General features: G+C 32.5%; 3 protein-coding genes across 3 annotated transcripts; 2 read left to right on the top strand and 1 right to left on the bottom strand.

Annotated features, from left to right (window-relative positions):
- Positions 1-4,357: 4,357 nt before the first annotated feature.
- Positions 4,358-77,120, top strand: LOC145269316 (uncharacterized). The gene is made up of 2 exons (XM_080125013.1): positions 4,358-4,893; positions 73,026-77,120. Exon 2 carries the CDS (start codon positions 73,550-73,552, stop codon positions 75,218-75,220), a length of 1,671 nt encoding a protein of 556 aa, XP_079981139.1. The 5' UTR covers positions 4,358-4,893; positions 73,026-73,549; the 3' UTR covers positions 75,221-77,120.
- A 17,926-nt stretch (positions 77,121-95,046) lies between these two features.
- On the bottom strand, positions 95,047-110,063 carry LOC145269321 (uncharacterized). The gene is made up of 2 exons (XM_080125020.1): positions 109,910-110,063; positions 95,047-101,981 (listed from the first exon to the last, which is right to left on the bottom strand). Exon 2 carries the CDS (start codon positions 101,606-101,608, stop codon positions 100,628-100,630), a length of 981 nt encoding a protein of 326 aa, XP_079981146.1. The 5' UTR covers positions 101,609-101,981; positions 109,910-110,063; the 3' UTR covers positions 95,047-100,627.
- Positions 110,064-139,900: 29,837 nt separating this feature from the next.
- LOC145269322 (uncharacterized) lies at positions 139,901-141,649 on the top strand. Its single transcript, XM_080125021.1, has one exon. It carries the CDS (start codon positions 140,075-140,077, stop codon positions 141,050-141,052), a length of 978 nt encoding a protein of 325 aa, XP_079981147.1. The 5' UTR covers positions 139,901-140,074; the 3' UTR covers positions 141,053-141,649.
- The last annotated feature ends 2,530 nt before the right edge of the window (positions 141,650-144,179 follow it).

Raw genomic sequence — 144,179 nt, forward strand, 5'->3', positions numbered from 1 at the left:
CTGCGTTTATAAAGACCAACGTTATACCAAATGTGGCCTAGTGGGACACCGGGCATCCCACTGCCGAACTATGCAAGACAAAAGACGGAAATGGAAGCCAAAAGTAAATGTGGTCTTGTCCAAAGAAGAAATAAAACAAGGAGGGAAACGAAAATTCGTTCACACACAAATAAATGGTCACTCAGTGAAGCTACTTTTAGACACAGGTAGCGACATATCAATTATGGACGAAGTGACCTGGAAGAGAATTGGTGGTCCAAAACTGAGAAAAACACAAAAAATTGCAAAAGGTGTTTCCGGAGAGCGATTCAAATTCATGGGAGAATTTAATTGCAGCGTTTCTCTTGGATCGAAAACTTTTTCCTCAAACCTTTCAGTTGTTCCAGGAATAAATTCTTGCCTTTTTGGAATTGATTGGATTGTTTTGTTTGATTTATGGGAGCTACCCATGAATTCATTTTGCAATAATGTAAGAGCGTTGGAAAAGAAAAATTCCAAACAAAATGACCATTTTTTGGCAGTGTTAAAAAGTGAATTCCCCAAAGTTTTTTATGAGGGATTAGGAGTGTGCACCAAAACTGAAGTAAATTTTGAATTAAAACAGAATGTGAAACCTGTTTTTAGACCAAACAGAAATGTGCCTTTTTCTTCAAAAGAAGATATTGAAATTGAACTAAAAGACTACAAAAGAATGGTGTAGTCGAAAAAGTTGACTATTCTGAGTGGGCGAGCCCCACTGTGTATGTTAAAAAGAAAAATAAGAAGATTCGGGTATGTGTCGATTTTTCTACAGGCCTTAATGACTGTCTGATGGATCATAGTTATCCACTTCCATCTCCTGAAGACAAAGCTGAATGGAGGTAGAATTTTCTCCAAAATCGACTTATCGGAAGCTTACCTTCAGGTAAAAGTCAGTGAAGAATGTTCTAAGTATTTGTGTATCAATACCCATCTAGGACTTTTCCGACTCAAAAGACTTCCTTTTGGATTAAAAGTGGCCCCAGCACTATTTCAGTAAATAATGGATACGATGCTTGCTGATTTAGATGTTGCAATCGCATATTTGGATGACATCCTTGTCAAAAGTAAAAATGTACAGGAACATAAGGAACACATCAGAGCAGTTTTCCAAAGAATTGAGGAATTTTGTTTCAAGTTAAGTGCCGAAAAATGTGAATTCTTTTTAAAACAGATAAAATATCTTGGTCAAATTATCGACAGCCAAGGCAGAAGACCGGATCCTCAGAGAACAGAAGCAATCGAGAGGATGCCAGCACCCAATAATGTTGCCCAGTTACAATCTTTTTGGGGTTTGGCTCAATATTATGCTATTTATATTCCAAACATGCATAAGTTGAGAGCACCATTGAATGATTTGTTAAAAAAAGGACAAAAGTGGATTTGGTCAAAAGAATGCCAAAATCCGTTTGAAGATATTAAGAAATGCCTGCTATCAGATTTAGCTCTAGCACATTTTGATCCACAGAAAGAATTGATTGTTGCATCAGATGCAAGTGACTACGGAGTAGGAGCAGTTCTTCTCCATAAACTTGAAGATAGATCAAAAAAGCCAATAGCCCATGCATCCAGATCACTTTTGCCTGCTGAAAGAAACTATTTCCAAATTGAAAAAGAAAGCTTGGCGATTATTTATGCCATTAAAAAATTCCATAGATTTATTCATGGAAGGATGTTTACTTTGCAAACCGACCACAAACCCTTATTGACTATTTTTGGCTTTAAAAAAGGCATACCTACGCACACTGCAAACAGACTCTAACGATGGAGAATAATTCTACTAAATTATAACTTTAAAATGGAGTACATTTCATCGAAAAATATCGGACATGCAAATGGACTGTCCAGGCTCATCCAAAAGTGTGCTGAACCTTTGGAAGACACAGTAATAGCTGTATTGACAGAGGAAAAAGAACTCTCCGGATTACTGTGCAACACAATCAGAGAGTTACCAGTGACTCTAGACGAAATAAATAAGGCAGCAGAAAAGGATGATTATATTGTGAAAATGAAAAAGTTGGTGCAACTAAATGGAAAATCAAAGAAAGACCCTAAAATTTTACCATTTTCCATTTGTGCTCAAACCTTGATGTACGCAGACAGAGTCGTCATACCGACTACACTTCAGAGAAGAATTTTAAAAGAATTTCATAGTGGTCATCCAGGCATGTCGAGAATAAAAGCTTTAATGCGTGGATATACGTATTGGCCTAGGATGGACCAGGACATTGAAAAACTCGTAAGAGAGTGTCAAGGGTGTCAGCTAGCAGCAAAGGCACCACCTGTGCAGATACAACCGTGGCCAAAGACTGATACACCGTGGACTCGGTTACATATCGATTATGCAGGTCCTTTAAATGGACATTATTTCTTAGTGGTCATCGACAGTTTCACAAAATGGCCAGAAGTGTTTAAATACAAACACCCTACTTCGACTGAAGAGAACTCTTAGTGCATCTATTGTAATAGATGCACTAAGAGTTCTCTTCAGTCGTTTTGAAGTGCCTAAAACTATTGTCAGCGACAACGGCACCCAATTTACCAGCAAAGAATTTGAAGAATTCTGCAAGGCTCTAGCCATTGAACATTTAACAACGGCAATCTTCCACCCAAGGTCAAATTGCTTAGCAGAGAGGTTCGTCGATACATTCAAAAGAGCCGTGAAAAAGAAAAACCCAAGGCATGGACACTGATAAGAAGAGTCCTGAACAATTTTTATCGGTGTCCAGGATAACTCCGAACCCAAACACTGATACCGGTTCGTCACCAGCCGAACTGATGTTTGCATGGAAAATCAGATCTGTATTTGACAGAATTTTACCAAGTGCAACCAGAGTAACAACAACAAAAGAAAATTTTCCAACAAGGTTTTACAAACCTGGTGACAGAATATTCTTCCTGAATTACAGGAGTGGAAAAAATTTTTGGGAGGAGAGGATTATCATGAAAAGAATCGGACACATGCTATATTCTGTAAGAAGTAATAAATTCGACTGTCGCAGGCATATAAATCAGCTAAGACCTCGACACACTGATGACTACAAACAGGCAGAAGAAAATGACCTGCCCCTAGAGGTTTTGTATGATTCTTTTAATATTCCCCAACCCTTAACAGAACTTACTCCAGATTTGAGAGTTCCAGCTTCTCCACCAACTGCACCCACTCAAACGATATTGAGGAGAAAAAGTACAAGGGTAAAAAGAAAAGTTAACCGGCTGAGCCCCAAGCCAAAAAGCAAACAATATTAAGCCAAATTCTCTTGGGAGAAATTGTCTTGGGGTAGGTGTTATGGCGAGATGAGCAATTCACCGCCGGAACTTTTTATCGAAAGAACGTTATCACCGGTCACCGGTTGTGAGAGCCTTCCCTGGGCGGGAACACTTAAAAAACGTAACATGCTGTCTCTGTAAATATTCTCAATAAACTTCTCTATTTCTTTATTACTTCAGAACCTCTTTATTCATTTATTTTCCTTGTGGAATACCTTTCTTGAATATCCTTTTATTACGGCCACCCACCGCAGGATATATCACTTTTGAATTCAGCAGCATAATGGCGAGAATAAATTCAGTCTTTATATGTTTGATGCGTGTTCCGCCGAATTCTGACGAGGAGCCACCATTTTGTAGGGGACACGAATAGGAATGTTTTTTTCTGTTTCTCGTTTTTGAGTAATCCGTCCGGGTTCTGTTAAGAAGAATTGTCAATTTGAGGAAGAAAAGCTTAGAAAGTTTGTGAAAAATATTGAATAATTCGACCCCCTGTCTTTCCACGCGTATAACTACTCGAAAAATATAATTCAACCCCTATTTTTTTTCCATTAAAGGAGCAACGACCAAGTTTTCATTAAAAAAAAACAAAAAACAAAAAAAAACAACGTGATTTAAAAAAAAAAAAGGTTTCAAACTTCGGACTTTACAGGTAAATTTCTAAAAAAAACTCTACTTTTTTTGTTTTAAATTTGAATATATTATTTCTTGATCTGTTATCTTCAATTTGTGATATATAAAACTTTGGTGAGGTAATTAATTATTTACTTTTTAATAGACATTTCAAAATGGATATTGTTACCATTAGGTACGTGCAAAATGAATAGTCGATGCTCAAAATGTATAAACATTTTGACCCCTCCCTTTACTTAAAAATTCACCAAAAAAAAAAAAAAAAATTAACCAGTTTTAATGAAATTTTCAGTATTTTTCAAATAATGATCGTGGAATATAATGAACCCATTGTTTTTATTGGAATCTTAGTGGAAATGTATTATTTTGTTTAAACAAAAAAATACCTTTTCTAAAATTACCGTTCTCAGTAAAAAAAAAAAGAAAATGGATTAATTTATTTTTGCCTTTTTTATGAAAAAAAATAAAATTGTAAGAATTAAAAAAAGAAAAAAATAATTTTTAGGAACATTACGAAAAAGCCCCAAAAGACCGTATAACGAATTCGATATAACTCGAAGAAAAATGAATTTCTCGAACTACAGATGTTATCATTGAATTTATTTACTCAAATTTACTTAAATCAATATCTCTTGATATTTTAACGTAGGAACTTTTTAATCAGGATACGAGGAATTGGTTCTCACCGGCAACTCGTAACTTCCTGCATTACAATCTTACCTACTTACTACTACTACTACTACTACTACTACTCAACGCCAACATCATCACCATCATCATCATCTGAGCGAGAAAGACAGAGAGAAAGATGAAGACGGAGGAGAAAGTAATGCATTAGAAAGCCTTTGGTTGATGACGCATGCGCCGTCGACTAGAATATGATGTTGATATCAGTTTCATTCTATCACACAAAATACACGAGCAATTCTTAAACGGTCAAAGTAAACTCCAAACGAAAGAAGATCGACAAAGGTAAGTTACTTGAATTAGGTTACATTTTTGTAAATATGTTTTTATTAACTTTGCAACCAACTTTGTACGCATTTTTTTTTTCCAGGGAAAATGTCGATAATAGCGCTTAAGGTGTATCAGAATTTTGGGGGATTTTTGACACCCTAACACAAAACTGAATAAAATATAAAAAAAACTCGTAATTTCTCTTTTTAAAGTGGGTTGTTTATTTTCTTTATCGAATATACTTCCAAAATAAACTAATAAAGTTGTTTAAAAAATAATAGAAAAATTATTTTTTATTTAAAAAAAAACAAAACAAAAAAAAAACCGGTGTTTATAAAGTGCCGGTGCGCGTTCAACCAGCGATTTTTTTTTTTTTTTTTTTTTTTTTTTTTGCGTAATGAAATCAATTGAATTTTATGAGTGAAATATTTTTCAATTTTTTCACTTTAAAAATCTATCAAAATTTTCTATTCGTTCAATTTTTACGATATTTTCAGGGTCAATGTGAAATTTTATATTCTTGCCAGTAAACAAAATATAATATTTTAGACACACTTTTTTTTAACCCCTCCCCCATTTTGAAATGTTTATTAAAATTTTAATAATTAATTTACTCACCAAAGTTTTATATATCACAAATTGAAGATAAAAGATCAATAAATAATATATTCTAATTTAAAACAAAAGAAGTGCTTTTTGGAAATGTATCTGTAAAGTCTAAAGTGTAATACCTCCTTTTTTTTTTTAAACCACATTTTTTTTTTAAGTGGAAACTTATGTTACGCTTAGAATGTCAAGTGAATATCGGACGCTTACAACAATTTTTTCTATTTCAGTCAATGTTTTCTTTTTTTAGATACTAAAAAAATATTCACTCGATAAAGAAGTATTAAAATATGCCAATCAAAGATTCATGTATTTCATTAAGAGAATAAAAAAAATAAAAAATCGGTCGGCTGTTTTATTTGTTTAATGGCAAAAACTTATAAGTGAATGTGTTCAGTTTTTACCTATGGAGGCACCAAAATACTAATTTTGGTTAACAGCACACAATAAAAAGAGATATTAATTATGGCGTTTATAAGTCACCGTAAGACAATCGCGAAAAAAAAAAATCAGAGATTTGCCTCCCTTTATTTGAATAGTTCAAAAAAAAAAATCTGAGTTCGTGATTTTTTTAATCCTTGTTTAAAAAAGTATTTTATTTAAAAAGGACATGGAATATAGGTATAAATATGGATAAATTCTTAACAATGAACAATTGAAGTACTCATTGAATAGTTTTTATTGGTAAGTGACTTTTTGGAATTTATATATATTGTTTATAATCAAAGTAAGTAAAATTTCATTGATTTTCTTTAAATCTTTTTTAAAGAAAACCGATTTAAAAAAAACAAATATTGCATAATTTGCTATTAAACTTGTTATTTATTTTTAATTTGGTTTTGCTCCTTTGATTAAAAAAAATTAGGGGTTGAATTACATTTTTCAAGAAGTTATAAGCTTCAAAAGACAGTGTTTACCACAAATTTTTACGGACGATTTCTGACACTGCTAGCGCTGAGATAAATAATTCTTTCAAAACTAATTAAAAATGAATATAATTTATTCGATAGGTACCTCCAAAACAATGTGAAAAAAAGAAAGCCTGATTCCATGACGTCAGAATTGTGTTAGCTATACGAACTATGGAAAAGCAGAAGCGACTTAATGATTTTTAAAATCCTTTGTTTATCTTCTTAAAACTGAAATTAATAATTAATATTTATTATAATTTTATTAGGTTTTAAGATTTACACAGTTTAATTATCAATAATATTATAAACATTTGTATATTAAATATGAAATACAGCTTTACTGAATGTTAATTTGATTAACTGGGGCTTCCATATTTTGTTCGGTAAAAAGAGACAAACAAAATATGAGGAGAGCCTACAAAATGCTTAATATTTGTGCAATAATATTTTAAAATTGGTTTTAATCTGGAGATACAATAGCTGACAAGAGCCATGTTTATATTAAAACTTAATATTTAAAAATAAAATTTAAACACAATTAACTAAAAATCTATGTTGTAACGGAATATTTTGAAATAATGGAATTTTAATAGTTTTAATCGTTTAAAAATTAATTAATGTTTACGAAGTTTCTTTTTCTTGGCAATTCAACTGATTATAGTATATATTAATTCGAAAAAATATAATATTAAATTTATATCATTTTTTAATTGCAACTTCAAGGTAAATGTTTGTTCAATACATATTTAAATTAAAAAAATATATGTTTTACTTATTAGAACTCTTATGTCTCATATTAAATAGAAATTTAGATAGATTTAAATATATTTTGTTCAAATTTCGAAAAAATAAATGGGGAGGGGGCACGTACTAAAAAAATATTTCCGCTCGTATATTTTACGAAAACTGCATTTTATATGTAATTGCATTCTAAAATGGATAAGTATCGAAAATTTCACCATTAGTTGATTTTTGCTAGATTTATTAAACATGGGTATGTTTTCACGTTCGAAATGCTTATTCCATGGGAACGTTATTTTAAAGTGCCAATTATGTAAACACGATTTTCGTCTTGCAATTTAATTATTTTCGTATGATGAAAAAGTTTTTTTTAAATCATTACTCGTTTATTTTGCCCTTCTTTTAAATGATACAAAAGTTATATTGATAATAGTTATAATAATAGATAGTTATGATAATAGATAAAAGTTATATTATAATAAAGTTACATCGTTTTACATATGGGGGGGGGTAATTCTGTGGTGACTTTTGGAAGTGCCTATTATTCGACGATTGAATTCTGTAGTTAATAGCATGACTTTATTTTTCTATTTGCGACTTCATTTTACATGATTACGAGAAAAGCAAATGGCGTCACGCAAGCAAAAGAAAAGGATGTTTTTTTAGTTTTCAATCAATTTCTATAAACACATGATATTTAGATTGATAGCTTTGGACTCTATTTCTATAAACACATGATATTTAGATTGATAGCTTTGGACTCTATTTCTATAAACACATGATATTTAGATTAATAGCTTTGGACTCTATTTCTATAAACACATGATATTTAGATTGATAGCTTTGGACTCTATTTCTATAAACACATGATATTTAGATTAATAGCTTTGGACTCTATTTCTATAAACACATGATATTTAGATTGATAGCTTTGGACTCTATTTCTATAAACACATGATATTTAGATTAGTAGCTTTGGACTCTATTTCTATAAACACATGATATTTAGATTGATAGCTTTGGACTCTATTTCTATAAACACATGATATTTAGATTGATAGCTTTGGACTCTATTTCTATAAACACATGATATTTAGATTAATAGCTTTGGACTCTATTTCTATAGACACATGATATTTAGATTGATAGCTTTGGACTCTATTTCTATAAACACATGATATTTAGATTGATAGCTTTGGACTCTATTTCTATAAACACATGATATTTAGATTGATAGCTTTGGACTCTATTTCTATAAACACATGATATTTAGATTGATAGCTTTGGACTCTATTTCCGAGTACTAAGTAGTTATTGCTTTGTGTCATTTTCCTATTTATTCTGTAGGGAAAATTTTAGTGTGCTTGCTTGATTAGCACGAGGGTTAATCGCTTAAGAAAAGAAACAGAAAAGTCTTAAATTCAAAATCTGACCGACACAAGACAAAAAACGTTTCTTATGCAAATTGAGACCTATTCGGGTTTGACAATATAAAAAGCCAGCATATCTTCACTTAAGGATGGTTTCTTTTTTGGTGGCTCAATGTCGGTACGGTGTACTTTACAATCTGATGTCAGTTGGAAAAAAACATGTTTGTGATAGCATCGAAAATGGGAACAGAACGGAGTGTTCTTCGACGTGACAAACTTAACTATCTGAAAATCATTCTTCTTTTCTTCTGTAACTCAAACATTCAACAATTAGAAGCTATTTCGGCATATATTACCTTTTGGTGATGAAGGGCAGGATTTTTTGATGTCCGGTTGATTCCAGAATTTAGTGGTGTTGCAGCCTATTATCGAGTGGATCAGAAATGTGTAACTTGTGCAAGAGCTTTGAACTATGAAAAATGTTGAGCGAGTCCTGCTACTCTGATTGAATGGTGTGGCTCAGAAAACAGCAGCTTTCGTAGAAACAGCTAGGAAAAACCGTCAGGTTATGGAGATTTTTTAGAAATACCATCGTCAAGTTATGGAGATTTTTTAGAAATACCGTAGTCAAGTTATGGAGATTTTTTAGAAATACCATCGTCAAGTTATGGAGATTTTTTAGAAATACCGTAATCAAGTTATGGAGATTTTTTAGAAATACCATCGTCACGTTATGGAGATTTTTTAGAAATATCATCATCAAGTTATGGAGATTTTTTAGAAATACCGTAGTCAAGTTATGGAGATTTTTTAGAAATACCGTAGTCAAGTTATGGAGATTTTTTAGAAATACCGTAGTCAAGTTATGGAGATTTTTTAGAAATACCGTAGTCAAGTTATGGAGATTTTTTAGAAATACCGTAGTCAAGTTATGGAGATTTTTTAGAAATACCGTAGTCAAGTTATGGAGATTTTTTAGAAATACCATAGTCAAGTTATGGAGATTTTTTAGAAATACCGTAATCAAGTTATGGAGATTTTTTAGAAATACCATAGTCAAGTTATGGAGATTTTTTAGAAATACCTTAGTCAAGTTATGGAGATTTTTTAGAAATACCGTAATCAAGTTATGGAGATTTTTTAGAAATACCATAGTCAAGTTATGGAGATTTTTTAGAAATACCGTAGTCAAGTTATGGAAATTTTTTAGAAATACCGTAGTCAAGTTATAGAGATTTTTTAGAAATACCGTAGTCAAGTTATGGAGATTTTTTAGAAATACCGTAATCAAGTTATGGAGATTTTTTAGAAATACCGTAATCAAGTTATGGAGATTTTTTAGAAATACCATAGTCAAGTTATGGAGATTTTTTAGAAATACCGTAGTCAAGTTATGGAGATTTTTTAGAAATACCGTAGTCAAGTTATGGAGATTTTTTAGAAATACCGTAGTCAAGTTATGGAGATTTTTTAGAAATACCGTAATCCAGTTATGGAGATTTTTTCGAAATACCATAGTCAAGTTATGGAGATTTTTTAGAAATACCATAGTCAAGTTATGGAGATTTTTTAGAAATACCGTAGTCAAGTTATGGAGATTTTTTAGAAATACCGTAGTCAAGTTATGGAGATTTTTTAGAAATACCGTAGTCAAGTTATGGAGATTTTTTAGAAATACCGTAGTCAAGTTATGGAGATTTTTTAGAAATACCGTAATCCAGTTATGGAGATTTTTTAGAAATACCGTAGTCAAGTTATGGAGATTTTTTAGAAATACCATAGTCAAGTTATGGAGATTTTTTAGAAATACCGTAGTCAAGTTATGGAGATTTTTTAGAAATACCGTAGTCAAGTTATGGAGATTTTTTAGAAATACCGTAGTCAAGTTATGGAGATTTTTTAGAAATACCGTAATCCAGTTATGGAGATTTTTTAGAAATACCGTAGTCAAGTTATGGAGATTTTTTAGAAATACCATAGTCAAGTTATGGAGATTTTTTAGAAATACCGTAGTCAAGTTATGGAGATTTTTTAGAAATACCGTAGTCAAGTTATGGAGATTTTTTAGAAATACCGTAGTCAAGTTATGGAGATTTTTTAGAAATACCGTAATCCAGTTATGGAGATTTTTTAGAAATACCGTAGTCAAGTTATGGAGATTTTTTAGAAATACCATAGTCAAGTTATGGAGATTTTTTAGAAATACCGTAGTCAAGTTATGGAGATTTTTTAGAAATACCATAGTCAAGTTATGGAGATTTTTTCGAAAAACCATAGTCAAGTTATGGAGATTTTTTAGAAATACCGTAGTCAAGTTATGGAGATTTTTTAGAAATACCGTAGTCAAGTTATGGAGATTTTTTAGAAATACCATAGTCAAGTTATGGAGATTTTTTAGAAATACCATAGTCAAGTTATGGAGATTTTTTAGAAATACCGTAGTCAAGTTATGGAGATTTTTTAGAAATACCGTAGTCAAGTTATGGAGATTTTTTAGAAATACCGTAGTCAAGTTATGGAGATTTTTTAGAAATACCGTAGTCAAGTTATGGAGATTTTTTAGAAATACCGTAGTCAAGTTATGGAGATTTTTTAGAAATACCGTAATCCAGTTATGGAGATTTTTTAGAAATACCGTAGTCAAGTTATGGAGATTTTTTAGAAATACCATAGTCAAGTTATGGAGATTTTTTAGAAATACCGTAGTCAAGTTATGGAGATTTTTTAGAAATACCGTAGTCAAGTTATGGAGATTTTTTAGAAATACCGTAGTCAAGTTATGGAGATTTTTTAGAAATACCGTAATCCAGTTATGGAGATTTTTTAGAAATACCGTAGTCAAGTTATGGAGATTTTTTAGAAATACCATAGTCAAGTTATGGAGATTTTTTAGAAATACCGTAGTCAAGTTATGGAGATTTTTTAGAAATACCGTAGTCAAGTTATGGAGATTTTTTAGAAATACCGTAGTCAAGTTATGGAGATTTTTTAGAAATACCGTAATCCAGTTATGGAGATTTTTTAGAAATACCGTAGTCAAGTTATGGAGATTTTTTAGAAATACCATAGTCAAGTTATGGAGATTTTTTAGAAATACCGTAGTCAAGTTATGGAGATTTTTTAGAAATACCATAGTCAAGTTATGGAGATTTTTTCGAAATACCATAGTCAAGTTATGGAGATTTTTTAGAAATACCGTAGTCAAGTTATGGAGATTTTTTAGAAATACCGTAGTCAAGTTATGGAGATTTTTTAGAAATACCATAGTCAAGTTATGGAGATTTTTTAGAAATACCATAGTCAAGTTATGGAGATTTTTTAGAAATACCGTAGTCAAGTTATGGAGATTTTTTAGAAATACCGTAGTCAAGTTATGGAGATTTTTTAGAAATACCGTAATCCAGTTATGGAGATTTTTTAGAAATACCGTAGTCAAGTTATGGAGATTTTTTAGAAATACCATAGTCAAGTTATGGAGATTTTTTAGAAATACCGTAGTCAAGTTATGGAGATTTTTTAGAAATACCATAGTCAAGTTATGGAGATTTTTTAGAAATACCATAGTCAAGTTATGGAGATTTTTTAGAAATACCGTAGTCAAGTTATGGAGATTTTTTAGAAATACCGTAGTCAAGTTATGGAGATTTTTTAGAAATACCGTAGTCAAGTTATGGAGATTTTTTAGAAATACCGTTATCCAGTTATGGAGATTTTTTAGAAATACCATAGTCAAGTTATGGAGATTTTTTAGAAATACCATAGTCAAGTTATGGAGATTTTTTAGAAATACCGTAGTCAAGTTATGGAGATTTTTTAGAAATACCGTAGTCAAGTTATGGAGATTTTTTAGAAATACCGTAGTCAAGTTATGAAGATTTTTTAGAAATACCGTAATCCAGTTATGGAGATTTTTTAGAAATACCATAGTCAAGTTATGGAGATTTTTTAGAAATACCGTAGTCAAGTTATGGAGATTTTTTAGAAATACCGTAGTCAAGTTATGGAGATTTTTTAGAAATCCCGTAATCCAGTTATGGAGATTTTTTAGAAATACCATAGTCAAGTTATGGAGATTTTTTAGAAATACCATAGTCAAGTTATGGAGATTTTTTAGAAATACCGTAGTAAAGTTATGGAGATTTTTTAGAAATACCGTAGTAAAGTTATGGAGATTTTTTAGAAATACCGTAGTCAAGTTATGGAGATTTTTTAGAAATACCGTAGTCAAGTTATGGAGATTTTTTAGAAATACCGTAGTCAAGTTATGGAGATTTTTTAGAAATACCGGAGTCAAGTTATGGAGATTTTTTAGAAATACCGTAGTCAAGTTATGGAGATTTTTTAGAAATACCGTAATCCAGTTATGGAGATTTTGTAGAAATACCATAGTCAAGTTATGGAGATTTTTTAGAAATACCGTAGTCAAGTTATGGAGATTTTTTAGAAATACCGTAGTCAAGTTATGGAGATTTTTTAGAAATACCATAGTCAAGTTATGGAGATTTTTTAGAAATACCGTAGTCAAGTTATGGAGATTTTTTAGAAATACCGTAGTCAAGTTATGGAGATTTTTTAGAAATCCCGTAATCCAGTTATGGAGATTTTTTAGAAATACCATAGTCAAGTTATGGAGATTTTTTAGAAATACCATAGTCAAGTTATGGAGATTTTTTAGAAATACCGTAGTCAAGTTATGGAGATTTTTTAGAAATACCGTAGTCAAGTTATGGAGATTTTTTAGAAATCCCGTAATCCAGTTATGGAGATTTTTTAGAAATACCATAGTCAAGTTATGGAGATGTTTTAGAAATACCGTAGTCAAGTTATGGAGATTTTTTAGAAATACCGTAGTCAAGTTATGGAGATTTTTTAGAAATACCGTAGTCAAGTTATGGAGATTTTTTAGAAATACCGTAGTCAAGTTATGGAGATTTTTTAGAAATACCGTAGTCAAGTTATGGAGATTTTTTAGAAATACCGTAATCCAGTTATGGAGATTTTTTAGAAATACCATAGTCAAGTTATGGAGATTTTTTAGAAATACCGTAGTCAAGTTATGGAGATTTTTTAGAAATACCGTAGTCAAGTTTTGGAGATTTTTTAGAAATACCGTAGTCACGTTATGGAGATTTTTTAGAAATCCCGTAATCCAGTTATGGAGATTTTTTAGAAATACCATAGTCAAGTTATGGAGATTTTTTAGAAATACCATAGTCAAGTTATGGAGATTTTTTAGAAATACCATAGTCAAGTTATGGAGATTTTTTAGAAATACCGTAGTCAAGTTATGGAGATTTTTTAGAAATACCGTAGTCAAGTTATGGAGATTTTTTAGAAATACCGTAGTCAAGTTATGCAGATTTTTTAGAAATACCGTAGTCAAGTTATGGAGATTTTTTAGAAATACCGTAGTCAAGTTATGGAGATTTTTTAGAAATACCGTAGTCAAGTTATGGAGATTTTTTAGAAATACCGTAGTCAAGTTATGGAGATTTTTTAGAAATACCGTAGTCAAGTTATGGAGATTTTTTTAGAAATACCGTAATCCAGTTATGGAGATTTTTTAGAAATACCATAGTCAAGTTATGGAAATTTTTTAGAAATACCGTAGTCAAGTTATGGAGATTTTTTAGAAATACCGTAGTCAAGTTATGGAGATTTTTTAGAAATACCGTAGTCAAGTTATGGAGATTTTTTAGAAATACCGTAGTCAAGTTATGGAGATTTTTTAGAAATACCGTAATCCAGTTATGGAGATTTTTTAGAAATACCGTAGTCAAGTTATGGAAATTTTTTAGAAATACCATAGTCAAGTTATGGAGATTTTTTAGAAATACCGTAGTCAAGTTATGGAGATTTTTTAGAAATACCGTAGTCAAGTTATGGAGATTTTTTAGAAATACCGTAGTCAAGTTATGGAGATTTTTTAGAAATCCCGTAATCAAGTTATGGAGATTTTTTAGAAATACCGTAATCCAGTTATGGAGATTTTTTAGAAATACCGTAGTCAAGTTATGGAGATTTTTTAGAAATACCGTAATCAAGTTATGGAGATTTTTTAGAAATACCGTAGTCAAGTTATGGAGATTTTTTAGAAATACCGTAATCAAGTTATGGAGATTTTTTAGAAATACCGTAATCAAGTTACGGAGATTTTTTAGAAATACTGTAGTCAAGTTATGGAGATTTTTTAGAAATACCGTAGTCAAGTTACAGAGATTTTTTAGAAATACCGTAATCAAGTTATGGAGATTTTTTAGAAATACCGTAGTCAAGTTACGGAGATTTTTTAGAAATACCGTAATCAAGTTATGGAGATTTTTTAGAAATACCGTAGTCAAGTTACGGAGATTTTTTAGAAATACCGTAATCAAGTTATGGAGATTTTTTAGAAATACCGTAGTCAAGTTATGGAGATTTTTTAGAAATACCGTAGTCAAGTTATGGAGATTTTTTAGAAATATTGTAATCAAGTTATGGAGATTTTTTAGAAATACCGTAGTCAAGTTATGGAGATTTTTTAGAAATACCGTAGTCAAGTTATGGAGATTTTTTAGAAATACCGTAGTCAAGTTATGGAGATTTTTTAGAAATACCATAGTCAAGTTATGGAGATTTTTTAGAAATACCGTAGTCAAGTTATGGAGATTTTTTAGAAATACCGTAATCAAGTTATGGAGATTTTTTAGAAATACCGTAGTCAAGTTATGGAGATTTTTTAGAAATACCGTAGTCAAGTTATGGAGATTTTTTAGAAATACCGTAATCAAGTTATGGAGATTTTTTAGAAATACCGTAGTCAAGTTATGGAGATTTTTTAGAAATACCATAGTCAAGTTATGGAGATTTTTTAGAAATACCGTAATCAAGTTATGGAGATTTTTTAGAAATACCGTAGTCAAGTTATGGAGATTTTTTAGAAATACCATAGTCAAGTTATGGAGATTTTTTAGAAATACCGTAATCAAGTTATGGAGATTTTTTAGAAATACCGTAGTCAAGTTATGGAGATTTTTTAGAAATACCGTAGTCAAGTTATGGAGATTTTTTAGAAATACCGTAATCAAGTTATGGAGATTTTTTAGAAATACCGTAGTCAAGTTATGGAGATTTTTTAGAAATACCATAATCAAGTTATGGAGATTTTTTAGAAATACCGTAATCAAGTTATGGAGATTTTTTTTGAAATACCGTAATCAAGTTATGGAGATTTTTTAGAAATACCGTAGTAAAGTTATGGAGATTTTTTAGAAATACCATAGTCAAGTTATGGAGATTTTTTAGAAATACCGTAATCAAGTTATGGAGATTTTTTAGAAATACCGTAGTCAAGTTATGGAGATTTTTTAGAAATACCGTAATCAAGTTATGGAGATTTTTTAGAAATACCGTAGTCAAGTTATGGAGATTTTTTAGAAATACCATAATCAAGTTATGGAGATTTTTTAGAAATACCATAATCAAGTTATGGAGATTTTTTAGAAATACCGTAATCAAGTTATGGAGATTTTTTAGAAATACCGTAGTCAAGTTATGGAGATTTTTTAGAAATACCATAGTCAAGTTATGGAGATTTTTTAGAAATACCGTAGTCAAGTTATGGAGATTTTTTAGAAATACCGTAATCAAGTTATGGAGATTTTTTAGAAATACCGTAATCAAGTTATGGAGATTTTTTAGAAATACCGTAATCAAGTTATGGAGATTTTTTAGAAATACCGTAATCAAGTTATGGAGATTTTTTAGAAATACCATAGTCAAGTTATGGAGATTTTTTAGAAATACCGTAGTCAAGTTATGGAGATTTTTTAGAAATACCATAGTCAAGTTATGGAGATTTTTTAGAAATACCGTAATCAAGTTATGGAGATTTTTTAGAAATACCGTAGTCAAGTTATGGAGATTTTTTAGAAATACCGTAGTCAAGTTATGGAGATTTTTTAGAAATACTGTAGTCAAGTTATGGAGATTTTTTAAAATACCGTAGTCAAGTTATGGAGATTTTTTAGAAATACCGTAGTCAAGTTATGGAGATTTTTTAGAAATACCGTAGTCAAGTTATGGAGATTTTTTAGAAATACCGTAGTCAAGTTATGGAGATTTTTTAGAAATACCGTAGTCAAGTTATGGAGATTTTTTAGAAATACCGTAGTCAAGTTATGGAGATTTTTTAGAAATACCGTAATCAAGTTATGGAGATTTTTTAGAAATCCCGTAGTCAAGTTATGGAGATTTTTTAGAAATACCGTAGTCAAGTTATGGAGATTTTTTAGAAATACCGTAGTAAAGTTATGGAGATTTTTTAGAAATACCGTAGTCAAGTTATGGAGATTTTTTAGAAATACCGTAATCAAGTTATGGAGATTTTTTAGAAATACCGTAGTCAAGTTATGGAGATTTTTTAGAAATACCGTAGTCAAGTTATGGAGATTTTTTAGAAATACCGTAGTCAAGTTATGGAGATTTTTTAGAAATACCGTAGTCAAGTTATGGAGATTTTTTAGAAATACCGTAATCAAGTTATGGAGATTTTTTAGAAATACCGTAGTCAAGTTATGGAGATTTTTTAGAAATACCGTAGTCAAGTTATGGAGATTTTTTAGAAATACCGTAGTCAAGTTATGGAGATTTTTTAGAAATACCGTAATCAAGTTATGGAGATTTTTTAGAAATACCGTAGTCAAGTTATGGAGATTTTTTAGAAATACCGTAATCAATTTATGGAGATTTTTTAGAAATACCGTAGTCAAGTTATGGAGATTTTTTAGAAATACCGTAATCAAGTTATGGAGATTTTTTAGAAATACCGTAGTCAAGTTATGGAGATTTTTTAGAAATACCGTAGTCAAGTTATGGAGATTTTTTAGAAATACCGTAATCAAGTTATGGAGATTTTTTAGAAATACCGTAATCAAGTTATGGAGATTTTTTAGAAATACCGTAGTCAAGTTATGGAGATTTTTTAGAAATACCGTAATCAAGTTATGGAGATTTTTTAGAAATACCGTAGTCAAGTTATGGAGATTTTTTAGAAATACCGTAATCAAGTTATGGAGATTTTTTAGAAATACCGTAATCAAGTTATGGAGATTTTTTAGAAATACCGTCGTCAAGTTACGGAGATTTTTTAGAAATACCGTAGTCAAGTTACGGAGATTTTTTAGAAATACCGTAGTCAAGTTACGGAGATTTTTTAGAAATACCGTAGTCAAGTTACGGAGATTTTTTAGAAATACCGTAATCCAGTTATGGAGATTTTTTAGAAATACCGTAGTCAAGTTACGGAGATTTTTTAGAAATATCGTAGTCAAGTTACGGAGATTTTTTAGAAATACCTTAGTCAAGTTACAGAGATTTTTTAGAAATACCGTAGTCAAGTTATGGAGATTTTTTAGAAATACCGTAGTCAAGTTATGGAGATTTTTTAGAAATACCGTAATCAAGTTATGGAGATTTTTTAGAAATACCGTAATCAAGTTATGGAGATATTTTAGAAATACCGTCGTCAAGTTACGGAGATTTTTTAGAAATACCTTAGTCAAGTTACGGAGATTTTTTAGAAATACCGTAGTCAAGTTACGGTGATTTTTTAGAAATACCGTAGTCAAGTTACGGAGATTTTTTAGAAATACCGTAGTCAAGTTATGGAGATTTTTTAGAAATATCGTAGTCAAGTTATGGAGATTTTTTAGAAATACCGTAGTCAAGTTATGGAGATTTTTTAGAAATACCGTAGTCAAGTTATGGAGATTTTTTAGAAATACCGTAGTCAAGTTACGGAGATTTTTTAGAAATACCGTAGTCAAGTTACGGAGATTTTTTAGAAATACCGTAGTCAAGTTATGGAGATGTTTTAGAAATACCGTAGTCAAGTTATGGAGATTTTTTAGAAATACCGTAATCAAGGTATGGAGATTTTTTAGAAATACCGTAGTCAAGTTATGGAGATTTTTTAGAAATCCCGTAATCCAGTTATGGAGATTTTTTAGAAATACAATAGTCAAGTTATGGAGATTTTTTAGAAATACCATAGTCAAGTTATGGAGATTTTTTAGAAATACCATAGTCAAGTTATGGAGATTTTTTAGAAATACCGTAGTCAAGTTATGGAGATTTTTTAGAAATACCGTAGTCAAGTTATGGAGATTTTTTAGAAATACCGTAGTCAAGTTATGGAGATTTTTTAGAAATACCGTAGTCAAGTTATGGAGATTTTTTAGAAATACCGTAGTCAAGTTATGGAGATTTTTTAGAAATACCGTAGTCAAGTTATGGAGATTTTTTAGAAATACCGTAGTCAAGTTATGGAGATTTTTTAGAAATACCGTAATCCAGTTATATAGATTTTTTAGAAATACCGTAGTCAAGTTATGGAGATTTTTTAGAAATACCATAGTCAAGTTATGGAGATTTTTTAGAAATACCGTAGTCAAGTTATGGAGATTTTTTAGAAATACCGTAGTCAAGTTATGGAGATTTTTTAGAAATACCGTAGTCAAGTTATGGAGATTTTTTAGAAATACCATAGTCAAGTTATGGAGATTTTTTAGAAATACCGTAGTCAAGTTATGGAGATTTTTTAGAAATACCGTAGTCAAGTTATGGAGATTTTTTAGAAATACCATAGTCAAGTTATGGAGATTTTTTAGAAATACCATAGTCAAGTTATGGAGATTTTTTAGAAATACCGTAGTCAAGTTATGGAGATTTTTTATAAATACCGTAGTCAAGTTATGGAGATTTTTTAGAAATACCGTAGTCAAGTTATGGAGATTTTTTTAGAAATACCGTAATCCAGTTATGGAGATTTTTTAGAAATACCGTAGTCAAGTTATGGAGATTGTTTAGAAATACCATAGTCAAGTTATGGAGATTTTTTAGAAATACCGTAGTCAAGTTATGGAGATTTTTTAGAAATACCGTAGTCAAGTTATGGAGATTTTTTAGAAATACCGTAGTCAAGTTATGGAGATTTTTTAGAAATACCGTAGTCAAGTTATGGAGATTTTTTAGAAATACCGTAATCCAGTTATGGAGATTTTTTAGAAATACCGTAGTCAAGTTATGGAGATTTTTTAGAAATACCATAGTCAAGTTATGGAGATTTTTTAGAAATACCGTAGTCAAGTTATGGAGATTTTTTAGAAATACCGTAGTCAAGTTATGGAGATTTTTTAGAAATACCGTAATCCAGTTATGGAGATTTTTTAGAAATACCGTAGTCAAGTTATGGAGATTTTTTAGAAATACCGTAGTCAAGTTATGGAGATTTTTTAGAAATACCATAGTCAAGTTATGGAGATTTTTTAGAAATACCGTAGTCAAGTTATGGAGATTTTTTAGAAATACCGTAGTCAAGTTATGGAGATTTTTTAGAAATACCATAGTCAAGTTATGGAGATTTTTTAGAAATACCGTAGTCAAGTTATGGAGATTTTTTAGAAATACCGTAGTCAAGTTATGGAGATTTTTTAGAAATACCATAGTCAAGTTATGGAGATTTTTTAGAAATCCCGTAATCCAGTTATGGAGATTTTTTAGAAATACCATAGTCAAGTTATGGAGATTTTTTAGAAATACCATAGTCAAGTTACGGAGATTTTTTAGAAATACCGTAGTCAAGTTATTGAGATTTTTTAGAAATACCGTAGTCAAGTTATGGAGATTTTTTAGAAATACCGTAGTCAAGTTATGGAGATTTTTTAGAAATACCGTAGTCAAGTTATGGAGATTTTTTAGAAATACCGTAGTCAAGTTATGGAGATTTTTTTAGAAATACCGTAATCCAGTTATGGAGATTTTTTAGAAATACCGTAGTCAAGTTATGGAGATTTTTTAGAAATACCATAGTCAAGTTATGGAGATTTTTTAGAAATACCGTAGTCAAGTTATGGAGATTTTTTAGAAATACCGTAGTCAAGTTATGGAGATTTTTTAGAAATACCGTAGTCAAGTTATGGAGATTTTTTAGAAATACCGTAATCAAGTTATGGAGATTTTTTAGAAATACCGTAGTCAAGTTATGGAGATTTTTTAGAAATCCCGTAATCCAGTTATGGAGATTTTTTAGAAATACCATAGTCAAGTTATGGAGATTTTTTAGAAATACCATAGTCAAGTTATGGAGATTTTTTAGAAATACCGTAGTCAAGTTATGGAGATTTTTTAGAAATACCGTAGTCAAGTTATGGAGATTTTTTAGAAATACCGTAGTCAAGTTATGGAGATTTTTTAGAAATACCGTAGTCAAGTTATGGAGATTTTTTAGAAATACCATAGTCAAGTTATGGAGATTTTTTAGAAATACCGTAGTCAAGTTATGGAGATTTTTTAGAAATACCGTAGTCAAGTTATGGAGATTTTTTAGAAATCCCGTAATCCAGTTATGGAGATTTTTTAGAAATACCATAGTCAAGTTATGGAGATTTTTTAGAAATACCATAGTCAAGTTATGGAGATTTTTTAGAAATACCGTAGTCAAGTTATGGAGATTTTTTAGAAATACCATAGTCAAGTTATGGAGATTTTTTAGAAATACCGTAGTCAAGTTATGGAGATTTTTTAGAAATACCGTAGTCAAGTTATGGAGATTTTTTAGAAATACCGTAGTCAAGTTATGGAGATTTTTTAGAAATACCGTAATCCAGTTATATAGATTTTTTAGAAATACCGTAGTCAAGTTATGGAGATTTTTTAGAAATACCATAGTCAAGTTATGGAGATTTTTTAGAAATACCGTAGTCAAGTTATGGAGATTTTTTAGAAATACCGTAGTCAAGTTATGGAGATTTTTTAGAAATACCGTAGTCAAGTTATGGAGATTTTTTAGAAATACCATAGTCAAGTTATGGAGATTTTTTAGAAATACCGTAGTCAAGTTATGGAGATTTTTTAGAAATACCGTAGTCAAGTTATGGAGATTTTTTAGAAATACCATAGTCAAGTTATGGAGATTTTTTAGAAATACCATAGTCAAGTTATGGAGATTTTTTAGAAATACCGTAGTCAAGTTATGGAGATTTTTTATAAATACCGTAGTCAAGTTATGGAGATTTTTTAGAAATACCGTAGTCAAGTTATGGAGATTTTTTTAGAAATACCGTAATCCAGTTATGGAGATTTTTTAGAAATACCGTAGTCAAGTTATGGAGATTGTTTAGAAATACCATAGTCAAGTTATGGAGATTTTTTAGAAATACCGTAGTCAAGTTATGGAGATTTTTTAGAAATACCGTAGTCAAGTTATGGAGATTTTTTAGAAATACCGTAGTCAAGTTATGGAGATTTTTTAGAAATACCGTAGTCAAGTTATGGAGATTTTTTAGAAATACCGTAATCCAGTTATGGAGATTTTTTAGAAATACCGTAGTCAAGTTATGGAGATTTTTTAGAAATACCATAGTCAAGTTATGGAGATTTTTTAGAAATACCGTAGTCAAGTTATGGAGATTTTTTTAGAAATACCGTAGTCAAGTTATGGAGATTTTTTAGAAATACCGTAATCCAGTTATGGAGATTTTTTAGAAATACCGTAGTCAAGTTATGGAGATTTTTTAGAAATACCGTAGTCAAGTTATGGAGATTTTTTAGAAATACCATAGTCAAGTTATGGAGATTTTTTAGAAATACCGTAGTCAAGTTATGGAGATTTTTTAGAAATACCGTAGTCAAGTTATGGAGATTTTTTAGAAATACCATAGTCAAGTTATGGAGATTTTTTAGAAATACCGTAGTCAAGTTATGGAGATTTTTTAGAAATACCGTAGTCAAGTTATGGAGATTTTTTAGAAATACCATAGTCAAGTTATGGAGATTTTTTAGAAATCCCGTAATCCAGTTATGGAGATTTTTTAGAAATACCATAGTCAAGTTATGGAGATTTTTTAGAAATACCATAGTCAAGTTACGGAGATTTTTTAGAAATACCGTAGTCAAGTTATTGAGATTTTTTAGAAATACCGTAGTCAAGTTATGGAGATTTTTTAGAAATACCGTAGTCAAGTTATGGAGATTTTTTAGAAATACCGTAGTCAAGTTATGGAGATTTTTTAGAAATACCGTAGTCAAGTTATGGAGATTTTTTTAGAAATACCGTAATCCAGTTATGGAGATTTTTTAGAAATACCGTAGTCAAGTTATGGAGATTTTTTAGAAATACCATAGTCAAGTTATGGAGATTTTTTAGAAATACCGTAGTCAAGTTATGGAGATTTTTTAGAAATACCGTAGTCAAGTTATGGAGATTTTTTAGAAATACCGTAGTCAAGTTATGGAGATTTTTTAGAAATACCGTAATCAAGTTATGGAGATTTTTTAGAAATACCGTAGTCAAGTTATGGAGATTTTTTAGAAATCCCGTAATCCAGTTATGGAGATTTTTTAGAAATACCATAGTCAAGTTATGGAGATTTTTTAGAAATACCATAGTCAAGTTATGGAGATTTTTTAGAAATACCGTAGTCAAGTTATGGAGATTTTTTAGAAATACCGTAGTCAAGTTATGGAGATTTTTTAGAAATACCGTAGTCAAGTTATGGAGATTTTTTAGAAATACCGTAGTCAAGTTATGGAGATTTTTTAGAAATACCATAGTCAAGTTATGGAGATTTTTTAGAAATACCGTAGTCAAGTTATGGAGATTTTTTAGAAATACCGTAGTCAAGTTATGGAGATTTTTTAGAAATCCCGTAATCCAGTTATGGAGATTTTTTAGAAATACCATAGTCAAGTTATGGAGATTTTTTAGAAATACCATAGTCAAGTTATGGAGATTTTTTAGAAATACCGTAGTCAAGTTATGGAGATTTTTTAGAAATACCATAGTCAAGTTATGGAGATTTTTTAGAAATACCGTAGTCAAGTTATGGAGATTTTTTAGAAATACCGTAGTCAAGTTATGGAGATTTTTTAGAAATACCGTAGTACAGTTATGGAGATTTTTTAGAAATACCGTAGTCAAGTTATGGAGATTTTTTAGAAATACCGTAGTCAAGTTATGGAGTTTTTTTAGAAATACCGTAGTCAAGTTATGGAGATTGTTTAGAAATACCGTAGTCAAGTTATGGAGATTTTTTAGAAATACCGTAGTCAAGTTATGGAGATTTTTTAGAAATACCGTAGTCAAGTTATGGAGATTTTTTAGAAATACCGTAGTCAAGTTATGGAGATTTTTTAGAAATACCGTAGTCAAGTTATGGAGATATTTTAGAAATACCGTAGTCAAGTTATGGAGATTTTTTAGAAATACCGTAATCAAGTTATGGAGATTTTTTAGAAATACCGTAGTCAAGTTATGGAGATTTTTTAGAAATACCGTAATCAAGTTATGGAGATTTTTTAGAAATACCATAGTCAAGTTATGGAGATTTTTTAGAAATACCGTAATCAAGTTATGGAGATTTTTTAGAAATACCGTAGTCAAGTTATGGAGATTTTTTAGAAATACCGTAGTCAAGTTATGGAGATTTTTTAGAAATACCGTAATCAAGTTATGGAGATTTTTTAGAAATACCGTAATCAAGTTATGGAGATTTTTTAGAAATACCGTAATCAAGTTATGGAGATTTTTTAGAAATACCGTCGTCAAGTTACGGAGATTTTTTAGAAATACCGTAGTCAAGTTACGGAGATTTTTTAGAAATACCGTAGTCAAGTTACGGAGATTTTTTAGAAATACCTTAGTCAAGTTACAGAGATTTTTTAGAAATACCGTAGTCAAGTTACGGAGATTTTTTAGAAATACCGTAGTCAAGTTACGGAGATTTTTTAGAAATACCGTAGTCAAGTTATGGAGATTTTTTAGAAATACCGTAGTCAAGTTATGGAGATTTTTTAGAAATACCGTAGTCAAGTTACGGAGATTTTTTAGAAATACCGTAGTCAAGTTACGGAGATTTTTTAGAAATACCGTAGTCAAGTTATGGAGATGTTTTAGAAATACCGTAGTCAAGTTATGGATATTTTTTAGAAATACCGTAATCAAGGTATGGAGATTTTTTAGAAATACCGTAGTCAAGTTATGGAGATTTTTTAGAAATACCGTAGTCAAGTTATGGAGATTTTTTAGAATTCCCGTAATCCAGTTATGAGGATTTTTTAGAAATACCATAGTCAAGTTATGGAGATTTTTTAGAAATACCATAGTCAAGTTATGGAGATTTTTTAGAAATACCATAGTCAAGTTATGGAGATTTTTTAGAAATACCGTAATCCAGTTATGGAGATTTTTTAGAAATACCGTAGTCAAGTTATGGAGATTTTTTAGAAATACCGTAGTCAAGTTATGGAGATTTTTTAGAAATACCGTAGTCAAGTTATGGAGATTTTTTAGAAATACCGTAGTCAAGTTATGGAGATTTTTTAGAAATACCGTAATCAAGTTATGGAGATTTTTTAGAAATACCGTAATCAAGTTATGGATATTTTTTAGAAATACCGTCGTCAAGTTACGGAGATTTTTTAGAAATACCGTAGTCAAGTTACGGAGATTTTTTAGAAATACCGTAGTCAAGTTACGGAGATTTTTTAGAAATACCGTAGTCAAGTTACGGAGATTTTTTAGAAATACCGTAGTCAAGTTACGGAGATTTTTTAGAAATACCGTAGTCAAGTTACGGAGATTTTTTAGAAATACCTTAGTCAAGTTACGGAGATTTTTTAGAAATACCGTAGTCAAGTTACGGTGATTTTTTAGAAATACCGTAGTCAAGTTACGGAGATTTTTTAGAAATACCGTAGTCAAGTTATGGAGATTTTTTAGAAATATCGTAGTCAAGTTATGGAGATTTTTTAGAAATACCGTAGTCAAGTTATGGAGATTTTTTAGAAATACCGTAGTCAAGTTATGGAGATTTTTTAGAAATACCGTAGTCAAGTTACGGAGATTTTTTAGAAATACCGTAGTCAAGTTACGGAGATTTTTTAGAAATACCGTAGTCAAGTTATGGAGATGTTTTAGAAATACCGTAGTCAAGTTATGGAGATTTTTTAGAAATACCGTAATCAAGGTATGGAGATTTTTTAGAAATACCATAGTCAAGTTATGGAGATTTTTTAGAAATACCGTAGTCAAGTTATGGAGATTTTTTAGAAATCCCGTAATCCAGTTATGGAGATTTTTTAGAAATACAATAGTCAAGTTATGGAGATTTTTTAGAAATACCATAGTCAAGTTATGGAGATTTTTTAGAAATACCATAGTCAAGTTATGGAGATTTTTTAGAAATACCGTAGTCAAGTTATGGAGATTTTTTAGAAATACCGTAGTCAAGTTATGGAGATTTTTTAGAAATACCGTAGTCAAGTTATGGAGATTTTTTAGAAATACCGTAGTCAAGTTATGGAGATTTTTTAGAAATACCGTAGTCAAGTTATGGAGATTTTTTAGAAATACCGTAATCAAGTTATGGAGATTTTTTAGAAATACCATAATCAAGTTATGGAGATTTTTTAGAAATACCGTCGTCAAGTTACGGAGATTTTTTAGAAATACCGTAGTCAAGTTACGGAGATTTTTTAGAAATACCGTAGTCAAGTTATGGAGATTTTTTAGAAATACCGTAGTCAAGTTATGGAGATTTTTTAGAAATACCGTAGTCAAGTTATGGAGATTTTTTAGAAATACCGTAGTCAAGTTATGGAGATTTTTTAGAAATACCGTAGTCAAGTTACGGAGATTTTTTAGAAATACCGTAGTCAAGTTACGGAGATTTTTTAGAAATACCGTAGTCAAGTTATGGAGATGTGTTAGAAATACCGTAGTCAAGTTATGGAGATTTTTTAGAAATACCGTAATCAAGGTATGGAGATTTTTTAGAAATACCGTAGTCAAGTTATGGAGATTTTTTAGAAATACCGTAGTCAAGTTATGGAGATTTTTTAGAAATCCCGTAATCCAGTTATGGAGATTTTTTAGAAATACAATAGTCAAGTTATGGAGATTTTTAGAAATACCATAGTCAAGTTATGGAGATTTTTTAGAAATACCATAGTCAAGTTATGGAGATTTTTTAGAAATACCGTAGTCAAATTATGGAGATTTTTTAGAAATACCGTAGTCAAGTTATGGAGATTTTTTAGAAATACCGTAGTCAAGTTATGGAGATTTTTTAGAAATACCGTAGTCAAGTTATGGAGATTTTTTTAGAAATACCGTAATCCAGTTATGGAGATTTTTTAGAAATACCGTAGTCAAGTTATGGAGATTTTTTAGAAATACCATAGTCAAGTTATGGAGATTTTTTAGAAATACCGTAGTCAAGTTATGGAGATTTTTTAGAAATACCGTAGTCAAGTTATGGAGATTTTTTAGAAATACCGTAGTCAAGTTATGGAGATTTTTTAGAAATACCATAGTCAAGTTATGGAGATTTTTTAGAAATACCGTAGTCAAGTTATGGAGATTTTTTAGAAATACCGTAGTCAAGTTATGGAGATTTTTTAGAAATACCATAGTCAAGTTATGAAGATTTTTTAGAAATACCATAGTCAAGTTATGGAGATTTTTTAGAAATACCGTAGTCAAGTTATGGAGATTTTTTAGAAATACCGTAGTCAAGTTATGGAGATTTTTTAGAAATACAGTAGTCAAGTTATGGAGATTTTTTTAGAAATACCGTAATCCAGTTATGGAGATTTTTTAGAAATACCGTAGTCAAGTTATGGAGATTGTTTAGAAATACCATAGTCAAGTTATGGAGATTTTTTAGAAATACCGTAGTCAAGTTATGGAGATTTTTTAGAAGTACCGTAGTCAAGTTATGGAGATTGTTTAGAAATACCGTAGTCAAGTTATGGAGATTTTTTAGAAATACCGTAGTCAAGTTATGGAGATTTTTTAGAAATACCGTAATCCAGTTATGGAGATTTTTTAGAAATACCGTAGTCAAGTTATGGAGATTTTTTAGAAATACCATAGTCAAGTTATGGAGATTTTTTAGAAATACCGTAGTCAAGTTATGGAGATTTTTTAGAAATACCGTAGTCAAGTTATGGAGATTTTTTAGAAATACCGTAATCCAGTTATGGAGATTTTTTAGAAATACCATAGTCAAGTTATGGAGATTTTTTAGAAATACCGTAGTCAAGTTATGGAGATTTTTTAGAAATACCATAGTCAAGTTATGGAGATTTTTTAGAAATACCGTAGTCAAGTTATGGAGATTTTTTAGAAATACCGTAGTCAAGTTATGGAGATTTTTTAGAAATACCGTAGTCAAGTTATGGAGATTTTTTAGAAATACCGTAGTCAAGTTATGGAGATTTTTTAGAAATACCGTAGTCAAGTTATGGAGATTTTTTAGAAATACCATAGTCAAGTTATGGAGATTTTTTAGAAATACCGTAGTCAAGTTATGGAGATTTTTTAGAAATACCGTAGTCAAGTTATGGAGATTTTTTAGAAATACCATAGTCAAGTTATGAAGATTTTTTAGAAATACCATAGTCAAGTTATGGAGATTTTTTAGAAATACCGTAGTCAAGTTATGGAGATTTTTTAGAAATACCGTAGTCAAGTTATGGAGATTTTTTAGAAATACAGTAGTCAAGTTATGGAGATTTTTTTAGAAATACCGTAATCCAGTTATGGAGATTTTTTAGAAATACCGTAGTCAAGTTATGGAGATTGTTTAGAAATACCATAGTCAAGTTATGGAGATTTTTTAGAAATACCGTAGTCAAGTTATGGAGATTTTTTAGAAGTACCGTAGTCAAGTTATGGAGATTGTTTAGAAATACCGTAGTCAAGTTATGGAGATTTTTTAGAAATACCGTAGTCAAGTTATGGAGATTTTTTAGAAATACCGTAATCCAGTTATGGAGATTTTTTAGAAATACCGTAGTCAAGTTATGGAGATTTTTTAGAAATACCATAGTCAAGTTATGGAGATTTTTTAGAAATACCGTAGTCAAGTTATGGAGATTTTTTAGAAATACCGTAGTCAAGTTATGGAGATTTTTTAGAAATACCGTAATCCAGTTATGGAGATTTTTTAGAAATACCATAGTCAAGTTATGGAGATTTTTTAGAAATACCGTAGTCAAGTTATGGAGATTTTTTAGAAATACCATAGTCAAGTTATGGAGATTTTTTAGAAATACCGTAGTCAAGTTATGGAGATTTTTTAGAAATACCGTAGTCAAGTTATGGAGATTTTTTAGAAATACCGTAGTCAAGTTATGGAGATTTTTTAGAAATACCGTAGTCAAGTTATGGAGATTTTTTAGAAATACCGTAGTCAAGTTATGGAGATTTTTTAGAAATACCATAGTCAAGTTATGGAGATTTTTTAGAAATCCCGTAATCCAGTTATGGAGATTTTTTAGAAATACCATAGTCAAGTTATGGAGATTTTTTAGAAATACCATAGTCAAGTTACGGAGATTTTTTAGAAATACCGTAGTCAAGTTATTGAGATTTTTTAGAAATACCGTAGTCAAGTTATGGAGATTTTTTAGAAATACCGTAGTCAAGTTATGGAGATTTTTTAGAAATACCGTAGTCAAGTTATGGAGATTTTTTAGAAATACCGTAGTCAAGTTATGGAGATTTTTTTAGAAATACCGTAATCCAGTTATGGAGATTTTTTAGAAATACCGTAGTCAAGTTACGGTGATTTTTTAGAAATACCGTAGTCAAGTTACGGAGATTTTTTAGAAATACCGTAGTCAAGTTATGGAGATTTTTTAGAAATATCGTAGTCAAGTTATGGAGATTTTTTAGAAATACCGTAGTCAAGTTATGGAGATTTTTTAGAAATACCGTAGTCAAGTTATGGAGATTTTTTAGAAATACCGTAGTCAAGTTACGGAGATTTTTTAGAAATACCGTAGTCAAGTTACGGAGATTTTTTAGAAATACCGTAGTCAAGTTATGGAGATGTTTTAGAAATACCGTAGTCAAGTTATGGAGATTTTTTAGAAATACCGTAATCAAGGTATGGAGATTTTTTAGAAATACCATAGTCAAGTTATGGAGATTTTTTAGAAATACCGTAGTCAAGTTATGGAGATTTTTTAGAAATCCCGTAATCCAGTTATGGAGATTTTTTAGAAATACAATAGTCAAGTTATGGAGATTTTTTAGAAATACCATAGTCAAGTTATGGAGATTTTTTAGAAATACCGTAGTCAAGTTATGGAGATTTTTTAGAAATACCGTAGTCAAGTTATGGAGATTTTTTAGAAATACCGTAGTCAAGTTATGGAGATTTTTTAGAAATACCGTAGTCAAGTTATGGAGATTTTTTAGAAATACCGTAGTCAAGTTATGGAGATTTTTTAGAAATACCGTAATCAAGTTATGGAGATTTTTTAGAAATACCGTAATCAAGTTATGGAGATTTTTTAGAAATACCGTCGTCAAGTTACGGAGATTTTTTAGAAATACCGTAGTCAAGTTACGGAGATTTTTTAGAAATACCGTAGTCAAGTTACGGAGATTTTTTAGAAATACCGTAGTCAAGTTATGGAGATTTTTTAGAAATACCGTAGTCAAGTTATGGAGATTTGTTAGAAATACCGTAGTCAAGTTATGGAGATTTTTTAGAAATACCGTAGTCAAGTTACGGAGATTTTTTAGAAATACCGTAGTCAAGTTACGGAGATTTTTTAGAAATACCGTAGTCAAGTTATGGAGATGTTTTAGAAATACCGTAGTCAAGTTATGGAGATTTTTTAGAAATACCGTAATCAAGGTATGGAGATTTTTTAGAAATACCGTAGTCAAGTTATGGAGATTTTTTAGAAATACCGTAGTCAAGTTATGGAGATTTTTTAGAAATCCCGTAATCCAGTTATGGAGATTTTTTAGAAATACAATAGTCAAGTTATGGAGATTTTTTAGAAATACCATAGTCAAGTTATGGAGATTTTTTAGAAATACCATAGTCAAGTTATGGAGATTTTTTAGAAATACCGTAGTCAAGTTATGGAGATTTTTTAGAAATACCGTAGTCAAGTTATGGAGATTTTTTAGAAATACCGTAGTCAAGTTATGGAGATTTTTTAGAAATACCGTAGTCAAGTTATGGAGATTTTTTAGAAATACCGTAGTCAAGTTATGGAGATTTTTTAGAAATACCGTAGTCAAGTTATGGAGATTTTTTAGAAATACCGTAGTCAAGTTATGGAGATTTTTTTAGAAATACCGTAATCCAGTTATGGAGATTTTTTAGAAATACCGTAGTCAAGTTATGGAGATTTTTTAGAAATACCGTAGTCAAGTTATGGAGATTTTTTAGAAATACCGTAGTCAAGTTATGGAGATTTTTTAGAAATACCGTAGTCAAGTTATGGAGATTTTTTAGAAATACCGTAGTCAAGTTATGGAGATTTTTTAGAAATACCGTAGTCAAGTTATGGAGATTTTTTAGAAATACCGTAGTCAAGTTATGGAGATTTTTTAGAAATACCGTAGTCAAGTTATGGAGATTTTTTAGAAATACCGTAGTCAAGTTATGGAGATTTTTTAGAAATACCGTAGTCAAGTTATGGAGATTTTTTTAGAAATACCGTAATCCAGTTATGGAGATTTTTTAGAAATACCGTAGTCAAGTTATGGAGATTTTTTAGAAATACCATAGTCAAGTTATGGAGATTTTTTAGAAATACCGTAGTCAAGTTATGGAGATTTTTTAGAAATACCGTAGTCAAGTTATGGAGATTTTTTAGAAATACCGTAGTCAAGTTATGGAGATTTTTTAGAAATACCATAGTCAAGTTATGGAGATTTTTTAGAAATACCGTAGTCAAGTTATGGAGATTTTTTAGAAATACCGTAGTCAAGTTATGGAGATTTTTTAGAAATACCATAGTCAAGTTATGGAGATTTTTTAGAAATACCATGGTCAAGTTATGGAGATTTTTTAGAAATACCGTAGTCAAGTTATGGAGATTTTTTAGAAATACCGTAGTCAAGTTATGGAGATTTTTTAGAAATACAGTAGTCAAGTTATGGAGATTTTTTTAGAAATACCGTAATCCAGTTATGGAGATTTTTTAGAAATACCGTAGTCAAGTTATGGAGATTGTTTAGAAATACCATAGTCAAGTTATGGAGATTGTTTAGAAATACCATAGTCAAGTTATGGAGATTTTTTAGAAATACCGTAGTCAAGTTATGGAGATTTTTTAGAAGTACCGTAGTCAAGTTATGGAGATTTTTTAGAAATACCGTAGTCAAGTTATGGAGATTTTTTAGAAATACCGTAGTCAAGTTATGGAGATTTTTTAGAAATACCGTAATCCAGTTATGGAGATTTTTTAGAAATACCGTAGTCAAGTTATGGAGATTTTTTAGAAATACCATAGTCAAGTTATGGAGATTTTTTAGAAATACCGTAGTCAAGTTATGGAGATTTTTTAGAAATACCGTAGTCAAGTTATGGAGATTTTTTAGAAATACCCTAGTCAAGTTATAGAGATTTTTTAGAAATACCATAGTCAAGTTATGGAGATTTTTTAGAAATACCGTAGTCAAGTTATGGAGATTTTTTAGAAATACCGTAGTCAAGTTATGGAGATTTTTTAGAAATACCATAGTCAAGTTATGGAGATTTTTTAGAAATCCCGTAATCCAGTTATGGAGATTTTTTAGAAATACCATAGTCAAGTTATGGAGATTTTTTAGAAATACCATAGTCAAGTTACGGAGATTTTTTAGAAATACCGTAGTCAAGTTATTGAGATTTTTTAGAAATACCGTAGTCAAGTTATGGAGATTTTTTAGAAATACCGTAGTCAAGTTATGGAGATTTTTTAGAAATACCGTAGTCAAGTTATGGAGATTTTTTAGAAATACCATAGTCAAGTTATGGAGATTTTTTAGAAATACCGTAGTCAAGTTATGGAGATTTTTTAGAAATACCATAGTCAAGTTATGGAGATTTTTTAGAAATACCGTAGTCAAGTTATGGAGATTTTTTAGAAATACCGTAGTCAAGTTATGGAGATTTTTTAGAAATACCGTAGTCAAGTTATGGAGATTTTTTAGAAATACCGTAGTCAAGTTATGGAGATTTTTTAGAAATACCGTAGTCAAGTTATGGAGATTTTTTAGAAATACCGTAGTCAAGTTATGGAGATTTTTTAGAAATACCGTAGTCAAGTTATGGAGATTTTTTAGAAATACCGTAGTCAAGTTATGGAGATTTTTTAGAAATACCGTAGTCAAGTTATGGAGATTTTTTATAAATACCGTAGTCAAGTTATGGAGATTTTTTAGAAATACCATAGTCAAGTTATGGAGATTTTTTAGAAATACCATAGTCAAGTTATGGAGATTTTTTAGAAATACCGTAGTCAAGTTATGGAGATTTTTTAGAAATACCGTAGTCAAGTTATGAAGATTTTTTAGAAATACCGTAGTCAAGTTATGGAGATTTTTTAGAAATACCGTAGTCAAGTTATGGAGATTTTTTAGAAATACCATAGTCAAGTTATGGAGATTTTTTAGAAATACCGTAGTCAAGTTATGGAGATTTTTTAGAAATCCCGTAGTCAAGTTATGGAGATTTTTTAGAAATACCATAGTCAAGTTATGGAGATTTTTTAGAAATACCGTAGTCAAGTTATGGAGATTTTTTAGAAATACCGTAGTCAAGTTATGGAGATTTTTTAGAAATACCGTAGTCAAGTTATGGAGATTTTTTAGAAATACCGTAGTCAAGTTATGGAGATTTTTTAGAAATACCGTAGTCAAGTTATGGAGATTTTTTAGAAATACCGTAGTCAAGTTATGGAGATTTTTTAGAAATACCGTAGTCAAGTTATGGAGATTTTTTAGAAATCCCGTAATCCAGTTATGGAGATTGTTTAGAAATACCATAGTCAAGTTATGGAGATTTTTTAGAAATACCGTAGTCAAGTTATGGAGATTTTTTAGAAATACCGTAGTCAAGTTATGGAGATTTTTTAGAAATACCGTAGTCAAGTTATGGAGATTTTTTAGAAATACCGTAGTCAAGTTATGGAGATTTTTTAGAAATACCGTAGTCAAGTTATGGAGATTTTTTAGAAATCCCGTAATCCAGTTATGGAGATTGTTTAGAAATACCATAGTCAAGTTATGGAGATTTTTTAGAAATACCGTAGTCAAGTTATGGAGATTTTTTAGAAATACCGTAGTCAAGTTATGGAGATTTTTTAGAAATACCGTAGTCAAGTTATGGAGATTTTTTAGAAATACCGTAGTCAAGTTATGGAGATTTTTTAGAAATACCGTAGTCAAGTTATGAAAATTTTTTAGAAATACCGTAATCCAGTTATGGAGATTTTTTAGAAATACCGTAATCCAGTTATGGAGATTTTTTAGAAATACCGTAGTCAAGTTATGGAGATTTTTTAGAAATACCGTAGTCAAGTTATGGAGATTTTTTAGAAATACCGTAGTCAAGTTATGGAGATTTTTTATAAATACCGTAGTCAAGTTATGGAGATTTTTTAGAAATACCATAGTCAAGTTATGGAGATTTTTTAGAAATACCATAGTCAAGTTATGGAGATTTTTTAGAAATACCGTAGTCAAGTTATGGAGATTTTTTAGAAATACCGTAGTCAAGTTATGAAGATTTTTTAGAAATACCGTAGTCAAGTTATGGAGATTTTTTAGAAATACCGTAGTCAAGTTATGGAGATTTTTTAGAAATACCGTAGTCAAGTTATGGAGATTTTTTAGAAATACCGTAGTCAAGTTATGGAGATTTTTTAGAAATCCCGTAGTCAAGTTATGGAGATTTTTTAGAAATACCATAGTCAAGTTATGGAGATTTTTTAGAAATACCGTAGTCAAGTTATGGAGATTTTTTAGAAATACCGTAGTCAAGTTATGGAGATTTTTTAGAAATACCGTAGTCAAGTTATGGAGATTTTTTAGAAATACCGTAGTCAAGTTATGGAGATTTTTTAGAAATACCGTAGTCAAGTTATGGAGATTTTTTAGAAATACCGTAGTCAAGTTATGGAGATTTTTTAGAAATACCGTAGTCAAGTTATGGAGATTTTTTAGAAATACCGTAGTCAAGTTATGGAGATTTTTTAGAAATCCCGTAATCCAGTTATGGAGATTTTTTAGAAATACCATAGTCAAGTTATGGAGATTTTTTAGAAATACCGTAGTCACGTTATGGAGATTTTTTAGAAATACCGTAGTCAAGTTATGGAGATTTTTTAGAAATACCGTAGTCACGTTATGGAGATTTTTTAGAAATACCGTAGTCAAGTTATGAAAATTTTTTAGAAATACCGTAGTCAAGTTATGGAGATTTTTTAGAAATACCGTAGTCAAGTTATGGAGATTTTTTTAGAAATACCGTAATCCAGTTATGGAGATTTTTTAGAAATACCGTAGTCAAGTTACGGTGATTTTTTAGAAATACCGTAGTCAAGTTACGGAGATTTTTTAGAAATACCGTAGTCAAGTTATGGAGATTTTTTAGAAATATCGTAGTCAAGTTATGGAGATTTTTTAGAAATACCGTAGTCAAGTTATGGAGATTTTTTAGAAATACCGTAGTCAAGTTATGGAGATTTTTTAGAAATACCGTAGTCAAGTTACGGAGATTTTTTAGAAATACCGTAGTCAAGTTACGGAGATTTTTTAGAAATACCGTAGTCAAGTTATGGAGATGTTTTAGAAATACCGTAGTCAAGTTATGGAGATTTTTTAGAAATACCGTAGTCAAGTTATGGAGATTTTTTAGAAATACCGTAGTCAAGTTATGGAGATTTTTTAGAAATACCATAGTCAAGTTATGGAGATTTTTTAGAAATACCGTAGTCAAGTTATGGAGATTTTTTAGAAATACCATAGTCAAGTTATGGAGATTTTTTAGAAATACCGTAGTCAAGTTATGGAGATTTTTTAGAAATACCGTAGTCAAGTTATGGAGATTTTTTAGAAATACCGTAGTCAAGTTATGGAGATTTTTTAGAAATACCGTAGTCAAGTTATGGAGATTTTTTAGAAATACCGTAGTCAAGTTATGGAGATTTTTTAGAAATACCGTAGTCAAGTTATGGAGATTTTTTAGAAATACCGTAGTCAAGTTATGGAGATTTTTTAGAAATACCGTAGTCAAGTTATGGAGATTTTTTAGAAATACCGTAGTCAAGTTATGGAGATTTTTTATAAATACCGTAGTCAAGTTATGGAGATTTTTTAGAAATACCATAGTCAAGTTATGGAGATTTTTTAGAAATACCATAGTCAAGTTATGGAGATTTTTTAGAAATACCGTAGTCAAGTTATGGAGATTTTTTAGAAATACCGTAGTCAAGTTATGAAGATTTTTTAGAAATACCGTAGTCAAGTTATGGAGATTTTTTAGAAATACCGTAGTCAAGTTATGGAGATTTTTTAGAAATACCATAGTCAAGTTATGGAGATTTTTTAGAAATACCGTAGTCAAGTTATGGAGATTTTTTAGAAATCCCGTAGTCAAGTTATGGAGATTTTTTAGAAATACCATAGTCAAGTTATGGAGATTTTTTAGAAATACCGTAGTCAAGTTATGGAGATTTTTTAGAAATACCGTAGTCAAGTTATGGAGATTTTTTAGAAATACCGTAGTCAAGTTATGGAGATTTTTTAGAAATACCGTAGTCAAGTTATGGAGATTTTTTAGAAATACCGTAGTCAAGTTATGGAGATTTTTTAGAAATACCGTAGTCAAGTTATGGAGATTTTTTAGAAATACCGTAGTCAAGTTATGGAGATTTTTTAGAAATCCCGTAATCCAGTTATGGAGATTGTTTAGAAATACCATAGTCAAGTTATGGAGATTTTTTAGAAATACCGTAGTCAAGTTATGGAGATTTTTTAGAAATACCGTAGTCAAGTTATGGAGATTTTTTAGAAATACCGTAGTCAAGTTATGGAGATTTTTTAGAAATACCGTAGTCAAGTTATGGAGATTTTTTAGAAATACCGTAGTCAAGTTATGGAGATTTTTTAGAAATCCCGTAATCCAGTTATGGAGATTGTTTAGAAATACCATAGTCAAGTTATGGAGATTTTTTAGAAATACCGTAGTCAAGTTATGGAGATTTTTTAGAAATACCGTAGTCAAGTTATGGAGATTTTTTAGAAATACCGTAGTCAAGTTATGGAGATTTTTTAGAAATACCGTAGTCAAGTTATGGAGATTTTTTAGAAATACCGTAGTCAAGTTATGAAAATTTTTTAGAAATACCGTAATCCAGTTATGGAGATTTTTTAGAAATACCGTAATCCAGTTATGGAGATTTTTTAGAAATACCGTAGTCAAGTTATGGAGATTTTTTAGAAATACCGTAGTCAAGTTATGGAGATTTTTTAGAAATACCGTAGTCAAGTTATGGAGATTTTTTATAAATACCGTAGTCAAGTTATGGAGATTTTTTAGAAATACCATAGTCAAGTTATGGAGATTTTTTAGAAATACCATAGTCAAGTTATGGAGATTTTTTAGAAATACCGTAGTCAAGTTATGGAGATTTTTTAGAAATACCGTAGTCAAGTTATGAAGATTTTTTAGAAATACCGTAGTCAAGTTATGGAGATTTTTTAGAAATACCGTAGTCAAGTTATGGAGATTTTTTAGAAATACCGTAGTCAAGTTATGGAGATTTTTTAGAAATACCGTAGTCAAGTTATGGAGATTTTTTAGAAATCCCGTAGTCAAGTTATGGAGATTTTTTAGAAATACCATAGTCAAGTTATGGAGATTTTTTAGAAATACCGTAGTCAAGTTATGGAGATTTTTTAGAAATACCGTAGTCAAGTTATGGAGATTTTTTAGAAATACCGTAGTCAAGTTATGGAGATTTTTTAGAAATACCGTAGTCAAGTTATGGAGATTTTTTAGAAATACCGTAGTCAAGTTATGGAGATTTTTTAGAAATACCGTAGTCAAGTTATGGAGATTTTTTAGAAATACCGTAGTCAAGTTATGGAGATTTTTTAGAAATACCGTAGTCAAGTTATGGAGATTTTTTAGAAATCCCGTAATCCAGTTATGGAGATTTTTTAGAAATACCATAGTCAAGTTATGGAGATTTTTTAGAAATACCGTAGTCACGTTATGGAGATTTTTTAGAAATACCGTAGTCAAGTTATGGAGATTTTTTAGAAATACCGTAGTCACGTTATGGAGATTTTTTAGAAATACCGTAGTCAAGTTATGAAAATTTTTTAGAAATACCGTAATCCAGTTATGGAGATTTTTTAGAAATACCGTAATCCAGTTATGGAGATTTTTTAGAAATACCGTAGTCAAGTTATGGAGATTTTTTAGAAATACCGTATTCAAGTTATGGAGATTTTTTAGAAATACCGTAGTCACGTTATGGAGATTTTTTAGAAATCCCGTAATCCAGTTATGGAGATTTTTTAGAAATACCATAGTCAAGTTATGGAGATTTTTTAGAAATACCATAGTCAAGTTATGGAGATTTTTTAGAAATACCGTAGTCAAGTTATGGAGATTTTTTAGAAATACCGTAGTCAAGTTATGGAGATTTTTTAGAAATACCGTAGTCAAGTTATGGAGATTTTTTAGAAATACCGTAGTCAAGTTATGGAGATTTTTTAGAAATACCGTAGTCAAGTTATGGAGATTTTTTAGAAATACCGTAGTCAAGTTATGGAGATTTTTTAGAAATCCCGTAATCCAGTTATGGAGATTTTTTAGAAATACCATAGTCAAGTTATGGAGATTTTTTAGAAATACCGTAGTCAAGTTATGGAGATTTTTTGGAAATACCGTAGTCAAGTTATGGAGATTTTTTAGAAATACCGTAGTCAAGTTATGGAGATTTTTTAGAAATACCGTAGTCAAGTTATGGAGATTTTTTAGAAATACCGTAGTCAAGTTATGGAGATTTTTTAGAAATACCGTAGTCAAGTTATGGAGATTTTTTAGAAATACCGTAGTCAAGTTATGGAGATTTTTTAGAAATCCCGTAATCCAGTTATGGAGATTTTTTAGAAATACCATAGTCAAGTTATGGAGATTTTTTAGAAATACCGTAGTCACGTTATGGAGATTTTTTAGAAATACCGTAGTCAAGTTATGGAGATTTTTTAGAAATACCGTAGTCACGTTATGGAGATTTTTTAGAAATCCCGTAATCCAGTTATGGAGATTTTTTAGAAATACCATAGTCAAGTTATGGAGATTTTTTAGAAATACCATAGTCAAGTTATGGAGATTTTTTAGAAATACCGTAATCAAGTTATGGAGATTTTTTAGAAATACCGTAGTCAAGTTATGGAGATTTTTTAGAAATACCGTAGTCAAGTTATGGAGATTTTTTAGAAATACCGTAGTCAAGTTATGGAGATTTTTTAGAAATACCGTAGTCAAGTTATGGAGATTTTTTAGAAATACCGTAGTCAAGTTATGGAGATTTTTTAGAAATACCGTAGTCAAGTTATGGAGATTTTTTAGAAATACCGTAGTCAAGTTATGGAGATTTTTTAGAAATCCCGTAATCCAGTTATGGAGATTTTTTAGAAATACCATAGTCAAGTTATGGAGATTTTTTAGAAATACCAAAGTCAAGTTATGGAGATTTTTTAGAAATACCGTAGTCAAGTTATGGAGATTTTTTAGAAATACCGTAGTCAAGTTATGGAGATTTTTTAGAAATACCGTAGTCAAGTTATGGAGATTTTTTAGAAATACCGTAGTCAAGTTATGGAGATTTTTTAGAAATACCGTAGTCAAGTTATGGAGATTTTTTAGAAATACCGTAGTCAAGTTATGGAGATTTTTTAGAAATACCGTAATCCAGTTATGGAGATTTTTTAGAAATACCATAGTCAAGTTATGGAGATTTTTTAGAAATACCATAGTCAAGTTATGGAGATTTTTTAGAAATACCGTAGTCAAGTTATGGAGATTTTTTAGAAATACCATAGTCAAGTTATGGAGATTTTTTAGAAATACCGTAGTCAAGTTATGGAGATTTTTTAGAAATACCGTAGTCAAGTTATGGAGATTTTTTAGAAATACCGTAGTCAAGTTATGGAGATTTTTTAGAAATACCGTAGTAAAGTTATGGAGATTTTTTAGAAATACCGTAGTCAAGTTATGGAGATTTTTTAGAAATACCGTAGTCAAGTTATGGAGATTTTTTAGAAATACCGTAGTCAAGTTATGGAGATTTTTTAGAAATACCGTAGTCAAGTTATGGAGATTTTTTAGAAATACCGTAGTCAAGTTATGGAGATTTTTTAGAAATACCGTAGTCAAGTTATGGAGATTTTTTAGAAATACCGTAGTCAAGTTATGGAGATTTTTTAGAAATACCATAGTCAAGTTATGGAGATTTTTTAGAAATACCATAGTCAAGTAATGGAGATTTTTTAGAAATACCGTAGTCAAGTTATGGAGATTTTTTAGAAATACCGTAGTCAAGTTATGGAGATTTTTTAGAAATACCGTAGTCAAGTTATGGAGATTTTTTAGAAATACCGTAGTCAAGTTATGGAGATTTTTTAGAAATACCGTAGTCAAGTTATGGAGATTTTTTAGAAATACCGTAGTCAAGTTATGGAGATTTTTTAGAAATCCCGTAGTCAAGTTATGGAGATTTTTTAGAAATACCATAGTCAAGTTATGGAGATTTTTTAGAAATACCATAGTCAAGTTATGGAGATTTTTTAGAAATACCGTAGTCAAGTTATGGAGATTTTTTAGAAATACCGTAGTCAAGTTATGGAGATTTTTTAGAAATACCGTAGTCAAGTTATGGAGATTTTTTAGAAATACCGTAGTCAAGTTATGGAGATTTTTTAGAAATACCGTAGTCAAGTTATGGAGATTTTTTAGAAATACCGTAGTCAAGTTATGGAGATTTTTTAGAAATACCGTAGTCAAGTTATGGAGATTTTTTAGAAATCCCGTAATCCAGTTATGGAGATTGTTTAGAAATACCATAGTCAAGTTATGGAGATTTTTTAGAAATACCATAGTCAAGTTATGGAGATTTTTTTGAAATACCGTAGTCAAGTTATGGAGATTTTTTAGAAATACCGTAGTCACGTTATGGAGATTTTTTAGAAATACCGTAGTCAAGTTATGGAAATTTTTTAGAAATACCGTAGTCAAGTTATGGAGATTTTTTAGAAATACCGTAATCCAGTTATGGAGATTTTTTAGAAATACCATAGTCAAGTTATGGAGATTTTTTAGAAATACCATAGTCAAGTTATGGAGATTTTTTAGAAATACCGTAGTCAAGTTATGGAGATTTTTTAGAAATACCGTAGTCAAGTTATGGAGATTTTTTAGAAATACCGTAGTCAAGTTATGGAGATTTTTTAGAAATACCGTAGTCAAGTTATGGAGATTTTTTAGAAATACCGTAGTCAAGTTATGGAGATTTTTTAGAAATACCGTAGTCAAGTTATGGAGATTTTTTAGAAATACCGTAGTCAAGTTATGGAGATTTTTTAGAAATACCGTAGTCAAGTTATGGAGATTTTTTAGAAATCCCCTAATCCAGTTATGGAGATTGTTTAGAAATACCATAGTCAAGTTATGGAGATTTTTTAGAAATACCATAGTCAAGTTATGGAGATTTTTTTGAAATACCGTAGTCAAGTTATGGAGATTTTTTAGAAATACCGTAGTCACGTTATGGAGATTTTTTAGAAATACCGTAGTCAAGTTATGGAAATTTTTTAGAAATACCGTAGTCAAGTTATGGAGATTTTTTAGAAATACCGTAATCCAGTTATGGAGATTTTTTAGAAATACCATAGTCAAGTTATGGAGATTTTTTAGAAATACCGTAGTCAAGTTATGGAGATTTTTTAGAAATACCGTAGTCAAGTTATGGAGATTTTTTAGAAATACCGTAGTCACGTTATGGAGATTTTTTAGAAATCCCGTAATCCAGTTATGGAGATTTTTTAGAAATACCATAGTCAAGTTATGGAGATTTTTTAGAAATACCATAGTCAAGTTATGGAGATTTTTTAGAAATACCATAGTCAAGTTATGGAGATTTTTTAGAAATACCGTAGTCAAGTTATGGAGATTTTTTAGAAATACCGTAGTCAAGTTATGGAGATTTTTTAGAAATACCGTAGTCAAGTTATGGAGATTTTTTAGAAATACCGTAGTCAAGTTATGGAGATTTTTTAGAAATACCGTAGTCAAGTTATGGAGATTTTTTAGAAATACCTAGTCAAGTTATGGAGATTTTTTAGAAATACCGTAGTCAAGTTATGGAGATTTTTTAGAAATCCCGTAATCCAGTTATGGAGATTTTTTAGAAATACCATAGTCAAGTTATGGAGATTTTTTAGAAATACCATAGTCAAGTTATGGAGATTTTTTAGAAATACCGTAGTCAAGTTATGGAGATTTTTTAGAAATACCGTAGTCAAGTTATGGAGATTTTTTAGAAATACCGTAGTCAAGTTATGGAGATTTTTTAGAAATACCGTAGTCAAGTTATGGAGATTTTTTAGAAATACCGTAGTCAAGTTATGGAGATTTTTTAGAAATACCGTAGTCAAGTTATGGAGATTTTTTAGAAATCCCGTAATTCAGTTATGGAGATTTTTTAGAAATACCATAGTCAAGTTATGGAGATTTTTTAGAAATACCGTAGTCAAGTTATGGAGATTTTTTAGAAATACCGTAGTCAAGTTATGGAGATTTTTTAGAAATACCGTAGTCAAGTTATGGAGATTTTTTAGAACTACCGTAGTAAAGTTATGGAGATTTTTTAGAAATACCGTAGTCAAGTTATGGAGATTTTTTAGAAATACCGTAGTCAAGTTATGGAGATTTTTTAGAAATACCGTAGTCAAGTTATGGAGATTTTTTAGAAATCCCGTAATTCAGTTATGGAGATTTTTTAGAAATACCATAGTCAAGTTATGGAGATTTTTTAGAAATACCATAGTCAAGTTATGGAGATTTTTTAGAAATACCGTAGTCAAGTTATGGAGATTTTTTAGAAATACCGTAGTCAAGTTATGGAGATTTTTTAGAAATACCGTAGTCACGTTATGGAGATTTTTTAGAAATCCCGTAATCCAGTTATGGAGATTTTTTAGAAATACCATAGTCAAGTTATGGAGATTTTTTAGAAATACCATAGTCAAGTTATGGAGATTTTTTAGAAATACCGTAGTCAAGTTATGGAGATTTTTTAGAAATACCGTAGTCAAGTTATGGAGATTTTTTAGAAATACCGTAGTCAAGTTATGGAGATTTTTTAGAAATACCGTAGTCAAGTTATGGAGATTTTTTAGAAATACCGTAGTCAAGTTATGGAGATTTTTTAGAAATACCGTAGTCAAGTTATGGAGATTTTTTAGAAATACCGTAGTCAAGTTATGGAGATTTTTTAGAAATCCCGTAATCCAGTTATGGAGATTTTTTAGAAATACCATAGTCAAGTTATGGAGATTTTTTAGAAATACCATAGTCAAGTTATGGAGATTTTTTAGAAATACCGTATTCAAGTTATGGAGATTTTTTAGAAATACCGTAGTCAAGTTATGGAGATTTTTTAGAAATACCGTAGTCAAGTTATGGAGATTTTTTAGAAATACCGTAGTCAAGTTATGGAGATTTTTTAGAAATACCGTAGTCAAGTTATGGAGATTTTTTAGAAATCCCGTAATCCAGTTATGGAGATTTTTTAGAAATACCATAGTCAAGTTATGGAGATTTTTTAGAAATACCATAGTCAAGTTATGGAGATTTTTTAGAAATACCATAGTCAAGTTATGGAGATTTTTTAGAAATACCGTAGTCAAGTTATGGAGATTTTTTAGAAATACCGTAATCAAGTTATGGAGATTTTTTAGAAATACCGTAATCCAGTTATTGAGATTTTTTAGAAATACCGTAGTCAAGTTATGGAGATTTTTTAGAAATACCGTAGTCAAGTTATGGAGATTTTTTAGAAATCCCGTAATCCAATTATGGAGATTTTTTAGAAATACCATAGTCAAGTTATGGAGATTTTTTAGAAATACCATAGTAAAGTTATGGACATTTTTTAGAAATACCGTAGTCAAGTTATGGAGATTTTTTAGAAATACCGTAGTCAAGTTATGGAGATTTTTTAGAAATACCGTAGTCAAGTTATGGAGATTTTTTAGAAATACCGTAATCCAGTTATGGAGATTTTTTAGAAATACCATAGTCAAGTTATGGAGATTTTTTAGAAATACCGTAGTCAAGTTATGGAGATTTTTTAGAAATACCGTAGTCAAGTTATGGAGATGTTTTAGAAATACCGTAGTCAAGTTATGGAGATTTTTTCGAAATGCCCTAATCCAGTTATGGAGATTTTTTAGAAATACCATAGTCAAGTTATGGAGATTTTTTAGAAATACCATAGTAAAGTTATGGAGATTTTTTAGAAATACCGTAGTCAAGTTATGGAGATTTTTTAGAAATACCGTAGTCAAGTTATGGAGATTTTTTAGAAATACCGTAATCAAGTTATGGAGATTTTTTAGAAATACCGTAGTCAAGTTATGGAGATTTTTTAGAAATACCGTAGTCAAGTTATGGAGATTTTTTAGAAATACCGTAATCAAGTTATGGAGATTTTTTAGAAATACCATAGTCAAGTTATGGAGATTTTTTAGAAATACCGTAGTCAAGTTATGGAGATTTTTTAGAAATACCGTAGTCAAGTTATGGAGATGTTTTAGAAATACCGTAGTCAAGTTATGGAGATTTTTTAGAAATGCCCTAATCCAGTTATGGAGATTTTTTAGAAATACCATAGTCAAGTTATGGAGATTGTTTAGAAATACCATAGTAAAGTTATGGAGATTTTTTAGAAATACCGTAGTCAAGTTATGGAGATTTTTTAGAAATACCGTAGTCAAGTTATGGAGATTTTTTAGAAATACCGTAATCCAGTTATGGAGATTTTTTAGAAATACCATAGTCAAGTTATGGAGATTTTTTAGAAATACCGTAGTCAAGTTATGGAGATTTTTTAGAAATACCGTAATCCAGTTATGGAGATTTTTTAGAAATACCATAGTAAAGTTATGGAGATTTTTTAGAAATACCGTAGTCAAGTTATGGAGATTTTTTAGAAATACCGTAGTCAAGTTATGGAGATTTTTTAGAAATGCCCTAATCCAGTTATGGAGATTTTTTAGAAATACCATAGTCAAGTTATGGAGATTTTTTAGAAATACCATAGTAAAGTTATGGAGATTTTTTAGAAATACCGTAGTCAAGTTATGGAGATTTTTTAGAAATACCGTAGTCAAGTTATGGAGATTTTTTAGAAATACCGTAGTCAAGTTATCGAGATTTTTTAGAAATACCGTAGTCAAGTTATGGAGATTTTTTAGAAATCCCGTAATCCAGTTATGGAGATTTTTTAGAAATACCATAGTCAAGTTATGGAGATTTTTTAGAAATACCATAGTCAAGTTATGGAGATTTTTTAGAAATACCGTAGTCAAGTTATGGAGATTTTTTAGAAATACCGTAGTCAAGTTATGGAGATTTTTTAGAAATACCGTAGTCAAGTTATGGAGATTTTTTAGAAATACCGTAGTCAGGTTATGGAGATTTTTTAGAAATACCGTAATCCAGATTTGGAGATTTTTTAGAAATACCATAGTCAAGTTATGGAGATTTTTTAGAAATACCATAGTCAAGTTATGGAGATTTTTTAGAAATACCGTAGTCAAGTTATGGAGATTTTTTAGAAATACCGTAGTCAAGTTATGGAGATTTTTTAGAAATCCCGTAATCCAGTTATGGAGATTTTTTAGAAATACCATAGTCAAGTTATGGAGAGTTTTTAGAAATACCATAGTCAAGTTATGGAGATTTTTTAGAAATACCGTAGTCAAGTTATGGAGATTTTTTAGAAATACCGTAGTCAAGTTATGGAGATTTTTTAGAAATACCGTAGTCAAGTTATGGAGATTTTTTAGAAATACCGTAGTCAAGTTATGGAGATTTTTTAGAAATACCGTAGTCAAGTTATGGAGATTTTTTAGAAATACCGTAATCAAGTTATGGAGATTTTTTAGAAATACCGTAGTCAAGTTATGGAGATTTTTTAGAAATACTGTAGTCAAGTTATGGAGATTTTTTAGAAATGCCCTAATCCAGTTATGGAGATTTTTTAGAAATACCATAGTCAAGTTATGGAGATTTTTTAGAAATACCATAGTAAAGTTATGGAGATTTTTTAGAAATACCGTAGTCAAGTTATGGAGATTTTTTAGAAACACCGTAGTCAAGTTATGGAGATTTTTTAGAAATACCGTAGTCAAGTTATGGAGATTTTTTAGAAATACCGTAGTCAAGTTATGGAGATTTTTTAGAAATACCGTAGTCAAGTTATCGAGATTTTTTAGAAATACCGTAGTCAAGTTATGGAGATTTTTTAGAAATCCCGTAATCCAGTTATGGAGATTTTTTAGAAATACCATAGTCAAGTTATGGAGATTTTTTAGAAATACCATAGTCAAGTTATGGAGATTTTTTAGAAATACCGTAGTCAAGTTATGGAGATTTTTTAGAAATACCGTAGTCAAGTTATGGAGATTTTTTAGAAATACCGTAGTCAAGTTATGGAGATTTTTTAGAAATACCGTAGTCAGGTTATGGAGATTTTTTAGAAATACCGTAATCCAGATTTGGAGATTTTTTAGAAATACCATAGTCAAGTTATGGAGATTTTTTAGAAATACCATAGTCAAGTTATGGAGATTTTTTAGAAATACCTTAGTCAAGTTATGGAGATTTTTTAGAAATACCGTAGTCAAGTTATGGAGATTTTTTAGAAATCCCGTAATCCAGTTATGGAGATTTTTTAGAAATACCATAGTCAAGTTATGGAGAGTTTTTAGAAATACCATAGTCAAGTTATGGAGATTTTTTAGAAATACCGTAGTCAAGTTATGGAGATTTTTTAGAAATACCGTAGTCAAGTTATGGAGATTTTTTAGAAATACCGTAGTCAAGTTATGGAGATTTTTTAGAAATACCGTAGTCAAGTTATGGAGATTTTTTAGAAATACCGTAGTCAAGTTATGGAGATTTTTTAGAAATACCGTAATCAAGTTATGGAGATTTTTTAGAAATACCGTAGTCAAGTTATGGAGATTTTTTAGAAATGCCCTAATCCAGTTATGGAGATTTTTTAGAAATACCATAGTCAAGTTATGGAGATTTTTTAGAAATACCATAGTAAAGTTATGGAGATTTTTTAGAAATACCGTAGTCAAGTTATGGAGATTTTTTAGAAATACCGTAGTCAAGTTATGGAGATTTTTTAGAAATACCGTAGTCAAGTTATGGAGATTTTTTAGAAATACCGTAGTCAAGTTATGGAGATTTTTTAGAAATACCGTAGTCAAGTTATGGAGATTTTTTAGAAATACCGTAGTCAAGTTATGGAGATTTTTTAGAAATCCCGTAATCCAGTTATGGAGATTTTTTAGAAATACCATAGTCAAGTTATGGAGATTTTTTAGAAATACCATAGTCAAGTTATGAAGATTTTTTAGAAATACCGTAGTCAAGTTATGGAGATTTTTTAGAAATACCGTAGTCAAGTTATGGAGATTTTTTAGAAATACCGTAGTCAAGTTATGGAGATTTTTTAGAAATACCGTAGTCAAGTTATGGAGATTTTTTAGAAATACCGTAGTCAAGTTATGGAGATTTTTTAGAAATACCGTAGTCAAGTTATGGAGATTTTTTAGAAATCCCGTAATCCAGTTATGGAAATTTTTTTAGAAATACCATAGTCAAGTTATGGAGATTTTTTAGAAATACCATAGTCAAGTTATGGAGATTTTTTAGAAATACCGTAGTCAAGTTATGGAGATTTTTTAGAAATACCGTAGTCAAGTTATGGAGATTTTTTAGAAATACCGTAGTCAAGTTATGGAGATTTTTTAGAAATACCGTAGTCAGGTTATGGAGATTTTTTAGAAATACCGTAATCCAGTTATGGAGATTTTTTAGAAATACCATAGTCAAGTTATGGAGATTTTTTAGAAATACCATAGTCAAGTTATGGAGATTTTTTAGAAATACCGTAGTCAAGTTATGGAGATTTTTTAGAAATACCGTAGTCAAGTTATGGAGATTTTTTAGAAATACCGTAGTCAAGTTATGGAGATTTTTTAGAAATACCGTAGTCAAGTTATGGAGATTTTTTAGAAATACCGTAGTCAAGTTATGGAGATTTTTTAGAAATACCGTAGTCAGGTTATGGAGATTTTTTAGAAATACCGTAATCCAGTTATGGAGATTTTTTAGAAATACCATAGTCAAGTTATGGAGATTTTTTAGAAATACCATAGTCAAGTTATGGAGATTTTTTAGAAATACCGTAGTCAAGTTATGGAGATTTTTTAGAAATACCGTAGTCAAGTTATGGAGATTTTTTAGAAATCCCGTAATCCAGTTATGGAGATTGTTTAGAAATACCATAGTCAAGTTATGGAGAGTTTTTAGAAATACCATAGTCAAGTTATGGAGATTTTTTAGAAATACCGTAGTCAAGTTATGGAGATTTTTTAGAAATACCGTAGTCAAGTTATGGAGATTTTTTAGAAATACCGTAGTCAAGTTATGGAGATTTTTTAGAAATACCGTAGTCAAGTTATGGAGATTTTTTAGAAATACCGTAGTCAGGTTATGGAGATTGTTTAGAAATACCGTAATCCAGTTATGGAGATTTTTTAGAAATACCATAGTCAAGTTATGGAGATTTTTTAGAAATACCATAGTCAAGTTATGGAGATTTTTTAGAAATACCGTAGTAAAGTTATGGAGATTTTTTAGAAATACCGTAGTCAAGTTATGGAGATTTTTTAGAAATCCCGTAATCCAGTTATGGAGATTTTTTAGAAATACCATAGTCAAGTTATGGAGATTTTTTAGAAATACCATAGTCAAGTTATGGAGATTTTTTAGAAATACCGTAGTCAAGTTATGGAGATTTTTTAGAAATACCGTAGTCAAGTTATGGAGATTTTTTAGAAATACCATAGTCAAGTTATGGAGATTTTTTAGAAATACCGTAGTCAGGTTATGGAGATTTTTTAGAAATACCGTAATCCAGTTATGGAGATTTTTTAGAAATACCATAGTCAAGTTATGGAGATTTTTTAGAAATACCATAGTCAAGTTATGGAGATTTTTTAGAAATACCGTAGTCAAGTTATGGAGATTTTTTAGAAATACCGTAGTCAAGTTATGGAGATTTTTTAGAAATCCCGTAATCCAGTTATGGAGATTTTTTAGAAATACCATAGTCAAGTTATGGAGATTTTTTAGAAATACCATAGTAAAGTTATGGAGATTTTTTAGAAATACCGTAGTAAAGTTATGGAGATTTTTTAGAAATACCGTAGTCAAGTTATGGAGATTTTTTAGAAATACCGTAGTCAAGTTATGGAGATTTTTTAGAAATACCGTAGTCAAGTTATGGAGATTTTTTAGAAATACCGTAGTCAAGTTATGGAGATTTTTTAGAAATCCCGTAATCCAGTTATGGAGATTTTTTAGAAATACCATAGTCAAGTTATGGAGATTTTTTAGAAATACCATAGTCAAGTTATGGAGATTTTTTAGAAATACCGTAGTCAAGTTATGGAGATTTTTTAGAAATACCGTAGTCAAGTTATGGAGATTTTTTAGAAATCCCGTAATCCAGTTATGGAGATTTTTTAGAAATACCATAGTCAAGTTATGGAGATTTTTTAGAAATACCATAGTAAAGTTATGGAGATTTTTTAGAAATACCGTAGTCAAGTTATAGAGATTTTTTAGAAATACCGTAGTCAAGTTATGGAGATTTTTTAGAAATACCGTAGTCAAGTTATGGAGATTTTTTAGAAATACCGTAGTCAAGTTATGGAGATTTTTTAGAAATACCGTAGTAAAGTTATGGAGATTTTTTAGAAATCCCGTAATCCAGTTATGGAGATTTTTTAGAAATACCATAGTCAAGTTATGGAGATTTTTTAGAAATACCATAGTCAAGTTATGGAGATTTTTTAGAAATACCGTAGTCAAGTTATGGAGATTTTTTAGAAATACCGTAGTCAAGTTATGGAGATTTTTTAGAAATACCGTAGTCAAGTTATGGAGATTTTTTAGAAATACCGTAGTCAGGTTATGGAGATTTTTTAGAAATACCGTAATCCAGTTATGGAGATTTTTTAGAAATACCATAGTCAAGTTATGGAGATTTTTTAGAAATACCATAGTCAAGTTATGGAGATTTTTTAGAAATACCGTAGTCAAGTTATGGAGATTTTTTAGAAATACCGTAGTCAAGTTATGGAGATTTTTTAGAAATCCCGTAATCCAGTTATGGAGATTTTTTAGAAATACCATAGTCAAGTTATGGAGAGTTTTTAGAAATACCATAGTCAAGTTATGGAGATTTTTTAGAAATACCGTAGTCAAGTTATGGAGATTTTTTAGAAATACCGTAGTCAAGTTATGGAGATTTTTTAGAAATACCGTAGTCAAGTTATGGAGATTTTTTAGAAATACCGTAGTCAGGTTATGGAGATTTTTTAGAAATACCGTAATCCAGTTATGGAGATTTTTTAGAAATACCATAGTCAAGTTATGGAGATTTTTTAGAAATACCATAGTCAAGTTATGGAGATTTTTTAGAAATACCGTAGTCAAGTTATGGAGATTTTTTAGAAATACCGTAGTCAAGTTATGGAGATTTTTTAGAAATACCGTAGTCAAGTTATGGAGATTTTTTAGAAATACCGTAGTCAAGTTATGGAGATTTTTTAGAAATACCGTAGTCAGGTTATGGAGATTTTTTAGAAATACCGTAATCCAGTTATGGAGATTTTTTAGAAATACCATAGTCAAGTTATGGAGATTTTTTAGAAATACCATAGTCAAGTTATGGAGATTTTTTAGAAATACCGTAGTAAAGTTATGGAGATTTTTTAGAAATACCGTAGTCAAGTTATGGAGATTTTTTAGAAATCCCGTAATCCAGTTATGGAGATTTTTTAGAAATACCATAGTCAAGTTATGGAGATTTTTTAGAAATACCATAGTCAAGTTATGGAGATTTTTTAGAAATACCGTAGTCAAGTTATGGAGATTTTTTAGAAATACCGTAGTCAAGTTATGGAGATTTTTTAGAAATACCGTAGTCAAGTTATGGAGATTTTTTAGAAATACCGTAGTCAGGTTATGGAGATTTTTTAGAAATACCGTAATCCAGTTATGGAGATTTTTTAGAAATACCATAGTCAAGTTATGGAGATTTTTTAGAAATACCATAGTCAAGTTATGGAGATTTTTTAGAAATACCGTAGTCAAGTTATGGAGATTTTTTAGAAATACCGTAGTCAAGTTATGGAGATTTTTTAGAAATCCCGTAATCCAGTTATGGAGATTTTTTAGAAATACCATAGTCAAGTTATGGAGATTTTTTAGAAATACCATAGTAAAGTTATGGAGATTTTTTAGAAATACCGTAGTCAAGTTATGGAGATTTTTTAGAAATACCGTAGTCAAGTTATGGAGATTTTTTAGAAATACCGTAGTCAAGTTATGGAGATTTTTTAGAAATACCGTAGTCAAGTTATGGAGATTTTTTAGAAATACCGTAGTCAAGTTATGGAGATTTTTTAGAAATACCGTAGTCAAGTTATGGAGATTTTTTAGAAATACCGTAGTCAAGTTATGGAGATTTTTTAGAAATACCGTAGTCAAGTTATGGAGATTTTTTAGAAATCCCGTAATCCAGTTATGGAGATTTTTTAGAAATACCATAGTCAAGTTATGGAGATTTTTTAGAAATACCATAGTCAAGTTATGGAGATTTTTTAGAAATACCGTAGTCAAGTTATGGAGATTTTTTAGAAATACCGTAGTCAAGTTATGGAGATTTTTTAGAAATACCGTAGTCAAGTTATGGAGATTTTTTAGAAATACCGTAGTCAAGTTATGGAGATTTTTTAGAAATACCGTAGTCAAGTTATGGAGATTTTTTAGAAATACCGTAGTCAAGTTATGGAGATTTTTTAGAAATCCCGTAATCCAGTTATGGAGATTTTTTAGAAATACCATAGTCAAGTTATGGAGATTTTTTAGAAATACCATAGTCAAGTTATGGAGATTTTTTAGAAATACCGTAGTCAAGTTATGGAGATTTTTTAGAAATACCGTAGTCAAGTTATGGAGATTTTTTAGAAATACCGTAGTCAAGTTATGGAGATTTTTTAGAAATACCGTAGTCAGGTTATGGAGATTTTTTAGAAATACCGTAATCCAGTTATGGAGATTTTTTAGAAATACCATAGTCAAGTTATGGAGATTTTTTAGAAATACCATAGTAAAGTTATGGAGATTTTTTAGAAATACCGTAGTCAAGTTATGGAGATTTTTTAGAAATACCGTAGTCAAGTTATGGAGATTTTTTAGAAATACCGTAGTCAAGTTATGGAGATTTTTTAGAAATACCGTAGTCAAGTTATGGAGATTTTTTAGAAATACCGTAGTCAAGTTATGGAGATTTTTTAGAAATCCCGTAATCCAGTTATGGAGATTTTTTAGAAATACCATAGTCAAGTTATGGAGATTTTTTAGAAATACCATAGTCAAGTTATGGAGATTTTTTAGAAATACCGTAGTCAAGTTATGGAGATTTTTTAGAAATACCGTAGTCAATTTATGGAGATTTTTTAGAAATACCGTAGTCAAGTTATGGAGATTTTTTAGAAATACCGTAGTCAAGTTATGGAGATTTTTTAGAAATACCGTAGTCAAGTTATGGAGATTTTTTAGAAATACCGTAGTCAAGTTATGGAGATTTTTTAGAAATCCCGTAATCCAGTTATGGAGATTTTTTAGAAATACCATAGTCAAGTTATGGAGATTTTTTAGAAATACCATAGTCAAGTTATGGAGATTTTTTAGAAATACCGTAGTCAAGTTATGGAGATTTTTTAGAAATACCGTAGTCAAGTTATGGAGATTTTTTAGAAATACCGTAGTCAAGTTATGGAGATTTTTTAGAAATACCGTAGTCAGGTTATGGAGATTTTTTAGAAATACCGTAGTCAGGTTATGGAGATTTTTTAGAAATACCATAGTCAAGTTATGGAGATTTTTTAGAAATACCATAGTCAAGTTATGGAGATTTTTTAGAAATACCGTAGTCAAGTTATGGAGATTTTTTAGAAATACCGTAGTCAAGTTATGGAGATTTTTTAGAAATCCCGTAATCCAGTTATGGAGATTTTTTAGAAATACCATAGTCAAGTTAAGGAGAGTTTTTAGAAATACCATAGTCAAGTTATGGAGATTTTTTAGAAATACCGTAGTCAAGTTATGGAGATTTTTTAGAAATACCGTAGTCAAGTTATGGAGATTTTTTAGAAATACCGTAGTCAAGTTATGGAGATTTTTTAGAAATACCGTAGTCAAGTTATGGAGATTTTTTAGAAATACCGTAGTCAAGTTATGGAGATTTTTTAGAAATACCGTAGTCAAGTTATGGAGATTTTTTAGAAATACCGTAATCAAGGTATGGAGATTTTTTAGAAATACCATAGTCAAGTTACGGAGATTTTTTAGAAATACCGTAGTCAAGTTATGGAGATTTTTTAGAAATACCGTAATCCAGTTATGGAGATTGTTTAGAAATACCATAGTCAAGTTATGGAGATTTTTTAGAAATACCGTAGTCAAGTTATGGAGATTTTTTAGAAATACCGTAGTCAAGTTATGGAGATTTTTTAGAAATACCGTAATCCAGTTATGGAGATTTTTTAGAAATACCATAGTCAAGTTATGGAGATTTTTTAGAAATACCGTAGTCAAGTTATGGAGATTTTTTAGAAATACCGTAGTCAAGTTATGGAGATTTTTTAGAAATACCGTAGGCAAGTTATGGAGATTTTTTAGAAATACCGTAATCAAGTTATGGAGATTTTTTAGAAATACCGTAGTCAAGTTATGGAGATTTGTTAGAAATACCATAGTAAAGTTATGGAGATTTTTTAGAAATACCGTAGTCAAGTTATGGAGATTTTTTAGAAATACCGTAGTCAAGTTACGGAGATTTTTTTGAAATACCGTAGTCAAGTTACGGAGATTTTTTAGAAATACCGTAGTCAAGTTACGGAGATTTTTTAGAAATACTGTAGTCAAGTTACGGAGATTTTTTAGAAATACCGTAGTCAAGTTACGGAGATTTTTTAGAAATACCGTAGTCAAGTTACGGAGATTTTTTAGAAATACCGTAGTCAAGTTACGGAGATTTTTTAGAAATACCGTAGTCAAGTTATGGAGATTTTTTAGAAATACCATAGTAAAGTTATGGAGATTTTTTAGAAATACCGTAGTCAAGTTATGGAGATTTTTTAGAAATACCGTAGTCAAGTTACGGAGATTTGTTTAGAAATACCGTCATTAAGTTATGGAGATTTTTTTAGAAATACCGTCGTCAAGTTATGGAGATTTTTTTTAGAAATACCGTCGTCAAGTTATGGAGATTTTTTTTAGAAATACTGTAGTCAAGTTATGGAGATTTTTTTAGAAATCCCGTAATCAAGTTATAGAGAAAAGTAAAGTATGATTTGAATCAGATGTCAAGTTTTTAAGTTCGAGTGTGAATCGGTTTTTTGTTTTGAAAAACAAATCGTCGCTTTTAAATAAAGAATTTAAAATGAAATTTGGTTGTATTTGCTGAAAAGAAAAAAGTTGTCGCTTTTAAACAAAGTTACAATGAGATTCTGTTGTATTTTCTGAAAAAAGTCGTTGCTCATTAATGGAGAACTTAAAATTCGATTCAGTCGAATTTTCTAGAAACAAAGTCACGTTTGAATGAAGAAGTTAAAATGAGATTTGGTATATTTTCTATAAAAAGTCGCTTTAAAATTACAAATTTTAAATGCGATTCGATTGTTTTTTTTTTTTCTGAAAAGTCTTTGCTTTTAAATGAACAACTGGAAATGTGATCCAGTTGTATTATATAAAAAAATAATCACTTTTAAACGTGGGCTAACTTGTAGCGTGGTCTGGCTGTGTAGCATGGGCTGGCTGCGTCTGGCTGTGTAGCATGGGCCAGCTGTGTATGGCTGTGTAGCGTGGGCTAGCTGTGTCTGGCCGTGTAGCCCCATTTCTGCTCAGGAGTACCAAACTATGATGGATACTACCTCCCAGCCCTGTTTGTGATCATGAGATCAGGGATAGTGTAAGGAAAATTGTAGTGTGCATGACTAGTGTGAGTGGCATTCGCTTAAGAAAAGACAGAGAAAAAGTCTTAAACTCGAAATCTGACCGAAAAAAATGTGTCTTATTCAAATTGAAACGTAGTTGGCTTTGACACTATAAAAAAAACAACATATCACAAAAGTCGTTTACTGTTGATTTATTGTAGGAATCGACTGTTAACCTTCTCGGTTATTTTAATAACAATTAATGTTCTCAATGTGCTAGTGCTCTTTCCGCCCTTCCCATAGAAATCTTGTTAGTGTTTTGCTTTTCTAATCTGTCCAGCCTCTTAGACTTATCAACGGTCATTGTGTATGGTGTCAAAAGTCGCATGTTGTTTACTCGTAGAAATAATTTTTTCTTCTAATGAGTTGCAACTTATCAAGGATAAAATACACTCGAGGATAAGGGTTAATGAAGTAGTTTTTAATCACACTAACCAGTGCGTTTTTTCTGGATAAGTTTTAATTTTTCCTAATAAGTCGCTAGTTATAAAGGATAAAACACACTTGAGGATGAGTTAATGAGGAGTTTGAGCGAAAAATTAGCGCAGTTAGTGGATAACTTTTAGTTGCTTTTTTTTATTTTAGAAAAAATACTTATCCTCGAGTGTGTTTTCTCCTTGATATGTTGCGACTTAAAAATAAAAACTTATCCAGAAAAGATTCACATTTTTAGTTTTATGAGTGAACAAAGTGCAACATTTTTGCATAAGTTTTAGTTCTTTTTCTTTTTCAGAAAAAAAAAGTGATTTTCAAGTTTAAAAAATGTGAATAAAAACTTGTATTAATTGTAAAAAGTTTCGTTTTTAATTATACTTCATGATTTAATTATACTTCATTATTTAATTATACTTCATTATTTAATTATACTTTGATTTAATTATACTTCATGATTTAATTATACTTCATGATTTAATTATACTTCATGGTTTCATTATACTTCATGATTTGATTATACTTCATGATTTAATTATACTTCATGGTTTCATTATACTTCATGATTTAATTATACTTCATGATTTAATTATACTTCATGATTTAATTATACTTTATGATTTAATTATACTTCATGATTTAATTATACTTCATGATTTAACTATACTTCATGATTTAATTATACTTCATTATTTAATTATACTCCATGATTTCATTATACTTCAAGATTTAATTATACTTCATGATTTAATTATACTTCATGATTTAATTATACTTCATGATTTAATTATACTTTATGATTTAATTATACTTCAAGATTTAATTATACTTCATGATTTAATTATACTTCATGATTTAATTATACTTCATTATTTAATTATACTCCATGATTTCATTATACTTCAAGATTTAATTATACTTCATGATTTAATTATACTTCATGATTTAATTATACTTCATGGTTTCATTATACTTCATGATTTGATTATACTTCATTATTGAATTATACTTCATTATTGAATTATACTTCATTATTGAATTATACTTCATTATTTAATTATACTTCATGATTTAATTATACTTCATGATTTAATTATACTTCATTATTTAATTATACTTCATGATTTAATTATACTTCATGATTTAATTATACTTCATGATTTAATTATACTTTATGATTTAATTATACTTCATTATTTAATTATACTCCATGATTTCATTATACTTCAAGATTTAATTATACTTCATGATTTAATTATACTTCATTATTGAATTATACTTCATTATTTAATTATACTTCATGATTTAATTATACTTCATTATTGAATTATACTTCATTATTGAATTATACTTCATTATTTAATTATACTTCATGATTTAATTATACTTCATGATTTAATTATACTTTATGATTTAATTATACTTCATGATTTAATTATACTTTATGATTTAATTATACTTCATTATTTAATTATACTTCATTATTTAATTATACTTCATTATTTAATTATACTTCATCGTTAAATTATACTTCATGATTAAATTATACTTAATTATTGAATTATACTTAATTATTTAATTATACTTCATGATTTAATTATACTTCATGATTTAATTATACTTCATGGTTTCATTATACTTCATGATTTGATTATACTTCATGATTTAATTATACTTCATGATTTAATTATACTTCATGATTTAATTATACTTCATTATTTAATTATACTTCATTATTTAATTATACTTCATTATTTAATTATACTTCATTATTGAATTATACTTCATTATTTAATTATACTTCATTATTGAATTATACTTCATTATTTAATTATACTTCATTATTTAATTATACTTCATTATTGAATTATACTTCATTATTGAATTATACTTCATTATTGAATTATACTTCATTATTGAATTATACTTCATTATTGAATTATACTTCATTATTTAATTATACTTTATGATTTAATTATACTTCATGATTTAATTATACTTTATGATTTAATTATACTTCATGATTTAATTATACTTCATTATTAAATTTTACTTCATTATTGAATTATACTTTATTATTTAATTATACTTTATTATTTAATTATACTTCATGATTTAATTATACTTCATGATTTAATTATACTTCATGATTTAATTATACTTCATGGTTTCATTATACTTCATAATTTGATTATACTTCATGATTTAATTATACTTCATGATTTAATTATACTTCATGATTTAATTATACTTCATTATTTAATTATACTTCATTATTTAATTATACTTCATTATTGAATTATACTTCATTATTTAATTATACTTCATTATTGAATTATACTTCATTATTTAATTATACTTCATTATTTAATTATACTTCATTATTTAATTATACTTCATTATTGAATTATACTTCATTATTGAATTATACTTCATTATTGAATTATACTTCATTATTGAATTATACTTCATTATTGAATTATACTTCATGATTTAATTATACTTTATGATTTAATTATACTTCATGATTTAATTATACTTCATGATTTAATTATACTTCATGATTTAATTATACTTCATTATTTAATTATACTTCATGATTTAATTATACTTCATTATTTAATTATACTTCATTATTTAATTATACTTCATGGTTTAATTATACTTCATGATTTAATTATACTTAATTATTGAATTATACTTAATTATTTAATTATACTTTATGATTTAATTATACTTCATTATTTAATTATACTTCATTATTCAATAATACTTCATTATTTAATTATACTTCATTATTGAATTGTACTTCCTTATTTAATTATACTTCATGATTTAATTATACTTCATTATTGACTTATACTTCATTATTGAATTATACTTCATGATTTAATTATACTTCATTATTTAATTATACTTCATTATTTAATTATACTTTATTATTTAATTATACTTCATTATTTAATTATACTTCATTATTTAATTATACTTCATTATTTAATTATACTTCATGATTTAATTATACTTCATGATTTAATTATACTTCATGATTTAATTATACTTCATGATCTAATTATACTTCATTATTTAATTATACTTCATTATTTAATTATACTTCATGATTTAATTATACTTCATTATTGAATTGTACTTCATTATTGAATTATACTTCATTATTTAATTATACTTCATTATTTAATTATACTTCATTATTTAATTATACTTCATTATTTAATTATACTTCATTATTTAATTATACTTTGATTTAATTATACTTCATGATTTAATTATACTTCATGATTTAATTATACTTCATTATTGAATCATACTTCATTATTGAATTATACTTCATGATTTAATTATACTTCATTATTTAATTATACTTCATGATTTAATTATACTTCATGATTTAATTATACTTCATGATTTAATTATACTTCATTATTTAATTATACTTCATGATTTAATTATACTTCATTATTGAATTATACTTCATTATTGAATTATACTTCATTATTTAATTATACTTCATGATTTAATTATACTTCATGATTTAATTATACTTCATGGTTTTATTATACTTCATGATTTAATTATACTTCATGATTTAATTATACTTCATGATTTAATTATACTTCATGATTTAATTATACTTCATTATTTAATTATACTTCAAGATTTAATTATACTTCATTATTGAATTATACTTCATTATTTAATTATACTTCATTATTGAATTATACTTCATTATTTAATTATACTTCATGATTTAATTATACTTCATTATTGAATTATACTTCATTATTGAATTATACTTCATTATTTAATTATACTTCATGATTTAATTATACGTCATGATTTAATTATACTTTATGATTTAATTATACTTCATGATTTAATTATACTTTATGATTTAATTATACTTCATTATTTAATTATACTTCATTATTTAATTATACTTCATTATTTAATTATACTTCATGGTTAAATTATACTTCATGATTTAATTATACTTAATTATTGAATTATACTTTATTATTTAATTATACTTCATGATTTAATTATACTTCATGATTTAATTATACTTCATGGTTTCATTATACTTCATGATTTGATTATACTTTATGATTTAATTATACTTCATTATTTAATTATACTTTATGATTTAATTATACTTCATGATTTAATTATACTTTATGATTTAATTATACTTCATTATTTAATTATACTTCATTATTTAATAATACTTCATTATTTAATTATACTTCATGGTTAAATTATACTTCATGATTTAATTATACTTAATTATTGAATTATACTTAATTATTTAATTATACTTCATGATTTGATTATACTTCATGATTTAATTATACTTCATGATTTAATTATACTTCATGATTTAATTATACTTCATGATTTAATTATACTTCATTATTTAATTATACTTCATTATTGAATTATACTTCATTATTTAATTATACTTCATTATTTAATTATACTTCATTATTGAATTATACTTCATTATTGAATTATACTTCATTATTGAATTATACTTCATGATTTAATTATACTTTATGATTTAATTATACTTCATGATTTAATTATACTTCATGATTTAATTATACTTCATGATTTAATTATACTTCATTATTTAATTATACTTCATGATTTAATTATACTTCATTATTTGATTATACTATATTATTGAATTATACTTAATTATTTAATTATACTTTATGATTTAATTATACTTCATTATTTAATTATACTTCATTATTTAATAATACTTCATTATTTAATTATACTTCATTATTGAATTGTACTTCCTTATTTAATTATACTTCATGATTTAATTATACTTCATTATTGAATTATACTTCATTATTGAATTATACTTCATGATTTAATTATACTTCATTATTTAATTATACTTCATTATTTAATTATACTTTATTATTTAATTATACTTTATTATTTAATTATACTTCATTATGTAATTATACTTCATGATTTAATTATACTTCAAGATTTAATTATACTTCATTATTGAATTATACTTCATTATTTAATTATACTTCATGATTTAATTATACTTCATGATCTAATTATACTTCATTATTTAATTATACTTCATTATTGAATTATACTTCATGATTTAATTATACTTCATGATTTAATTATACTTCATTATTTAATTATACTTTGATTTAATTATACTTCATGATTTAATTATACTTCATGATTTAATTATACTTCATGATTTAATTATACTTCAAGATTTAATTATACTTCATTATTTAATTATACTTCATGATTTAATTATACTTCATTATTGAATTATACTTCATGATCTAATTATACTTCATTATTTAATTATACTTTATTATTTAATTATACTTCATGATTTAATTATACTTCATTATTTAATTATACTTCATGATTTAATTATACTTCATGATTTAATTATACTTCATTATTTAATTATACTTTGATTTAATTATACTTCATGATTTAATTATACTTCATGATTTAATTATACTTCATGATTTAATTATACTTCATTATTGAATTATACTTCATTATTTAATTATACTTCATGATTTAATTATACTTCATGATTTAATTATACTTCATGATTTAATTATACTTCATTATTTAATTATACTTCATTATTTAATTATACTTCATTATTTAATTATACTTTGATTTAATTATACTTCATGATTTAATTATACTTCATGATTTAATTATACTTCATGATTTAATTTTACTTCATGATTTAATTATACTTCATGATTTAATTATACTTCAAGATTTAATTATACTTCATGATTTAATTATACTTCATGATTTAATTATACTTAATTATTGAATTATACTTCATTATTGAATTATACTTCATTATTTAATTATACTTCATGATTTAATCATACTTCATGATTTAATTATACTTCATGATTTAATTATACTTCATGATTTAATTATACTTTATTATTTAATTATACTTCATGATTTAATCATACTTCATGATTTAATCATACTTCATGATTTAATTATACTTCATGATTTAATTATACTTCAAGATTTAATTATACTTCATTATTTAATTATACTTCATTATTTAATTATACTTCAAGATTTAATTATACTTCATGATTTAATTATACTTCAAGATTTAATTATACTTCAAGATTTAATTATACTTCATGATTTAATTATACTTCATGATTTAATTATACTTCATGATTTAATTATACTTCATGATTTAATTATACTTAATTATTGAATTATACTTCATTATTGAATTATACTTCATGATTTAATTATACTTAATTATTGAATTATACTTCATGATTTAATTATACTTCATGATTTAATTATACTTCATGATTTAATCATACTTCATGATTTAATTATACTTTATGATTTAATTATACTTCATGGTTTAATTATACTTCATGATTTAATTATACTTTATGATTTAATTATACTTCATGGTTTAATTATACTTCATGGTTTAATTATACTTCATAGTTTAATTATACTTCATGGTTTAATTATACTTAATTATTGAATTATACTTAATTATTTAATTATACTTTATGATTTAATTATACTTCATTATTTAATTATACTTCATTATTCAATAATACTTCATTATTTAATTATACTTCATTATTGAATTGTACTTCCTTATTTAATTATACTTCATGATTTAATTATACTTCATTATTGACTTATACTTCATTATTGAATTATACTTCATGATTTAATTATACTTCATTATTTAATTATACTTCATTATTTAATTATACTTTATTATTTAATTATACTTCATTATTTAATTATACTTCATTATTTAATTATACTTCATGATTTAATTATACTTCATGATTTAATTATACTTCATGATCTAATTATACTTCATTATTTAATTATACTTCATTATTTAATTATACTTCATGATTTAATTATACTTCATTATTGAATTGTACTTCATTATTGAATTATACTTCATTATTTAATTATACTTCATTATTTAATTATACTTCATTATTTAATTATACTTCATTATTTAATTATACTTCATTATTTAATTATACTTTGATTTAATTATACTTCATGATTTAATTATACTTCATGATTTAATTATACTTCATTATTGAATCATACTTCATTATTGAATTATACTTCATGATTTAATTATACTTCATTATTTAATTATACTTCATGATTTAATTATACTTCATGATTTAATTATACTTCATGATTTAATTATACTTCATTATTTAATTATACTTCATGATTTAATTATACTTCATTATTGAATTATACTTCATTATTGAATTATACTTCATTATTTAATTATACTTCATGATTTAATTATACTTCATGATTTAATTATACTTCATGATTTTATTATACTTCATGATTTAATTATACTTCATGATTTAATTATACTTCATGATTTAATTATACTTCATGATTTAATTATACTTCATTATTTAATTATACTTCAAGATTTAATTATACTTCATTATTGAATTATACTTCATTATTTAATTATACTTCATTATTGAATTATACTTCATTATTTAATTATACTTCATTATTGAATTATACTTCATTATTGAATTATACTTCATTATTTAATTATACTTCATGATTTAATTATACGTCATGATTTAATTATACTTTATGATTTAATTATACTTCATGATTTAATTATACTTTATGATTTAATTATACTTTATGATTTAATTATACTTCATTATTTAATTATACTTCATTATTTAATTATACTTCATGATTTAATTATACTTCATGGTTAAATTATACTTCATGATTTAATTATACTTAATTATTGAATTATACTTTATTATTTAATTATACTTCATGATTTAATTATACTTCATGATTTAATTATACTTCATGGTTTCATTATACTTCATGATTTGATTATACTTCATGATTTAATTATACTTTATGATTTAATTATACTTTATGATTTAATTATACTTTATGATTTAATTATACTTCATTATTTAATTATACTTCATTATTTAATAATACTTCATTATTTAATTATACTTCATGGTTAAATTATACTTCATGATTTAATTATACTTAATTATTGAATTATACTTAATTATTTAATTATACTTCATGATTTGATTATACTTCATGATTTAATTATACTTCATGATTTAATTATACTTCATGATTTTATTATACTTCATGATTTAATTATACTTCATTATTTAATTATACTTCATTATTGAATTATACTTCATTATTTAATTATACTTCATTATTTAATTATACTTCATTATTGAATTATACTTCATTATTGAATTATACTTCATTATTGAATTATACTTCATGATTTTATTATACTTTATGATTTAATTATACTTCATGATTTAATTATACTTCATGATTTAATTATACTTCATGATTTAATTATACTTCATTATTTAATTATACTTCATGATTTAATTATACTTCATTATTTAATTATACTATATTATTGAATTATACTTAATTATTTAATTATACTTTATGATTTAATTATACTTCATTATTTAATTATACTTCATTATTTAATAATACTTCATTATTTAATTATACTTCATTATTGAATTGTACTTCCTTATTTAATTATACTTCATGATTTAATTATACTTCATTATTGAATTATACTTCATTATTGAATTATACTTCATGATTTAATTATACTTCATTATTTAATTATACTTCATTATTTAATTATACTTTATTATTTAATTATACTTCATTATGTAATTATACTTCATGATTTAATTATACTTCAAGATTTAATTATACTTCATTATTGAATTATACTTCATTATTTAATTATACTTCATGATTTAATTATACTTCATGATCTAATTATACTTCATTATTTAATTATACTTCATTATTTAATTATACTTCATGATTTAATTATACTTCATGATTTAATTATACTTCATTATTTAATTATACTTTGATTTAATTATACTTCATGATTTAATTATACTTCATGATTTAATTATACTTCATGATTTAATTATACTTCAAGATTTAATTATACTTCATTATTTAATTATACTTCATGATTTAATTATACTTCATTATTGAATTATACTTCATGATCTAATTATACTTCATTATTTAATTATACTTTATTATTTAATTATACTTCATGATTTAATTATACTTCATTATTTAATTATAGTTCATGATTTAATTATACTTCATGATTTAATTATACTTCATTATTTTATTATACTTTGATTTAATTATACTTCATGATTTAATTATACTTCATGATTTAATTATACTTCATGATTTAATTATACTTCATTATTGAATTATACTTCATTATTTAATTATACTTCATGATTTGATTATACTTCATGATTTAATTATACTTCATGATTTAATTATACTTCATTATTTAATTATACTTCATTATTTAATTATACTTCATTATTTAATTATACTTCATTATTTAATTATACTTTGATTTAATTATACTTCATGATTTAATTATACTTCATGATTTAATTATACTTCATGATTTAATTTTACTTCATGATTTAAACATATTTATGATTTAATTATACTTCAAGATTTAATTATACTTCATGATTTAATTATACTTCATGATTTAATTATACTTCATGATTTAATTATACTTAATTATTGAATTATACTTCATTATTGAATTATACTTCATTATTTAATTATACTTCATGATTTAATCATACTTCATGATTTAATTATACTTCATGATTTAATTATACTTCATGATTTAATTATACTTTATTATTTAATTATACTTCATGATTTAATCATACTTCATGATTTAATCATACTTCATGATTTAATTATACTTCATGATTTAATTATACTTCAAGATTTAATTATACTTCATTATTTAATTATACTTCATTATTTAATTATACTTCAAGATTTAATTATACTTCATGATTTAATTATACTTCAAGATTTAATTATACTTCAAGATTTAATTATACTTCATGATTTAATTATACTTCATGATTTAATTATACTTCATGATTTAATTATACTTCATGATTTAATTATACTTAATTATTGAATTATACTTCATTATTGAATTATACTTCATGATTTAATTATACTTAATTATTGAATTATACTTCATGATTTAATTATACTTCATGATTTAATTATACTTCATGATTTAATCATACTTCATGATTTAATTATACTTTATGATTTAATTATACTTCATGGTTTAATTATACTTCATGATTTAATTATACTTTATGATTTAATTATACTTCATGGTTTAATTATACTTCATGGTTTAATTATACTTCATGATTTAATTATACTTCATTATTGAATTATACTTCATTATTGAATTATACTTCATGATTTAATTATACTTCATTATTTAATTATACTTCATGATTTAATTAAACTTTGATTTAATTATACTTCATGATTTAATTATACTTCATGATTTAATTATACTTCATGGTTTCATTATACTTCATGATTTGATTATACTTCATGATTTAATTATACTTCATGATTTAATTATACTTCATGATTTAATTATACTTCATGATCTAATTATACTTCATGGTTTAATTATTCTTCATGATTTAATTATACTTCATGATTTAATTATACTTCATGGTTTAATTATACTTCATGATTTAATTATACTTAATTATTGAATTATACTTAATTATTTAATTATACTTCATGATTTAATTATACTTCATGGTTTCATTATACTTCATGATTTGATTATACTTCATGATTTAATTATTCTTCATGATTTAATTATACTTCATGATTTAATTATACTTCATGATTTAATTATACTTCATGGTTTAATTATACTTCATGATTTAATTATACTTCATGATTTAATTATACTTCATGATTTAATTATACTTCATGATTTAATTATACTTCATTATTTAATTTTTCTTCATGACGGACCAAAATTCATTGGTTAATAAAAGGGGAATATTTTGTGCAACACCAGCCGCAGTTTTCTAGCAGAGCTAGTGTTTTGCAATGTGACTAAAATCTCAGAACTCCACATTAGACCGCCACTAAGAATTGTTTTGGCTTATTTTTTAATAATAAATTTAAGAATAAATCGAGTAATGTTATTGCTAAAATTGATTTTTTAACAACATTTTACAAATGTTTTATTTGAAAGTCCAATGGAAAACAATAAACAAAGGTCATCAATAATTGTGTAGTATTAGTGAACAAAAATCCATACCAAGTTAAATGTGGGACATTTTTAGGGAAAAATAAAGAAATTCTTACTTGTGACATTGTAAAATATTCTAATAAAATAAAGCATTTTTTTTGTAATAACAACATTAAATCAAACAAAATTATGATATTTCTCCTGATCCGTTGGAGAAAGTCAACGAGATGTGTGTTTATAAATAATTGCGGACTTTTTCTTTTTTGAGAATTGATTGCATTAAAAACCAAAAAATGTAAAATGAGGGTAAGTTTACCCTCATTTTACATTTTTTGGTTTTTAATGCAATTTTTATTTTATAAAAGTATTTACATTTTCTGTAATTCGGTATCTTAAGAATTAAATTGTTTGTTAATTATTGTCAGAGTTATTGTTTCAGAGAACTGATAATTATTTTTCTACAGATTTGTAAAGTTGATTTTCTCAGACTAGAAATTCAAACGAGTTTTTCTTTTTCAACATTTTTCATTTTCTTTAACATACATTTTTCCTTTTAAACTTAACTTTAGTTTGTTATCTTCCAAACATATAAAAATTTTGTCGTATACTAAAAAACATCATGACAAGTTTGTCCATACTTAATTTTTATCTAGCTTCCCTTCCTCCACAATATTTAAAAATAAGTATGTTCTGACTTGTACCTGTTCTTTTAAGATTAGGTACTGAGCTATATAATTTTAAAAAGTAGTTAAGATTCCATTTAAAACATATTTACTAAAAATTTCTTATTGCTTAGCATAAGAGTTAAATAATCGTTTAAAAACTCTACAAGTGATTTGTACCCTTCAAATGTTTACCGAAATTTATCAATTATTGTGGAAATTGTGTTTAGTTTGAATTCAAATTGTTTAGTTTGTTCCAACTGATTTTTTACAAAAAATAAACTGCCATTTGTTGTTTAGCTGTAAGGGGTAATTGCTATAAAGTTGTAACAAATGAGTTATTTTATGATGAACATTAAGTCTGATTGATAAGCTCTATCGATATAAAGTTAGTTGTAGGTGTAAGGTAATAAACTGTTTCCTTCAGCTTGTTGCTAATACAAAAAGCAAATGGCTGCCACAAGTCTCTTCTAAATATAGCTATCAGGGAAGATCACCCTTGGTTATTTTCTGTTTGTGTATACATCTTCCTGTAGTATTATCAACTTCCATTTCTTCTTCGTCATGCTCGCTAGGCGACCTGACATTGATAATCTAACCAATGCTGCTTCTTCAGGAGGTTGTTTCTGTGAAGACCAGGGATTTTCGACTAAATTGAGGTGTGGCATAATGTGGGGGCATCCACAACTGAGTATATTTTACAGAGAAACCGACGGTTGCACAAAGTTACTTGATTGTTTCCAGGATCCATTTTGTCTTCACCCATCGATGTATGTTCGGGATCTGGATAATGTTTCTGACTTGGAATTCTCCGACGACAATATTGGTTGTAGAACTGTTCATTCTGCATTTGCCTCTTGACAATTGCCAACTCAATTAGTTTTCCTATTTCAATTGTTTTAGTGTCTGGTATTCATCCTGTAGGACATAAAGGTGTTCTTTAATGACTTGAACATATAGCATTATAACCGAGGACACGTCAAGGTTTTAGACTTGGGTTTTGCGATAGGTTAGTAATGCTAGAGAAGCATGATCATGGCATAAGTGTTTATACCTGACCATGTTGTCGGCGAGTATACGCTTTGTTGTTTTAACAGCTTACTCTGTGTAACCTTTCCTTTGAACATAATAGGCTGAGTAGATACATTTCCATATACCGCAGTGTCTCAAAAAGGAGTTGTACTACTGGGAACCAAACAGGGTTTATCTGTAAGATTTCTTCAGGTGCACTGTAAGTACAGAACTAATTTCTCAAGATATCACATATAGTTTTGGTCCTCTTAACATTATTAGGGACACTTCCACCCGCCCACAATATCGACTAGTGTACACCATAAAATTCTTATGGTGTATATCGACAAAGTCAACTACCACTTGTTGGAATGGAAATTTCGGGTCTGCTGGTGACATCAAAGGGCCACTGGGCTGAAATCATGCAATCATGTTGCAAGTGTGGCACTGGGATCTGGTTTCCTGATGTTAGCATCAAATCCAACAAATGTTGTCATGCATTTACACCTTGATGTCCAGAGGGAAGGAATTCCAATATTTCTGCAAAAAGTTGTAGAATTTTATTGCCTTTGATAATAATAATTTCGTTAGAATTTTATTGCCTTTGATAATAATAATTTCATTAGAATTTTATTGCCTTTGATAATAATAATTTCATTAGAATTTTATTGCCTTTGATAATAATAATTTCATTAGAATTTTATTGCCTTTGATAATAATAATTTCATTAGAATTTTATTGCCTTTGATAATAATAATTTCATTAGAATTTTATTGCCTTTGATAATAATAATTTCATTAGAATTTTATTGCCTTTGATAATAATAATTTCATTAGAATTTTATTGCCTTTGATAATAATAATTTCATTAGAATTTTACTGCCTTTGATAATAATAATTTCGTTAGAATTTTATTGCCTTTGATAATAATAATTTCGTTAGAATTTTATTGCCTTTGATAATAATTTCATTAGAATTTTATTGCCTTATATAATAATAATTTCATTAGAATTTTATTGCCTTTGATAATAATAATTTCATTAGAATTTTATTGCCTTTGATAATAATAATTTCGTTAGAATTTTATTGCCTTTGATAATAATAATTTCATTAGAATTTTATTGCCTTTGATAATAATTTCATTAGAATTTTATTGCCTTTGATAATAATAATTTCATTAGAATTTTATTGCCTTTGATAATAATAATTTCATTAGAATTTTATTGCTTTTGATAATAATAATTTCGTTAGAATTTTATTGCCTTTGATAATAATAATTTCATTAGAATTTTATTGCCTTTGATAATAATAATTTCATTAGAATTTTATTGCCTTTGATAATAATAATTTCATTAGAATTTTATTGCTTTTGATAATAATAATTTCGTTAGAATTTTATTGCCTTTGATAATAATAATTTCATTAGAATTTTATTGCTTTTGATAATAATAATTTCGTTAGAATTTTATTGCCTTTGATAATAATAATTTCATTAGAATTTTATTGCCTTTGATAATAATAATTTCATTAGAATTTTATTGCCTTTGATAATAATAATTTCATTAGAATTTTATTGCCTTTGATAATAATAATTTCATTAGAATTTTATTGCCTTTGATAATAATAATTTCATTAGAATTTTATTGCCTTTGATAATAATAATTTCGTTAGAATTTTATTGCCTTTGATAATAATAATTTCGTTAGAATTTTATTGCCTTTGATAATAATAATTTCATTAGAATTTTATTGCCTTTGATAATAATAATTTCAAGGCAATATAACTCTTCACGCATAGGTAAGAAAACTCAAGCTGTGGATGAGACAGATGCGTAATTGGTGGAAGCCATTTTCAATTAGATCTTTTAAAGGTCTGCATTCTTCATCTGAAGCTGCTGTGGCCATGATCATTTCCATGTAATAATCTTCCATTTAGGATCAGTTTCATACAATGACATCAAGGCAGTTAAACACTGCAATGTTAATCATTTCGTCAGGCTTTTTGGTGGAGTTCCTGCTGGGTATAAATCAGGAGCTCAATGTTTTATCTGAAATTTGTACACCAGTTTCCTTTGAAATTTAATAGTTAGATGTTTTTAATATTTTCTAGGATCTAGTTTGAAATATTTTTATTAATGACATGGGATCTACTGTTATCGGCAAATCTGGGCATCGGAGTATGAACATCTTGCAGGATTCCAGCCTGTACACCAGGGCTAAAGCTTCTCTTCCACCATTGCATATTGCGATTCTGCATCATTTGTAAAATGGGATCCAGCCAGAATAAAGCTCCAGTGGCCATCCTCACAACTCATATTCAATTCACCCTCACATCTGCAGTATTTCAAAATTGGAAGTACGATATTCTTGCTTTGCTGTAATCTGTCGCCAGTATTGTCACTGTTCATTGCAAACGTTTAAATAGCTTTCTCAATCCTTTTCACTATTATTCTCTTTGATTCTTGGCATTGAAATATTTAATCCGAATAGAACATTCTATTCTTTGTCCTCGTAAGGTGAAAAGACATACAACACTTCATTCATGAATCCAAATCAAGACACTGATATTTTAGAGAAGGATAGCTTCTGTCATTCTTTTTCTTTAAGACATCTTGAGGACTTCACTTCTATCTTAGCTAAGTAAAACTTGGCTGGATTAAATACAATCCCCTTGTTTGCACAGCCACTGGTATAGTTAAGTATGTGCCAGAATGAAGACACTGTTTAGTTTTTTCATAGTAGACTGTCGTCAATGCATCTGGTTTTATGAGCCATATCCATAGTGATGTCATCAAACCAACAGGTATATCCATCCCCTGATTCATGGAGTCCTTAATTGGCCTTACAGTACCAAGGAACACAGTATCCTCTGTATTTGTGGATATCAATAGCCTGTTGTATCATTGAAACCTGATAGAATGGGAATAAGATGTGTTTCTCGCATAAATGACATCATTCAACTTGTGGAGACGAACCTTTTTGGGGGTAACCCTCATCGCTGAACACCATGTAGCAGTATTTTTATCATCCCCAGTGTTTTGCTTCTTCCAGTGATGAGGAATCTGTATCAATGTGTGAATGTTGGTGTTATCCCGAAGATGAATTTTATTTCTAAGGGTTTACTTTCCATTGGTGGTTGACATGAGGTACCCCTCTAAGTATTCTGGACGTTTCTGAATTTTTGTCTCACTTGAACACACCTGTGCCTGTGGTTTTGCACTGTTTTTCTTGTCCCTTGCTTTGGAGATCTTGGTTTAAGACTAAAAAAATTCATGATTTCCTTGTAGATTGCTTCAACACTCTTTGATTATTTCATATTATCTGAAACTGGAAATTGCCAGTATTTAACTTACAACAGTTGTAATGTGTATTACAACTATACAACTCCGTGTATTTCAGGTAGAAATGAAATACACGGAACTTATATGCCCAAAACTACTGCTATACGAATATTGTATGAGCATTAGCAACATTCCTGAAGAAAAAAAACAATAAGGAAGACTAGGATAAAGTGGAATCAAAATAGGATTTTACAGTTGAAAGTATTTAATACTCAAACACTGTTGTCAATTCCATGTACGATGATGATGAATACAAACAAAGCTATAAGCAGAGATTGATAAAAATAAACGTTTTGTATTTCACTAAATTCTTTTTGTGATCATTTTGTGTTAATGGCAGTCTAATCGGTCCCACTTTATCAACTAAGCTCTAGCCCCTGTCTCATCGCCGCAATGTTGCATCACTGTGCCTGTTTTAAAAATATTTTAAGGGAATGTGTTCTGATGAACTCGTTTCACTTTACCCCCTCGACATACATATTTCCAACAAACCCACTTAGCAATAAAATCTCACCCCTTTACTGTTGTTGTCCCTAAATGCCAAAAAGCTTTCTATTCTAATAGTTTCTTCTCTCGAACAGCTAGACTTTGGAATTCCCTTCCTGCTGCCTGCCTCACTGGCTGTACTGATATAAGGAAGTTTAAATGTAATATAAACAAACATCTTGTTAATCTTTCCTAGACGTGGCCCAAAATAGTAGGTCTTACGTCCAAGTCGCGATATGCTTTGTAAGGGGTGAACATGGGTAAAGAAAAAAATAAAATAAAATTATTCCACTTGCATCACGAACGTTTTAGTTTCATCGGTTGAAAAAGCAAATGAACATAACAGAATTTCACACTGTTTGAAATTACGTGATGCCACAATTAACGTTTACACTGTTTGAAATTACGTGATGCCACAATTAACGTTTACACTGTTTGAAATTACATGATGCCACAATTAACGTTTTCAATTGTCAAACATTGAAATTGCTTATTCTATTTTTATTGTCTCTTATGACCAAATTTGATAATAGCCAAAAAAAAGTACTTACATCAGGCATTATCAAACAGAGGAGACAAAATGGCTCTCAAGTATACTTTATGTAACAAACTAGTAATCCATAATTGCATTCGATTGAAAGATTTTCGTTTGGTAGAATCAGTAATGAAGGTGAGTTTATTAACGACTAAATAAGAATTGGAGAAAATAGCAATTATTTTTTTCATTTTATGTGTTATCATTATGTAGAAGAAAGAAAATCACATATAACATAGTGCGATTAGCTGTAGATTTAGGATAAGTTAATTCATGCATTCGTGATTGGCTGAACAGTGAGCAACTTTAAAAATAATTTAGATATGTTCAAATGCAATATCTTTAGTTATTTTCTTTCCTCTTGCAGACAATCAAATTTGATTTTAAAAGAAAGACATTTTCTCTACAAGTGGAGAGTAATACTTATCTAGACTTTCATTTGAATCAGTGAGGTCAATATTAGTTTCTTATGAATAAACATACTTAATAATAGTACATGTTTAAAATACTTTGCATAGAAATTTTTTATATTTTGTCAAAATATATTTTCATTATATGTTTAATTATTTACATCTATTATTTATTTGCAGGGCAATGGATGGCAACAGTTTTACAATATAATCGAAACAAAACCTGTAGGAAATAGGTAATAAATACTGGAAAGTTTTTAACTTTGTATAATAGCACAAATCGACACAGTAGATAAATCTTACAATAATGAGATTACTGGCTCATCAACATTAAAAATGTACAGTAAATCAAACATCCTAGGAAAATATATCCTTTTAAAATCTGTGGCTCAGAATATCCAAACAATCTAATGTTAAAAATACACAATAAATGAAACATTTTGTGAAGCGTGCTCAACATTTTCTAAAAAAATCATATTAAAAGATATAATAATTTACACTCTTGTAGTGTATGCTTGTCCATACAAGAGAAAAACTACATTCTTCTGAAGTATATAGTTCTTTTATTTTGAAATCGATTTTGATGCATCACATGTGAACATATATGGACAAAGAAAATATACTTAAAGTGAAGGTTCGAATCATGAACAGGTAGCGTATTTAGAATATATGAAATTGCTGGTGAATGCAGGGTATTAAGGAGGATGTCCCATCCACAGCTTAGACAAAATGAGAAAAGTGAAAATCATAGAAAGAGAGAAAAACCTTATGTCTGTGAAGTGTGTGGCTCAGCATTTTCATTTAAGTCCAAATTAAAAGTGCATATGCAAACACACACCGGTGAAAAACCTCACGCTTGTCAAGTTTGTGGTTCAGCATTTTATTCTAATTTTGATTTAAGAATCCATATGCGAACACACACTGGTGAAAAACCATTTGCTTGTGAAGTATGTGGCTCATCTTTTTCAGTAAAATCGCAACTGAAAACACACATGAGAATTCACACAGGGGAAAAACCCTATTCTTGTGAAGTGTGTGGCATAGCATTTTCAGTAAAATCCCAATTAACGACACACATGTACAACCATACTGGTGAAAAACCTCACGCTTGTGAAGTATGTGGCTCAACATTTTCATATAATAAGGATTTAAAAATTCATATGCGAACACACACTGGTGAAAAGCCTCATGCTTGTCAAATTTGTGGTTCAGCATTTTCCGTAAAATCTCAAGTAACGACACACATGCGTATTCACACTGGTGAGAAACCTTTTGGGTGTGAAGTGTGTGGCTCATCATTTTCATTTAAGACCCAATTAAATGTACACATGTACAGCCACACTGGTGAAAAACCTCACGCTTGTCAAGTTTGTGGCTCAGCGTTTTCGTCTAATTATGCTTTAAAAATCCATATGCGAACACACACTGGCGAAAAACCATTTCCTTGTGAAGTTTGTGGATTTTCATTTTCAGTAAAATCACAACTAAAAACACACATGCGCATTCACACTGGCGAGACACCTTATAGTTGTGAAGTGTGTGGCAGAGCATTTTCACTGAAGTCCAAATTAAATAGGCACATGTCTAATCACACTGGTACAAAACCATATGCTTGTCAAGTGTGTGGTTCAACATTCACAGAAAAATATGCATTAAAAATACACATGCGCACACACACTGGTGAAAAACCATATATTTGCAAAGTGTGTGGCTCAGCATTTTCAACAACATCTCAATTAAAAAACCATATACTAATTCACCATAGCGAAAAACCTTTTAGTTGTCAAGTTTGTTGTTCAAATTTTTCAGAACAAACAAATCTAAAAATACATATGTACAAACACACTGTCAAGAATCCTTATACTTGTGAAGTTTGTGGTACAGCTTTTTCATTAACATCCCAATTACGAAAGCACATGCAAATCCACACTGATGAAGGCAAAATTAAAAATGAAAAATCTTTTGCTTGTGAAATATGTAGCTCAGCATTTTCACGAAAAGAACACTTAAGAGTACACATGCGAACACACACGGGTGAAAAACCTTATGCTTGTCAAGTTTGTGGATCTGCTTTTTCAGTAAAATTCCAATTAAATAGACACTCACGCAAACACACTGGTGAAAAACCTCATGCTTGTCAGGTTTGTGGTCTAGCGTTTTCTGTAAGATACGACCTTACATTGCACATGCGAACACATACAGGTGAAAAACCTTATGTATGTGATGAGTGTGGTTCTGCTTTTTCAGTGAAATCACAATTAAAAATACATGCATACAAACACACTGGTGTAAAACCGTTTGCTTGTCAAGTGTGTGGCTCCGCATTTTTACAAAAAGCATCTTTAAAAATACACATGCGAACCCACACGAAATAACTACCATAAATCAGCTTACAATCCCTGTCATCTCATATGGTTTTGGTATTATTGATTGGCCTCAATGCAATATTAATAGGCTTAATACAAAGACCTTATGTAAAATAATATATCGAAACTAATGTTTGGACAGGATATACCTATCATAAAAAGAATGGGGTCCTGGCCGCGTAAATAAACCATGCATATCGAGCCACTATAGTAAGCATGGTGCAGTACATCAAAAGCTCAACAGATATGATAATGGAAATAGTGAGGGACCACCATGAATCACAATCACAAAGCTTACTGAAAACTTTGAGGTGTCACACTGGAAAATTCTGCCGAAATATGATGAACCAGCAACACAGTTTGCAAGAAATAAAAGAAAGAAATACATGGAAATCAAGATAGACACAAGAAAACAAGGATGGGAATGACATAGAAGAGCAGGAAAGTTCCTGGGGGAGCTTAACCAGGAATATATAGACTGGATACTTCACTTCGATTGTTCAAGAAAGACTCATTGTAGCCAGTCAAGATCAGGTCTTACAAATAGATTTGAAAATCGCTCATCCACAAGCCAGCACTTAGTCATGTGACTGAGTGATGACTTCTGATTGGATAAGCCAGGAAGAAAATTGAATTCAAAATCTTCAGCAGTGAGAATTTGCTCCTGCTTGTGTTTGTTGTAATTTTCGTCTGATACAAATACCTCTATTGTTTGGATTGATTTTCAGAAGAAAACAAATTTTTTATCGAAATAAAAGAAAGATTCTTTTATGTTCGTTTGTGATACTAAGTTGTATCTTAAAAACTACGAAGTAGTGAGGATTTAGAATATGACAGTTGCTTGAAAATACGCTTTTCTCAACATGAGGCTTATTGCTATGATTGTGTTAAATTTGTTTTCGTAGAATTGTATAAAATTTGTTTAAATTCCAGTAGAATTTGAAGTTGTTAAGTTGCTGTTGTAAACATCAGTGATGAATTGTGTTGTTAACAAGTTTACTTCAGAAATTCCCCCCCCCCCGGTTGAGAAAAAATAAATATTTCAAGTTTTCTTCAGTGAAGGTTTTTTTGAATAGCTAGTTGCCAGTAATGAATTTATATTTTGACTCGAATATTCGGTGAACAGTTATTTCTTTTTTCTGTGAAAAAAATGTTGCTTTTTAGTGAAACTAACTTTTTCAGATAAATTTGCAAGGGAATGGTTCTTGTAGCAGAAAATATATCATATACACACAATGTTGTAATGTTGACCCGTTTTAATTTTTAAATATTCTCTGGAGTTAAACTTAATGCAGGAAGATTGCTTTATTGTCACGGATCTTTAAACCACATGCATTTAATGACGTTGAGTTGCCCCATTTTGTTTTAGATATCCGGGTGCACTTTTAAGGAAGGAAGGTGGCAAGAGAAAAAGACACTATGAAAACAAATAAAAGTAAAGTATTATAGTGTTTTCGTACATAAAGAAAGTGTTCACTTTTTTTTAAGCTGGTATTTTTTTATTGAGCTGTTGTTTAGTTAAAAACGCCTGGTAAAAGAAAAGATGTTTGTTTTTGTTTTGTTCTTTTTGGGGGAAACGTATCCAGTTGAAATGTTTTTCAGCATTTCTAGTGAAATCTGTTTCAGCTAAAATGTGTTTAGCTTTTTTATGTGATAAGTGTCTGTTTGAAAATGTTTCAGCCATTTAATTTTAAAGTGTCCGATGAGAATGTTTTTCTTTTTCTTTTTGGTGAAAAGAATGTCCAATGGTGCAACCATGTTCCAGTGGCTTGTCAGTGATCAGTAAGTGACTTTTGAAAATGTTTTCGCTTTTCAGTGAAAAGTGTGTCTGTTTTTATTTTTTATTTTTGAAACATGCTCCTTTTTTCTGTCACGAGTACATGTCTAAACTGGATTTGTTTTCATTAATTTTCTGAAGAATTTGTTTTTATTAATTTTCTGAAGAATTTGTTTTTATTAATTTTCTGAAGAATTTGTTTTCATTAATTTTCTGAAGAATTTGTTTTCATTAATTTTCTGAAGAATTTGTTTTCATTAATTTTCTGTAGAATTTGTTTTTATTAATTTTCTGAAGAATTTGTTTTTATTAATTTTCTGAAGAATTTGTTTTATTAATTTTCTGAAGAATTTGTTTTTATTAATTTTCTGAAGAATTCGTTTTTATTAATTTTCTGAAGAATTCGTTTTTATTAATTTTCTGAAGAATTCGTTTTTATTAATTTTCTGAAGAATTCGTTTTCATTAATTTTCTGAAGAATTTGTTTTCATTAATTTTCTGAAGAATTTGTTTTTATTAATTTTCTGAAGAATTTGTTTTCATTAATTTTCTGAAGAATTTGTTTTCATTAATTTTCTTAAGAATTTGTTTTCATTAATTTTCTGAAGAATTTGTTTTCATTAATTTTCTGAAGAATTTGTTTTCATTAATTTTCTGAAGAATTTGTTTTTATTAATTTTCTGAAGAATTTGTTTTTATTAATTTTCTGAAGAATTCGTTTTTATTAATTTTCTGAAGAATTTGTTTTCATTAATTTTCTGAAGAATTTGTTTTTATTAATTTTCTGAAGAATTTGTTTTCATTAATTTTCTGAAGAATTTGTTTTCATTAATTTTCTGAAGAATTTGTTTTTATTAATTTTCTGAAGAATTTGTTTTTATTAATTTTCTGAAGAATTTGTTTTCATTAATTTTCTGAAGAATTTGTTTTCATAAATTTTCTGAAGAATTTGTTTTCATTAATTTTCTGAAAATGAAGATAACAAAGCTGTTGACGACTGCATATTGCGGGGTCACTATGTTAGTTAAAACATGAAAACCTGAAAAAGTCTCTAACTTTATTGGTTATCTTCGTTTGTAAGAATATAGGAGAGAAACAGGTTAGTAACTGAAAATGTTCTTGTTGGAAATGAAGATTATATATTATACAGGCCTGTTGAAAGTTTGTGTATCTTATGTGGAAATAGCCATGTTTGTATTCATGCTAGCCTGGGGCCAAATAGCCTGTGCAATGTCACGCTCCAATGGAGAGGTGTGCTGTTAGATCTGAGAAAAAAGAGTCTGTTGCCGGTTTCACGTTTTTTACACTTGGAAACGTAACTGAGAGCTGGCTTTGGATTGGAAAAGCCAGTGGTGAAAATTTGATCCTGCTTGTGTTTGTTGCAATTTTAGTCTGCTACAAAATATAACAAACACTGATTTTCAGAACTTTTTTATCCCGATACTGGTTGCAGGTTTGGGTTCGACCTTTTTTGCCTTTGTGAAGTGGGAAGCTTGTACTTATTGACCATGTGTTGCTGGTGGTGGGGCTGGAATCTTTTGCCTCGTCATCATCATCGTCATTACTATTCAGCTGTCACCTGCCTTGCCCTGACAGGAATAAGGGAAGAGGCTCTTATAATCTTTCAAATACAATATAAACGTACTCGAAAATTTAAAAAAATTATTATGATTAACCGGCGTTACAAACCATGCCCCCCTCTACGGAAGCAGCCATTAAATTGCCCGTAACTATCAATTAGAGAACCTTTTAGATCGTTTCACTTTTTTTATTTTTTTATTTTTTATTTATTTTTTTTTTTTTTTTGCAATCGTTACTTTACGGTTAAATTTTGTACCCTTCTTTGGGAAATAAAACAATGGCTTTTTTTTTCAATAAACTCCGACTAAATTTATATACTTTTCGGGTCTGGTTTTCATTTGCTCCTTTTTTTATTTTTGCTCTCACCTACTTTGTTTATTGTTACTTTGTTTATTGTTACTTTGTTTATTGTTACTTTGTTTATTGTTACTTTGAAATCCATTTACGAGATATTTTTTCCATTTTTTTAATATTCGTTAAAATCATATTTTTGTAAAGACACGTACAATCATGTGACGATTTTAGACCCAACATCCCTATTTACTTGCCTCTTCGCGAGGGCATAGATAAAAGGTCGGTTCTAAAAGTGGTAAAAATCCAGCTTCCAAAAAATATCGGACACCATTACTTTAGTCTAGCAGGATCTCTCATTCACTAAATGAGGACAGAAAAGTTCTCATAATGTCAACCGCAATACACATTGGAATTCAACTAATGCATGTGTTGTTTAAAGTTAGCAGAAGGAAAAGAGAAAAACATCAAACAAACACTGCATGTGTGTCAGGCGAGGTTGGGCGAAAAAGAGGAAGAAATCAAGATGGCGCCCATAGTTTTAAAACGTGTGCTCTGGTGGAAGTCACGCGAAATCATGCGTATAAAAGGAGTTGACAGGTTTAAGTTGGTGAGAGGTAGAGAGACGAAGGTTGGTGACAGCCGTGATCTCGAACCCGGCGACTGTTGGCTTAGAAAGACAAATTCTTTCTTTTTTTATTTCTTTAATTTTCAGTCCAAGAACACTTCAGCATGGACAGAACAAATTCCGAAAGTAGGTTAGCTTCAATTCTAAAGGAGAGCAAGTGGAAAGAAAACAGATTCAGAACTAAATATTGCATTCCAATTACTATACAGACGCACTAAAGTACTTTATGCCAAAATTCAGAAATTTTAACTGGGCGGATTTCAAATGTTTGAGACAGAATTAAAACGTTTCTTAAATTAACAGATAGTTTCATGCAGTGTGGAGTGTAACGTAATTTGCAAAGTGTTTCAATTCCAATAAATTGCAAAATTTCAAATTTATAAAAGGTGTCAGACGAATGATGTAATAATAAAATGAAATATAAGTCAGATAGCCTAAGGGATGGCAGAGGTAAAACAATGCATTAAGATTTGTGAAGATCAGTTAAATCTCTCTTAAACTAACGGCATAACAGAAATAATATTAAAATGCTTCAAAGAAAAGATTTTATTTACCGAATAGGTCGCAAATTATTCTCTTTGCAGGCATTCAAAAGCAAAAAAAAAAAGATACCAAGTAAAAAAAAAATATTTTCATAAAACAAATTATAAACGTCACTTCAAAGAACAACTACCATTAATATATAAAAATTAGGAACAAGTAACGCATATAATAAATTGAATGGACTGTACCTACAAGTTAATAGATTGTACGATTATTTGCCTTTTTGAAAGATTTCAAATTACTTAAAATTTCTTTCCTTTGAAAATGCAAGTACATCGCTGCATATATACAATTGTAGGAAGGAGTTCGCCTTGTCACAACCCATGTTCGTACTTGATTATTCTCCTCAGGAATTTTTGTCCACGGCAAGCAATGAAGCACACGACCACTCTCCTGATTGGCAGGATTCGAAAAGCATTTGTCTTCTTCCCAGTGTTCGAATACTCAAAGTACTGATTTGTTAAAATATTCTACCACAATATTGTCTTCACTCCCAACTGAAACTATAGTTTAACATAATATTAGTTTATTCATAGGAAAAAGGCTCCGATCAAATTATATTTCATATAAAAGTTCAGCAATATTGTTTATCTTTCGTGTTCATTTATATCTTTCCAGCAGTAAGTGTAACTTTCTGTTGAAATGATTGCATGGTTGATATATATGTTGTCGACGTTGTTAAAGAAGGACAAAAGCAATGTAGGAAAAACAAAGAAACAACTCTCACTAAATGATGTAACTTACAAACCATGTGAATTTATTGCGATTGGTACAAGACATGTTTATAAGAAAAATTCAGTTGTGTGAGATCTTTGTCTCCGATGAACATGGACAGTGTTTGTTGTGGCAATTTGTCCACTCACAATTGTAAGAGCAAGTGATCTTCCATCATGCGATGTCCTAGAAGACTTCTTATCTGTCGCAATAATTAGGAGGGTTTACGATCTCCCAAAGTGTGGTCATTGAAACACTGCTTGAGCTGGATTATTTTTAAAGTTTAAGTCGCTCCAAAATATCTTGCTACCAGGCTTTGTACAGATTCTCAATGGGTGAGGTTGCCAAAATATTTTCAATTTTCCCGACAACCTCTGTAGGTAATGCTTCCCATGAACGTTGCATGAACAATTAACTGGTGAGACACTAGAGGATGAAGTGATTGCTTAACACAACTTATGTATAGATGGTCAGGCGAATGGTGGAACAGCAAATGTGAGTGGAATATGCAATGCATCGCAGTTTAGACCCGAGAGATTGAACTCACATGCACTCTATGTACATTGCCTTAATCTAGTTTTAGTCGAAATTGTCAAATATGCACTTTGTAACGTTTTCAGTTTGGTGGGGAAAATATTTGCTGCTAATTCTTCAAAACAGCTGCATTCATGGAGATTCAGAGAAAAATGTTTCTAAATGACCGCTCATCGGAAGCTATCAGACACAAGATGGACTTTCAGAGAATAAACTCATTGAACCATGAGGAAGGTCATTCCAGCTCTGAACCAATTTTTGAAAGAGATAGTACAAAAAGATCCTATTGATGCATCAGCCTCAATATTGCTGAAAAGTATTAACTTTGAATTTATTTTTTGTCTTGAGATTGCTACCCCAGATTTTCAAGAAACTGCCTATTCATCTAATGCACTACAACAGAAAGACCTCGATTTAGCTGCCTCATACAGATTTGTGGATGCAGTGCAACAAAGCTTGAGAGAATTAAGTAATGAAACGTTTCAGATTTTTACAAAAGTTAAAGACAGATCTGAATCAGTGATAATCGATCTTCTGTGATTTCGAGTCAGAAGAAGCAAATGCGTGTAAGATACAAGTATAGTGATACACGTGTCGCAGAGGACCAGCAATACCAAACCTTGGATGACTACTACCACGTGAGTATTTTATGTGTTTTTAGATGAAATATATCAGGAGCTACGAAAAAGATTTAAAGGTGGGGACAACACATCATAGGGTATCCTAAATGCTTTCCATTGCATGGCAGTCGAAATTAACTGCAAAAAACTTGTGGATGAAGAATCATTCACATCATTGAAAAAGTTATGCCAGATGGAAGAAGTAGGTAAGCTACGTTTGGAATTGAAGATATTCTATTCCTCATTTCCATGCCTGCCACAGAATACTGCAGCTAAACTGTTGAACTTGATGAAGGAAAACATTATTTCCACTTAACAATTCATGCCATTATACTCGTCACAACTGCAACAGTGAAAAGGGACCTTCTCTAAACACAAGCTGATGAAGCCAAAGCTGTGCAACCTGTGCAGTGAGGAGTGGTTATCTGATATCTTATTGTTAACAATTAAAAAGAATGTCCAATTCAATCACAGTGCATATTCAAAGAAATAGCACACAGAAGAATGCTCTTATAAATATAAAATAAGATCTGGTTAATAGCATAGTATTATGACGTTTCCTCCCATCCAGTCAGCTGTCCCTGCTGGGAAGGGGGTTGGCCCTTCTGGATCACGGCTCCTTCTCATCATATGGGTAACACCAGCGGGTGCCTACTTGCCCATGTTGTCTTTGATCCAAGTCAACACGTGCTGAAAAGAAAGTCGAGTATTCTCCAGCAAGTCACTCCAATCAGACTGGTGACGTCATAAGAAAAAAAAAGACAGACGACTTGTTATAAGAAGTCTTAATGTATTATAGAAGTAACAATAAAACACATTACTTGTTACATGAATGTATAACAGTTGAGTGTCAAACACTGCAAACGTGTGATTTTCTAAGTTCCTAATCGTGGTCGTGGTAAGAGTTGGGCGCAGCTCACTTCTATCAATATGAGATCCGACACGTTTGGCCTCAACAACAGAAAAGGCAAGATTCTCTCGATTTTTTTATTCAATTTTCACCCCAAGCAAGGCAAGTGCCACTTTGAAGTAGGGGGCTACTATCGGGGACATAATTTGCAGGGGCATTATGAAGGGAGATGAGTAGAAATATGTTTGTTCACATTACACTTGAAATTCTGCATATCAGTACAGTTGGAAAAGCAGTATCCCGGAAGGGAGTTCCAAAGACTTGCAGTTCTGAAGAAGAAACATTTTTACACCTAGGGATCTCTACTGTAAAGGGATGGAACTTAGTTGCTTGTCGGGGGTAGTCACGTCAGGGAGGTACAAGTGCTTGCAGTTCGTATGAGCATTCAACATTAAAGTATTTGTAGAACAGGCAGAGGGATACAATATCTCGTCGATGGGACAGAGGCTGCAGCCTAGATGACAGTTCAGGACCTATCAGGTTGGTGACTCTCTTTTGAACCCTGTCCAGGAGTGAGAGACAAGCATCAGATGCACCAGCTCAAATGTGACAACAGTACTCTATACATGGTCGAATGGTGGCCTTATAGAGGTACAGGATACTTTTCAGGCATAAGTAATTTTCTGGCAGGTAGAGAGAGAGCCCACCTTCTTTGCAGCAGCTTTGGCAATGCTCTCAATGCATATATTCCAGTTCATGTTCCCTGTAAACATTAGGCCGAGGAGTTTGAAGGAAGTACTTTCAGGCAGTGTGTTCTTGGCCATTGCTATTGGTGGTAGAAAAGGTTTCTTGTAGTTATTGAAGGAAACAAGCTTAGTCTTGGCAGCATTGAATGTGACCATCCATTTTTGTCCCCATTCCACTACAGATTGGAGGTCATCCTCTAGTGTTTCTGCCATTTCCTTAGATACGTGTTCATTTGTTTTCCCCTCATGCCTGTTATAGAGGGTGGTGTCATCGGCAAATATACCCATCTCTGAAACAATTTCATCAGGGAGGTCATTTATGAATATCAGGAATAATAAAGGTCCAAGGATAGACCCCTGGGGTACTCCCGCATTTATATTATATTGTTTGGATGTACGACCGTCGAGGAAACTTTGATTTTTCTCTTACTTAAGAAGGATTTAATTACATTATGTATTCTTCCAGTGATACCATATGATCTAATTTTTCTTAGAAGACCATCGTGCGATACCCTGTCATAAGCCTTAGTCATAAGCTACCGCTCTACCCTCCCCTGTTTTGTCCAGTGAACGGTATATACGTTCAGAGACTGCAGTTAAGATATCTGCTGTTGAACGGGCTTGCCTGAATCCATATTGTTTGTCGGTGAGGAGTTTAGCAGCAGTTAGGTGTTGGACTAGCGCTGGATTAATTAAGGACTCAAATATTTTGGAAAAAAGTGAGAGGAGGCTAATGGGGCGATAATTTTGTGGGTCAGTTCTTTCACCAGAATTTTTGAAGACTGGTACCACAGAAGCTGTTTTCCATCAGTCAGCAAAGCAAGATTCATTAAGGCATTTATTGTAAAGTTTAGAGAGAATTGGAGCAACCTCAGCAGAGCATTTTTTTATAAGCACAGCCAGGATGAGATCTGGTCCACATGCTTTTGAGGTGTCTAGGTTTTTTATAACACCATACACCTGAGAAGGAATGATTTTCAAATTGTCTAGTGTGGCGTCTGTCCGCAAAGGGAAGTCGGGGAGGGAATGGTGTGCCGGGTCCAGTGTGGCGTTTGAGGCAAACCGACTGGCAAGCAGATTAGCCTTGTTGGTTGCCGTGCAAGCAACCTCATGATTGTTTGATAGTGGGGAAATCCAATTTTCCAGTGGTCGTTAGAAATTGATCTTTCCATTCATACGTATAAAATGTTTGAACCGGTCAATCTTGCCCGACATTCAATAGCATATCGTACATATCAAATGTCGACCCGTCAAACTTCCTTTATTGTTCTCGCCATTCTATTTTAAGCGATGAGTTTTTATTTAAAACTTTGACCTTTTTATGAATTAAGTATCAGTAATTCTAAAACCCACTAGCCAGGTTCGATTTCTTGTGCCGCATTTCTCTAATATGTAACATCAGACGCTTCGCTTCACAGTGTTACAGTATTAATCAGATGGATTGATTTTCTTGCAGTCATGTATAAATATTAAATTTTTTTCTCCCAGTTCTACTGATAATCAATACAATAGACTTGACGTTCATTATTATATTTTGCCCTTTTTTCACTTGAGCCTGAAAAAGTTCTCTACTCATCATTATTGGATAATAGGGCGCAAAGAATCATTTAAAAAATAAAAACGTGATTCTTATCAAATCGAGTTTTTGCACATTATGATCCAAAAAAGGAATAAATTATAGCATCAGATGTTTGGCCTTTTCCTATTTTTTTTATTGTTTATTTGTTATTAATTAATGTTATTATTGTTTATTTGTTATTAATTAATGTCATTGTTTATTTGTTATTAATTAATGTTATTGTTGTTTATTTGTTATTAATTAATGTTATTATTGTGGGGAATAGATGTAAGCAAATATGGTTTAGAAGCTGTTTTTACAGATTTGAAGATGGATCAACTAAACTGATTGCTTATGCTTCAAGAGCCTTTACTACAGTGGAAAAGGAACCATAATCAGTTCGAAAAAGATTTGGCAATTGTGTATGCCATTAAAAAAGATCTGGCAATTGTGTATGCCATTAAAAAAGATCTGGCAATTGTGTGTGCCATTAAAAAAGATCTGGAAATTGTGTATGCTATTAAAAGATGTGTATGCCATTAAAATAAGCACAGATTTATTAATGGGGAAGCATTCGTTCTACAAACGGATCATAAATCACTGATGTCAATTTTTGATTCAAAAAAGGGTGTGCTAACTTAACACAGATAGATTACAGAGATGGGGAATTATTTTGCTTAACTGCAATATCAAAGTGCAATATTTGCTACCAAGTAAAATCACACAAGCATATAGTCTATCTAGATTAATTAAAAAAAAACCTCTGAATTGTTTGAGGAAACGAGCAGCACTAAAAGAAGAAAAAGAAATAGCAGATATTCTAATCAACACTGTAAGAGATCTACTGGTGACACTTGTCGGGTATAATAATAATGATAATAATGATAATAATAATGATAATAATAATAATAATAATGATAATAATAATAATAATGATAATAATAATAATATGGTTAGAAAAAAACATACCGGGCATATCTGTATCGCTCTTTGGGAAAGAAGAAGGAAAGGATGGCTAGCTCATTTATATACACGAAAGGTATCTTGGGAAGGCAGGGTATGATGGGAGAAGCTATTTTTTCCCTGTCTCTTCCTTTTTTTCTAGATAGGATATAAAAGCTGTGAAAATTGTTCACTCGAGGTCGTTCGAATGTACAGTTAATTCGCGTGTCAGTGGGAAGAAAGACGAATTTTCTATGAACGTTGAAACTGGAAGAGAAAAAGGATTGTGTTTTTTTTTGTGTGTGTGCCGAGAGTGTTGCAAGCTGAAGAAGAAAAACCTCTTTTTTTTGCATGAACATTTAACGGTATTCGGCAGTTAAGAGGGAAATTTTAATTTCAATACTAGAAGCTATTTCGGCGTATCAAACAGGTTAACATGGCTGACTGGAGACTTTCAACTCAGATGTTGATACCCTTCACTGGGGAGGGTGACCTAATTAAATGGCTGGAAAAATTAAAGATGGTGGCAAGCTTGCAAAAAATCGAAGACGTGGTCACCCTGCTGCCGCTATACTTAGAGGGGGAACCCCTCACTATTTACCAGCAGATACGCGATGAAGATAAGGGAGACCTTCCCTCAGTGGAGCAAAGACTAAAAATGGCTTTCAGTGAGAGTCCATTTGAAGCACTAGGCAAGCTTGCAAGTTTGAGGTGGACTGGCGAGTCTGTTGACGTCTTTACTGCAGAGCTCAAGAGACTGGTAAGATTGACTGGTTACGTGGGGAGGAGCCTGGAAATGACAGTAAAGCTATACCTAGTGAACGGCTTCCCAGAAGAAATCTCCGCGAACATGCAGAGAATCACTGAGATCAATACAATGGAAGTGAATGATTTCTTTGTCCACGCCAGAGTCCTAGTCAAGAATGTCAAGAGCCCAATTGTGGCTGCAGCTGTGATTGGAAATAAGTGCATGAGGCCCCACTTGAATGACGAGAGACAGGCAACAAGGCGACAGGAGGGGAGACCTGCCATCAAGTGCTTCCGGTGCCAAGGTCCTCACCTGCTCAAGGACTGCAAAGAGCCGAGACCGGGCATCACCTGCTACTGATGTGGACGAGAGGGGCACATTAGCCACTATTGCATTGCTACACAGGACCAGGGAAACGAGTAAAGGGGAGCCATTGCGCCAGTGATTCCCCCTTCTATGTGGAAATGGTGCACAACAAAACAATGCCTCAGTTACCGGTAGTAGTAAATGGGAAGAGAGTCATGGCCCTTGTTGACTCAGGCTGCACCACGACATTGGTAATGAAGAATGTCGCTAAATCATGGAGCGGAGACAGGAGTATTAAGACCGTGGATGGCAAGGAGGTGAAATGCCTGGGAGAGACAACAGCGGAAGTACTGGTGCAAGGTGTGCCTATTGGACTACGAGCCCTGGTGTTGGATCGTCTGGTTGGTGATGTTGATGTAGTTTTAGGTGTAAGTGCGATCAACAAACTGGGGGGCGCTATGTTGAGAGGGGGCCAAGTAACTTTCGGATGCCTCGCCACAGTATGAATGGCAGGAGTGGAAAGTGATAGAAATGTTAGAATGCAAAAACCAGAGGCGTGCTGCATCAAGGACGAGGATTTCCTGGCGAGGTTCGATGGTGAGAGGTGGACGGTGGAATGGAAATGGATCTCTAGGCCTCTGGAACTATGAAACAAAGTAAGCTGCTATGAGAAAACACTGTGAGAAGAAATAAGAAGAGGATTCGAGGAAGAAGTGGATAGAGGAGGGAATCCTGAAACCGTGGACAGGGGAAGAAAAAGGAATGGTACCATTACTGGCGGTTGTTCAACCCACAAAGAACAAAGTTAGACTGATACTTGATTTCAGAGAATTAAGCAGAGACGTAGCCTGCCACACTGGAAAGGGGATTGACATATGTGAAGAGGTTATGAGGAAATGGAGGACGATGGAGCGGGCCACTAAGATTGTAGACCTGAAGTCGGCTTATCTCCAGATCCATGTAGATGAAAAACTCTGGCAACATCAATTGGTCCAGTACAAGGGGAAGATGTATTGGTTAGGCTTTGGGCTGAGCTCAGCCCCCCAAATTATGACTGCCATGCTGAAGACGGTGCCGAGTAAAGACTGTACAGTGGACAAGGCCACTAGTTCGTACATTAACGACATTCTCGTGGAGGAAGCAGAGAAAGTGAGAGGCCATGTCGCGTGTATGGTTGACTGCAAAACCGGCGGAGTCCCTGGATGGAGGAGCGGCGTTGGGGTTGAATATGCCAAGATGGGAAAGGAAGCCTTGTCTTTAGACGAGGAAATGCAATACCCAAAATCAGAACCGACCTGACAAAACAAGACCTCTTCTTGGTCTGTGGGAGACTGGTGGGACACTATCCAATCGCCGGCTCAGGATAGCGTGTAGCTTTATTAAACAACAAATGGGCACTGATGGCTGGGATGGCCGTATGACGAAGGAGGTCACAAACATGCTACAAGAAATCATCGCGAGAATGACGAAAGAAGATCCAGTAAAGGGGGAATGGTACGTCAGCGGTGGAGATGCAGGGGTGATTTGGTGTGATGTCAGCAGTCTGGCATTGGGCGTTGTATTAGAGATGGGAGGTGTAACTGTGGAAGATGCGGCGTGGCTAAGAAAGAAAAACGACTATTCCCATATTAACGTAGCCGAACTGGAGGCTACTATGAAAGGAATCAATCTGGCCCTGAAGTGGAGATTAAAAACGATTGAAATCAAATCCGCTTTGGCAACGGTAGTTTCATGGATCAGGTCGGCAGTGACTGGCAATAAGAGAGTTAGGACCAGAGGTGCTGCAGAAATGTTGATCAAGCGCAGGCTTGAGCACTTGCAGATTTGATAGCGGAATTCCAGTTGAAGGTATCTGTAGTGCTGGTCCCATCAGAAAAGAACAAGACGGATTTGATGACACGGGTAAAGGAGGCCTGGCTGCATGAGAGAAAGGAGGTTTCCTCAGTATGCTGTGCAGGGGAAGAAGTTTAAAAGTTAACTGAAATGCACCACTTTAGTCGAGAACGGACGTTATTCCTGGCAAGAGAGGTTTACCCGGAAACCACCAAGATCCTTCTGGGTGGTTTCCGGGTAAACCTCTCTTGCCAAGAATGACGTCTGTCAGGGAGGTAGTGGAGCACTGTCAAGAGTGCCAATCGATAGACCCCGGACCATCCAAACACAAAGCAGGAGAGTTACACATTGCAGAGGACTGGAAGCGATTGGCCATTGATGTGACCCATTATCGCCATAAGCTGTATCTGTCGATGGTCGACTGTGGACCAGGGAAGTTTGCCATATGGAGAGAGATCAGGGCAGAAGCTGAACGGGCGATCGGAGAGGTCATCGAAGAAATATTTTTGGAGAGAGGGCCGGTTGAGGAAATGTTAATGGACAATGGCCCCGCTTTCCGACATGAAGCCTTTAAAGAGGTGTGTGATAAGTGGGGAGTAAGGCAATTTTTTAGGGCAGCGTATCGGCCGAATGGCAATGGAATAGTGGAGAGGAATAATTGCACCATCAAAGCTGCTGCAGAAAAAAGCAACATTTCACCCATGGAGGCGGTGTTTTGGTACAACATCTCACCGAAAACCAGACAAAATGAGACAACTGTGCCTCATAGAGCCATCTTCGCATATAAGTGGCAGCATCCGTGCAACAAAACGGTAGGAATTGAGGGTGAAGAAGCTACCATTAAAGTAGGCGAGGAGGTGTGGGCGAAGCCCCCCAATGCAAAATGTACCACTCGCTGGGCAGGGGGGTTGTAATGGGAATGCAGTCGAAGACCAATGTGATGGTGAATGGCGTTCCCCGGCATATCCTAGACCTGTGTCATGTAACCCTGCTGGTGCGTACTGATGGCAATGAAGAGGAGGAATGACTGGGATAGCTTCCGTACATTTATATCTGATTTACCTCTGCACTCCATGTTTAAAAAGGAAGTGTCCTCTATAGTATAAGATCTGACCGAATGGTTAATTGTAGGCATAGACCAATTCATACCATCTAAAAAATTCCAACAAAAACCTAACAGCCAGCCATGGTTCTCCCCAGAATGTGCTGCTGCTATCGCGCACAGAAATCACTTTTTCCATAGCTACCAACGTAATAGATGCCCTGAGACTAAAGCTGCTTTCAGGACTGCCAGCAACCACTGCAAAAGAGTAATAAAAAATGCAAGAGAGCTATATGCCGAGTTTGTTAAATCCAAGGTAGCTGATCAGCGGCTTGGTTCCCACCAGTTTTGGCAAATAACAAATAGGATCCTGAACAGAAGTGTGCGTTCTATCCCAACCATTATCAATGGACCAGAGGTCATCTCGTCAGCGTCAGACAAGGTCAAACTATTTGCAAAGAACTTTGCAGCTAATTCTACCCTATGCGACGAAGGCCATCAACTCCCCATATTTCCTCCTATAACACAGAACAAGCTAGGTAACATACAAATATCCGTGCATGAGGTCGCCAAGCTAATCAAGAACCTTGATTCCAGTAAAGCAACTGGCCCTGATGGCATCCCAATTATAGTGTTAAAAAAGCTTCAACCAGAACTTGCTCCCATACTTACAAAACTATTTAAGCGCTGCCTTAAGGAGAAGTGCTTTCCGACTCCCTGGAAAACCTCATCAGTATGCCCTGTATTTAAGAATTCAGGTGATAAGTCATCTCCCTCTCAGTACAGACCAATAAGTCTCCTGTGTGTTATGAGTAAGTTGTTGGAATCCATATTAAATAGAGAAATAGTCAACCACCTCAGCAGGAACAACCTTCTTAGTGACACACAATATGGTTTCCGCTCTGCAAGATCTACCGCAGATGTGCTGACGGTTATATCCCACAGGATTAGTGAATCTCTTGACAAAGGCTTCCTTTCTAGGGCAATTGCTCTTGACATATCAAAGGCCTTCGACAAAGTATGGCATAAGGGTCTACTTCATAAGATTTCCAGCTACGGTATAGCTGGAAATGTTTTCTCAATCATTAAATATTTCTTTCTGATAGGCTCATAAGAGTAGTGGTAGATGGACAAAAATCGGAGGCCTGCAATATAAATGCTGGAGTCCCTCAGGGGTCAATCCTGGGCCCAACTCTCTTCCTCAATGACCTCCCTAAACACATACTTAAATCATTCGTTGACATCTATGCTGATGACATGACCATCTACGGCAACACATCAAAGGCTGTAAATGACAAAGTTCTCTCTGATTCTCTCTCCTCTGATCTCGAGTGTATGGTTCAGTGGGGAAGACGTGGCTGGTTACCTTTAATGCATCCAAAACCAAACTCCTATCCTTACATCATCAACGCTCTGATCCCCATCTGGCATCAATTGGAATGGATGGCTCTCGTCTGGGTGAAGCCCCATGTTTTGACAAGCTTCTGGGCTTTACCTTTACTCCTGATCTGAAATGGAACATGTACATCAAGTCTGTTGCCAAGGTCGCTGGAAAGATGGTGTGATCCTTCTACCGCCCCAGAAGATATCTCATTACTGATGCAATTCTCTATCTATATAAAAGCCAAGTACGTCTAAGGATGGAATACTGTTGCCATATCTGGGCAGGAGCTTCTAAAAACAGCCTATCCTGCCTTGACAGAGTACAAAATAGACTTTGTGGCTTAGTGGGGGATGCCCTTTTCTCTACCCTGCAACCTCTCTCCCACAGAAGAGACGTTGCGAGCCTATCCTTGTTTTTGTCGTTATTTCCATGGCAGGTGCTCGTCTGAACTCCAATCTCTGGTCCCCCCTCGCCAATCTTTCACGAAAAACACCCGTCTAGCTGAATCTACTGTGAAAAATTTCCCCCACTCTTTATCTGTGCCTAAATCAAAACGTGGATTCCATGAACAAAGCTTCTTTCTTAAAACTGCACGCCTGTGGAACTCTGTTCCGTCTGCCTGCTTCCCACCGGACTACAACTTGGATGTCTTCAAGTCCAACGTTAACAAATTCCTAATGAACCGCCCCCTTATGTAAACACTTCATCAAATCTCCACACTAACGTAATGTACTTGCAATAACCCTTATCCCTGAGTGGCTTCCGGGCCTTGATGAGTGGTGATCACTGTGTAAAAAAAAAATAAATAAATAAAATAAAAGATCCACCAAGAAGCTAACGATGCACCCCAATTCGACTTAGCCCCACATTGTGGTTCTTTACAACCGGACGAGAATGTCTGTAGTGAACCTGAAAACGTCAACCCCCAAGAGGTTTTCCCCCAGAGGCCTCAACGTGAGACGAGGAGGTCTGCTTGGATGAAGGATTGTGAAGTGTCTTATTGATCTCGAAGATCAGAGGGGCGTGTGGGGTATATGGTTAGAAAGAAAAAAAAAAAAACATACCGGGCATATCTGCATCGCTCTTTGGGAAAGAAGAAGGAAAGGATGGCTAGCTCATTTATATACACGAAGGGTATATTGGGAAGGCAGGGCATGATGGGAGAAGCTATTTTTTTTCCTGTCTCTTCCTTTTTTTTCTAGATAGGATATAAAAGCTGTGAAAATTGTTCACTCGAGGTCGTTCGAATGTACGGTTAATTCGCGTGTCAGTGGGAAGAAAGAAAGACGAATTTTCTATGAACGTTGAAACTGGAAGAGAAAAAGGATTGTGTTTTTTTTTTGTGTGTGTGCCGAGAGCGTTGCAAGCTGAAGAAGAAAAACTTTTTTTTTGCATGAACATTTAACGGTATTCGGCAGTTAAGAGGAAAACTTTCATTTCAACACTGGAAGAAAGTAAAATAAAAAAGGCAGCAAAAATGGACAAAAAATTTACAGTATGAAGAAACAAGTAGGGTGGCGTGAAAAAAAAAAGAAAAGAAAAACGATTCCAATTTCGATATGCAACGATATGCAATGATATGCAACGATATGCAATGATATGCAACGATATGCAATGATATGCAATGATATGCAACGATACGCAACGATACACAGCAATATGCTAATGTATGCAAATAGTCATAATTCTCTGTATCTTGCAAGATAGAATTTTAAAAGGATTCTATATGGCCATACAAACAATCTCCAGATTGTAGACTCAAGGATGTGAACTCAGTCCTGGCCGAAACCAGACATTCCCTAAACACGTACTCATATTGATTCTGCAGTACCATTGGATAGATATTATTGCCTAGTAATCGAGGATAGTTTTTACAATGGCTTGAAATTTATGGATACAAACACCCAACAACTCCGAACATTGTAAAGGCATTAGACAAAGTATTTAGTTGTTTAGCAACAATGATAGCATGTTCAAAATACAAAATACAAATAGAAGTCAACCTCAACCAAATAATAAAAAAAAGAAAATGTAAACAGATAATTTGCTTGGAATGTGCCAATATTCACCCCAACCTCAAGATAAACGAACAAGTTTCTGAGATGTGTACAAAAATCAAATTTCAAAACGAGGCTTCATTCAGAACAAGGTGATGGCGCCATTTTTTTTTTTTTTTCAAATCAAGAGTATTAAAAATCATTTAAAAATATAAAAAATGAGCCATGTGGATATAAAAGTAACTTTTATTGGTTACAGTAACATTTATTTATTGTATACCAACAGGTCTACCCGGCGTTGCCTGGGTATTGGGCATTTTCATTGAGTAACGCATACCACAACACAATGGCAAAAGACAAAGTAATTATTTCTTCCAGGACACACTGCACTTAAACACACCTGCTCTATTTAGGATATTGAGTACTTTGGTAATCTAAAGTCGTCCTAAACTTCCAACGATAATTTGATGAAGAATGACGTCATAACCAGAAGTAACCCTCCTCCTACTCCCCTCTCAACTCCAAATATAAAAGTATGAGATAATGTCTGGGAGGATTGTCAAATTAAAACAGTCCATGTGATGATAATGTGATCATGTGATGATAATGTGATCCATGTGATGATAATGTGATCATGTGATGATAATGTGATGATGTGATAATGTGATGATAATGTGATCATGTGATGATAATGTGATCATGTGACGATAATGTGATCATGTGATGATAATGTGATCATGTGATGATAATGTGATCATGTGACGATAATGTGATCATGTGATGATAATGTGATCATGTGACGATAATGTGATCATGTGACGATAATGTGATCCATGTGACGATAATGTGATCCATGTGATGATAAGTTGATCATGTGATGATAATGTTATCATGTGATGATAAAGTGATCCATGTGACGATAATGTGATCCACATGACGATAATGTGATCCATGTGATGATAATGTGATCCATGTGATGATAATCTCAAGTTGTGCCCTACTTTACCAGTACCACCATAATTTGAAGAGGAATGAAGTCATCAGCGGAAGTTACCGTCCGCCTGCCTATCACCCTCTTACTAGCAGTGTCAGAAATTTCGTGAAAACTATTGAATAATTCCACCCGCCATCTTTCGAAGCTTATAAATCCTCGAAAAATGTAATTCAAGCCCTATTTTTTTTTTCAATTAAAGGAGGACGGACCAAGGTTTCATTAAAAAAAAAAAACAAAAAAAAAAACAACATAGTTTATTAACGATTCTGATACCAAGTACGATTCCGCTGATTCCCGTGAAATTGTTGTTTTGAAATATACTATTATATAATCGAAAGTTTTTGTGTAGCGAAAAAATTTGTTACAGCGAAAAAATGGAAATACTTAAGGGAATTTCAAAAACGATTTGATGTTTTTTGTAAAATTTCTTTCATTGAAGATAAAAGTCAGAACAAATATTTTAAACATGAATTAAACATGAACCATGAAATTAATAACAATATAAAAAAATATAAAGAAAAAGGCCAGACGTACATGAATGCTAACCCCTGTAGCGAAATGCGTATCGGCTCCGATGTTGTATGTTGTTCAACTGAGGGAGAAGTTATATTTTAAAAGGAAAGAATCTTTGCGTGTGTCACCTGTTTTTTTTTGTTTTTTTTTTAATTTATTTTGGCTTGAAATTTGCCCATGATTTTTATTATTATGATTTTACCTGTTTTTTTTTTTTTTTTTTTATAGATTCCAAGATAGCAGTGAGAAGTTAGCCAGTATTCATCCCCAATTTATACGACGAAGCAGAACTGCTAACCATCCACATGATAAGAACCAGGATTGAGGGATGAGTGCATCAGATAAGTTTAGCGAACCACGTTTTCGCAACACCTTAATCATCTTCATCATTCTATGCAATTGTCCGTTTTTCTCTTACATTATATCTTATCATTGCTCATGCAGTAAAATTGCTTTAATATCAATTGCTTCGTGGTGTTCCCTTCTTGCAAACTGTCGCCACATTTCTGATAAGAACGTATCTACTGAATTGTTGCTGCATTCTCATGTATGAGAATTGAACTTTATTTCAGGGAAAAATTAATCCCAACACATTGGTACAACACAATGCATGTGTTACTGAATATCTGCTCTCCTGACAGATCTGGTTTCCATATATGGTCACGGTCTACAGATAACATAGCAGCTACTATTCTGTGCATATCCAAGATGGCATCAGCAATTTAAGTTGTTAGTATCATTGCTGATTCCATTATCGTGTGCGTACTGCTTATGGCATTCACTGTTGCTGTAGGATAAAAGTGCACAGACTTCACTTGATGCAGTCTGAAGTTCTAAATCACTTGCTAGGCCCACGTGTCCATTCGAAAAACAATTCATGTTTCAGCCTGTGTAAATACGTATTTATCTGAGGAAAACAAACGATTCATGTCAGGATAGATCCACTGTGACTAGCATTCTAACAATGCAATTCTTTGTAATTCCAATGAAATGTCATGCCCACATTTCTCAACACGTCTGTCCTCAATGATTTTGACATGGAAACACTAGTGAGTATACCGTTTATGGAAGCCAACAATATCGATGTAAGATCACCTCTGAATCAGATAACAATTGGTAATTGAATGTCCATTCTATATTGAAAAGATGATGTTCCGTCACGTTCAACACAGACACGACACATATTATAATTGGGTCTTAATCCACATAAGAGGTGGTTTGGCCAAGATCATACATACAACGTAACATCCCTGAGGTCCACTATCCAGATTCTATAATTGCCAAGGAGTCTGTGATTGTAAGGTGTCATTATAGGACAACACCAGTGAACCACAATAATTACATAAAAGCAAATAATTCTGCCTAGTTCACCGAATGATAGAATGTGACACAAGCAACATTTGTAATTCCATAATAAACAAATTGATCATTAAATTCTCAGATATATCTTGACCTTTCAAAATGAAACACCAGATTGAGACGAGTGACGGACATCAGCTTTTACGCAAGATAAATCTATTTTTGACTGATTGAGGTACTATTTCTAGTATGAGAAACATCGTAGTGAGATAAAAGTATTATCCACAATTACTCGGTTTCATACTCGATACATACTGAACACTCCCATTTTCTATCGATCTGGTCTATTTTCTCACATTCTTAACAGTTGTGAACAACTGCTCTTACTGCTAGTTTAGGCACAAAATATAACGGTCACCTGACTCTAAGATGATAATGAAGTTTTTTCAATTATGTTAGGTAAGGCAAGCACAAACTCTAGCTGTGTGGAGTTCTCTCTCTCACTCACTCACTTTGTGTCTCTCTCCTCACTTCATTTAGCCACCGACATAGATCTCTTGTCAATGAGTCTGCCAGTTTCTGGTGAGATCTTACTTGTCCTACGTCAACAAAAATATTGTATTTTTTCAGTTATCATGTTTATGAGCATCTTGTTTGCGGCCTTGCAAGCGACCAACACTTTTTCACGAGTACCCTAACCCTAACCCGTACCCGACGGTCACCCAGTGGTCCACAGAGGAGTCTGTTATGTGTACTACATTGATCTTCTGCTTGCATGGGATTTTAAATTATTTTAAGACAGAATCTAGTTCTGCTATGTTTATGCTATAAGCATTCTTTCTTAGTTGCAACCAGCAGCACCCTCAGTAATAGTTTTATTAGGGCCAAGAGCCTTGCCTACAACCAGGCAAATTGTGATCACCTACATATTCATGTTCCTTGGAGAGAATGTGATTGATGCTCTTCTATCATAGACTTCAAAGCAGCAGCATTAATTTTGTCAGTCCTGTTTGATAGGTGAACACAATGTTTGAAAAAGCCGGCCACCATGGGAAACAATTCATAAATGGCCAATAATTTGCAACACTCGTTACATCTTCATGTTGTAGTCATAAAACCGTCCACAGTGCTGCTTGCATCATCTTTCCTTTAAATATCATTTTTCAGTAAAGCAAAAGACCCTTCGGCATCAATCGGCAAGCATCCTCTCCTCGTGTTCACGTGGGTAAATTTGTTCCTTGTTTCCATTCTCGGATTTTCTCTATGCAGACTTTTGCATCACCAATGAATAGATGAACATTTGTTTAATTTATAATCCCTTATAGTACGTTATCAGTATCATTTAGTTCTTTGTATTATGCAAACTCTTTCTCATTAAATTGTAGCAACCAATCTTTTCATTTGGGTCTGCAACTGGCGTTTCCTTCTTTAATTAATTCAATATCAATTTTTCAGAAATCAGAATTTTGTATTTTTCTGGCGTATATATAGCAAAATCACACTGACACACTTGTTTCCATTAGATCACCGAAGTTAAGCAACGTTGAGCCTGGTCTAAAATGGATTATCATTTGGGAATTCAAGGTGCAGTATGTGCTCCCCGCTTATCTCAGCATTGTTTCCAGTTGTCTAGTACTTCTTTCAGGTGATTGGATATTGCACAACTCTTTCCTCACAATTACTCATACCGCTACTCTTACAGGGATATCCATTGTCTCTTGAAACTGAACAGAAGCATCTGTGTAAATGGCACCTAGGTCATTTCATTGCTGCAACACACATTCCGTTTGTCAAATTTTTAGAGAAAATCAACTTCACTCATACAGATTTCTACAAATGTCTCCCCAAACTGAATACAATAATAGCAATGATGTTTAATAGCATATAAAAATCAATCATTTCTATTACTGACAGAAATTATTGCAAAGAAAATATAGTTTATTTTATTAAAAAATGAGAAACGTTATTATTGCCAATGTAAGTTGTTTATTCTAAAGAAAATCAGTCAAAAACTATTAGTGAGTTACAAGGGTGATTCAATAAATAAGGTGATTGTTCTGGTATAAGGACTTCTAATATAGATTTAAGTTTACTTTAAAAAACATTTTTCTTTTACTTTTTTCATATGTATTTAATTTCATTTGCAGATTCAAAAATCAGTTAGTTTTTGCGATTAACAAAGATGGCCGACCAAGAAATATATTCCAGGATTGAACAGCAATCAGTTGGCAAGATGTTGGTTGCTTGAGAATGTCAACTGTGTATAGTGTCACGTGTTTAAGCCAAAAACTGTTTACAAGTGAGCTCAATTGTTTAAAGAAGGACAGCAGTGTTGAGAATGAAGAGAGATGCCTAGAGAAGTGAGGCCTCCTAAGGTGATCGAATCAGTCAGTGACCACATTCAGCTTGAGAGAAGAACAATGGATTATGTTGCAAGGATTTTAAAGTTATCTGCGGGAACAGCACAAAAATTGTACCTTATGACCTTCGTTACTCGAAGGTCAGCTGTCAGTGGGTGCCAAAAATGCTTACTGTAGAGCACAAGCCGAAGAGGGTCGAGTTGCCCCAGCAGTGTCTGTCTTGCTATGAAAATGATGGTGATGAGTTCCTGAAGGTGACCAGACAAGGGATTGGGACGATAAATCTAAGTCCAAACAGCAGTCCATGTGTTTTGGAATATGCAAGGCTCCAATCACTAATTCATTCCTTGAGAAAGAAAGCACTGTGAACAATGTAAACTGCCAAGGCAGGTCAAGACATACAGAAGATGAACATGAGTCATCCATCAGGAATCATCTTGCATCATGATGATGCAAGGTCTCATACAGTAGCCCAAATGGTGCCGACCATCAATGTGCTGGGTTGGGAACTTCTCCCTCATCGCCCTTATAGCATAAACATTGTCCCTTCACCTGTTTTATCCCTAGAAAGCATTTATGAGACATGAAGCTTTAAAGTGACAATTAAGTCAAAGGTATTATGACCGTCTAGCTGAAACATTAGTCCAACGACTTTTATGCTGAGGAAATACAGAAGCTTATATAGATAGTAAATGTGTGCTGGGAGACGAGGTTTAAAAAAAAAAGCTTCTATTTGTATTAGAAGTCTTTATACCAAAAGATTCTACTCATATATTGATAACCCTCATAAAAACAACATATTATTTCTAATTGGAAAGTCAACTTATTGTAAAGGAAATGCACTTGGTTTATTTTTTAAATCAGAAAATGTTATCCTTGGTAGCATAAATTATTCTATTATATGAGTCAAAGAAAATATTATTTTAAATTTAAAAAGTAGTAAAACAAATTTTGTTCATTCATTTATGAAATGCATACTTTAATCAGAATAGATATTTATGCAAATTTTAAAGCATATTATAACTGTGATGAAATATTATTTTGAACTCAAATCAATCACAAATGATATGTAAACGCAAACAAATAATTTTGAATAATTTTTTACACAAATATTGTTGTACATATTTTTTAAACAATGGTTTTTGAACAATTTTTTAAAATAATTATTGGTGTACATATTTTTTAAACAATGTTTTTTGAACAATTTTTTAAAATAATTATTGATGTACATATTTTTTAAACAATGTTTTTTGAACAATTTTTTAAAATAATTATTGGTGTACATATTTTTTAAACAATGAGACATTAAGTGGCCCAAGCCACTTAATGTCTCAATCAATGAGTGGCAAAACCTGCACCAACCAGCTGCTTGTAGGTCAGCCATTATTTTAAATCCATTTGTAAGTAAGCTTTGATCTTGACTGGCTACAATGAGTCTTTCCTCATCAAATGAAAGTCTCCCACTCTGGAGGCATTAGAGTGAAACATCCCTGTCTTTGTATATACTCCTAGTTAAGCTTCTTCAGGAACTTTCCTACTCTTTTATGTTGTTATTCTTGTTTTATAATTTCGATTTTTAAAAATTTGTTTCAGTATGTTTCAAAAGAGGAAATAGCTCCTTCCTGGAACTAACGCTTGATTTAAAAAAAACTTTGATTTATATCTGAGGGCTCTTTTAAGGATAGATGTTGTGTCAACTGTATTCATTACAGCTTGGTCTTCCAGATATTGTTTTCATGTATTTAAGATTTATTTTATTAGACCAGTTGCTCCTATCACAAGCAGTATAGTGTATTTCTTTCAGAAACTATATCGTTTTTAAATCATTTTTAGGTCCTGATATTTTATTTTTGTGTTCAGCTCTATTAAGGCCATAGTAATTTTGGAATGGTGGCATCAATAATGAGTGCAACTCTTTTGGGCTGATTACAATAATGAGTGCAACAATTATTACATTTATTACAATCCGTCTGATCATGTATCAGCCCACATGTATGTCTTTTTCATAGGATACCATCAACTTTTCGTATAATGTTATTGGTGGTGGTTGATGTTCCTAACCCTACATCTCTCCACAGATCTTCCGACGAAGGTATTTACTTACTTTAGCCGTCGACTTTTAAAGTGAAAATAATAATTATACACTTAAAGTTCTATTAATAAATGTCAGCTTCGTCTTTTGTATGTATTCGTGAGTGAACTGTCAAATGCTGTTTTCGTGAAAATGATCGGCCACACACTTCACAAGAATAAGGCTTTTCTCCAGTGTGTGTTCGTATGTGAATTTTCAAAGTTTGCTTTTGTGAAAATGTTGATTCACACATCTCACAAGTATAAGGTCTCTCCTTTGTATGTGTTCGCGTGTGAACAATCAAATGTTCTTTTCGTGAAAAGGACCTGCCACACACTTCACAAGAATAAGGTTTCTCCTTACTATGTGTTTGCATATGAAATTTCAAATGTCCATTTTGTGAAAATGCTGATCCACAATCTGGACACAAATAAGGTTTTTCTCCAGTGTGTGTGCGCATATGAATTGTCAAATTTGTCTTCAGTGAAAATTGTGAGTCACAAACTTCACAAGAATAAGGTTTCTCTTTTGTATGTGTTCGCAAGTGAGCATTCAAATGTTGTTTGCGTGAAAATGATTTGCCACACACTTCACAAGAATAAAGTTTCTCTCCTGTGTGTTTACGCATGTGACTTTTCAAAGTTTGCTTCTGTGAAAATGTTGACTCGCATATCTCACAAGAGTAAGGTTTTTCTTTCGTATGTGTTCGTGTGTGAACTTTCAAATGCTCTTTTCGTGAGAAGGATTTGCCACACAATTCACAAGAATAAGGTCTCTCCTTCGTATGTGTGTGCATGTGAAATCTTAAATTTACCTTTTGTGAAAATGATGACCAGCAAATTTGACAGGAATAGGGCTTTTCTCCAGTGTGAGTTCGAATGTGAATTTTTAAATTTTCCTTCTGTGAGAATGCTGAACCACACACTTCACAAGCATATGGCTTCTCTCGTGTGTGTGTTCGCGTGTGAAGTTTTAAATGTTCCTTTCGTGAAAACGACGATCCACACTCTCCACAAGAATAAGATTTATCTCCAGTGTGTGTTTGCATGCTAACTTTTTTCTCCATCTTTTTTGCAAAATGTATTTTAACATTCAACTAGCTGACAATATTTCTGCCAACTTCACTAGTAATCCTGGACATACCTTAATATAGTTGCATTGCTTTTGAGAAATAGGTAAAACAGAAATATATTTTCAACATCTATTTTATCCATTTCTTCTCTTTTTCATTCATAACCTTAAGAATTGCTTGTGTCAGTCAATTTTTTAATACTAATTTAGCCATTTAAGTATAATCATTATGCTTGAGTAGTGTCGGCCTTGACAACTGATGACATATAAAAATGATATTGATAAATTTACATGAGTAGAGTGCTCCTTGGAATGAAGATGTATGTGTAGTCATTAACTGAAGTAATTTTTTCTTTACCGCAACAAATCTGTCAAAAAAAAATCATGTTGTTAATAATAATGAATAAAAAATATCATTAAACGTTTTCACAACTTGTTTAATATGTTTCGATTTAAGTCATAAATATTTTTCTGCCATATTAAGCCTTAAAAGATTTGATTGTATATATGTATAGATCTTGAGTACATATATATATATACTCAAGATATATATATATATATATATATATATATATATATATATATATATTCGACATACCCATTTGTATATGCTTACATAAATATACACATACATTTATGCATATATTGTACACACATGTCTATATATACACATTTAATTTGCGTATATTTGTAAAAGTGATGTTTCTTCTATGCATATCAATTACCTAATTAACATTTCTTATTATGTAACTCATGATCTTTTGCTTTTTTTTCAGCAATATATAAATAAATTTAATTAAAATATTGCAGATTTTTTAATATTCAAGCTTATTGTAAACACTAGCAACAACAATACAAGAATAAAAGCAGTTCAGAGTCAATCTTGTTCATGTTTTGCTTTTTCTTTATTGTTTGATATTTTAGGAAACTTTCTAAACAATTTTCTTTTTTTATAACATGGGATTTCTAAACAGTATTGTAATACTCACCAGAGTAGCAAGCGTCCATGTAGTTGTGCACTGCGTGGATGTGCGTGCGAGCAGTGGCGTGATGGAGGAGTCACGAGGTTATTGTGTTACTATTGCGAGCATTACTGACGATTGAAGCTATTTCAGCAGTGTAAGCCACAATGTACTGGTTAAGCTCACGTACACAGTTATCGTAGGTTGCGTGTCACTTAGATCTTGTCTGGAGAGCAGGGCAGTGCTGACTGATGTGCTTCATGCACAGTTTTGGGCTAGGTGCCCCATGCCACCACATTGGAAACAGCGCAGTCGCCCCCGCCCTTTGTCAGTGCAGCTTCTCGCAAAATGACCTCGCTGAACACAGCGGTAACATCTTCCATTAGTAATGAGGCTCAGACTGGGAATCTCCCCGGCCTCGTTCTAGGCTGCCTTTGTCGCCATCACAACTGGTTCCCCCAGGTCTAATATTGACACATTGGAGCCCTTCTGGCGCCATTCCCTCAATTTGCTGGTGCACAGTCAAAGCACCCCCAGCCAATCTTAGGGAAATCACAGTGTGCACTCTCTTTACCTCACAGAGATTGCAGGTCAACTCAGTCAACGACAGATGTGGACCCATCAAACTCTGGCGTTACATTTTACCATTATGGAGGCCATGTATTGGTATAACGTCACGCCAAAGGATAGGAAATTACCTACAACAGCACCAGCCAATACCATATACACATATCATGTTAGACTAAAGGGAATTTATGCTGCACAGCCAGTCAACCAGAAAAGACATGCCAAATATGAGGTAGGGTATCCAGTTTGGGTGAGACTACCTGGAAACTGGTGCACCACCAAATTCAAGCGAGGACCAATCTCTGAGGTGATCAGCCAGCAGTCAGTCCTAGTTGACGGAACCCTGCGCCATGTGCACGATCTTCGCTCAGCTTCTGAGGCGCATCATACAACTACAGAGGAAAACAATGAATCCTCAAGTGATGAGCTACTGATGAATGAAATCAACAGACCAGAGAGTGATGATTATAGTTCACTTGACATGGTGGAAACAGAATCAGAACCAGACCCAAAACCAGAATCTGAATCAGAACCAGAAACAAAACCAGAACCAGAACCTATGAATGTGCCCCTTCGCAGAAGTAAGCGGACTAGGAGACCAACCCTGCAGTGCACTCTGTGTGATCATCAGATCAGGGGGGAGTGTAATACTCACCAGAGTAGCAATCGTCCACATATTTGTGCATTGCGTGGATGTGCATACGAGCGGTAGCGTAACAGAGGAGGGGTGGACTTGCCGCAGGGAAGTGTTGGGTGGGAAAAGAGAAAAAAAGATGGCGCCTGGTGTTTTATAAACTGTGGTTGTGCAAGATCGTGAGATCACAAGAAAACAGAGGGCACACATGCAAATGAGACAAGGTGAAAACTGCATAAAAAGCTTGAGTGAGAGGAGAGGACAGTGTCATTTACAGTCACGAGGTTATTGTGTTACTATTGCGAGCATTAGTGACGATTGAAGTTGAATTCGATACAAATATTAAACAATTTTCTTATTTTATAACATGGTATTTCTAAAAAAATGATTAAGACAAAGTTTGTGTGGCACTAGACAGCATAAAAAGATTATATGCCTTACTTAAACCTAAAACTAATCTTCATCATGTGACAATAGACACCATTTTAAATAACCCTTCCTCAAAAATTAAGTTTCAGTAACAATAAAACCACAAGCTAAAACTTGATTACATGTGAAACACCATTTGGTCAGGAAGTAATAGAATATTTTACATTAATTTTTGTGTGAAAAGTACATTTTTTGAGACTTTGATATAACTTAACCAAGGATTGAACCCTTGCTGCATTAGCAAACACTCTTACCATTATGACAAAGGATTTGTGTTGCACAACTAAACAAATTTTCTTGAATTCACCCAAATCGATTTTTTGTTTTTAAATTTAGATTTTTTTGTTGAACACAAACGTTAAGACATGAAAAGGAAAACGAAAACCATTTTCTCAACTTTTTTAGAGTAAACTTAAAATTTTCAAATACATATCCTCCACCCAACAAAAACGAGGGATTGCTCATTCAGAGGGTAAGTTTTGACCTCGTCCAATGCGGGTGACAAAACATTTTAGCGGACTGTGGCATTATAAACCCTCCCCCCAACATGGCCAGGGGGTGATTTGGCCGTAAGCAGAGGGATACACAGAAATAAGCAACCACTATGCAATCCCACAATTCCCTTTCTTTTCTCGATCTCTTTTTGTCTGGACAGCCATGAGGTGAGCACGTATTTTTGTCTTTCTCTAAATGAAAGGACAGGAACACCCCCTCCCTCAGCATTAGTTAAGGTCAGTTAGTTTTAATTGTGAACGTTAATTATCACTTGTAAATTGTTTTGTAAAAATATTCTAATATTTTCTTATAAAAAATAAATAGTTAATTATATTTGCCATATATTTCAATTGTGTCATGCGTTGTTTTTTTGTGTCTGCCTTAAATGTCTACATTAATAAATGAAGCGGACCTGGAGAAGAAGATTCCAAGCATGTCAAACTCTCAAGGAACAAGACGTCATTCTGGGAGAACAACCAACATTCCAGGTATGCCTTTAATCTTACCCAGACAGAAGGACGTCTAATCGACAGATTTTCCTATGCGGACGGTTTTCAAGACATTTAGTGTAACACATGGTCGGTCATATCCCAATGACCCACCTATAAAACAAACTGACATTTGAGATTTATATAATAAAAAAAATAATCATTGCTTTAGCTTATGTATTGAATGTATGTGCACATTAATTAGAGGTAACAGCATTACTTGCCTGTTTGCAAAATATTGGTTTTTGATCAAGTGGATTATTCTTGTTCTTTCCATATGACCAGTTAGTGTCTGCTTAAGAGTTTCACATGCATAGCAAAAAGGTACGTAGTATTTCTGCAACAGAGACAAAAGCTGCACAAATCTGTAGGCAGAAAATGTATGAATTGTTATGACAAGAAGTTATGATGCATAGGTTACAATCTGATTGTAATTCAAACATTCAAATTTAGAGATTTTTTTTATTTAACCAGACTAATAACATTTCAAAGGAAGATGACTTAAGAATTAAATTATTTCATGAATAAAATAAAATAAAACTGAAAACTTTTACTTTCTGGCTGTTTCTTTTCTCGGAAACTTGCTTTGCCAGTATTTGTATGATTAAACTTTCTATAACTCTTTTTAAAGTTTCCTTTTATTTTTTACTAAAACATGTTTTCTGTAAAAAAAATAATGTGTTCAAATGATAACAGCCTGGTACAACCCATTTCAAAATAAATTCTAATTTACTTTTTGACATATACAAGTTGAATTTTTAACATATACAAGTTGAATTTTTAACATATACAAGTTGAATTTTTAACATATACAAGTTGAATTTTTAACATATACAAGTTGAATTTTTAACATATACAAGTTCAATTTTTAACATATACAAGTTCAATTTTTTACTTTTATTCCGAATGTTTTACCTATCATGAATTATTCGGTGATTTTTAATTCTATATTATATGATTTTTAATTCTATATTATATGATTTTTAATTCTATATTATCGACCAGTTATGATTAACTCCATTTTTGTTTTTTAAATTCTGTTAAAATAAGTTCGGTTTGTGCAAAGATAATATTTTCATTAGAAAATGGTTTATCAAAATAATAAACCCTTTTTATTAAGTCCAATTTAAGATGTTAAATTAATTTTATTCAACATTTTGTTAACGTTTTTGATTAAAAAAAAACTATTTTTCTATTAAAAACGTATTTAGGATGATAGGTGTTTACAAAAATCAGTTGATAATGCCACAAAAATGTAATCGATTTTGTCACAAGATCTGATTTATTTTTTCAAATAAACTTAACACAAAAACCTGACCTGATGGAGAGAAATGGATGCGGTGCAAAAATACCCTAAATCAGTTGTAGAAATCTAGATACATTCAAAAAGTAAAAAATTGTTGCACAGTGTTTCCTTTACACTGTTAGCATTCGACAAGATAAACTAAAAAAAGGACAAAACAACAATAAAAACAATGCCTGGAAGAAAATTCCGCATGAATAAACAAATAGGCTCTATTAGGGTTTCAGGACTTTGATAGATGGGGATACTAGAGGAACAGATTTACATCAACACCTTCACCTTTTTTTTATTTCAAATATGCAAGTTTAATTTCGACTGTTAGCAGATTTTACAAAGCCAATAATTATTAGATTGACAAGAAAGTTCTTGTAGAATTTTTAATTTTGATTTCAAATGATGTATTTTAAAATAAATTTTCATTTTAAAACCTTTATTTTATAAATCATTTTAAAGAGCGTTTTTGCTCTATCTAATCACTTGAATTACAATAATTTCCAAACAAAATACTGAATACAAGGTGGAAAAAAAGCGAAAATGATAAGCATAGTGGTCAGCCATCAGATGTTCATGATGATCAATTAAGAGCTTTCGTAAAAGCCAATCCGCACACAACTGTTCAAGAACTTCTGAATTAGATTTAAAGTATACAGCAATTTCCAACTATTTAAGATTGGTAAAACAAAAAACTTGATAAATGGCTGTCTCACAAATTGAACGACAACCAAAAGAAACATTGTTATGAAGTGTCATCATCCCTTCTTTTACGCAACAAGAATGATCTGTTTCTCGACTGGGTTGTGACTTATGATTAAAAGGTGGGTTCTTTATGACAAGCAGCGATGCTCAGCTCAGTGATTGGACGCTGATGAAGCTCCCCGACACTTCCTGAAATAAGATTTGCTGATTGTTTGGAGGTCTGCGACTGGTCTCATCTATTAGTTTTTTGAATACAGATGAAACCATTACAACAAATGGAGGAAATGCATCAGAAACTTCGACAACACCCACCATTAGTCAACAAAAAGGCCCAATTCTCCTTCATGACAATGCCCAACTGCATGTTGCTAAACTTACCCTAAAGAAGTTGAACAAACTGAACTACAAAACTCTGCCTTATTCGCCTTTTCAGACCTCTCACCTACCAATTACCCCTTTTTCAAGCACTTCGACAATTTTCTGCACAAGAAATGCTTAAAAAACCCAAGCGATAGCAAAAACTTCAGCAACTTCATCACTACCAGAATGCAACATTTTTAGGATCAAGTAAAGAATAGATACCCTGTAGCAGACGCCGCCGCCGCCTGGCAGTGACAAGCGCACATTTCAACTAACACCGGTGATTCGACCTTGACATTGGCACAAGCACATAGCATCGGTTGTTTTTAAACACGTCAAATAGCAAACATGCTCGAATATTTGCCAGCAATTTTTTTTTAAAAATATATTTACAAAACTATTGAAGATTTAAAAGAAAAAATATATATTTACAAAACTTTTTTTTTTTAAGTAACAAAACGAACGTATTTAAATAAAAGATATTTAAATAAATGGGTGTCTTCTGTTTCAGATTTTTGCGACCAAATTTTTGAATCTCGATTGTTTATACTTGTGATTTTATCATGCATAAAAATTGCCCCGGCCTGAAAGGATTTCTCCTTCACTGAGCACCGACATACATCGCACTTTAAACAAATATTGAATTGTATTATAATAATAAATAAATAAATAATAATGAACTTTTTTGTAATAAGTTTTATTCAAACAGTTTTTTATTTGAACTTAATAAACTGTTTTTTTTTGTATTTATTAACTGTTTTATTCTATTTTATAATGAAAAATATATTTTTTAAACATCGAAATTTTAAAATTAAAGTTTTATTTAAAAAAAAAAAAAGACGAGATGTTTTTTCTTTTCGAGATATTTTTTTTTTCACCATTTATCATTTTGAAATTTTATTCAACAATGAAATGATAAAAACTTTTCGTTAAATATATTTTTAAAAAATTATTATAAAATATCTATAAAGTCTATTTTTTATGCCTGTAAAAGTTTGTTAGAAGTTCAAATAAAGTTTTAATTTAATTGAGAAAAAAAAACGCCTCGTCTTTTTTTTTTTTTTAAAATAAAACTAACTTTAATTTTAAAATTTCGATGTTTGAAAAACAGTCCATAATATATGTCATTATAAAAGTTCTATTTTTGTTTGATAAAAAGAATAAAACAATTATTCAAAAGTTGTGTAAATATATTAAAAACGCACCCAGAAAGACGCCCATTTATTTAAATACATTTTATTTAAAAAATATTGCTCGAGAATATTCGTCAAAATTTAATATTTAAAAATATTATTTTAAAAATGTATTAATTGTCGCTGAAGTTAATGTTTTAAAGAATATTAAATAAATATTGAATTGTCTTAAAAACGCACACAGAAGTCCCCCCCAAATGTTTTGTAAATATATATTTTTCTTTTAAATCTTCAAAAGTTTTGTAAGTATATTAAAAAAAAAAATTGTTAGCAAATATTTGAGCATGTTTGCTATTTGACGTATTTACAAACAACCAACGCTATGTGCTTGTGCCAATGTCAAGGTCGAATCACCAGTGTTAGTTGAAATGTGCGCTTCGCTTGTCACCGCCAGGCGGCGTCGTCTGCTACAGGATATCTATTCTTTACTTGATCCGATTTTTATGTTACTGGCATAAATACACTTGTTTTGCGTTGGCAAAACTGTGTTGATTCTGGTGGTGTTTATTTCGATCGCTAAATTTTTGTTTGCGTCAAAATATGTTCATCTGAATTTAAAAACTTAACATGGGGAGGGGAGGGTGTTTTGTACCTATTCTGTACTTAAACCTTACAATTGAATAAAAAAAAAACATATCATAAAACGGTACTCATGCAGAGAGTGATCTATGCTGAAATAATAACGTTATTATTTAAAAGGCCATTCTTAATATAGGGAGGGGAAAGTGTTTTGTACCTATTCTGTACTTTAACCTTACAATTGAATAAAAAAACATATCATAAAACGGTACTCATGCAGAGAGTGATCTATGCTGAAATAATAACGTTATTATTTAAAAGGCCATTCTTAATATAGGGAGGGGAAAGTGTTTTGTACCTATTCTGTACTTTAACCTTACAATTGAATAAAAAAAAAAATATAATAAAACTTTAATTAAACGTGGAAATACGATTTAAAAAATAGCGCGGCGGATCACTCTCTGCATTAGCACCAAAAATTTACTTGGTCTATTTTTGTGATTTTTGGAATATACCGTCTTCATTATATGATAAATAGGTACAAAATAAAAGTTTGTCTTCATTTTTGTTTATTGCTATTTCCACTCGTATTAACAAGTTAAAAGTATTTTCTTAAGTTCAATTTGGAAGATAAAGATTCACACACTTACTAAATAATCCAATGATTAATCATTGCTGGTTTATGAAGTTTCCAAAATATCGCATTAAATGGGATTTAATGCCATAATCCGGTCATCGTGTTCACCTCGTGCAAAGATGTTCATTAAAAAACAAAAACGCAAATATCATCTTTATATTTTCTTTCCTTTATTGAAGAGCGTCATTTTATTATTGGCTTTCCGGCTTGTAGCATGACAACCTTTAGACGTCTTTGTGCTAATTTCTATAATATTTAATATTGAAAAAAAAAAAAAAAAATAAAATAAAATAAAATAAAAAATAAGAGTAATAATTTGGTTACATGGAAAATTTTTATTGGGTTTATTGTATATTGTCAGCTAACATACTTTCTAATTTTCTGCTAAGTGCTACCGGAAACGGTGACAAGGCAAATCAGTTCCTTCGCTTTTATTGTTCTTCAGTATTTCTATTGTGAAGCGATTTATTGAAATAAAATATAAAAGGACATAATTGAATACAATAAAAATAATAAAATTATACAGAGTTGTAAAGTTGACTGTAATAATCAAAGAAAGCGCGCGCGCGTGTTATGCGATTAAACAACTTACCTTCAGATGGGATCTGAGAGAAAGAGAAATTAAAGATGGCAGCCATGGATTTATAAGGTGTAGTCTCATGGAATCTTATGCACACGTATGCAAATGGAATGGGGTCAGTTTTCTGATAAAATGCCTGTTGGCAGAGGGGTTAGCAGAACACATGCTGGAAGTTGAGAGAGAAAGTTGACAGTGATGAATTCTAGCTGAACTTTTGCGTATTGTATTTATTTTATTTTGTTTTGCTGTTGACCAGCCCATTTAACTGCAAGCTATTTCGGCGTTATGGGGAGAAGTTCAACCATTAATTAATACTAGAATTCGAATGCTCAACCCCAGTACTTGACTTGGTGGAGAAGGTGAAACTGCATTGCCTGTTGTCTAGTGAGAAGAGCATTGAACACGTGAACATGTAGAACATCTGTCCTTCAGGGGCTTTCACGGTATATCAACAGCTTAGTTCTGAGGAAAAACAGGATTATGAAAGGATCAAGGCAGCATTATACAAGGCGTGTGCTATCGACCCCGCCACTGTTTGGGAGCAATTTGAGGCAAGAACCTTACATCCCAGTGAAACTGTCGACGTTTATTTGGCTGAGCTGACAAAGTCGATGGTGTTGTTTGATGGGCTGCCTGAATGGGCCTTGGCATGCAAATTTTTGGCAGGGCTCTTAACCAGAGCAAAGCAACTCCTGCGGGTTAGCTCAAGCATAGCTTCATTGTCTTTTAATGACCTGGTAGATCGGGCCAGGACCGTGATGAAGAATACTTATGAGATGAGAGAATCAGTAGTCGCTGCTGCACAACCCACATCAAGTGATGATAGACCGTCCCATGGGCCCAGCCTGCATGGTGAAGTCATGTGTTATAGGTGCAATGGCCAGGGCCACATTGCGACGACTGACAGCTGTTCGCTGCTACCGATGTAATGAGCCTGGTCATATGGCCTGGAATTGTTCAGAAAATGGGGTCGGGGACAAGATGCCAGTGTCGACCCTTTCCCCAAACAGAAATTAGATGAGGCGCTTCCAACCATTCAGGTCTATATCAATGAGACATTGTGCTCAGCATTCGTCGACTCAGGGTGCTCTGGCACCATAGTGAGTGTGAACCTCTGCTGCACTTGGAAGAAGACTACTAGAGTAACCACCCTCAGTGGAGCGACGCAGACATGTTGCGGGGTTGGCGCTGTGAACATTCGCAGTAGAACTGGAAGTTCGGCTAATGTCAAAACACTGGTAGTACTCGAGAAACCGCTGAGCTTTGACCTGCTTCTAGGCTATGATGCCTTCAGAGCCCTAGGTGGTGCTCACATAATGCAGACGGAGGGATACAGTTTCAGGAGAAGGTTCCAGTGTGTGCTGCTTTGAAGATTGATCAGCCAGACTTTATTGTCGAATTTGACCAGCAGCATAAGGCTTGGACAGCCGTGTGGAAGTGGTCGGAAAACCAGGAACCAGCCGAACTGCGAAATGAGGTAACAGAGTACATGTGCCTGACCAAATGAGGCCTGCATATGAAGAGGAACTTCATGATTGGATCAAGGATGGTTGGTTGATTCCCTACCCCTATGAGGAACTTGGATTTCCCAGGGGCCTGATTCCGCTAATGGCGGTCGCTCAGCACAACAAAGCAAAGTGATGGACTATCGCAAACTGAACGCACATGTTGATGCATTCATAGCAGATGCTGACGTTTGCGCCAGCAAGCTACAAGAGTGGCACCAGCAGGGTTCCAATGTGTCCCTGCTGGATCTAAGAAAAGCATACCTGCAGGTCCGAATCTGTAAAACAATGTGGCTATTTCAGACGGTGGTGTTTGCTGGCAGGAGGTACTGCCTTATCAGACTAGGCTTCGGGCTGAACGTGGCACCCCAAATAATGAAGACTGTCATTAATGCTGTGTTGTCACAGGAAGAAACAATAAAAGATGGGACATCGGCGTAACTTGATAACATATATGTGAACGAAGACATTGTGTCATCATCACGTGTAAGGTCCAAGCTGGCTGAGTTTGGTTTGACATGCAAGGACCCAGAACATTTGGAGAATGGCGTCCGTGTCTTGGGCCTGAACGTTCAACAGGAGCAAGGGACTTTGAAATGGAGGCGAAGAACTGCAGTTCCTGAAGTGCCCAATGTCTTCACGAGGCAAACAGTATTTTCCCTGTGTGGAAAACTTGTTGGGCACCTACCAGTGTGTGGATGGACTCGCGTGGCAACAAGCATCATAAAAAGGAGGGCAAGCGTAGTCATCAAAGGCTGGGATGATGAAACAGCCGACGATCTCTTGGTTGGCATGGTGAAGGATGACCCTGCCAAAGAAGACTGGTGCATGCAGGGAGACAAACTGAATGTGTGGGTGGATGCGATCTCTCTGGCAATTGGTGTGCTGTTGGAGAAGAATGGGGCTGCGATTGAGGATGCCTGCTGGTTGCGACTGGCAAATGACGCTGCTTATATCAACCTGGTAGAGCTCGATGCGGTGATAAAAGGTATCAACCTGGCACTCCAGTGGAAAGTCAGGAAATTACGCATACACACGGATTTGCTATGCGTATACCACTGGATATCAGACACACTGACAGGCAAGACCAGGGTGTGCACTAAGGCAGCCAGCAAGATGCTGATCAGATGGAGGTTGGAGACCGTAAAAAAGCTGGTAATAGTGTACAACCTGTCAGTGGATGTCGTACTGGTCACTTCAAATTGCAACCTTGCTGATAGGCCCACTCAGGTGCCACAGAGATGGTTTGACACCATGAAGAAGAAAACTGAGTTAAATTCTCAACACAAAAAAAATATCATATCGAGATTTATTCTTTTTGGCAACCCTCTCATTTTGAACTGCTGTTTTCACATGTAATAAAAACACACACACGTACATGCACACACACGCACGCGCACGCACACACACACACACACACACACACATGCATGTCACCTAAGCAATTAACGATTTTCTCTTCCCTCCAGAAAATAAGCACGTGTGTCCCTTTGTTTATGAAAATCTGTAAGCGTAAAGGTTTTGCCTTGTCTATGAGACACTCATTCGCAAAGACTGTCTAATGAGCACTTGTTGCAAAAACCATTAACGTTTGAATTAATGTTTCTTGAACATATTATTAAATGTTGTTATTTCATCCCAGTACAGCAATCTTGCATTCTTATTCGAATGTTGTTATTTTTCCAAAGTTGTTCACAATTTTTTAATTTATATGGATGTGACTAGGTGGAACCCTTTTGTAAATCAAAAATCTCATTAAATTTATCTTTAACGGCCCCAGTGATACTCTATTATTTTCGACCTATAGATATCCCTGCAACTGCAATCTTGATCTCTAAAATCGACGGATTCCAATTATGAATTGGTGAACACCAACTCACACACCATTATGGTGAATGCTTTCTCTTGGTATTTCCATCCTCCTTTGATGTTTTTGGACTATTTGCGGTGGCGCCCGTTTATATGGACACTACAATTTTGCGATTTCTGTTTTCTCGATTTCATGTGGGAATCCATCCATCTTTGCTTTACTTCGATTTCAGCTTTCTCATTGCTAATTAGCATTTGTAGCATATGTAGATTAGTTTTCTAATTCCAGTGTTTTCTTTGACATTTCTCGGTGCTGGGAGATGATTCCCGATCAGCCAGGAGAGAAGGCAACGAGAGTAGAGACAGAGGACTGTAGCGATAATCTTTCTTGAACATTCTGTTTGTGTATTTGAGGTGAACCCCTCCCCCCATTTTACTTCAAGCTATTACGGCGTGTCTCTTTATGTAGCTGTATGCTGGTCTAAGCCAGCTAGCAATGGGGTAATGCCCAATCAACTTTCCGCATATGGAAAAAAGTTCACGTCTGTTGAGCTCCTGCTTCAGTTGTGGGATTTCGTTTCCCCTGCGAAACTCTAGGCCGCCTGACGCACCTCGTTTCAGTTTTAGGCCCAAAGCAGCCCCTCCGTCTAATTTTTCTGGCTCTTTGGCAACCAACCCGAACCTCTTCAAATGAGCCACCACCTCCTTGGCAGTTACCACAGTCTCATTCACCAGAATGTCGTCTATGTATGAGCTCATTACCCCATCTCCCTTTCCCATTGTCTCCAGAATCTTCCTGAGGATAGTTGACATAATCTTGGGTGCCGAATTTAACCCGAACCCCACTCGCGTAAGGCAATAGGTTTTGCCTTTGTACTTGACTAACTGATATTTCTAGAGCTTCTTGGCAACATGGAGTTGCAAATAGGCAGATTTTAGATCTACCAACGTAGATGCGCCATTCACCTGCCTCCATTCCCTAATGGTCTCACTGCACACATCTATGGTGTCGCCTCCCGTATGGCACTTAACATGGCCGTTCAGCTCTCGGAAATTCAGGACCGGTCTTACTTTCCCTTTAGTTGTTTGCAGAACGGCCATCAACGGCAAAATGCCCGACTCCACATCATCCGTCCAAGGCATCAGTATCCCCTCCTCAATCCATCGGTCGACTTCCTGCTCAAACTCCTTTCTCGCCCCTCCTCTAAGCAAATTTGTGTAGCACGCCACCCTGTTTGTCAGCGAAGGCGCTTGATGTTTCCATGCCCACTCCACCATCCACCGCTCTCCGTTGAATTCGGCTCGGAAGTCCTGATCTTTAATCGACAATTTTTTTTCCTCCCCGGTCTTGTTTATCCCTCTGGGGGCGTTCTCTGTCACCACGCACTCAGCTAGTTGTCACATGTGATGGTAACACCTCCAAGGCGGCATATAACATCCATTCCAATGATGGCTTGGACGCCAGGCACCAGGCGATCAGTGACAATTGCATGGACCCTCATCCGCCGTTCAGCAATATCAATAGTGACAGTCTTCCTCGACCCTCGACACTCGCGACCCATCGAATGCCACTACTTCACCCTTCCCTTTCCATCTTCCGACCAGGGTAGTGTGCACCATAGTAGTGGTGCAGCCAGTGTCAATCAGGGTCATAACTTCCCGTCCTTCCACCGCAATCTTCTGTTTGGGCATCTGTTGCGGGTGCGCCTCTTCTCGAATCGGGGCGGCCACTGGCGTGTCGGCCTCCCCTCGCCAGTTTCCCAAACTTGTGCAATTTACCGGTAAATGGCCTCTTCGATTGCATTTGTAACACACTGTTCGTTGCAAGAACTTCCTGCAGTCTCTTCTCATGTGTGGTCCCCCGCATTCGAAGCATGCGATCCCCGGGTTTGGCAGATTCCTGCCCACATCCTGCTGTACCGTTGCTGTCGTTCCTCCAGGCTCCGTGGGCTGGGTGCTCACCAAGATTTTTGCAGTTTTAAGCAGCTCACTCACATCCAGCGTCTCCACTCCCAGTACCTGCTGCAACCTTTTCAATATCTCTTCCGGGAACCTGGTAACAAAAGTCATCTTGACTACGTGACTCGTGGCATGTCCCCTGATGCCCGACAACTCAACCAATCTCCTTATCTCATTCGCGTAGACATCAACAGATTCACCAGTCCACCTCTTCTCTTTCAGCTTATTAAAGGCCTCGAAAGGCCCCTCTGCAAAAGCTTTGATCAGTCGACCCTTGATGGCGTCTGCGTCACCCTGTTCCTGCTCGCTGAGCTCCAAATAGAGGGCCAGTGCGTCCCCTTCTAGGAACAGTAGTATTACTACGGCCACATCATCCAGCTTCTGAATCCTTGCTACAAAGTCCACTTTTTTAAGCCACGCCACCACATCACCGTCACCATTAAAAGGCTTAATCATGTTGCTTAAGCCTGCGTTGGCCATCACTGAAATAGCTTGAAGTAAAATGGGGGGGGTTCACCTCAAATACACAAATGGAATGTTCAAGAAAAATTATCGCTACAGTCCTCTGTCTCTACTCTCGTTGCCTTCTCTCCTGGCTGATCGGGAATCATCTCCCAGCACCAAGAAATAAACATCATTTTATAGTTTCCATCTTCATGCACACATGAGATTATGCGAGCTGGCCGCCATATTTGTTCTTCCTTTTCTTCGCCTGAACTCACTCGCTGAGCACCCACGGTAAGACTTCTCTTTCTTGCTTCTAACCACAGAATCCTTTATCTCTCACATATATATCAAGTTTCTGACCACAGTTCCCGATGACTGTGTAACTAATGCCCACAGCCCACTTGGGGACGCCGATCATGCAGTGGTAATCGTTGAAATAGCCCTAAACTTTAGAGGCAAAACTGAAGAGCTACTGCTCAAAACAACGAGATATTATAAAAAGGCTGACTGGGAAGCCATCAGGGATCTCATCAGGGACACCCCATGGCAAAATATCTCTTCACTTCCTGCTGAACATTGCGCAAATGAGGCCACTGAATGGTTCAAAATGGCAATTGAAGCACATGTTCCCACACGCAAATTTATAGCAAGCCCCACTTTCCCTAATGGTTTACTTCTACTTGTGCAGCTGTAATAGTGCAAAGGCAGCATGCGTACCACAAATTTAACTGACATAAGTCCTGTTCAAACAGGCAGAAGTATATAGAAGCCAAAAATAACTGTAAGAAAGAAATAGCAACAGCTAAGAGAGAATGGACGAAGTAAAGAATAGATACCCTGTAGCAGACGACACCGCCTGGCGGTGCCAGGTGCACAATTCAACTAACACCGGTGATTCGACCTTGACATTGGCACAAGCACACGGCGTCGGTTGTTTGTAAACACGTCAAATAGCAAACATGCTCGAATATTCACCAGCATTTTTTTAAAAATATATTTACAAAACCTTTGAAGATTTAAAAGAAAAAGTATATATTTACAAAACATTTTTTTAAAATAAGTAACAAAACGAACGTATTTAAATAAAAGATATTTAAATAAACGGGTGTCTCTTTCTGTTTTGGATTTTTGCAACCAAGATTGATTTTTATGTGCCGTGTTTTGGGGGGTTCTGTGTGCGTTTTTAAGACAATTCAATATTTATTCTTTAAAACATTAACTTCAGTGACAATATATTTTCAAAATAATATTTTTAAATATTACATTTTTACGAATATTCGCGAGCAAGATTTAAAAAAAAAAAAGACGAGGTGTTTTTTTTTTCAATTAAATTATAAACTTTATTTGAACTTTCAACAAACTTTTACAGACAGTTTTTTTTTAAATAAAAATTATAAAAAGATTTCTATCTTGTGATACTACATTTCATCTTTATAAAAATAAAAGTTATAAAAAGATGTGAATAAAATAATATATTTTTTTATCTCAATTGTTTATACTTGTGATTTTATTATGCATAAAAATTGCCTCGGCCTAAAAGGATTTCTCCTTCACTGACCACCGACATACATCGCACTGTAAATAAATATTGAATTGTATCAAAAATGCACAAAAAAGAAATGGCCAAAACCGTATAGAATGAACCTTTTTTTATAAGTTTTATTCAAACAGTCTTTATTTGAACTTAATGGACTGTTGTTTTTTTTTATTATTTATTAACTGTTTTATTCTTTTTATCAAACAAAAATAGAACTTTTATAATGAAATATATATTATGGACTGTTTTTCAAACATCGAAATTTTAAAATTAAAGTTTTATTTAAAACAAAAAAAAAGACAAGGTGTTTTTTCTTTTCGAGATATTTTTTTTCACCATTTATTACTTTGAAATTTTATTCAACAATGAAATGATAAAAAAAAAACTTTTCGTTAAATATATTTTTAAAAAATTATTATAAAATATCCATAAAGTCTATATTTATGTCTGTAAAAGTTTGTTGAAAGTTCAAATAAAGTTTATAATTTAATTGAAAAAAAAAAAAACACCTCGTCTTTTTTTTTTTTTTAAATCTTGCTTGCGAATATTCGTAAAAATGTAATATTTAAAAGTATTATTTTGAAAATATATTAATTGTCGCTAAAGTTAATGTTTTAAAGAATAAATATTGAATTGTCTTAAAAACGCACACAGAACCCCCCCCCCCCCAAAAAAAAACACGGCACATAAAAATCAATCTTGGTCGCAAAAATCCGAAACAGAAAGAGACACCCGTTTATTTAAATATCTTTTATTTAAATACGTTCGTTTTGTTACTTATTTTTAAAAAAATGTTTTGTAAATATATACTTTTTCTTTTAAATCTTCAAAGGTTTTGTAAATATACTTTTAAAAAAATGCTGGTGAATATTCTAGCATGTTTGCTATTTGACGTGTTTACAAACAACCGACGCCGTGTGCTTGTGCCAATGTCAAGGTCGAATCACCGGTGTTAGTTGAATTGTGCGCCTGGCACCGCCAGGCGTCGTCGTCTGCTACAGGGTAGAGAATTTACTGAAACCACCAAAAAACGCATTGAAGCACAGAAATTAGGAACCCGCAACAGCTGAAAAATCTACAACAGTGTAGTAAATAATGGGCAATCAACAATTCCCCCAGTATCCAACAATCATGAGGTTGTTTGCTCTGCAACCGAGAAGGCTAACATGCTTGCCAGTCGGTTAGCCTCCAACTCCACACTGGACCCTGCCAACCACCCCCTCCCTGACTTTCCTTTGCGGAAAGATGCCACACTAGACGATCTGAAAATTAACCCTTCTCAGGTGCATGATATCATAAGAAATCTTGACACTTCAAAAGCATGTGGACCTGATCTCATCCCAGCTGTGCTATTAAAAAAGTGCTCTGCCGAAGTAGCTCCAGTTCTCTCCAAACTTTACAACAAATGCCTTAATGAATCTTTCTTTCCTACCTGCTGGAAAACTGTAGTACCAGTTTTCAAGAATTCTGGCGAAAGAACTGACCCAGCAAATTGCCGCCCCATTAGCCACCTTCCACTTTTCACCAAAATATTTGAGACCATAATTAACAAAGCTCTAGTCCATCAGCTTACAGATGCCAAATTTCTGACTGATCAACAATATGGATTTTAGGCAAGCCCGTTCCACAGCAGACATCTCAACTGTAATCTCAGAACGTATATACCATTCACTTGACAGAGCAGGGGAGGGTATAGCGGTAGCTCTAGATGTATGTAAGGTTTTTGACAGGGTGTGGCATGAAGGTCTTCTCAGGAAAATCATATCATATGGTATCACTGGAAGAATATATAACATAATTAAATCCTGGTTAGATAAGAGAAAAATCCAGGTTGTCCTCGACGGTCATACATTTAAACAATATGATATAAATGTGGGAGTGCCCCAGGGGTCTATCCTTGGACCTCTGTTATTCCTAATATTGATAAATGACCTCCCAGACAAAATTGCCTGTGAGATGGGTATATATGCTGATGACACCATGCTCCATAACAGACACGACAGGAAAACAAATGAACACGTATCTAAAGAAATGGCAGAAACACTAGAGGATGACCTCCAATCTATAGTGGAATGGGGACAAAAATGGATGGTCACATTCAATATTGCCAAGACTAAACTAGTTTCCTTCAATAATTACAAGAAACATTCTCTACCACCAATAGAAATGGCCAATAACTTTTTATTTAAAAGTACATCTTTTAAACTCCTCGGCCTAATGCTCACAGGAAACATGAGTTGGAACAATTACATTGCTGTGAAGAAGGTGGGTTCTCTCTACCGTGCTAGAAAGATACTAACGCCCGAAAGTATCCTGTACCCCTATAAGGCCACCATTCGCCCATGTATGGAGTATTGTTGTCATATTTGGGCTGGTGCATCTGCCACTAGTCTCTCGCTCCTAGACAAGGTTCAAAAGAGAGTCGCCAATCTGATAGGTCCTGAACTGTCATCTAAGCTTCAGCCTCTGTCCCATTGACAAAATGTTACCTCCCTCTGCCTGTTCTGCAAGTACTTTAACAGTGAATGCCCTGACAAACTGCAAGCACTTGTGCCCCCTCGACGTAAATACCCCCGAAAACCCGACAAGCAGCTAAATCCCACCCCTTCACAGTAGAGCTCCTTAGATGTAAGAAAGTCTTCTACCTCAGTACTTTCTTCCCCAGAACATCTAGATTTTGGAATTCCCGTCTGGGTACCAGCTTCCCCAACTGTACTGACATGCAGAAGTTCAAGTGCAACTTGAACCGACATTTTGCTGCCAAACTCCCTACACAGTACCCCTGACGCCTATGTCCCTGATAGTAGCCCCCCTACAATAAAGTGGCAATGTTCCTTGTTTGGGGTGAAAATGTAATAAAAAATTTTTTTTAAAAAGTTAAGATTGTAGCTTCCAAATTATGCAGTCGAAATTACCTGAATATTACTGAATTATTTTAAAAAAACAACTTTAATCGTGTTAGCAGGTGAAAAATTGCGGCTTTTTTGTTAAATCAAAACGGAAAATTACCTCCCTTTTGAACTCTCCTGTGTTTTACTTCATCAACTTCTATTGTTGGAATTTTTTGTACCAATAATGGTGCATTCCACCCGTTTACATTCATTATTTTTTATCTGGTTCTTATGATTTTTTGCACTTCGTATCCTTTATGATTTTTAGTTTCGTACATTTTGGATTTGTACTTAACTTCCTTTAATTTGAGAAAAGGGAAATGTTAGCTCTGTGGTGACGTCACGAGCCCAGCGCGTATTTCGTCCTCTTTTAAAATTCTGCTGACGTGGAAAGTGAACGTGTTGTTCATTGCCCAGCGCTGAAAATGGAATTTTGAAGAGCCCTCCTTCAAAGAAGAAAACCCGGCAAGTAATTAATACCCAGTTACGTGACGAGGCGTACTTCTGGAAATTAACTATGTGGCTTCAGTGTTGCGCATATTTTACAAGGAGTGAAATTATATAAAAGAAAATACCTTTTTACGTGACAAGGAATTTTGGAATTTTCTATCCGGACAAGCGATGAGGTCTTGCTCCTGAAATTCATCTGTGTGTCTACGTTTTTTTTTTTTTTTTTTTTTTTTACAAAGGCATCACCACATTATCAAGGCCCAGAGGCCACTCAAGGATAAGGGTTAAAGAGTGTACAGTAGAAATTGGTCAATATAGTAATCATTAGTAATGAAAATTTGGTAAATTTAATAACTTATATGGAACGGCTCATCAAGAACTTATTTACTTTAGACTTGAACACAACCATATTGTAGTCAGCCGGAAAGCAGGAAAACGGAAGACAATTCCACAGGCGTGCAGTTCTAAGAAAGAAGCTTTGTTCATGGAATCTACGTTTAGGTTTAGGCACAGATAAAGAGTGGGGGAAATTATTGATAGTGTTTACAGCTAGACGAGTGTTTCTTGTGAAAGTTTGGCGAGGGGGGACCATAGATTGAAGCTCAGTTGAACACTTTCCATGAAAATAACGATACATCAGAGACAAACTCGCAACATCTCTTCTGTGAGATAGAGGTTGCAAGGAGGAGAAAAGGACATCTCCTACGAGGCTACGAAGTCTATTTTGAACTCTATCAAGGCAGGACAAGTCCTTTCTAGCAGCTCCTGCCCAGATGTGGCAACAGTATTCCATCCTTGGACGTACCTGGCTCTTATATAGATAGAGAATAGCATCAGCAGTGAGATATCTACTGGATCGATAGAAAGATCCCACCATTTTTCCAGCGGCTTTGGCAACAGATTTGATATGTGTTCCATTTAAGATCAGGAGTAATGGTCAAGCCCAGAAGCTTGTCAAAACTTGAGGCCTCCTGAAGACGAGAGCCATTCATTTCAATTGATGACAAATGTGGATTAGAATGTTGATGATGTAAAGAGAGAAGCTTGGTTTTAGATGGATTAAAAGTAACCAGCCACTCCTTTCCCCATTGTACTACGTGCTCAAGATCAGAAGAGAGAGAATTGGAGAGAACTTGGTCGTTTACTGTCTTAGATGTGGTACCATAAATGGTAGTGTCGTCAGCATAAATGTCTACAAATGATGTAAGGATATGATTTGGAAGATCATTAATGTAGATCAGGAAAAGAGTTGGGCCCAGGATGCATGCAACATCGGTTTGTATGCAACATGAAGGGAAGGAAAATTCTAAAAGAACTTTAAACAAGAAAAAAGAAAAAGGCACGTGCCTAACTGGCTTTCAATTGTGAGTACACTCCTAAAATTAATTTCATATGCGAGTGGGATTAGGAGATACCATTTTGTATTTTATTATTGTATTCGTTAATGGATACACACGACATCTTATAAAAACCAGTGTTGTTGTTTTTTTCATTACATGTTATTTTTTTCATAATATGTTACCTTGGCGTTTCTTAAGTTTAATGCCCGCAAAAGGAAAAATTTGCAACTTATTGTAAATAAAGTTTCTTCTTCGTTTCAAATCAAGACCTTTATATTTCATTCTTTACCCCCTCCCCCTCTTTTGTTTCATGTTTTTTTTTTCAGCTTAGTTACTTTAGCGTCAAATTTATCTGGAAGCAGGATAAATTCGTACACTATTTTTATTTTCTTTAATAATTTTCTATCTCATCGATTTTCATAATTGTTGGATAAAATCATCTTAAAAAATATGAGGAATGCGCAGATACCATTGTTTTTATGTGAAATTCAGTTTTACGATTTTCGAAATTTCGTCCCAATAGTGTAGAAGCACCAAATGTTAGTATTATTACATTATATATTATTATTTTTATTCAAATGTTATTATTATTGATTCTATAAGAAAATTTAGTTTAGTTTTCTAAGTAAATAATGACAAATTCAGAGGAAGAAGTTTTCATAAGAAATGATTTTAATTGATCTCAAGAATCTTTCTACTGAGCCAACATTATTTTATTCTATTTTCAGTTTTCATACGAATCAATTACAGATACCTTGTTGCGGATTGTCAGCCACTCACATGTTTAGAAACAACAAACACAAAAATGAAAGAATTACTCCCTGGTGTCTTCAATGACCATGAAATTTTCTATTGCAGCCGACTTCGGGGACTCGTGGAGTATGTCAAAGAAGTAACTGCTTTGAGTGTGCTTGCATCGATGCCAAGTGCCAGCATTTCCTTGATATAACATACGTCATTGCATTGATAACATTGATCCGCCACTGTCCAGGGAGAAAAGAATAGTTGTTCTGGTCATCCTAGCAGTAGTGAGAACGGTGATTTTTACCACCAGCCTCTAAAAGGCCCACGAGGGGACATCTATTCCAGATCAGAATCTGATTGTTTACTTTAAAAATTTACTTAAAGTGAAAATCAGACGCAATTGGAAGAGGTTTGAATAAGTGGTGGGTGCATAACGCTAGTTTATGCATCGTTGAGGAGCCAGGTTTGAATTTGTGTTCCCACCGTAAAGCATGACACACGTGGAACCCATCTCGCTAGAATAGCTTAAACTTTTAAAAGACTCTTGGCTGGTAGTACAGGGTGACCCCAAAAAACATAGAAAGTATATCAAGAACATATGCTGTAGAACGGAGAAAAAAAGGCCAAAGACCCTAGTGTTTTGAAGTGATGTCTTGAATATAATAAACTAGTTCCATTTCATTCGGACAAAACACTAAGAAAAAGGGCATATTTAGAGTTGGGGCCCGTTTTATTTTGTTTTTTTTTTTGGTCACCCTGTGTACAAATGAGATCCCGTTCCTGTTTTGTTTTTTGGTGCTAGAGAACCTAACCTCTGCGTTTGCCCGATGTTGCATGAGGGACTGAACAAGAGTTTTCACCGGCTGGAGTTACGCCCCCTTACGGGTGTACTCATGTTTGTCAGATGTAAATAAAGACGCCATTTTTATAGAAGCTGATCTGTGGTTATGTCTTATTCAATCTTTGACATCCTCGATAATGACACATGGTGGCCGCGAGTGGGATAAAGATATGTCTAAGTAAGATGTACAAAAGGATAAGAAGCAGAAAGTTATTTGCAGAAACAGATAAGTAACTTTATTGTTCTTGTTTAAAATTGTAATTCGTACGTACGTCACGTGGAGAAAAAAAATGTCGGAAGGAAGCATGGAAGAAACAAACAGACCAGTGGCTGGCATAAGACCACCAGCGCCCTTATGTATGGAAGATAATTTATTGGCGAACTGGAAGTTGTTTAAACTGAAATGGCATAACTACGCCATTATTACGTATTTGACGAGACAGTCATTACAATATCAAACGGCACTTTTGCTTCACACGTTGGGAGATGACGCATTGAAAGTTTACTACGGATTTCAATTTCTAACACCTGAGGATGAAAGAACACCCACCGAAATTATTCAGGCATTCGATAAATACGCTATAGGGGAAACGAATGAAACCTACGAGCGTTACGTATTTCATTCTAGAAAGCAAGGAGGATCAGAGACTGTGGAATCCTTTATTACAGAACTTCGGACGTTAGTAAAAACGTGCAATTTTTGTGACAATTGCGTTTCATCAGTACTCAGAGATCAGGTAGTGCTGGGAATACACAACCCCCAGACACAAGCTGAATTATTGAAAATAAGACAGTTAGACTTACAAAAATGTATTGACATTTGTAAGCTGTCTGAAAATGCCACGGTCCAATCCAGAATCCTAAGGCCTGAAGGAGTGAATAAGGTTGATTTTAAACCGAGGAGAAAGACATCGGCACAAACTGACAGAGATTGCTGGGCGTGTGCACTGTGGCATGGACCGAGAAAAGAGTTATGTCCTGCATTTGGCAAGACCTGTTATCAATGTAATGGGAAAAACCACTTTGCTGCGAAATGCAAAGTATCAAGGAAAAAAGAAGATGCAGGCTGTCAAAACCCAGTATGAGGACTAGGAAAACGACAGTAGTAGTTCAAACTATGGACAGGTAGACAACATAACGATTAAGGAAAAGGTGAATGCTGTGAGTCAAGAGGTGATAAAGGCGGAAATGATGGTGAAAGGAAAACCAATTGCTTTTCAGCTCGATAGTGGAGCGTCCGTGAACATATTGAATGTGAAACACGTGATTGGAAAAACACTGGAACATTCAAATAAGACCCTTGTCATGTGGAATGGAGCAGAAGTGACGCCGTTTGGAGAGTGTCGAGTTAAAATTATAAACCCCAAAACTGGACAGAAATATGCAGTTAAGTTTGTCATTGTGAAAGAGGATTTCCATCCCTTACTGGGAGCAAATGCAATCCAGAAAATGGAACTCGTCACAATCAATAATGACAAATTCAAAATGGTCGCCAAAGTTTCCCAAATGAATGAATGCAGCACCCAGTACTCAGGCAGCATTATCAATGACTTCAGAGATGTATTCAAGGAAGAATTGGGTCAATTACCAGGAGAGGTACATTTGCAGGTGGATCCAGGAGTAACACCAAATGTTGCAGCAACACGGAGAATACCAGTGGCACTTAAAGACAAGCTAAATGTCGAGTTGGAAAAACTGGTTAAGAAAAATGTTATTGAACCAGTGAGCGACCCAACACCATGGGTAAGTGCGTTAGCACTGGTAACTAAGAAAAATGGAAGCCTGCGGATATGTATAGACCCAAGACCACTGAATAAGGCTCTGAAGAGGGAACATTTTCAGTTACCTACACTGGACGATTTACTACCAGAACTGGCTGACAGCAAGGTATTTTCTACCCTGGATCTACGCTTAACAACATTTGCTACACCATACGGTAGGTTCCGGTGGAAGGTTTTACCTTTCGGTATTTCTCCAACTCCAGAGATATTTCAAAAGACCCTTTTTAACAATGTGTCCGATTTGGAGGGGGTGGTTAACAAAGCGGATGATCTTCTGGTGATTGGGAAGGGTAAAACGATGGAAGAAGCAACAATTGATCATGACCTAAAACTCAGGAAACTGTTGCAGAGATGTCGTGATCGCGGGATGCGATTGAATGCTGGAAAATTGAACTTACGACAAATGTCTATATCTTTCCTGGGACACATAATAACCAGTGATGGTTTGCTTCCTGATCCTGGGAAGGTAAGAGCCATAAAAGAGATGCCGTGTCCAACAGATGTGAAAGGAGTGCAACGATTGGTTGGATTCGTGAATTACCTGGCAAAATTTCTACCACACATATCTGATGTGATGGCCCCAATTCGAAATTTAGTGAAGGCAGATGTGCCATGGACATGGTCCCAAAGCCATGAAGAGGCTTTTGGGAAAATTAAAGAGTTAGTGAGTGAGGCACCAGTGTTGAGGTAGTATGACCCCAACAAATCTTTGGTCATGCAAGTGAGAAGGGCATGGGGGCTGCACTACTACAAGAAAGTCAACCCCTAGCCTATACCAGCCGTGCACTGACCGACACAGAAACTCGGTATGCACAGATTGAAAAGGAACTACTAGCAGTAGTCTACGCATGTGAACGGTTTCATCAATATACGTTTGGTCGACAGATAACAGTGCTAACCGATCATAAGCCACTGGAGGCGATTATGAAAAAAGAATTGGTGAAATGCCCAAAACGACTTCAAAACATGCTGATGCGACTACAGGCTTACGATGCTACAGTTCTGTACCATCCAGGTAAGAAAATGTTCCTTGCAGACACGCTATCAAGCGCATACATTTATGCATTGAGCAGTGAAGATATGGACGATGAAGATGATGTCAAGGAAGCAGAATATATTCCTGTAACAGAGAGAAGGCTGCTTGAACTGTGCTCAGCCACGAAGGAAGACAGAAGTATGCAGCAGTTACAGCAAGTAATTCTGGAAGGATGGCCAGAAGAAAAAATACATCTTGACCCAGAGGTGAGACCATATTTTAACATGCGGAATGAAATGACGGTGCAAGATGGTTTAATTTTCAGAGGAAACCGGGTAGTGGTTCGACTGACACAGCGGGCGGTGTTGAAAGAAAAGCTGCATTCCACACACCTGGGAGTAGAAGGATGTTGCAGAAGAGCAAGAGAATGCTTGTATTGGCCAAATATGAACAGTGACATCAAAGACTATGTGTCAAAGTGCCCCACATGTAGAAAATATGAAGTGGCCAACCCGGCAGAACCATTAATGGTCCATGAAGTTCCTGACAGACCCTGGGCGAAAGTGGGAGTAGATCTCTTTAAGTTTGCAGATAGAGACTATCTGTACACAGTTGATTATATGAGCAACTTCTGGGAAATCGATCATCTTCTCAATACACAAGCAAAGACAGTGATAACTAAACTTAAACACCATTTTGCACGACATAGAATACCAGATCAGGTCGTAACTGATAATGGGCCTCAGTTTAGTAGCCAGGAATTTTCTACCTTTGCAAAAAAGTGGTGTTTTACACATACACCTGTCAGTCCATACAATAGCAAGGCAAATGGCAAAGTGGAATCTGCGGTAAAGATAGCAAAGAACCTTTTCCGGAAAGCGATGGACGATAAGGCTGATCCATACCTAGCAATGTTGGATCACAGGAATATGCCAGCCAAAGGTCTCTTATCACCAGCTCAGAAGCTGATGTCAAGGAGAACAAAAACACTTCTCCCAACCAGGGAGGATTTACTCAAGCCAGAATTGCCCAAAAAATCTGAGAAAATCAGTGAAGCAAGACCGCAGGAGGCAAGAACATTCTTTCAACCACAAAGTAAAACCACTTAAACCATTGTATCCTGGAGATGTAGTACGGATTAAACCACACATAAATGGTCAAAAAGAGTGGAGGAAAGCTGTTGTATGGAGGAGACTGGATGAGCGATCATACCATGTAAAAGTGGATGGGGACTTATATCGACGGAATAGAGTAGATTTGAAGAAAACTGCAGAGACACCCCCACTCACATCAGGAATACACCAGCCATATGAAGTGCAGAGCGAGTTACCCAAGAATACAGGGCAGAGTACAGAAGAGATATGTAACCCAGAACCACCTCAATATGAAGGTGAAATAAGAGAAAACCTCAACCCGACCCCATCCCCAACAAAACCAAGTCCGGAAAGGTTGCGGACAACACGGTCAGGAAGAATAATAAGAGATCCTGTGAGATTCAAGGATTTCACAACATAAGTGAAAGGGCAGAATAATCCCTGTTAGGTAGGAGGGTAGTCAGCCCAAGGAATGCCTAGATCACTGTGTTTTGTAGACTGTTTTAATTCTTATCAGACTTTTTTTTTCTTTTTTTTTTTTTTGTCTTTATCTTCTGTTTTTATTATTGAGAAAAGGGAAGATGTTGCATGAGGGACTGAACAAGAGTTTTCACCGGCTGGAGTTACGCCCCCTTACGGGTGTACTCATGTTTGTGAGATGTAAATAAAGACGCCATTTTTATAGAAGCTGATCTGTCGTTATGTCTTATTCAATCTATTGAGAGCCTCGATAATGCCACACCCGACCTATGCATATGCATTGCATCCTTTCCTTTTTGCCTTCGGTCTTTCCCCACTCAAAGGTCACCTTCCGCCCCCATTTTCCCTCCCTAATATTTTCTCCCCAGTAAATCACCCCGATCCCAACTAGAGGTCGTCCTGATTGTTTTTGGCTCCCGGAAAAAAAGTGTACGATCTAATACTTAATTATGATCGGGAGGGACCAACACCAATACACTCTTAGTTCTTAGCTTTTCCCTACCCCCACCATAAACCTTTCACACAACCAGATTCAAAAACTTTTTCATGCAATAGACTTTTTCCTCAGTTTGCATCTTTTATCATTTATATATATATATATATATATATACAATTTATATATATGTATATATATATATATATATATATATATATATATATACAATTTATATATATATATATATATATATATATATATATATACAATTTATATATATATATATATAAATTGTATATACACACACGCATATAAGTACATAATGTTTACAAAAGTGCTGGAGAATTTTTGAGCAGGTTTATCTCCACAGAGGAAATGTGGTATTGTAGCAAAGCATGCAAGTCAAGAGTAACCTCCAAAGTTTTAGAGAAGCTTTGCACTCATCCCCCTCCCCTAAATTTCTTATAGAGCTTTGCACTCATCCCCCTCCCCTATATTTCTTATAGAGCTTTGCACTCATCCCCCTCCCCTATATTTCTTATAGAGCTTTGCACTCATCCCCCTCCCCTATATTTCTTATAGAGCTTCATGCCTAAACTCTTGCTTGTAACTTTTCATTTTTTATTTTACAACGCAAACTGTAATTTTACAGCAAATAAACTTTATAAAAAGGATCTTTATCCTGGGCCCCAAAATCAACAGAGATTGTAATGATCTGGTCCCTGTTGGTTTTGTAATGGGAGTGAAGTTTTGTGCAGTTCTAGGAGGTCCACCCTCCCAGGCCTTGCCTTCTCTCTGTGATAAGGGGTTATTTTATTTCTAATCGCCTGAGGCACTCACATACTGACTTGACGAGAGTCAAATCAACATTCCCAGTCGCTGTGGGGACCGGGGACAACAGCCGTACCGAAAGAGCCCTTTTCAGCTACATATAAAAAACATCAGCCTATAAAAAGTTATCACTTTCTTAGTGTATGAAAAATTCTAATTTCTAGCCTGGACTTTCGATGTTTTACATATTACCTTTTTCTATTACGAACACCCTGCATTATACGTGCACCTTGGATATTACTACTACTACTACTACTACTTCTACTACTACTACATCATCATCATCATTATCATCAACAACAACAACAAAAAACATGGGTCAACTCGACTCTGTTTACACATGTGGCATAACAAGAAACACTCCCCTCACAAAATGATCTCCCCCCCCCCAATTCTTTTCACCGAAAAACAATTTTTTTTCCACAGAAAAAATAAATAACTATTTACTCAACAGTCGAGTCCAACAAAAACACGTTACTGGCGACTAGCCATCCAAAACACTCTTCACAGAAGAACACACTCGAAGCATTTATTTTTTCACAATAATCCACCGAAGTAAACTTGTCAACAAAACTATTATGTGATTAATTATGTGATTCACACCCTATCAGAATACGATGCACACAACACTATACTCCTGCATGCGTCCTGCGACTTCCCCTCACAACCTTTTACTCCATTTCCTGAAGCTGCTTCAAATCCAGCTCACTTCCAGCATCTCCAGCTTCCAGAGACTTCAGCTTACTCCTGCAGCTTTTAGCACTTCCAATTCTCTCCTGCAGCAGCCTCCAGTTTACACCTACAGCCTCCAGCTCACTCCTGCAGCTTCAGTGCTTCCAACCACCAGTTCCTGTGGCCCACTGATGTCCAGATACCTGTACCAGTGCACATTGACATCCAGCTACCCGTACCCGCACATACTAACATCAACCAGTTCCAATTTACACTGATGTCCAGCTACCTGTACCAGTAACTACTGACGTCCAGCTACTTAATTCAGTGCCCGCCGATGTCCTGCTACCAGTTTCTAGCATCAGGTCCGGTTTATACAATACGGATCAATCTGAGACACGTCATTCTACTTTAAACACATAGAAATTTCAACACAGTGACGACACACACATTCATGGCCCACCTGATCCTATCACACCATCTCCATTTTCATTCATTTTAACTTATTTCTTGATGAAAATAAAACACAATATACTACCGTCTTTAACTGATTATCATTGTTTTTCATCCTTCTTTGCTATTGCCATTACCTCCTTGCCTTGTGTCTACTTTATTAGTTGCGCCATCAAATTGACACCTTCACACCAATTCCGGCATTCTAAACACTAGGATTTTGCTGATTCATTTAGCTTTAAAATTTTTCCATTGTAATTTGAACCGTAATTTGTAATTTATCCAATGGATTTATCTTCCTTAGAATAGACCTACCATTAGATTTCATTTTTTGAAAAAATCAGAATATCATGTATTTGAGATATCTAAAAGATAAAAATAGCAGTGTTTTTATATTTTTGAACTGTTTTATGTTGTTTTTAATATATATATATATATATATATATATATATATATATATATATATATATATATATATATATAACTATTACCATAATTTAAAGTGTTTTTAATATACTTTTTAAACTAAAATTTGTTTTAAATATAATTTTTTACTATTACTATTATTTAAAGTACTTATACACACACACACACACACACACACACACACACACATATATATATGCATATATTTAACTATTACTATTATTTGAAGTGTTATTTATACTTAGATATTTTTGGACTATTACAATTATTTAAAGTGTTTTTTTATATATATCATTAAACTATTACTATTGTTTAAAGTGTTTTATATATATATATATATATATATATATTATATATATATAATTATTTTTAACTATTACTATTATTTTAAGTGTTTTTATATGTGTATTTTTTAACTATTATTATTATTATTTAAAGTGTTTTTTATATTTTTTAACTATTACTATTATTTAAAGTGTTTTTAAAACATAATTCTTTTAAACTATTCAATTATTTAAAGTGTTTTACTATTATTATTACTATTATTACTAAAAGTAAAGTGTTTTACTATTTTATTATTATTACTACTAGTGTTTTTATATATGTTTTAAATATTACTATTATTTAAAGTTGTTTTTATATTTATATATTTTTTTAACTATAACTATTATTCAAAATGCTTTTTGAATTTATATATATAACTATTACTATTATTTAAAGTGTTTTTATATATTATTATTATTAAAGGTGTTTTTAATAAATTTTTTCTTCGTTTTTAACTATTACTATCATTTAATGGGTTTTTAATATATTTTTGTTTGGTTTTAACTATTACTATTATTTACAGTGTTTTTAATATATATTTCTTGTTTTTTTTTAATTATTACTATTATTTGAAGTGTGTTTTACATATTTTTGTTTGTTTTTAACTATTACTATGATTTAAAGTGTTTTAAATATATTTTTGTTTTTTAACTATTACTATTATTGAAAGTGTTTTAATATATATTTTTTGTTTTTAATTATTACTGTTATTTAAAGTGATTTTATAAATTTTCTTATAACTATTACTGAAGTAAAATGGGTGGGGGGTGATCAACTCAAATACACAAACGGAATGTTCAAGAAAGATTATCGCTACAGTCCTCTGTCTCTACTCTCGTTGCCTTCTCTCCTGGCTGATCGGGAATCATCTCCCAGCACCGAGAAATGAACATCGTTTTATAGGTTCCATCTTCACGCACACACGAGATTATGCGAGAACGGACGAAATTAAAATGCTGGCCGCCATGTTTGTTCTTCCTTTTCTTCGCCTGAACTCACTCGCTGAGCACCCACGGTAAGACTTCTCTTTCTTGCTTCTAACCACATGCCTCCCTGATCTCAAGATCACATTTCATAGTCTCTCATCCACTGTGGCGGTCGCCTCTCTCTACTTGGCCTCTGAGGTGTCTCGTCCTCCTCCTGTGGCTGCACACTCCCCTCCACCGCTTCACCCTCAACTGGTCTGACGTCGAGAATGTGCCTCGGGACTCCTCCCACCACAATGTTGTTACTAGTGTTCCTCCCAGTCACGCGACCTCTACTCCATTGTGTGGTGCAGCGCGCCCCCGGTGGCTTCACCCATACCTCGTCCCCGAGTTTAATTGTCCCTGTGGCCTCTACTTCTCGGCTTGCCAGCTCCACCCTGAGATGTCTCCAGGAATATGCAAACATTGACAGTTGCGGGACCGTCTCTGGTACTTGTCCCAGTTTAGGCGACATGTTATACCAGAAGACGGCTTGCTCAGGTGAGGTGCCTCCTCTTTCCGCAACTGCTTTTATGGTGCGGTGGTTTCTCTCCACGATCCCATTGCCACTAGGTCTGTAGGCAGCTCTGAAAAATTGTTGGATTTTCCATTTCTTCAGTACTTCTGTCACTGCTACGCAGTCCCGTTGTCGGTTAACAACTCTTCCACGGGGGCTCGCTCCAAAAACACCTCATCAAGGATTACCGCTATTTCATTGCCTGTTCCTCCACGTAGCTTCTTCCATAGGGCAAATGGCCCGGGCCCACAGTCAATCATGGTCAGGTAAAGTCCACCCCTGTAATGGGTGACATCGCATACCAGTCTCTCCCAGGTCCCACTCATCTCCAATTGGCCAGCTTCATGCGTGCTTGGAGCAGGATAAATCGACTGACATCTGTCACATGTCCTGACCACTTGCCTCACTTGCTCCTTGGTGATCCTCGGGTCGACTTTTTTCACTAAGTACCAAGTCCTCTGTACCCCCATATGGTGCAAATTGTGCAGTTCTCGCACGCCAACATCATCTAGATCCGATGCAGCAATAACATCTTTCTTTGGCAACAGCCAACTCTTCTTCACTCTCGTGAGAGCATCTGCTCGGTTCTTTTCAGAAGCCACCATGTCTACGCGAAGCTTCAAACAAAACTCTTGCATCAGCTCAGCCAGCACCCCAAGCCTGCGCTTCACTAACATCTCCGCAGCTCCTTTCGTTTTTATCATTTTTTCGCTTGAAATGAGAGACTTTAGCCAAGCAAACACCGTGGCAGAGTCTGTTTTGATGCAGATGTCACATAGTTCCCATTTCAAGGCCAGATTGACTCCTTTTATTGTCGCGTCTAATTCCGCCACATTGATGTGGCTGATGTCATTCTTTTTCCTCATCCAGGCTGCATCTTCTGCAACTACTCCTCCAATTTCCAAAACGACCCCTGTTGCAATGCTGCTCGCATCGCACCACACGACTCCATCCAATGTTCGCGGTATGTTCAAGGTTCCCTGGACTGGGTCTTGCCGTTCTGCTTCTTTCAGGAGCTTTTCCATCATGGCGACCGTTCTTTCTCCCACCTTATCATTCCATCCTCGTCCTTCGGCGTGTCTCTTTATGTAGCTGTATGCTGGTCTAAGCCAGCTAGCAATGGGGTAATGTCCGATCAACTTTCCGCATCTGGAAAAAAGTTCACGTCTGTTGAGCTCCTGCTTCAGTTGTGAGATCTCGTTTCCCCTACGAAACTCTAGGCTGCCTGACGCACCTCGTTTCAGTTTTAGGCCCAAAGCAGCCCCTCCGTCTAATTTTTCCGGCTCTTTGGTAACCAACCCGAACTTCTTCAAATGAGCCACCACCTCCTTGACAGTTACCACAGTCTCATTCACCAGAATGTCGTCTATGTATGAGCTCATTACCCCATCTCCCTTTCCCATTGTCTCCAGAGTCTTCCTGAGGATAGTTGACATAATCTTGGGTGCCGAATTTAACCCGAACCCCACTCGCGTAAGGCAGTAGGTTTTGCCTTTGTACTTGACTAACTGATATTTCCAGAGCTTCTTGGCAACATGGAATTGCAAATAGGCAGATTTTAGATCTACCAACGTAGACCCTAATGGTCTCACTGCACACATCTATGGTGTCGCCTCCCGTATGGCACTTAACATGGCCATTCAGCTCTCGGAAATCCAGGACCGGTCTTACTTTCCGTTTAGTTGTTTGCAGAATGGCCATCAACGGCAAAATGCCCGACTTCACATCATCCGTCCAAGGCATCAGTATCCCCTCCTCAATCCATCGGTCGACTTCCTGCTCAAACTCCTTTCTCGACCCTCCTCTAAGCGAATTTGTGTAGCATGCCACCCTGTTTGTCAGCGATGGCGCTTGATGTTTCCATGCCCACTCCACCATCCACCACTCTCCGTTGAATTCGGCTCGGAAGTGCTGATCTTTGATCGACAATTTTCTTTCCTCCCCAGTTTGTTTATCCCTCTGGTGGCGTTCTCCGTCACCGCGCACTCAGCTAGTCCGAACCTCACGTTGTCACATGTGATGGTAACACCTCCAAGGCGGCATATAACATCCATTCCAATGATGGCTTGGACGCCAGGCACCAGGCGATCAGTGACAATTGCATGGACCCTCATCCAATGTTCAGCAATATCAATAGTGACGGTCTTCCTCCCTCGACACTTCACTCACGACCCATCGAATGCCACTACTTCACCCTTCCCTTTCCATCTTCTGACCAGGGTAGTGTGCACCATAGTAGTGGTGCAGCCAGTGTCAATCAGGGCCATAACTTCCCGTCCTTCCACCGCAATCTTCTGTTTGGGCATCTGCTGCGGGTGCGCCTCTTCTCGAATTGGGGCGGCCGCTGGCGTGTCGGCCTCCTCTCGCCAGTTTCCCAAACTTGTGCATTTTACCGCTAAATGGCCTCTTCGATTGCATTTGTAACACACTGTCCGTTGCAAGAACTTCCTGCAGTCTCTTCTCATGTGTGGTCCCCCGCATTCGAAGCATGCGATTCCTGGGTTTGGCAGATTCCTGCCCACATCCTGCTGTACCGTTGCTGTCGTTCCTCCAGGCTCCATGGGCTGGGTGCTCACCAAGATTTTTGCAGTTTTAAGCAGCTCACTCACATCCAGCGTCTCCACTCCCGGGATCTGCTGCAACCTTTTCAATATCTCTTCCGGGAACCCGGTAACAAAAGTCATCTTGACTACGTGACTCGTGGCATGTCCCCTGATGCCCGACAACTCAACCAATCTCCTTATCTCATTCGCGTAGACATCAACAGATTCACCAGTCCACCTCTTCTCTTTCAGCTTATTAAAGGCCTCGAAAGGCCCTTCTGCAAAAGCTTTGATCAGTCGACCCTTGATGGCGTCTGCGTCACCCTGTTCCCGCTCACTGAGCTCCAAATAGAGGGCCAGTGCGTCCCCTTCTAGGAACAGTGGTATTACTGCTGCCACATCATCCCTCTTCTGAATCCTTGCTACAAGGTCCACTTTTTAAAGCCACGCCACCACATCACCGTCGCCATTAAAAGGCTTAATCATGTTGCTTAAGCCTGCATTGGCCATCGCCGAAATAGCTTGAAGTAAAATGGGGGGGGTTCACCTCAAATACACAAACGGAATGTTCAAGAAAGATTATCGCTACAGTCCTCTGTCTCTACTCTCGTTGCCTTCTCTCCTGGCTGATCGGGAATCATCTCCCAGCACCGAGAAATGAACATCGTTTTATAGGTTCCATCTTCACGCACACACGAGATTATGCGAGAACAGACGAAATAAAAATGCTGGCCGCCATGTTTGTTCTTCCTTTTCTTCGCCTGAACTCACTCGCTGAGCACCCACGGTAAGACTTGTCTTTCTTGCTTCTAACCACAATTACTATTATTTAAAGTGTTTTAAATATATTTTTTGTTTTTAACTATTACAATTATTGAAAGTGTTTTAATATATATTTTTTGTTTTAACTATAACTATTATTTAAAGATTTTTATATGTGTATTTTAAAACTATTACTATTATTAAGTGTTTTAATATATTGTTTTTTTAACTATTACTATTATTTAAAGTGTTTTATATATTTTTTAACTATTACTATTATTTAAAGTGTTATATATATATATATATATATATATATATATATATATATTAACTATTACTTAGTGTTTTAGATATATTCTTTAACTACTACTATTATTTAAAGTGTTTTATATATTTTTTTGACTAAAATCTGTTTTTGTTAAACATATTTGAGAGCAATGTTTTTAATATAATTTTTTTAACTATTACTATTATTTAACGTGTTTTATATATATATGCATATTTTTTAACTAAAATATGTTTTTATATACTTTTACGACTATCTTTTTTTTAATATAATTTAAAGAAACTAAAATCTGTTTTTATGTAATTTTTTTAAAACTAAAATTTGTTTTTAATATAATTGTTTTACTATTACAATATTTTAAAGTTTTTTTCATATATTTTTTAATTATTACTTTTATTTAAAGTGTTTTATATATTTTGTAAACTAAAATCTGTGTTAATATAATTTTTTAACTGTTACTATTATTTAAAGTTATTTTTATGCATATTTTTTACTATTACCATTGTTTAAAGTGTCTCTACTATATTTTTTGTTTTTAACTATTACTATTATATAAAGTGTTTTTATATATTTATATTTGTTTTAACTATTACTATTATTTAAAATGTATTTTATATATTATTTTACTAAACTCAATTTTATGTTAAAATATTTGAGAGCAATGTTTTTAATATAATTTTTTAACTATTAGTATTATTTAAATTGTTTTTAATATACTTTTTAACTGTCACTATTATTTAAAGTGTTTTATATATGCATACATTTAGACTATAATCTGTTTTATGTTGTTTTTAATATAATTTTTTAATTTTTTTTTAACTAAAATCTGTTTTATGATGTTATTTTATATATTTTTTTAAACTAACATCTGTATTTAATATAATTTTTTTAAACTAAAATCTTTTTTATATAATTTTTTTAAACTAAAAGTGACGGTAAAATCCAAATGTAAAACTTCAAGAAAGTTAAAAGGAGAGTATTTCTTCGAAACTCCGCGGATTAAGGACTATCCATTTATCTAGTGTTTCCTTTTCAGATTAAATATGTTTTTAACTCATTTCAAAGTGTTTTTTAACATATTTTATCAACTGTTTGCTCATATATATATATGTATATATATATATATATATATATATATATATATATATATATATATATATATAACTATTACTTTTATTTAATGTGTTTTAATATACGTATATATTTTTTTAACTATTACTATTATTTAAAGTGTTATATATATATATATATATATATATATATATATATATATATATATATATATATATTAAACTAAAATCTATTTTATGTTGTTGTTAATATATATTTTTTAACTATAATCTGTTTTAATATCATTTTTTTGACTAAAATCTGTTTTTAATATAATTTTTTGGGTTTGTATTACTGTACACATAGATTCGAAAAAGTTGTCAAAAAACAAATATAGAACAAATAAATGTTATCAAAGGCAAGATAAGTTACTTTTCTACCTAACTGGATATATTTTTTGTGTTTTTATTCAGTGTAACATGTTTATTCAGCTCGAAAAACATGCAGTGTTTACCGATGTATTGGAAAATTCAAAATGGCAGCCGACTCTCTCTCGGAGAGGGTAAGTTTGGGAAAAGGTATTATAAATAATAAACTAGACAAAATACTGTTAGAAAACAACCGAATATATGTCAACTTATGTCACGGTAACATATATTGAGCGAATTTCTAACAGTATTTTGTCTAGTTTATTATTTATAATACCTTTTCCCAAACGTACCCTCTCCGAGAGAGAGTCGGCTGCCATTTTGAATTTTCCAATACATCGGTAAACACTGCATGTTTTTCGAGCTGAATAAACATGTTACACTGAATAAAAACACAAAAAATATATCCAGTTAGATAGAAAAGTAACTTATCTTGCCTTTGATAACATTTATTTGTTCTATATTTGTTTTTTGACAACTTTTTCGAATCTATGTGTACAGTAATAAAAACCCAATTTTTTTACTAGTACTATTATTAAAAGTGGTTTAATATAATTTTTTAAAAAAACTAAAATCTATTTTATGTTAAAAAAATATTTGAGAGCAAGTGTTTTTGGTGAAATCGGCGCTTTTGCAAACAGCGTAACCGATGCAAGAGTTAATTAAGAGACACGTCACCAATATTGATTATAACCATATATTGGTCAAGGGAGATAACTCAGCATGACGTTGTTATTGAGAGATGTACACATCTCCCTCTTCCATTTTGTGTTTACGATTTCAGTTTTGTTTGGTGTTTTCTTCTGTACACTCGAGAATAAAGTCTTTTCAGGCCTTCAAATGGTTTTGTGTGATTTACCCTTATTTACTGACATGGTAGCAGCAGCGGTTTATTTACCCTCATTCGCTATTCCGAAATAGTTAAATAAAGAAAAAAAGAATTTATATGTCCTTCAGATAAGAAGGACATTAACCAGTAAACCACTAACTAATTTAGCGACTTCCTGAAAGGATTATCATGATGAGACAGGGCTATCGAAAGGTGTATCAGAATTTTTGTAGGAATTTTTGACACCCCTAACACGAAACTGCGAATAAAATATAAAAAAAACTCGTAATTTCTCTTTTAAAAGTGGTTTGTTTATTTTCTTTATGGATTATACTTCCAAAATAAACTATTAAAGTTGTATAAAATGTAATAGAAATATTATTATTTTTTATTTAAAAAAGAAAACTAATGAAATTAATTGAATTTTACGAGTTTAGTATTTTTCAATTTTTAAAGTTTAAAAATTGAAAAATTCTGAAATCGTAAAATTTTTAAATCTATCAAAATTTTTCTATTGATTCTATTTTTACGATATTTTCAGAGTCAATGTGAAATATAATATAGTAGGGAGTTGGGTAATTAATTAAAAAAAACACACCAAAATTCTTTCCTTTATTTTCAGATTAATAAACAAAACACTCTCTCGAATATGCTGATTGCTGCGACGCTGCGTACAACACCAGAGCAGAGCAGAGCCGATGCGTATTTTGCTATGGGGGCCTTAGTGAGGCCCGGCCTCACTCGTGTACGTCAACCAAAAAATACATTTATGCAAAATATAATCAAGTATTACATATTTTTGTGAAGTATTAACTGTAGGCAAATTACTTATAGTAGTACTCATTGACGTGCGCGTGTGATAAGTGCTTTCGTTCAGAGTCACACATTTTTGCTTACAGAATCATTTGGCGGAAGTGACGTCAGACAATTTTTCAGGTGCGGACCAACATTGTAGTAATGTAGTTTTTGGGGGTGTTTTTTTAAGCAAATATAAAAATTAAAGTTTTATTCAGTCTGCGATAATTTCAAAAAATCCAATTTGTCTATCTAGTAACACGTTCCAACTGGGGACTCACAAAGGATACAATTAAAAATAAAGTTTAAAAATAATTAAATAGTGAATTCGTGTAAGGCCCTGTAATATTTTGGTCGAGTACATGTAGAGGAAGGTTAACAAACAAACAAAACACACCGTTTCTTTCACGTCAGAAAACAACTAACGATGAATTTTACAGTCTTAAGCGAGCAGCTCCAAACAACGAACGGAGTCCTCGACTTTTGTCAACAAAGAAAGTTACTAGCAAAGACAAAGAAATGTGCATCGTGCGGCTACAGGTGCAACCTTGCTAAAAGAGGAAATATTACGGATGGCTATGCCTGGAGGTGCCAGGATACCAAGTGCCGACGTTTGACATCAATCCGGACAGGTACCTTTTTTGCCAATTCTAGACTGACAATTGCCTGCATTATAAAAATCATCTACTTGTGGGCGTTCGAGCGAGCAACTCAAAAAAATCTCCAGCGCGAATGTGGAATAAGATCGACGCACACCATCGCCGACTGGAGGAATTTCCTTAGAGACATTTGCCGGGATTATTTTCTAAGGAATCCTCGGCAGATAGGAGGCCCAGGCCATACGGTGGAGATAGATGAGGCTCTTTTCAACCGACGCAAACATAATGTCGGCAGAATACTCACACCGATTTGGGTCTTTGGGGGATATGACTCCGCCGAGAAGGAAGGTTTCTTGGTGAGTGTACCAAACCGTAATGCAGAAACTCTCCTTCCATTAATAAAACAATATATTCTGCCAGGGACCACGGTCGTATCTGACCGTTGGAAGGCATATAAAAAAGTGAAGGGAGAGGGGTATCGCTATTTAACAATAAACCACAGACTTCACTTCGTAGATCCTGAAACGAAGGCCACGACGAATCATGTGGAGCGAATGTGGAAGGAAGCCAAACAACGCAACAAAGCAGAATATGGAACCAGCCGAGAACTTTTGGACACATATCTTTTAGAGTTTATGTGGAGGCAAACGTTTGGTAGTGCTCCGTTTGTCTCCATACTAGCTCACATCGCCGAAAGCTACCCGGTTGATGATGACGAGCTTCCTAGCATGTCCGCTACCTCTTCTGCGTCCACTTTGCCGTCGTCTGATGCCGTCCAAAAGTCTGAGGAAACAACATCTTCCTAAGGAAATCTTCCTGGCATTTGTTATGATTCAATTAATAGACAAAAAAAAGCTTCTTCCTTTGAAGTTTTTTTTTGAAACAAACAAAAGAAAATCCAGGTACTTGTGCACTTATTAATCCGCGCTATTTTTTAAAATAGTATTTTCAAGTTTATTAAGAATGGCTTTCTAATTAATAACATTATTTCAGCACGGATCAATAAGTGCAGTAGTACCAAAATCCATAAAATTATTTATTTGACAAACAAAAAAACCTGTTCCTTTGGACTTTTCCTTGAACAAAAATTTCTTAAAAATTATTTGAAAAAAAAAACAAAACAACAACAAAAAAAAACAACTCCGGTTAGGGTTGTTTTTTTTTTGTTTTTTTTTCAGTGGTTTCAAAAACAACTTGAAAAAAAAGTGCTCGAAGAAAAAAAAGCTTTCCACTTTTCCTTCAGAAAAGAAAAATATTACATTAAAAAATTTTTTTTTTTAAACTTGTTGCTTTAAACCTTTTCTTGAAAAATTTCCTGGAATTTTTTGCCTTTTTACAAACAAACTTGTTCCTTTGAACGTTTTCCCGAAAAAAAAAGTCATAAAAAAAAAACTTTCATTGAACTACTGTTTGCTAGTTATAACATTTTCTTCACAGTTAAAATTTGGCACTAGTGCACTTATTGATCCGTGTTGAAATAATAACGTTATTATTTAAAAAAAACATTCTTAACATGGGGAGGGGATGGTGTTTTGTACCTATTCTATACTTTAACCTTACAATTGAATAAAAAAAACATATCAAAACTTTAATTAAACATGGAAATACGATTTAAAAAATAGCGTGGATCAGTAAGTGTACTAACATCCAAGTCTTTATTTGAACTTTTAATAAAAATATGTTTATGCACTTTTTTTTTAATCAAACATCAAGTGTTGGTAATTTCTTTTTTCACATCAAACATCAAAATTATTTATCAACAGTTTGTTTTTATCAAACAAAGAAAACAACAGTTCATAAATATTTTAAAATAAAATCGTGTAGGAAAAAAAAACATTCCATAAATACTTTTATGTGATATTTTTATGTTTGATGTAAAAAAATTACCAAGAGCTGACATTTTGTTATAAAAAACCGTTCATAAACATATTTTTATTATAAAGGTTTAAATTTGTTATAAAATTTCAAATAAAGACAGTTTGAATAAAATTTCTATTTTTACATTTTCTTAAAAAAAAAAACAACCTACATCATGTACAGTGTTGGTCATATGTACCTTGAAATTTGTCTGACGTCACTTCTGCGGAATGGCTTTTTTAGCAAAGAAGTGCGAAAATTTTGTTAGCAAAGAAGTGCGACTCTTAACAAAAGCCCAAATTACCATTCTTCAGCAATTTGTGTCACATTTTCTATATATATGAATTCGTATTCCTGTTTGTTCACAAGTTGATTAATATGTACAAAAATCGGTACTAGTGCACTTATTGATCCGTTATTATTTAAAAAGCCATTCTTAACATGGGGAGGGTGTTTTGTACCTATTCTATACTTTAATCGTACAACTGAATAAAAAAAACATAATAAAACTTGGAAATACGATTTAAAAAATAGCGCGGATCATTAAGTGCACTAGCATCCAAAAATCCATTACTTTATCATATTATTCATTCCTATATATACTATGATTATTGCAAAATATAAGTTTCAAGAGGTGACATCATTTGCATATTACATTAAGGAAAATCGACTTTATTAAATAGCGGTGTATTAGTTATTGTTTATAGTGAGAGAATTATTTTAACTGTTCTATTTAAGTTTATTATTTAAATTAGATTTATATTAATAACATTTAATTTAATATATTTTAACCGACATCGATTTTTTTTATGAATCGGTTTTAGTTATCTCCCTTGGGCGCGAACTTTGTTCTTTGTTTTCTTTTTCGGCGGATATTAAAACAGAACTTTCAAGCATTATTTTTGGAATTAGTTTAAATAAAATACTTTCCGTGATTTTGCAATTAACATTGTGGTCCAGTGAATTTTTATTTAAAAATAAACAAACAATTCAACTACAATTCTTTATTTAAAACAAAACAAAAAAACTTTCATTTATGTATTTTTACCAGTTTTTTTTTCTTCACATTTTTTTGACATCGTAACTGTTATGTTTTTTTTCTTTTAATAACGCAATAAGTCATAACTCATCATTTTTATAACATAAAAACGTGTATTTCTGTTATGTGGAAAAAAAACTATTTAGAGGGTAAAGTAGATTACCCGGTGATAGCGTAAGCTCCGAGGGGTTGCAAAGGATGCCCTATGCGACCCCCCCCCCCTACTGGGTCGAGTAACAAGTATTGTAGTATGGCGAGCAGCGAGTAACTAAGTTGTGCCAACCGTTCACCAGTAATTCATTAACAGAACTGGTACTAGTCAGAGACACAATTCTTTTATAACAGAAGAATTGTGCCTCCCCCTACTCCTCCACGTCTATAAGAGATTCGTCCTCTCAACCACTCGGATTAGAATTCCGCCCTCGAGGCCGGCGCCACCAAGTAAGCAATCTCCTTTTTTATTTTTATTTTTATTTTCTCACAGTTAACACAAATTCTATTTTTATATTTTTGAATCTGAATTATTTACAGTTTGTTTTCGTTGCAACAAACCATAAAGACAAATTTTTCTAGAGTGAAGTAGCATAAAAGAAATTCGCTTAAACTGGAATATAGTCATAAAAAGGTGCTCAATATCCAGAGAATAGCTTCTCTTCGTATCCGTTCTGCCGAATGTCACATACTTCTTTTTTTTTTTTGGAGGGGGGGGGCAACATTTTCATGTTTTCATTCCTTCTTTTATTTTTGAAATTTTTGTTGGGGTAACGATAGAGTTGACATATAATGAAAAACTGCTCAATATTCTTAATATAGCACATGTGACGAAACCGAACTTCATATTCACCCTGGCAACGCTGGATATCCACGCTAGTTATTAATATTTTTATGGTGATGTTTACATTTGGCCGTGAAGGCAAAACGAATAGTTAACAAAAAGTACTTCCAACGTGCACCACAGATTACTCCCCCCATATAACACGATGTAAGTGTAATTTAAGATTATCATCTTAACTTTTTTTACCATTTAAAAGAAACTC

This window comes from Euprymna scolopes, chromosome 45, assembly GCF_053919585.1.
Source record: "Euprymna scolopes isolate OS-2025 chromosome 45, ASM5391958v1, whole genome shotgun sequence".
Taxonomy (NCBI): Eukaryota; Metazoa; Mollusca; class Cephalopoda; order Sepiida; family Sepiolidae; genus Euprymna; species Euprymna scolopes.

What these genes read in the sequence shown, in the direction of transcription:
- LOC145269316 (XM_080125013.1), top strand. Translation starts at nt 73,550, where the DNA reads ATGTCCCATCCACAGCTTAGACAAAATGAGAAAAGTGAAAATCATAGA.
- LOC145269322 (XM_080125021.1), top strand. Translation starts at nt 140,075, where the DNA reads ATGAATTTTACAGTCTTAAGCGAGCAGCTCCAAACAACGAACGGAGTC.
- LOC145269321 (XM_080125020.1), bottom strand. Translation starts at nt 101,608, where the DNA reads ATGGAGAAAAAAGTTAGCATGCAAACACACACTGGAGATAAATCTTAT.